This window comes from Eretmochelys imbricata, chromosome 9 (genome assembly GCF_965152235.1).
Source record: "Eretmochelys imbricata isolate rEreImb1 chromosome 9, rEreImb1.hap1, whole genome shotgun sequence".
Taxonomy (NCBI): Eukaryota; Metazoa; Chordata; order Testudines; family Cheloniidae; genus Eretmochelys; species Eretmochelys imbricata.
Genome location: NC_135580.1, coordinates 58,748,176 through 58,858,133, shown reverse-complemented (window position 1 = coordinate 58,858,133; position 109,958 = coordinate 58,748,176). Strand labels below are relative to the sequence as shown.

The window sequence follows — 109,958 nt, the reverse complement described above, 5'->3', positions numbered from 1 at the left end:
ACTAAGGGGCACCAGCAGAGCTGTATGTGGGGAGCCCAAGGCTGGAATAGCAGGGGGCTGTGGGTCGGGACTGAGGGGCACTGGCACAGCTGCGGGGGGGAACTCAGGGCTGGAATAGAAGGGGGCTGTGGGTCAGGATTGAGGGGCACCGGCAGAACTGTGCATTTGGGGAGCCCAGGGCTGGGTTAGCAGGGGGCTGCAGGTTGGGATGAGGGGCACCAGCAGAGAGGAGTGGAAAGCCCAGGGCTGGAATAGTAGCTCTCCTCCCGGCACTCCAGACTCACCTGCACATCTTGGTGCTGCACTCCAGGCCGTGCCGGCAATAGGCTCCCAGTGGTTTGCTGCCCACCATCCTCCAGAAGGGCGTCATCCTGACTGCCCGGTGGTGTGCGGGTCCCCCATCAGGGCCTGACTTGAGAATGGCAGGTGGGTAGGAGACCTGGCTGGCTGTGGTGCTGAGCAACATCCTGCTCCCAGCAGGGCCTGATGTTCCCTAGAGTGACAGGAGAGGGCTGGAAGGAGAAGCATGGGCCTGGCCCAGTCAGCCCCACAGAGGGAGTTGCTAGGGCTCACCTCCGTCCCAGTGCACAGCACTTCTGGCCCCCAACTCCTCTGGGCTGGCATCAGGTCAGCACTACACTCCACAATGGGGCAGGCCAGTCACAGCAAGGGCTCTGTGATCCAGAGGCCCTGGGACAAGGAGAACTGGAATGGGAGAAGCACCAACATGAGAGGTGGCCACCTGGCATTCCAAGGCCCAGGTTGGGATGGGGCAAAGGGAGCTCTGGGCTGGGTCTGGGAGAAGCTCAGGATGGCACAGCCCCATGCCCCCCCAGCTCAGTGCAGGGACCTCCTCCTCCTCAGTCATCACCTTTCCTCTAACGCCCAGCCTGGTGAGCAGACTCCAATGGCTGTGGTGGGGATCTAGCATCAAGACAGCTGCATCAGGCCCTGGCTGTGGTGTAGAGAGAGCCAGCAGATGGAGCATGCAGGGAGTTCTCCATCTGAAAGACCCATGGTCAGCCCCAGCCACCTGGAGGCTAGTTATGATGGGCAGTCCATGATGATGGTGGGGCAGTACAGAGCTCTCCGGGGGAAGCACTTGGCTCTGGCATCTCAGAGAGCCTCACATATTGGTGCCCAAAGCCCCACCCCCATGCCCATCGCCCCGTGTAACTGAGGCACAGAGGGATCAAAGCCACTCGTGTAGGGACACACACAGAAGCAGTGTCAGGGCCATGAATAGAACCCAGGCGTCCTCTCCTTCTCTGCTCTACTAGACGGCAGTGCCTCTTGACTGGGTGAGAGCAGAGGAGTATGTATCGTGTGCCTGTGAAGCCCACAGATCAGTGTCGTCCCAGCCACAGGACTAGGACATGCAGGCTGGCGGGGCTGGGCTCCAGCAGCATGGTAGAGGATAGGGTGACCAGATAGCAAGTGTGAAAAATCAGGATAGGGGGTGGCGGGTAATTGGCACCTATATAAGAAAAAGCCCCAAATATCGGGACTGTCCCTATAAACTCGGGATATCTGGTCACCCTAGTAGAGGAAGAGATCCCGGGTGGCAGTAAGAAGCAGGTGGGAGGGACCAGGCTGGCCACAACCCTGCAATGCAGTTCTGTCCCTGTGCCTGGGGTCACCATCCAGCAGCCCCAGCTGTGTGAGTCCCACTGATGCTGGTGGGATGGGCCAGATCTCCCTGTGGCCTCACAGTCAGAGAGGGAGGGAGCAAGATGGTCCCAGCATAGGCAGGAATGGGCTCCAGCATTGTCCACTTGTCTGGGATTTCTGGCTATGGTCCCTACACCGAGCAAAGGGTGAGAATCATAGAATCATAGCAAAGTAGGTCTAGAAGGGACCCCGAGAGGTCATCTAGTCCATCCCCCAGCAGTGGGGCAGGACCAAGTGAACCTAGACCATCCCTGGCAGTGTTTGTCCAGCCTGCTCTTAAACACCTCTAATGAGGAGTGCTCGCTGTAGCACCCTAGTCAGTTAGGCAACTGCCTAACAGAGATTGCAGACTCAATTGGGTCAATTAGCCTGTTATGGTGTGGATTGTTGACACCTGGGGGCAATGGTGAGACTAATGATGTAATTAGCTCAATAAGGAGACGATCTATAATGTGGAAAACAGGAAGTAAAGTGGGAGAGTGCAGAGAGGGAGCTGGGTGTGGAGAGAAGCTGGGTGGGAGGCTGCTTCCGACATGCCTATACTGTTGTAATGCTTCGAATCTAAAGATTAAAGATACCCAAAGCAATGGCCACTGCATTTGCTGTGAGTAAGAGGCCACTCCAATGGGCTAGGCAGTGAGCACAAGCTGAGGGTGCACTCTGTGGCATGGGGATCCCACAACCTCCCTTGGAAGCCAATTCCAGAGCTTAACTATCCTGAGAGTTAGAAAGTTTTTCCTAATATCTAACCTAAATCTCCCTTGCTGCAGATTAAGCCCATTACTGCTTACCCTACCTTTAGTGGACATGAAAAACAATTGATCCCTGTCCTCTTTAGAACAGCCCTGAACATATATGAAGACTGTGATCAGGTTCCCCTTCAGTCTTCTTTTCTCTAGATTATAAGTGCCCGGGTTTTTAACCTTTCCACATAGGTCAGGTGTTCTGAAGCTTTTATCATTTTGGTTGCTCTCCTCTGGACTCTCTCCAATTTCTTCTGGACAATTTGTACTGGACACAGTACAGCTAAGGCCTCACTAGTGCCAAGTGGAATAGGACAATTACCTCCCATATCTTACATATGACACTTCTGTTAATACACGCCAGAATAGTGGCCTTTTTCACAGCTGCATCACTTCATTATCTCATATTCAATTTGTGATCCATTATAAGAGCCAGATCCTTTTCAGCGGTACTTCTATTCCCCATGTTGTAGTTGTGCATTTGATTTTTCCTACATGTAGTACTTTGCACTTGTCTTTATTGGATTTCATCCTGTTGAATTCAGAGCAATTCTCCAATTTGTCAAGATCATTTTGAATTCTAATCCTGTTCTCCAAATACTTGCAACCCCTCACCCCAGCTTGGTGTCAGCTACATATTTTATAAGCATACTATCCACCCCATTACTGAACATATTGAATAGCACTGGACCCAGGACTGACTCATGTGGGACCTCAGTAGATACACCCTCCCAGTGCAACTGCTATCCATTGATAATTAGTCTCTGAGTAGCCTTTCAATCAATTACCTTACAGTAATTTCATCTAGACCAAATCTCCCTAATTTGCTTATGAGAATATCATGTGGGACTTATCAAAAGCCTTACTAATGTCAAGATATATCACATCTACTGGTTCCCCCATCCATTACACCAGTAATCCTGTCAAAGAAGGAAATTAGGTTATTTTGGCGTAATTTGTTCTAGACAAATCCATGGTGGCTATTCCTTATAACCCTATTATCCTCCTGGTGCTTACAAACTGATTGTTTAATAATTTGTTCCAATAACTTTCAGGTACTGATGTTAAACTGACTGGTCTATAATTTCCCAGTTCCACGTTGTTCACCTTTTTAAAGACAGATACAGGTATATTTGCCCTTTTCCAGTCTTTTGGGACCTCAAAGATAATTGCTTGTGGTTCCAAGATTGCTTCAGCTAGTTCCTTAAGTACCCCAGGATGAATTTCATCAGGCCTTGTCGACATTAATACATTTAACTTATTCAAATATTCTTTAACCCGTCCTTCCCCTATTTGACTTGCATTCCTTCCCCCTTGTTAATATTATGTTGAGCATCTGTTCACCATTACACTTTTTAGTGAAGATTGAAGCAAAATAGGCATTAAACAGCTCGGCTTCCTTGATGTCATCAGTTATTAAATCTCCTTCCCTGCCAAGTAAAGGATCTACATTTTCCTTCATCTTTCTCCTGCCCCTAATGCAGGGGTGGGCAAACTACGGCTCTCCTGCCCAGCAGACCTTTTTACCTGGCCCACAAGCTTCTGCCAGGGAGCGGGGTTGGGGGCTTGCTCCACTCCACCCGGCATGCCAGCCAGGGAACGGGTCAGGGGCTTGCTTGCTCCGCTCATCCCGGAGCTCCGGCCGGGGAGAGGGTGGAGGGCTTGCTCCACTCACCCAGTGTGCCAGCCGGGTAGCCAGGGTTGGGGGCTTGCTCTGCTCTGCCTGGCACTCCCCAGCCCCCGACTCACAATTCTACTATCTTTCTGCACCCACAGAACCATGCTGCAGGTGCAACTTCACCACACTGCTTCAAAGGGGGGGCATAAAATTATAGGTGAGTTTACACCTGTCTCTGCCTCTTCTTGTCCATATGGGCTCGGGCTAGAGTGCCATGGCTCAAAATTGTCAGGGGCACTGACGCCAAACAAATCTAGACTACAGAGAGGGCCCAGTTTTTTCACAGTGCGTGCAATCTTGTAAAACAGCAGTTTGAAATAAGAGCAGCAGTCAGGGGAGCATCACGGTATTCAAGGAGTACAATTTGAGTTGCCATTTTTCAACAAAACATCCTAATGTATCTTTATTAAATAGAAATAAACTCTGCATCACTGAATTGTTAATTTTGTGAGCATTCATGGCCCTCCATACAATTTCCATACCCATATGCGGCCCTCATGCCAAAAAGTTTACCCACCCCTGCCCTAATGTATTTAAAGAGCCTCTCCTTCTTGCCCTATATGTCCCTCGCTAGGTGTAACTCATTTTGTGCCTTAGCCTTTCTGATTTTGTTCCTACATGTTTTGTTTCTCCTTAGCAGTTTGTCCATGTTCCCACCATGTAGGATTCCTTTTTGATTTTCAGGTCATGAAAGAGCTGATGGAACCATATTGACCTCTTCATATTCTTCCCATCTTTCCTTCACATTGGGATAGTTTGCAATTGTGCCTTTAATACTGTCTCCTTGAGAAACTGGCAGCTCTGCTGAATTCTGTTTTCCCTTAGATTTTCTTCCCACAGGACCTTACCTGCCAGTTCTCTGAGTTTGTTAAAGTCTGCTTTTTGAAGTCCAGTGTCCTTATTCTGCTGCTCTCATGCTCAGGATTGCCAATTTTGGTTGGACGTATTCCTGGAGGTTTCACCACATGACATAATCTCTAATTACAGATTAATTTCTGGCAACTCCAGGACAACGCTGAAGGGTTGGCAACCCTACTCATGCTTCCTTTCCTTAGAATCATGAAATCTATCATTTCATGATCACTTTTACCCAAATTGCCTTCCACCTTAAGATTCGCTACCAATTCCTCCCTGTTGGGCAGAATCAAGTCTAAAACAGCTGTCTCCACTTTCTGAAACAAGACATCATCTCCACACCCCAAGAACTTATTGGAAATTTATTGTTTTGCCATATTTCTTTTCCTACTATGCATTGTTAAAATCCCGCATTACTACCAGGGCTTGTGTGCTGGATATTCTGTTATTTGTTCTAGAAATGTCTCATTCACCTCCTCTTCCTGATTTGGTGGTCTGTAGCAGACCCTACCATGATGTAGTTCCTGTTTTTCACCCTATTTATCTTTACCCCAAGCCTCTTAACTGGTCTGTCTCTCACCTCCTTCTTGACCTCAGAACAAGTGTATATATTTTTGATGTACAGTGCAACCCCTTCTCTCTTTTTACCTTGCCTGTCCTCCCTGAACAAGTTGTACCCCTCTATACCAATATTCCTGTCATGAGATTATCCCCCCAAGTCTCTGTGGTGCCTATTAAGGAATAATTTAGCTTATAAATTAATACTTCCAATTCTTCCTGTTTATTCCCCATACGCCTTTCATTTGTGTACAGACATCTAAGATGTCAAGCAGATTTCCCCACTCTTTTCCCTCTTGTTGTTTTTATGACCTTGTTGTAATTTTCCATGTTCCCCCAAAATCTAACCCTCTGTTAAGGTGGGTACTGACCTGTGAGTTTTTATCACCTGGCCGTTTACAACCTCATTTAAAACCCTCCTCCCTAGAGTGGCAAGCTGATGCACGAAGTTGCTCTTCCCCTTCTCGGTCAGGTGGAGCCATCTCTTCTCAAGGATGGGGAGTTGTGTCTCTGCTGGGACCTTTGGCCAGAAGGCCACTCACAGCGCTAGGGAAGTGGTTCACTCACCACTTCAAGGTGCCTGGCATTGGGGGTGTGGGCATGGACCTGCCCTGTGTGGGGAGACCCCAGCATGTGGCGCTGATCCATACACATGCACCCAGAGCCTCAAAGGGAGTTTGGGGAGTTAGTCATCTAAATACCGGCATTGAGGATGTGGCCTCAGCATGGAGTTACTCAGCAGGAGGAAAGGCAGATAGGTCAGAGTGGGAATGGGGGAATAGTCTGCACAAACTGGGCTATAAGCTTTCCTTAGTTAAGCCCTGTTGCAGGAGCAGCTCCCCCCATCTGCATGGCTTCTCAGGCTTTCTAAACTCTGAGCTCCATGCCCCATTTCAGGACAGGATGAAGGGACAGTCAGCATGGATTCACCAAGGGCAAGTCATGCCTGACCAACCTGTTTACCTTCTATGATGAGATAACTGGCTCTGTGGATATGGGGAAAGCAGTGGACATGATCTATCTTGACTTCAGCAAAGCTTTTGACATGGTCCCCCACAGTATTCTTGCCAGCAAGTTAAAAAAGTATGGATTGGCTGAATGGACTATAAGGTGGACAGAAAGCTGGCTAGATTGTCGGGCTCAACGGGTAGTGATCAATGGCTCGATGTCTAGTTGGCAGCCGGTATCAAGTGGCGTGCTCCAGGGATCTGCCCTGGGGCCGGTTTTGTTCAACATCTTTATTAATGATCTGGATGATGGGATAGATGCATCCTCAGCAAGTTCACAGAGGACACTAAGCTGTGGGGAGAGCTGGATACACTGGAGGGTAGGGGTAGGGTCCAGAGTGACCTAGACAAATTGGAGGATTGGGCCAAAAGAAATCTGATGAGGTTCAACAAGGACAAGTGCAGAGTCCTGCACTTAGGACCGAAGAATCCCATGTATTGCTACAGGCTGGGGACTGGCTGGCTAAGCGGCGGTTCTGCAGAAAAGGAGCTGGGGATTACAGTGGATGAGAAGCTGGATATGAGTCAGCAGTGTGCCATTGTTGCCAAGAAGGCTAATGGCATATTGGGCTGTATTAGTAGGAGCATTGCTAGCAGATCGAGGGAAGTGATTATTCCCCTCTATTCAGCACTGGTGAGGCCACATCTGGAGTATTATGACCAGTTTTGGGCCCCCCACTACAGAAAGGACGTGAACAAATTGGAGAGAGTCCAGTGGAGGGCAACGAAAATGATCAGGGGGCTGGGGCACATGACTTACGAGGAGAGGCAGAGGGAACTGGGCTTATTTAGTCTGCAGAAGAGAAGAATGAGGGGGGATTTGATAGCAGCCTTCAACTACCTGAAGGGGGGTTCCAAAGAGGATGGAGCTCAGCTGTTCTCAGTGGTGGCAGATGACAGAACAAGGAGCAATGGTCTCAAGTTGCAGTGGGGAAGGTCTAGGTTGAATATTAGGAAAAACTTTTTCACTAGGAGGGTGATGAAGCACTGGAATGGGTTACCTAGGCAGGTGGTGGAATCTCCGTCCTTAGAGGTTTTTAAGGCCCAGCTTGACAAAGCTCTGGCTGGGACGATTTAGTTGGGGTTGGTCCTGCTTTGAGCAGGCGGTTGGGGTAGATGACCTCCTGAGGTCTCTTCCAACCCTAATCTTCTATGATTCTATGACATCAGCAGAGATGAGCAAGAAGATCAGGTCTGGAATAGCAGGGGGCTGTAGGTTGGGATTGAGGGGCACCGGCAGAGCTGTGTCTGCCAGAAGCACAGGGCTGGGATAGCAGGGAGCTGTGGGTTGGAATTGAGGGGCACTGGCAGAACTGTGTGTGGAAAGCCCATAAAGTACAGTCTCCCACAGGCACAGGTAGGATCCAATAATGCCCTGTGGGAGAAGCAGTCTGGGGAAAGGAGCTGGGTTCACAGCACCAGACCCTCATGCAACATCTTTGCAGGCAGTCGAAACCCCTGGGTCCTGCTGCCATGCCTTGGAACCCCATGAGAACCCCTGGCCCCAGGCTGAGTGAGGCTGCCAGGGCTTCCTGCTTCTGTTTGCCAGTCCCAGGGAAAGCAGAGGGAGCCTTAAGGGACTGTCTGAGTTCTGTGCTGCTGTTTGCTGAGGATCCCTGGGTAAAACTGCAGCCAGACTGGGGGAGCGCGTGCCTGGTTACCCAGGTCCCTGTGTGAGCCTGCCTGGATGGTCTGTGCTTAGAGCAGGTGCTGGGAGTTCTAGATTCAACCCCTGCCTCAGTCTCAGACTCCCTGGGTGGCCCAGCAAGTCCCCTTCCCAATCCGTGCCTCAGTTTTCACTGTAACATGGGGCTAACAACAGTATTGCCCTCTCTTAAGGGGTGTAGGGCTGTGCAGCACTGGGACTCTCTGGGGACCAGTCCCATAGAAATGCCTGCAAATAAATATCTGAGTGGGCCCCATCCTGCTCTCAGTGGCACTGGTGTAAATCCAGAGGAGTTCAGCATTTGTGGAGCTCCAGCTTCTCCATTCTGGCAACAGTTTCCTCAGTTCCAGTTCCTGCTGTGTGGCCCTCTCTTCCCCACGCCCTGCTGTTGAAGGGTGCTGGAGCCACATGCTGAGAATCCCTAACTTGGGGAGAGCCATCCCTCCTTGCATTGCAGTTCGCCCATGCAGTCTCCCCACCATGACAGCAGAGGAATTGTCCCTTTAAGCAGTGCCCAGGCCTATAGCACCCTGTGCCCACCTCACCCACCAAGGCTCTGGCTCTCTGTGTGGGTCTAAGCCTCTGACTAAGCTCTGGGCTTGGGGCAGGTGGCAATACTCTCCCTTGGCAGTCACCCAGCGCACACATTGATATTAATATCTGGTGAACCCTTTCCAGGGCAGCCTGCTCCACTGCAGAGCCAGAGTGGCTCCAGATTCACGCTGGTGTCCCCCGAGCAACACTCAGCCCGTAATCCCCCATGCTCTGTGCAAACAGACCAGACTCACCTGCCAGGAGCTGAGCAGCAGCAGCACGACACAGATGAGCAGTGCCCTCCTGGTGCCTGCACCCCAGAGCACAGAGGGGAGCCCGCTGGCCATGCTGACTCTGTTCACGGCTGGGGAAGGGGGCACGTGTACTTACAGCCCTGGTGCTGCCCACCCAGCACACACCAGTCACTAGCCCTGGGCTCCTATGTGCTTCCTCCGTCCCCCTGGGTTTCCTGGCACCCGTCTCTCCTGTGATCAAATATTTGACAGGTGCCTGCTGTTTGGTAACTGCCTTGCTCCTGCCTTTTATCCAGCCTCCCTGCTGTCCCTCCCCCCGTGGCCGAATCCACAAGGCTCCAGGCCAGCTCCCCAGTCAGCCCCTTGCAATCCGGAGAGATGAGGATCCACCACGGGGGGCACACAGCTGAGTGACCCAGCAGGGCAAGGGAGACTTGGCCCCCAGCACACAGCCCGAGTGCTCTTGGACTCCATACCACTGAGCACACCTGCCCCCTCAGCCACTGGGCCTGGCCCTGTTTTCCCAGTGCAGGGCCAATGCCCACATCAGGCTGGGGAGTCTGGGGGGCAGTGCTTTGGTGACTGCAGTAGGATCAGGCTCTGCATGCTCTCCAGGCTATAACAGAACCAGCGTGGCCTAGCAGACCAGGTCCTGGGCCAGGCGCCTAGACAGCTGGATTCTAGTCCCAGCTCTGCTGCCGGGTGACCATAGGCAAGTCCTGTTGCTTCTCTGTGCTTCACTTTCCCCTCACGCCCCTTGTCTATTTAGCCCATGAACTCTTTGGGGCAGGGTCTGTCTCTCACTAGCTGTGTGTACAGCTCCCAGCACAACAGCCACTGGGCCAACTCGGGGTGATTGTCACACGAAGAGAAATTAGAGACAATGGTGGAAGCTGGTGTGATTCTGTAGGGCATTACTTAGTGCCGGGGGCACAAGGGGTTAACCCAAGCTCTGCATCCCCCTCCGCTTGCACAGAGGCTCACGAAAGGCTGCTGCGTGGGGTAGAGTTCATAGATTGTAAGTCCATATGAGACCCTTGTGATCATCTGTCTGACCTGCAGAACACAGGACAGAGATCTGACCTGGGTTTGGTTTGCCAGGTTAACTGACTTTGATCAGCCAGTTTCCAAGCTGGAATTAATCAGTGCAATTAAGCTAACAACATGGAGGTTGATGCTGGGTGAAAGGCCAAGCATGGCTTAAAAGCTCCAAACCTTCCTCAGCGAAGCATGTGGAATCCCTGGGCCAGAGCAGCATGCTGGGCCCTGAGTGCTACAGGCGTAGCTGTGAACTGAGCTGGCATTTCAGGCAGCTCATCTGAGAGCCCAACTGGGGGAGCTGCCACCATCCATTCCAGTTCAGGAGGCCAAAGAGTATTGGCCATTGGGAGGCAACAGGAATTTCTAGAGTGAGCTGCTAATTTAGCAGCACATTGGTGCTAATCCAGAAGCCCACCCACCCACCTGCTGCCTCTGGGCCACAAACCAGACCCCAGGGTGCAGCTAAAAGGGGTAGAGTCCAGCCAGGGGCTGCAGAGAGCCATTTAAAGTTGGGGGCCATCAGTTCCCCCCAACTCTCCTCTTCCCCTCCCAAGAGTTGCTGCCTCTGCCCCTGCAGCTTGAACCTGTGATCCCCTATGTCCATCCCCTCCAAATCTGCGAGTGGCTGTGTGACCTGGCATGCAGGGTTGCAGCACCACTTAGGTTTGGCCTGGCCCAAAAGTGGTGCTGCCATGGCCTGGGCCAGGGGGCCCTCCAGCTCTGCAGCTGAGTGTCCCAGCTGATCCTGAACATCTGCCACTGGGCTTCCCTCTCTGGGTCAAGGTAACGTGGTTTGGAGGAGCTTTGCTGCTGCCCCAGCCACGCAGCCCCAGCAGGCAGGTAGTGCTGGAACTGAACTCCCATGACCCCTGCCCATGGCTATGCCCACCTGCCCTGCTAAGCTGGGCCCTCAGTGCTGACTAGCAGCCTCCTGAGGAAATATTACTTTGTAGAGATGCAGCATCACCACACGATGCTGAGTCATGACCTAGCATCCCAAGGCCCCCCAGGAAATCCAGAACCCAGTCCTGCTCAGCGTGTCCCTGCCTGTCCTCCCCTAGTCAGGGATACAGGACCCAATGGCCTGGAGAAAACAGCAGGTTGAAGGCCATTTCACCCATCTACAAGGCAGATGGTTGGGTGGCTGGGCCTCATATGATGCCCGATCTCCAGGTGCTCCATCCCGAGGGCCCATGATGCCATTCTCTCTGCAGTGCAGGAGCCTACTGTGCTGCCCCAGCGTGGCATTTCCGGGCAGCATGTTCCTTACCCCAGTGAGAAGAGTGTGCCACCTGCAGCTCAGCTTTCTCCCCATGGCCATGTCCCTGCTTTCTCCCCATGTAACATACCCGTGACAGACCTAGCATTGTGCAGAGCTCCACTCCTGGATGTGAAAGGACCCAACTGGCCTTTGCATTGACGCAGCCCAGGGCCAGACTCTGCTATGTAGCGTCAGTTGCTCAGGATTTGCAGCTATGTCACTGAGGGCAGAATCTGGCTCTGGGACTGTGGTCTCCCGTTCCTGTCATTAGCTGGGGGCTGGCTGACCCTCAGAGAGGTGCCCTGGCAGCTTTCAGGAGTGATACGATCACCAAGGCCTTCCCACCCAACATCCGACACCAGGACAGCAATGACACAGCCCTCCTGAAATGCTCCGCAGGTCGGTCTGGAGTCTGTCCTTGATGACAGCCAGGGAGCCCCCTCACCTTCCTATGGTGCTCCCTGGGCAATGCATGGGCTTCACGGACAAGGCTCACCAGCTGCCCCGAGGTCACAGTCTCCCACCACACTTGGAACCTATCCAGATGATTTATGTAATGAAGGTGATGGTGAGCCAGGCTAGACTCTGGCTCCCTGGCACTAGCTGTGCTGACTCTGCAGTGTTGACAGCTACAGGGAGCAGCCCTGCCTCTGTCACACATTGGGACAGAGCTGTGAAGGAGCTGTTTCTACAGTCACTTTCCAGAGAAGAAGCTGCCAACAACACAGAAGAGAGCATGTCCTTAAGGAAGGGTCCTTGCCTTAGCTGGGGACCCGCTGTGGGGACAGGTTTGGAGGGTGGAGGGCATAGATCAAGCCTTTCTTTCCCATGCCTATGGCTTGCATTTGAAAAGGCCAAGCCCAGAGCCCACTGGACCAACTCTCCAGCACACACCAGAGCTGGGCTTGGAGCTGGGACTGCATAGACCCAGCACATTGCACCATCTCCGGTCAAAATGATTCAATATGCTGTGTTTAATAATTGACCAGGCCAATTCCCAGGCTGTGCCCTCACCAGCTATCAGGACAGGTTTATTTACCACTGAGAGATCACTGGGGCTAAAAAAACCCCCTAATCTGCTTCCCCTGCTCTGACCTGAGGCCATGTGACTGGGATGGGGCAAGGGTTTGGGCTTTTGGCTGCTGGACTAACTCTCAAAGAGCCACAGGAAGCTGAGAGCGCATCACTCTGAGTCTGGATAGCTGTAAATAGCCAGGCAATGAGCATGAATGGGGCCCTCGGATAGCACTCAAGTGAACAGCTTTAGCCTAGATGGGGGTTTTGCAGGCGCAGCAAAGTGAGTTGATGAGTATTGCTAAGGCGTTCCCACTCTTTGGCCTCCCACACCACTAACAGCACAAACCCACGCAGCTTGTCAAGGAGGACAACTGCTCACCGGGAGCCAGGACCAGATCAAACCCTCAAGCAGAGCTGAGGCCTCCTGGGAGTCCAAGCAGTTTAGAGTAGGGCACCCCTGAGCCCCTCCCAGACACCCAAAATGCGAATCAGAGGAAAGAAAGAGCCAGATCCTGCCCCCACTCTGGCTGCACTGGGCTACTCTGACTTAACAGGCTGATCTGTGATCTGCCCAGCCCAGAGGAATCCTCGGGCTCCGTGAACACAGGGGTGCAGCCAGTGAAAGTACCATGGCCAGAACGCTGCTGCTCTTCAGTGATCTCCAGCTGACAGAATGGCTGCAGAGACATAAGTCAGAACAGCCCTGAGGCTGCTCTAGGTTGTGCCAGGGCTGGACTGTCCCCTCGTTGCCCCAGGATCTACGCATAAATCCACCTTTTCCCCATCCCTCCACTGATCAAAGCAGAGCTCAGCTGAGGACTGAGCCCACATCTAGTTCAGGGGTGGTCCTGGCCCTTCCTTGGCCCAGGTCCCCAGACTATGCCTCTGTTTCCATTTCTCTGGGCCTGATGGATAACACACGTGCCAAGCTATTGCCATAGACTTTGCCCACTCACCTCCCATATGTGACAGTCCACAGACCCATCTCCTTCCCAGCTGGCTCCATCCCCTCCCCTTTCCCCCATAGCACCCAGCCCCTTCCCTGCTGAGAAACACAGACCTCAGACAGGCCCTGTCATGCCTGTCCCTTCCCTTGTACTTCCTTCCCCATGAGCTACCGAACAGCCACCAGCTGGTAGCAACCATCAGTCATTAGTAACCAGGATAAGCAACTAACACTCAGCTTCAGGCCCCGCTAGGGCTGTTTTTGCAGCTGGGAATAGCCCGACTGCGGCATGCTCCTGTCATGCCCCTTCTCCTGGGCCATGCCCCTAAGCTGGACAGGTGTGAGGGGTGCACAACCATCTTCTTGCTCTACTCCACCCAAGGAAGCTGACATCTTTCCCAGTGGCTAGTTAAGTCAGCTTTAGATGTTATTGTGTTATTGGTCAAAGCCAGCCCCTCAGTGAGTCTCTGGGAAGTGGAGGAGAGGTCCCCCTGCTCCTGCTCATACAAGCCCTGTAATGTGGCAGGTGAGTAGCCATCACTGTATCCTGTAAGTCCCTGAGCTCGCTGCAAACACACAGGCTGACTCTTCACTGGAGGTCAACAAATGGAGGCACCAGAGAGTACACTGCAGGTGGCACCTCTGCTGGATGCCCAAGAAGCAGCATGACTGATAGAGAGATGCCCCCACTGAGGCATTTCTCTGAGCCCATCACCATGACGTCTGGCTGCAATGCTGACTCGTGGGAGGGATGGAAGGGCAGCCCTTGACAGTAAGACTGTAGAGCAGGCTGGGCAGTAACACAGAAACCCAGTTGGCAGGAGAACGAGAGCATGAGTGAGGAGCATCAATCCATTTGGCAGCTGAAGCTGGTGCAGAACATGATGGCAGCCTGTCTGCTAAAGGGAATGCCCCACTGCCAGCCTGCTCATGAGCTGCACTGGCTGCTGCGGGAGCAGTGTTTAAGGTGTTGGTTTTATTCTAGAAAGCCCACAGAATTAGAATCTATATTCCTGAGACCATACTCCCCTTTCCCTCCAGCTCAGGACCCTCCCCCTAATATTGTTGTGTTAGAAGGTGTCAACTACGACCTTGATCTATAGACAATCACAGACCTGATTAAAACTGATGGGTGTGCTAACCATCCTTCATTCAAGCTGAATGGAAGGAGCAATTAAATGCCCCTTTATGGAATGAGATAACTGGAGACAATAGAAGCCACTGCCCATGGCAATTGGCTGCATGACACAGCCTGAGCAGGACTAAGCCATGTGATCTGAAGGGTATCCCCAGACTGGCTGCAAATGCTGGAGCTAGCAGGGGACTGCTTGGCAAGCTAGCTGTGTGTGAGAGGTAGAAAGACAGACAGAGATGCAGTCATGAGCATGGCCCTGGGAGAAAGCTAGGAGACAGAGCTCCTTGGGCACAGGACTGGCTGGAAAGGCAGACTTTGAAATTGTGAGCAAGGAAACTGCCTGCTGCTATTTGTTCCTGCTGTGTTCAGGGAACCAGGACTGCATGAACCACCAGTGTAAACAAACAGGATTGCACACAAAATACCCACCTCCTCTCACTGATTTCTGCTTCTACTGGAAACAATCCAGCAAGGCCTAAATATTGGCAGACCGCTCAGGCCAAGAGGCAACAATCTAGAAGACTGGGGGCTGCTGTCAGGGTATTCTCCCCAAGGGCCCCTCACATTAGGATTCTCCCAGAGGGCCTCTTACCTCCCTCCTGTCTACAATAGCCCAAATCTGTCAGCCTTCAGGACAGGTATGTGTCTGGGAGAAGGCTACTGTGGAGTGAATATCACCTTGAGGGAGCGCTGGGGAGTTGGTTTGTCCCTGCTCTGCTGCATGACGATTTGCAGGATTATCAGACCCTTTGCAGGGTTACCCTTCAGACTTCAGACCCTTCAGACGGAGCAATCAGTTCTCCCACTGGAGCCCAGCAAGATGAGGGAGCCACCTCCCCCTAATGCCAGACAAAGCCATGAACTAAACACATTGGTTTCCAGGGGAGGGTCAGGATAGCTGCAGGCAGCTGTCCCTCTGGCAGAGAGTAACTGGGTGCGGTACCGTGCAGGGAGTTGCTGCTAGTGATTTCAGACTGAAGTGCCTGGGTCCAGCCCCAGTTAACCGTAATGACCATTAGCATTTCTCTCTGTTGCTATGGCCCTCTCCTTTCTGCTCCACTCCTCTGAGCCCTGCTATGTAGTCTTGAATGTAACCTTGCAGGTACTACATCATTATCCCTATTTTACAGATGGGAAAACTGAGGCACGGAGCGAGTTAAGGGCTGGATTCACTGTTGCCCTAGAGCCTATTTGCACCAGCTGCACTGGCACAAAGGGGCCATAGGGGAGGCATGGGCCCCTCTCAGCGAAGGATCCTAGCACGGACCTGCACTCAGCTCTGGCATCGGAGGGCATGCTGGGGTGGGCCAGGGCACTCAGTGATTCTCAGCCCCTGCAACCGCCCATTGGCAAACTACCTCCCTGTGGCTGCATGCTGGGACGAACTAGACCTCATGTGACTTGGCCAAGATCACACTGAGCTTGTGGCAGGGCCAAGGCTTGATTCCAGATATCCTGAGTCCCAGCCCAGTGCACCATTTGTGCAGGGATGGAAGGGCACCAGCTCCTCGACCTCACTGAATATCAGTGAGCAGCTCCCTGGCATATCTGGCTGGCAGTGGCAGGATCTCAGCATCCACTGATGGCACTTTCCCTGTGTCCCTGAAACCAGCACCCTTTGCAGACTGCCCCCTCTCCTTGCACCCACACGCCAGCTAAACCATTGGCAAGGTGGGACAGCCCCAGTCCGAAAGCTCCATGGCCCCCCTTTCCTGACCATGACCTTGGATCCTCCCATGGCTTCCTGGCCCTATAGGAGCAGGACAAACTGACCAGCCTCCCACCAACTCATCTGAACCATAGATCCAACCATTCAGCTGCCGCAGATATGGCCAGCTGCAGCAACATTGCCCTTCCACTCTCCCTTGGCAACCCCACGCAGCTGCCAGCCGAGACCAGTGAATTGTGGCCCAGTGGCTAGGGCCCTGCACTGGCAGCCAGGAGACCATGGGGAAGTCACTCCACCCAGATCCGTGGAAGTTAGGAGGCTCAATATCTCTGAAGAACTGGGCCTGCCCCTCTCTGTGCATCACTTTCCTCTCCCATCCTTTCTCTGCTTTACCAGTTTTGGCTGTAAACCGTTTGCGGGCAGGGACTGTCTCTTTCAAAGTGTTCATGCAGTACCAGACTCCCTGGGCATTGAATAAAGGTGAAATAGAGCAACAAGAAGCCAGTTTTAATTCTGTGCTAATATTCTCCAGTCTTCCCAGCATGCAAAGATTTCCAATGGGAAGTTAGCACATGGATTTTCAACATGACCGTCCTTGCACCACATGTGGGCTCGCACACCCACCCTCCTCTGAGCAGGCAGGGGGCAGATAAGCTGCCATACATATATTTTCTTTGGATCCAAACCCCTTGATCCCACTGGATAATAGCTCAGAAAAACTCTGCAGCAATCAGCATGATGAAAGCCTATGGCACTACCTCATAGCCTCTAGGAAATGCATCACCAAGCCATGACTCACAAGAGAAACATCCATGTTGGAGAGATGACTATGTAAATATCTCTGCAAATGCAGGCTAAGCAACAAAATGCAGCTCAACTCAAACAATCTCAGGGCCCATTCAATGACAGAAGGTAGGGCGACCAGATGTCCCGATTTTATAGGGACAGTCCCAATTTTTGGGCCTTTTTCTTATATAGGCTCCTATTACCCCCACCCCATCCCAATATTTCACACTTGCTGTCTGGTCACCCTAACAAAGGGGTAGTGGCAAACCATTACTTAGGAGAACAACAGTCAAGGGGCTTAAACCCTGTGCCCGAACACTTCTACAATGGACTCAGTTACACTTGGAAATTGTAGGCCATCCTCTGGCCAGGTAACTTTTATGCACCTAAAGGAAGCTGCAACTTGCTGTGCACCTTTGAATCTCTGACTGTACCTGAATCAAACATTCACCTGTAGAGCTTCCTAGATACCTATGTAACTGGCATGTGTAGCTGTGATCCTGTCTACTCAATTATCTAAACAAGCCATTTTCAACAGTGGGAAAACAGTCCTCCCCCCGGCCCTGAAAAAGCCACTTGGCCTTATAAGTTATGGTCCTAGAACATACCAGCATCCTTTTCTCATACTTATTGATTTCACTAGCATAATTGAGGCCATGAGAGCTGTGACATCCCCTATTGGCAGAGGATTGGGGTGACACCTACAGCATACACAGCTCAGCTTCTGTTCCCTGGGCACTTCCCCATTTAACCCTGTCCATGAGGACATTTCATGATACAAGAGATACAGTGCTCCCCCTCAGCTGGAGACTTTGTATTCATTCTTTCTTTGTCCATTTTCCCTAATGTAGCATAGAAGCCACCTTGATGGGAAATACCTGCTTTGTGAATGGAAAGCAACAGTCTGCTACCTCTGTATAAGGATGCTATAGCAGTATGGATCTTTATTATTATTTATATTACTGTAGCAGCAAAAAGCCTCCATCACAGCCCAGAACTCTGTTGTGCAAGGTGCTGTACAAAGACCTGTCCCAAAGAGCTTGCAATCTAACTGTACGACAAGATGAATACAATGAAAAACTGACATGTAAATAGAGCAGACAGATAGGGGAGGGGGAGAACAAAGCAGCAAGTGACCAATGTGATGGCAGTAAAGGGTAGGTTAGTTCCACAGTGGGGTTTTTTGTAATTTTTTTTTTGGGGGGGGGGGGTAGGGATAAGCTACCAAGAAAGAAGAGAAAAGGGATGGGCAGGGGTAGAATGAGGCTAAGGTGAAGGAACTAAGGGGGAACATGGAGCAGACAGCAGATCAGCACAGGGCAGAAGCAACTGGAACTTGCTGCTTTTGAGTGCATGCCCCCAGCTCCCTGCACTGGCTGTGCCTCCGTTTGCTGTTGAGCCTCTGACTGGCTCCTCTGAAGTTTTCCTCTAAGACCACATGGCAAAGGAGAGGAGAGACATGACACCCCCTCCACCCCAGACTCTGGGGGACACTAGGGTGAGGTCCATTGAAGTTAGGAGCCTAAATACCTTTGAGGATTGGGTGCTAGTGTCAGGGGGTTTCCCCAGAGTCAGCAGCTTGGCCAGTGGGAAAGGGAAGAATGTGCTGTTCAAAACGATCCCCCTCTCTTCCCACACACACACACACACTTTAGCACACAAGATTCCCTGAAGCAGAGCTGGTATTTGTGACACTCCTCTGGCCAGCTGTACAGCTGCACTGCCCTGCCGATCAATTTTGCTGCCCCAAAGTCCCGACTGAGCACTGCCAGCCAGGACCCATCCCAGCCTGACGAACTAGAGCTCAGCAACACACCTCTGCATTAATATGGATTTGTTGAATATCTTCTAAAATTAAATGATCCATTCAATAGCTGCCTAAAACCAGACACACCCCTGGGAAATCTGGGATGACTTTACACACAACCTCTGGGTTATGAAAACCCATTGATCCATGGGTACTAAACTTCCACCTGGGGAGGGGCAGCCCTGTGCAAGCCAGCTACCCCCCACCTGCAGCCAGAGGCTGGGGCCATGGCCATGGCCTCGGCCTCCTGAGCAGCAACTCCCCTTTCAGCCTCAGCCCAGGTATTGCCACATCTAGTCAAGCAGCCAGTCTCCTCCCACACTGGCTGGGCATTTAATGCAGCTCAGAGGGGCCCAGGCCAGAGCAGGCCCTGGAGACTGAACTCTGCTCACAGCTGCATAGGTGCAGCTCAGGAAAGCCTGCCACACACAGAGTGGGCGCAGGGATGCTTCGCTGCTGCCTCTGCTCGGAGTGACAGACAACTGCAGGCTCCAAGGCTGGCAGCTCAGGGCCAAGCACCACTTTACATTGCACACTGTTTAGCCTCTTCTGCAGTGTCGCAGAGGTGGACAAGGGCTAGCCCTAGAGATCATCCTGGGCATGTGACATAAGAAGGAATCTGAGTCCTTCTTAGCAAAACATGTCACCTCACTCAGACTCACAGGTTAGCTCTGCAATTGTCCATCTCCTGGCTCTTTTCACAGCTGAGGAGACCACCCCACCCTGCTGGGGAAAGGTGGTGGGTCAGTTCAGAGCCACCATCTTGCCCTCAGCACTGCCATTGATCCAGATTGTCCTTTGGCGTAGCCCAGCTTTGGATCTGAGCTTTGAAGCTTGTGCATCAGTCTGTGGGTAGCTACCATTGTTTCCTTGGCACTGCCCAAGAAGGGCACCCCACTGCTCCAGCTGCTGGGTATGTCACTGTGCCTGGTCTCTGCGCTAGCTGCCAGGCCTTCCTAGCTATCCCAGAAGTAAATCCCCTCACTTGCAGAGGGGCTGTGTTATAGGGATCTTTGCCATAGCATCCCATGGCATGGCCTTGAGATAGTGGCCAAGAGTCCACATGACCTCCAGGGAGATGAAAGAACAATGCCACCCAAACCACCTTCCACTTCCAGAAACACGAAGTTCAGCAGACCCTCTGCCAGTGAGGCAGTCACCAGCCCTGGAACATGCTGAAAAGGGAAGACTAGACAGGGGCCTGGACTCAGCCTGGGGGAGCTGCATAGCAAGATGGGGTCTATTTAACAGGATCAGGATAGAGCCTTGCTTGCCTGAAGTTGTCTGCCCCCAGACTTGGATTCTTAACCCACTCCTTGCCCAGTGGAAATCTACCACATTGTGGGGGGTTAGAAAGACCTGCCAGTAGAGGACAGGTCCCTCCCACCCAAGAGAAGGCTAGGATTCTTTTTAGCAAAACAAACCAATTTATTTACATAACACTTAAATACAGCATATAATAAATAGAAAAGGCTGTAACAGGAATTCATTAGATTATGGCAGGCTACAGAAAGGAAAGCAATGAAAGCCAAGCAACATTGTAACCAGGGTTCAGTGGAACTGGGGAATACTCAGGCTGGTGCAGCAATAGGTAAAGAGGAAAGACTAGGAGAAAGGTCTCTGGACTCTGCTTCTAAGATGCTTTGAACCAAAGGGAAAGAAAAGAAAAAAGGTTGCATTAAACACTAAAATCTCATCCAAGTTGATCTGGGGGAGTGATGGGTTTCAGGTAGTTCCAAGAGAGTCTAAAACACAAGTGTCTAGTAAAGGTGGGCAATTTACTAGAGTTCACAGCTGGAGGGGATTAGCCAGAACTTGCTGGAGGCCTTGCGTGACTGGGCCCTAGTGCTAGGAGATGAGTTGCATCTCAACACCATCGGGCCCTGCAAGGGGTTCCCTTTTTAAGATTAAAAAAAGTTTAGTGCTTCACTTGAAGTGTGTTCTTTTCAGTTCCTAGAGAAGGACTTTTAAAAACTGCCCTTCCCTCTCCCCTGAAGCCATGGCCCAGAAAGACCCAGGGCTTTGAGAAAGTGACTCTCCAGATCCTGTGCTCCCCCCTCACCATGCATTGTCTCTAGAGCCCTCTGGCCAGCCCCTAGCTCACATAGCCCAACAAGCTACTGATGCAGACTACAAAGGTATTTATTTGGACAGGTCAAGTGTACATGTGATCTACTGGGATTAGTGGCCAATGCCAGAGCTGGACAGGGGGACAGCAGATATAGAAGTCACAGGACAGTACCAGCCTAAACTCAAATTAAGTATATGGAAGCCCTTAAAGTGAAGGACCCACACAGAAACCAAAAAGCCAGCACTGGCGAGAGGGAGACATTGACCCATAGGGGGAAGCCTTTGAGTATTAGAACCAATTGGCATCATCGCTCCCTGCTCCAGACTCATTTTAGGTTCCATTTGCCTGCAGAAGATTTAGCTTCCCTGCCCCAAAAATCTTCAGTAGAAGAGGCCCAAGCTCCAGGCATCTCACCTATAACTCCAGCCTAGCTACTATTCCTCTAGAGAGTTCTGACAAGCACATTGCCACCTTCTCCATGGCCCCTTGGTGCATTGGAGCCATGCCCAGTTCCCACCTGGCCACGCAACTGTTCTTGAACACAGATGGAACAGTCTCTTCATACAAGAGGAAGCTCAGAGAGCATCAGACAAAACCCAGATGGCATGACAGTTAGTATATTCTCTAGATGTCAGTCCATCTCACCGCCCTGCCAATGGCTGAGCCATTTGACTAGTCATGCTTCCATCCAGTCCTGTAAAGCTCCCTAGCAGGAAGAGGAGTGCCCCGAAGAGAAGATACAAAGTGGCAGTCCTTTAATACAAGGCCCAGCAAACTCTTCCCTTTAAAAATTGCTATTCCACAACATTTGCATAAAAATCCATTTGTAAAACATCCCAGCAGAGCCCAGTGTCCATTGTGCAATGGAGGCGGAGGACCAAGCCAAAAAAAATTGGACAAACTTTCTTAAAAACCCAGATCCTTGTGTGTGTGTGTGTGTGTGTGTGTGTGTGTATATAGAGGGGGCTGTCAAAAATGCAAAAAATTAAATGCACATTAAGCAAATTACTTCAGACAGCTGGGCATCTGGTTCACCATAGACTGAGTTGGAGTGGGGAGGCCAGGTGAAGGATCACCATGTCTTCATGCAAGCTCAGATGGTTGTTAGACATGGTGAATGGTTCTAGTGGGGAGGGCTTTATCTACAGGTGCAGGACTCTGCTATCATATCTTCATACTCTTTATAGAGGATGCTGCCACTTTGCTCAATCATCAGCACACTGATGGGGCTGTACTTGTAGGGCACACAGGAGGGTCGGGGGACACTCTGGTCCACCAGCTGGTTGATGAAGTTCTGCACGATGGCATGGTTGGGGGAGTTGTAGCCATAGCGCAGGATGCGGGGGCATGTGCCCTTGCAGTACTTGGGGTTGTACCGGTGGGGGGCGATGATCCAGTGGTCCCAGCCCAGCTGGTTGAAGCTGACCCGGAAGGAGTGGAGAGCACACTCGTCCTTCTCAGTGCTGGTCTTCTGCGAGTAGCTGGGGAGATCCAGGATGAGGTTGCCTGCCTGGCGAGCTTTGCGACTCAGCACTGGCCCATCAGGAGTCTCCTTCAAGCCAGCTTTCCCTGTCTTGGCCCGGAGGCCTTTCTGAGTGTCATTGAGGTAGAGCAACAGGAAAGGGTCATTCATGGAAGCAGTCTCCTCCCAGCCAACTTCAGGCTCTGAGCCATCAGCTGGTCCCAGCCAGATACACACATGACTAAGGCGGAGCAGCTGGCTCTTCTTGGAGTCCCAGGCCCATGGCAAAGAGTGGGAAGTGATGTCCCTCTCCTCCCAGCTGTCCATCCTAGAGGAGACAAGGGCATTCCTCTTGCCTCTTTGAGGGGGTGAGAGCTTTGGAACCCCAGCCTCCCCAGCCAGCTGAACCACACAAGAGAGCTGGGCATGAGCCACTAGCAGAGTCTTAGAATAAACCACAGTGGCTCTCACCAGATGTTCACTTCCTGGCTGGATGTTCAGGTGGTAGTCGAGAGTCTGCATGTACCAGGCGCCTATGTGGGGGGGAGGGAGGAGATGGAGTTAGTGTTCCCAAAAGCAAGACAGAACAGCCTCAAACTTACATACAAGCCACTTTGGGGAGTTTGTGCCCATGCTCCTGGAACAGCCAGTGCCCCCTTTCACCCTCTCCTCCTGGAACTGCCCACACCACCTAGGAGGTAGCTCAAACGCTCCCATGCATCTCCTGAAGGCCTCAAAGGGGCACTAAGAATGACCTGGATAGACCAGGCTTTTCTGCCCAGTTTGCTTCTTTAGAAAAAGTGCCACACAGGATTATTATTATTTTTAATGGAAGTAGTTTTGTCCCTAAAGTCATAATTTCGACCTGGTTTTTCCTAGGCGGCTTTATGGACAGCTGGAGATGTTTACATCATTACAGAAATCAAGGAAGTGAAACTTGATTGAGAGGGGAAGCTGTTTTGGTTAATTTAACTCAAGTGTCCAACAAACTGCTGGAGGAATGCTCTGTATCAAGTATCCAGGCTGCTCCCACAGGTGCCCCAGAGAGATCTTTAGCAAGAGAGCCATATTCCTGATCTTCTGAAAGAGACCTTATTCCTTCTAAATTGTTCAAGCTCTTTATGCATCAGAGAGAGCATGAAAGATTTCCTCCCCCACCCGCGGTTTGGAAAGCATCAAGGTCACATGGAAGGCATTAGAGAAGTCCAGAAGGTACAAAGCCCCAGCCAGGAAGGTACTAGAACCAGATTAGCGTATCAGCATCTTGCAGGGCTGCCTGGAGGAGCAGAGACGGATGGGGAGGGAAGGAGAATGCCTGCCAGCACAAGACAAGGCCATGTCAGAGCTGGGAAGAACCTCGGCCCTCACCAAGAAGGCAGGAGTTTCCCTTGAGCCAGTGCTGTGGCAACATCTCACATGGCCTCTGGCTGAGCCTGAACCCCCCTTGCATGTGAACACCTGCCATGGCAAGAGTCATATGCCATTATCCACTTGAGGCAGCCGGGCATAGTGGTTAGGACAGGAGTCAGGCGACCTTGGTTTCATTCTTTAACATGCCGTGGTCTGGTTGTGTGACCTTGAGAGAATTATTTCATTCCTGGGCCTCGTTGCCCCCCCCATGGACACAGGGCTGTCCCAGGAGCACCTCACAGGGGTGGGGGCGGAAGAGGAGCCTGCTCACGGCAAAGCGTGGCCAGACTGATCACATCCCCTTTATTAGAGGCTTGGGAAACAGCTGAGCTTTCCTGGCTCTCCATGGCCTCCTTGGCAATGGGAGCAGCAGGCATGCTGCTTGACACATTGAGACAGTAGCCAGACTCACTCTCTTGCCACAGACCAGCGGGGATGCAGAGCTGTGACTAGGCTGGGCTCCAGCCCTTGAGGAAGGGGGCAGCAACCAGCCCACACCCAAAAATCTTTTTATGGTTCCCAATTAGAGAGCTAACCGGAAGCACTGCTCTTCCTAGCCCAGACTCTGGGTTTGTCCCTATAAATAGCTGAATGAAGGAAACAAGTCTCTGCTCTGGGCCTCTCCCCAGCAGACAGCAGAACACACCCCCTTCCTGCGGCTCCATTTGACATAACAGACTGGACAGTCTTAGTATGAAGAGTTACGCTTGGCTGCTACCTGCAGCAGCACTCAGCTCAGTCATGCAAACAGCTAGCAGCAGATGCCAGGGGAGACCAGCTGGTTGTGACTGAGGGTAGATTGCCGAGTGCCTGGGAGGGCAATACACCTTGGTCAGCTCTCTGGGCATGCAGGTCTCCCCTCCCACCCAGAAGCCCGTGAGAACCAGAGTCCCAAGGTAACCTGGGTCCCTGAGCACCATGCAGCCAGAGAGGAGGAGGGGTGGAAACAAACAGCAGTTGTGTGCAGGGAGGAGTGAGGTTGGCAGCACAGAGGTGACAAGGCAAAGTCGAGAGTTCACTTCCTTGGCTAAGAGCTCAGTACAGTTCCCATCGTGCACAAGACCTGCAGAGAAGCATGGGGGTGGGACACTGCCTTAGCCCTTCCTGTCACTAGCTTGCCCAGCTCCAGGCACCAGGGAGCACAGGCAGGTGCTTTGGACTGGAAAGGGCCAACATGCTGCAGTAACGAACATGGCCATTTGTGCCAGCGTACAGAGCAGAGCATCCCTGGAGCAGGGAGACCCCTGTATCCAGCCTGCCCCCAGCCAGGGGGAGGCTCACTAGCTGGGATCCTGACCTAAAGAACCCACACGGGGGCCAGTTCTGCACAACAAGGCCTGGAGCAACAAGACTCTGCCAGGCCACCTGCTGCCAGAAGATCAGCTCTCCTGTTCTAGTGCCAGTGGGCCAGAGCAGGAGGGAGCTAACGGCAGCATAGAGGAGGGGGACTGAGAGTGGGGAGCTCTGGCAAAGAAGCAGAATCCTCCTGACTGGTGACTTTACAAGCACAATCAGCGTTATGGTAGCAGGGTTCCCAGCTCCCTACAGCTGCCCTTCCAGCTGCCATCTCCTTCAAGCCCTGGGCACTATGCAGCCAGTGCCCCCCATTCAAACACCAGCCCCCTGGGAACAGAACCATTTCCAGGGAGGCACCAGCTCGATCGTCTCCTCCCACCCCCTCCAGCCAACCCCCCAGTGGCTCCACCACCCCAGGAGACCCACCTGCCCACTGCCGGATGGCTCACCCACCCCAGGAGACCAACCTGCCTGCCCCCCTATGCCTAGTGACTCACCTGCCCCAGGCTGCCTCATCTTGGCAAAGGGCCTGACCAGGCGCACAGCATTGGTGCCCAGCTTACGGTTCTGGCGGGGTCTTCCAGACCGGTCTGCCACATTCTGGTACAGGTTGAGCATGTAACGCAGCGGCTGCCCGCTGGCCAGCTGCTTCCGGCGGCAGCAGGGCCAGGCACTGGGGACCTGCTCTAGCAGCATCTGGATGAGGGGCAAGGAGGACACCCCAGCCAGGGCACTTAGGGTAGCTGGCTCCTTCTCTTCCTCCCCCATACTCAGCTCTAGGGGGAGCAGTGCAGCCAAGAGGAACAAGCTCCAAAGGGAGCAGAAAGGGCCCCCTCCAAACATGGCTAAGGGGTGGGTAGCAGGCTGTGGTTACAGGGATGGGCAGGGAGCTCTAGAGAGCTGGTGCTATGGAAGCCACAGAGAAGGGGGAAGCATTCTTCTCCCCCTCCCCAAAGGCAGGTGCTTTCTCCCTAGAAAGGGCAGGGTCCCAGGGCTTTCCTGCTTTCACTCAGCTGTTTCCACGCTGGGCCTTTAGGCAGCTTACTTGGGGGTGAGGAAAGTTTTGAGGCAGAATCAGACAATTTCTCTTCCCTGCCCTATTGCCCTCCCTTGAGGGCAAACCCTTCAGGATTAAAACTAGCCCCCCAGGGACCTGGCACAAAGGGGTTCCTCTGAATGCAATTTAAAAACCCCACTGGCCTGGGGTAGGGGACCAAGAAGGTCAGCAGGACCAGCACTCAGCGGCAGGGGAGGTTAAAAATCCTTGGGACCCAGACTAGCTCCAGCCCCTCCTCTCTGACCCAGACCACTGGGTTAAGAAGGGCTTAACCCTCACGTCCATTTTAAAGGCCCAGTGTTAATCAGGATTTAAAGGGCCAGGAGCTGTTCTCCACCTGCTCCCCATGCTCTGCTCTGCTGGGGCGGGTCAGGGACAGACAGATCTAGATTACAACACTAGGTGCCAGGAAGGGGAGAATAGGCCTCCCGGACTCTGACTAGCCAGGGGAGTTGGTACAATTGGGGCAGCTGCCAGGGGAGTTGGTACAACGGGGGCAGCCATCTGCAGATTATCCCATAGGCACACTAGGGCCAATGACAGCTCAGGAGGCGGCCTAGTTACCAATAATTGACTCCTCTCTGTGGGGCTGCCTTACAGGGTCTCCCAGCTCTTCAGCACCTGGGGGAGGATTATTAGAGGCTAAGCCCTGGGTAGGGAGACCTCAGTGCTCTTCCCCACCTGCCACAGGATTCCTGGGCCACTCTCAGAAAGCCACTCACCTCCCTGCTCTGTGCCTCAGTTTCCCCATCAGGAACATGGGTTTGAGGATCATGAGCCACCTCACAAGGGGTCAGGAGGGTTGATGGGCCAATGCCTGTAACATGCTTGGAGATCCTTGAAGGGGGAGTGCTGTGTGGCCTTATTGGCCTTCTAGAGGGGAAGTGACTTGCCCAAAGCCACTCAGTGGGTCAGTGGCAGAGCTGAGAAAAGGATCCAGTACACCTGAGTCCTGGTTCCCTGCTCCAGAAACAGCAAAGCTGCCAGCCCTGTCCCCCCCTCCCACTGATGCAGTGTGCATGGGTACAGCGTCTCCACAAGGTTCCCAAGTGCCTGTAAGTCTGGTGCTGGGTGTCCCGTGCTGGTGCCAGGGCTGATACCAAATGCATGGAGAAGGGGGCGTGGCAGGGTTTGCTCCCAAAGGTCCACTGCCACTGTTGTGTCACCAGACCCCATCCTAGCAGCAATTGCCTCTCTGAGGCGTCACGCACTGTTTGCTTTCCTCCCCACACAGACCCCCTCTCTGCATCCCTCCAGCTTCACAGTGGGGGATCAAGGCTTCCATGGGAGGACTGACAAGGACAGCATGAACCAGTGATTAGAGCACTACACTGGGAGTCTGGACTCCTGGATTCTATTCCCAGACCTCCACTCACTCTCTGTGTGAGCCTGGGCAAATGCTGTGCCTAAGTTTCCCCCGCTGTGCAACGGGGTCTGTAGGACATGCCCCTCAGGTGAAGGTGACATGCAGATTATTATCTGTGCTGTCATGAGCTGCCTGGAGAGGTCCTTAGCACAAGTCTCCTTCCCCCAGCCCTGGGCATTGAGGACTGTGCCACAGGCCTCTCATGCCAGGGGAAAGGGCCATGGAAGGGGATGAAGGAAGGGCTGGGGACTGGTCCCCACCTACTCAGGGAGGATTTTCCCAGCACAGTTCATCTCCTCTCAAGCAAGCATCTGAGGCCCCGTAGCCTTTACCTGGGGCTGTCAGTTCTTCTCAACTCACTGTCTCTAGCCAGGGTCTGAGGGCATCACAGTCTTGCTGCCACTAGGTGGGAGATGCCCATGCAAGCCACCCTGTTCTGACTGGGACAGCGCTGCCTTCCCATCAGCAGCTACCTGAATCCTGGATGCTGCTCCAAGCCCCTGAGTATGTCATGCCCTGGGCTGCCTGCAGAGTGGTGGGTCCCACATGCTCTGAGCCAGTCTAAGGGTTCGAGTCAGTGCTTCCTGCAGCCAGGGCACAGGTCAACCTAAGCGTTAAGGCCTGTCCCAAACATAGCCCAGCAGTCAGCCACTAGCTCCAAGCTTGGAGGTGGGAGATTGTCTTCCCCTCCAGGATATTTGAGTTTTGCATGTCTCCATGTGGCTGCAGTTGACCTAATTCTCCAGCAGAGGTCACTGTAAGCCTTTTCAGTGATGGGGTGGGAGGAGATGGGGATTTTGGGATCGGTATTCCATGAAATTGTGGTGGAAGTTCTCTGTCCCAGTCGATGAGCCCTGGAGATGATGAAAATTGCTCTGAAAATGCATCTCACGAGAGTTAGAACCTCATGAGTTTTGGGAGTGCTGAGGGGAGCCTATGCCAGCCCGCTCAGAGCTTTGTGGCTAGCTGGCATGTGGCTTTAGCTCTGGCTGCAATGTTTCCTGCATGCACAGACTTCCATTGGATTAGCAGGGGTTCTCAAACTTCATTGCACCGCAACTCCCTTCCCACAACAAAAATTACTACACGACCCCAGGAGGGGGGACTGAAGCCTGAGCCCATCCGATCCCTGTTGCCCTAAGCTGGCGGGAGACCAAAGTCGAAGCCCGAGGGCTTCAGCCCCAGGTGGGGGAAGCTGTAACCTGAGCCCAGCAGCCCAGGGCTCAGACTTGGGCTCGGGCTCAGGTCCCAGCAAGTCTAATGCCAGCTCTGGTGACCCCATTACAACAGGGTCATGACCCACTTTGGGGTCCCAACCCACAGTTTGAGAACCACTGGATTAGAGGAAAGGAAGAAAGAACAAATATAAAATCCACTCCTCCCCAAGGTGAGGGCAGAGTGTGCACCTTCCCCAAGTCAGGAGGTCTCCCATATGGCATTGCCCAGTAGCCCCGCCCTCTCCCCACAGTGGCATCTGGCACATGGGATCCTGACACCTCTGTGGACTCGTGTCCCTGCAGGCTCTGTTCCCTTCTGCAGTGGTGGTGCCAGCCCCCGGTGGATGCAGCTTGACCTCTCCTCAGGCGGCAGTGCAGAGAGGTCGGAGTAAAGACCTTGGCTTCCAAGTGTTGGCATCTCTCCTCAAAAGGGGACAGGGACACCCTGTGTGACTCTCTTGCGCCTGCCAGCCAGTGACTGGCCTCCTGGGCAGACTTACCTCTGGAGCAGAGTTCCCCTGGCAGGCAGGTGGCTGCTATGCCAGCCACAGCTCATGTTGGGGTGTCCCGGCCCACAGGCAGCCTTTCTGCCAAGGGAGCTATCAGGCAGCTCCCCCCTCCCTGAGCTGGGCCTTGCTCCTTCCAGAGCCTGGGACCCCAGTTGGTTGAGCCAAAGCCCACTGGAGTCAATGGGAGTCTTTCCACTGTTTTAGCAGGTGTTGGGGCAACCCAAAGGCATCAGCCCACTTGGAGAGCTCCCATGCAGAGACAAACAGGCCAGGAATGAGAGAATTCACTGGCCAGAAACCTGCGGGCCACATTCCCAGCCGCCGGCACAGTTCCAGCCGCCTGCACAATCCCACTGACTTTATGCCCGTTAAAACTTTTCTCCCCATTACAAAAGCAGAGGGCCAGGGTCCCTTTTGTGCTCTACCCCTCTGCATTCAGGGCCTGGTATCTCAGAGAGCTAAGGGCCAGCTCTCCCGTCTGGACTCCAGGTAGAGGAGGAGCATCACTCTTTGTCAGTGCAGCAGGGCTCTCAGGGAGCACAGAGATGAATAGACAGGTTGGGACTTTTGTGCTCAAATGCTGTAAAACCAAACTGACTCTCTGCCCTGAATGCCACCAGCTTTGGTTCCATTCCACAGGTGGGGAAACTGAGGCATGGAGCAGGTCAGGGCAGCATTTTCAAGTGGTCAGGAGCACCTTGTGTTTGGGACCCCGAGGGTGTAACCCTCCTCTGCTGCACCAGGGTATGCGGTGTGAATCAATGGACTGGGTGATGAAACCGCAGCATGAAGGGTGCAGCGGAGATGAGCACCCCCAGCTCCCATCGACGTTGCTTCAGCGACTCTGGAGACTATGCCCTGGGTCTCAGGCTGGGCTCCCAAAACCACTGAATATGCTGGACTTGGGGACTTGCCTGAGCTCAGGCAACGAGTGAGCGATAGCGCTGGAAATGGAACCCAGGTGTCCGGGCTCCAAGGTCTGTTTGTGACTAGGCCACTCGTAGCTTTTAGGGCTGGAAGGGAGCATTGTGATTGTCCTGTCAGATTCCCTAGCTAATGCAGGCCAGCCAGTACAAGGCAGGGATTTCTGCCTCCAGCCATTGCTCCTGGGTGAGTGAGAGCGCCGTTTCAGGCTGGCCTCCACTCCAAGTGATGGATCCACATTCCTAGGCGAGCTGTTCCCCAGGGTGGGTCCCCTGCCCTTTAAAAATGTCTACCTTATTTCTAGCCTGAATGGATCCCACTTCAGTTGCTGTGCTCCTGCCCTACTAAGATGGGCCTGCTAGGTTCACCCATCCTGGGGAGAAGGCACAGCTGGCCCTTGTGGTTAGGAGTGATTGCAAGAGAGAGCGTTGCAGGGGCCACACCAGCCCGTCTGGCTGCCTCCTGCACATGCCCCTCTCATTCCAGGGGGGCTCCCCCCAGCACGCAGGGCAGTGCTCCCAGTCCCAGCAGGGCTGTGCTTGGCTCCAGCTCTGGGCTCTCCCTGGATCAGGGCGTGTGCTGTCACTCCGGAACAGGCTCAGAAAGCAGAGGGGACTGCATGGTCAGTCGCTCTCTCCCAAACCTCCCAAGTGGTGGGGGGAGCTGACTGTCCGGGCCTGTTCAGGGAGCCAGGTGGGGGGCTGTAGTTGGGGGCCCCGGCTCTGAGGTGCTGGGTGACTCATTGCTTAGGCTGCAGTACCGAGGGGATGTGGGGCCTCTGGACAGCTGGGGCAGAGCACTGGGATCCCATGGCCTGGTGGATGATTAACCAGCACTGGATTCCCCTGGTGGAGTTTTTGTAGACACTGCCCCCTTTTCACTAAATGATGTGTGAGACTCATAGGAGGGAGCGGCTGGTCTTACAGGCTTGAGTTGGTACAGTGAGTGAAGGATGGGGCAGATCACCCAGCTCCCATCCCAGCTCTGCCAGTGCCCCACAATCCTGCCTTGTGCTTCCCCAGCCCGAGGCCAGAGCCACAATGAAGCTGCGCCAAGGATCTGCAGCATGCCCTGCAATTCCAGTCTGGAGCTTCCCACACGCCCGGCACACACCTGCCACCACTTGAATGCTATAAATAGGGAGACATGGGGTGGAAGAGGAACACACCTTTCATTTTTGGTGAAAGCCTTCAGGCTGAGAGCTTTGCACAGAGCCAGGCTTGCAAATGCTTCCAGAAAAAGAAGGGACTGGGCCTCTGAAACAGGGATAGTTGGCATCTTATGAGCTCTGCCAGTGCCCCTCAGTCCCGACCTGCAGCCCCCTGCTGAGCCAGCCCTGGGCTTCCCACACACACACAGGTCTGTTGGTGCCCCTCAGTCCCGACCTGTAGTCCCCTGCTGAGCCAGCCCTGGGCTTCCCACACACACAGAGCTTTGTCAGTGCCCCGCAGTCCCAACCTGCAGCCCCTGCAGCTAACCCAGCCCTGGGCTTCCCCCCCACCCCAGCTCTGCTGGTGTTCCTCAATCCTGACTGTAGCTGGCCCCATTCTTCAAGCCCTGGGGCTCTTTGGGGCAGACTCAATGCTGAAGAAGGGCCCTGTGGCTCTGTCGTGTATAGAAACACTCTGGTGAGTGCACCCTTCGCACTAAGCTGCCCTGTCTAATGCTGCCTGCGCCCCGGGATTTGGCAGCAGGGATTGAACTTGGGACCTCTGCATTTTAAAGCATGAGTGTCCCCTGCGTGAGTGAAAAGATCTCGCTCTGCTGGCTCATCAGCCTGGGTCGGTGTGTCCCCCCCCAACACACACACACACCGGGAAGGGGACAGAGCACCATGCGCAGTGACTGTGGCGTGAACCAGTCAGGTGGCCTCGACTTGGGTCCTTAGGGAGCCCTTCCCAGAAGCTAAAGCAACAGGGAATGGTGGTAGAGCGGCATCCCGTCCTCCTCACCTGGTGCCATGGGAGCTCCCCCTGGCCCTAACCCAGGATGTGTCTGTGGCTGGCCACCAGGGGGTTCTGTAGAGGCAAGTGGGCCTGGCAGGCAAAGGCTGAGGAGGGGGACTGAACAAGAGGCGTCTGCATGATATTGTGGATGCTGCCCCTGTCCTGCTGGGCTGACTTTGGCCCCTGGGAGGAGGGGGCATAAATGACCAGAGTGGGGCACCAGGCCCAGGGCTGCTGCCAGGGAGCCCAGGGGCAAAGCTCCTGTGGGCCCTGCTGGGAGCAGGATGTGCTGGAGGCAAGAGGGGCAATCCATGGGGTGAGTGTGGCAAGGCTCAGAGACAGGCCAGTGCATAGATCTGGCCGACGGTTATGTGTGACTGTGGGGAGATGGGGGCTTTGCACACATCTGTGTGTCTGCAGGTATGAGCAATGCTTTGTGCACCTTTGCATGGCATGGGGAGAACTGTGCCCGGCGGGTGTCTCTGGGTGTGCGGGGACGTGTAATTGTGCATTGGTATTGTATAACGGTGGGTGTGATTGTGCTGGGTTGTAGAAAGAGGTGTGTTTGGGGGTGGTGCAAGGTGTGTGTGTGTGAAGGGTGTGCATATGTGTGTAGTTGTACAGGGAGGGTGATGTGTTAGTGCTCACCTGGCACTTGGGAATTTGGGGGCCATGGTATTTGGGGGATAAGCAGCTGAACATGAGCTCCCAATGTGACACTGTGGCCAAAAGGGCTAATGTGACCCTGGGATGCATCAACAGGGGAATCTCCAGCAGGAGCAGAGAGGGTATTTTATGCCTGTATTTGGCACTGGTGTGACCGCTGCTGGAATCCTGTGTCCAGTTCTTGGGCCCACAATTCAAGAAGGATGGTGATAAACTGGAGAAGGTGCAGAGAAGAGCTGCGAGAATGATTAAGGGGTTAGAAAACCTGCCTTATAGTGAGAGACTCAACTTGCTCAGTCGATTTAGCTTAACACAGAGAAGGTGAAGGGGTGTCTTGATCAGTCTATATCTATGTGGGGAACAAATATTTAATCATGGGCTCTTCGAAATGGGGCATACATTTTTAAGTGAGAGTAATTAGCCTCTGGAACAACTTTCCGAGGGGTGTGGTAGATTCTCCATCACAGGGCATTTTTAAATCCAGACAGGCTGTTTTCTTACGAGATCTGCACTAGGAATTGTTGGGGGGCAGTTCCCTGGCCTGTGTTGTACAGTTCCCTGGGGCTGGGTCCAGCTCTCCCTGCTGGTGCTGATAGGATGGGGGCTGCTTTGCTGCACTGGGCTCCGGTGCTCCTTGTTTTGGACAATGCTGCCAGGCCTGAGCTGTGCAAATGGGAAGGCCGTGCTGGGATGCTGTGTGCTGCTTAACATGGCCATAAACACGGCCGCAGAGCCACGGCAGAGAGCAGAGCTGGGGCACGGGCTGCAGCTGCTCTCCCCAGGTTACTGGCTGGGCTCTCCCAGCAGCCTCTCAAAGGGTGCACCGGGCACACACAACCCCTCTCTGCCACCATAAGCCACGGAGTTGGCAGGAACAGTAACAGAGACAGGCTGACCCACAGCTTCCCACCCTCCCCGAGCTTCGGGCTGACCAGGCTTGGATCTGGGGTCTGGGCTCAGGTCCCTCGTGCATGTACACCTGCAAACACATTCCAGGGTCCCCAACCCCGCTCAGCATCACCAGCCTCTTCTCCAGAGCGGGAAACTGAAGCACAGAGAGAGAGGGGAGCTGCTCGCCCAGTGAGCCAGTGGCACTGCTGGGTGGATGAGTACCCAGGTGTCTTGGCATGGAGTTCTGCCCATCACATATCAATCATGCTCCCACCAGCAGCGGTTCTCCTCATTCCAAATGAACCTGGGCAAATCGTCTGGGGCTGTGCAAGTCCTCAGTGCCACTGGCCACATCTAGCAGTGAATGGCTACCTAAATGCCTGCACTTAACCCCTGGGTGCCCACCCGCATTAACGCCCAATGTGCCCACACAGCTACTCTACCCCAGAGGCATAGTCACATGGCCAGTGGTTCTGCGCCAGCCCTAGAGGCAACACCCTCAACACTCAGCAGTTGCAGAAATGGGGTGGGTAAAATTGGGGTTCCCTAAACCACTCCCAGACTCTCCCTGCTTGATACTGGGCCCGAAGCTGCACAGCTCTGTCCAGGACAGCCACTCGGGCATTTCCAAGGGAATGGGCTGCTGGTAGGGTGGCCAGGTGTCTGTTTTTTGACAGGAACACCCAGTTGAAAAGGGACCCTGTCGGCTCCGCTCAACACCACTGACTGGGCCGTTAAAAGTCTGGTCGGCAGTGCAGCGGGGCTAAGGCAGGCTTCCTGCCTGCCCTGGCTCTGCATGGTTCCCAGAAGTGGCTGGTATGTCTCTGCAGCCAGTTGGTGCAGGGGCAGCCACGGGTGCTCTGCGCACTGTCCCCACCCTGAGCGCCGGCTCCACAGCTCCCATTGGCCAGGAACCATGACCAATGGGAGCTTCAGGCCTGTGGGCGCAAGCAGGGCGCGGAGCCTCCTGGCTGCCCCTGAGCCAGAGCCGGCCATGCCAGCCACGTCCCGGGAGCTGCCTGAGGTAAGCATCGCCTGGAGCCTTTACCCCAAACCACCTCCTGCGCCACAAACCCCTCTTCCCCGGCCCCACCCAAGAGCCCGCACCCCAGCCGGAGCCCTCACCCCCCCCACCCAACCCCCTGCCCCAGCCCTGAGGCCCCTCCTGCACCCAAACTCCCTCCCAGAGCTCACACCCCACACACCCCAGTCCTCTTCCACAGCCCAGAGCCCCCTCCTGCACTCTGAACCTCTCATTTCTGGCCCCACCCCAGAGGCCACACACCCAGCCAGAGCCTGCACTCCAATTCCCTGCCCCAGCCCTGAGCCCCCTTCTGCACCCAAACTCCCTTCTGGAGCTTGCACCCCGCCCCACCCCACCTCAACCCCCTGCCCCAGCCCAGATCCCCTTCCTGCACCTTGAACCCCTCATTTCTGGCCTCACCCTGGAGCCCACACACCAGAGCCCTCACCCCCCCCCCCAACCCTGTGCCCCAGCCCTGAGCCCTCTCTCACACCAAACTCCCTCCCAGAGCCCCCTCCCGCACTCCAACCCCTTACCCCAGTAAAAACGAGCGAGTGAGTGAGGGTTGGGGAGAGTGCATGAGGAAGAGAGAGGGGATGGAGTGAGCAGGGCAGGGCCTCGGATAAGGGGCGGGGCAAGGGTGTTCGGATTTGTGTGATTAGAAAGTTGGCAACTCTAGCCTGCTGGGCTGGGCAGTGCAGACCTGTAACCTGTCTCATCTGACACTTGGGCAGGGCTTGCTGTGCAGATGGCGACAGGGACTTGGGCCTGTTCAAGTCAAGAGGCGTTTCCCCAGATTTTACTCTAAGGGTCTGGGGGGGTTGCTCTGAGCTGCGCAGAGCAGCTGAGACTGGGGGGAAACGTCAGTCTGCACCCCTAAACTCTCCAGCACCAGAGCTAGGGCCAGCACACAGAGCCAGTGGAACCCCAACAAGCTGTCTTGGGCCCGTCAGAGGAGGGGACCCTGTTATCTAGCAACGCAATGGTCATAGGTGCCGACTACAGCCCCGAAGCACCCACAGGGAAAAATTAGTGGGTATTCTGCACCCACTGGCAGCCAAGCTCCCCTCACCCCCTGCCTCCGCGTCACCTCCTTCCCCCCCCCCACCGCGTGCATTGTGTGCCTGCTCTTCTGCCTACCTCCCAGCACTTCCTGCCCAACCGCCACCAAACAGCTGTTTGGCAGCTTTAGCATGTTCCAGGAAGGAGGGGGAGGAGCGGGAACATTGCTTGCGCTCAGGGGAGGAGGCGGGGAAGAGGCGGGGCTGGGGCGGGGATTTGGGGAAGGAGTTGGAATAGGGGCTGGGAGGGGGCGGAGTTGGGGCGGGGTCTTTGGGGAAGGGGCAGGGCAGGGGCGGGGGCACAGTGGGGATTGAGCACCCACAGGAAAGAGGGGACGTTGGCGCCTATGCTGTGGTTCCTGGGCTGGCACACCCCATGAGGTTAGAGGGAAGCAAAGTGCTGACGGCCCTAGTTGCAAGTGAGATCGCTGCAATCCCACCACTCACCACCTGAGGGCAGCGAAAAGCACTCTGTCCAGTCATTCCAGCTGCAGAAACACCTGGCACTGTGCAGCTGGGCAGAGCCTGCTTCCCAGGCCTTTGGGGGCCAGAAATCCAGCCTGCACAAGTGACAGGTGCTGGCTGATGGAGCAGTGACTGGCTGAGCCCTGACAGTCCCATGCTGGCTGCCTCTGCCCTGCCCCTGCCCTGTGCTGGCTGCATCTGGTGCTGCTGCTGAGCTGCATGATGCTTTGCCTGTGGCTAGTGCTAGAGTGGCATTAGCCTGCAGGACTCCTGGGGTCCAGTCCCGGCTCTGACTGATGAGGTGACTTGGGGTAGAATCATGGAAGATTAGGATTGGAAGAGACCCCAGGAGGTCATCTAATCCAACCCCCTGCTCAAAGCAGGACCAATCCCCAACTAAATCAGGTAGGTCCATACCTCAGTTTCCCCACCTGTGGGAGGGAGCTATCGATCCTCCCCCACATAAGTGCTCTGAGATCTGTGGATGAGGAGCCCAGTGGCCAGCAGGGCTTTGTGTCTGTTCTCTTCTGGACACCATGATTCTGAATTTCACTGCGGCTCCAAAGAGCTGCAGTGGGGTGGCCCAGGCTGTGTGGGGAGGTTAGAGGGGGTGGCTGGGATAAGCTGCTCAACTCACGTCCCCAGGAATTTAAGGGGTGCTGATGCCAGAGTAAAAACTGCTTGATCTCTGGGTTATTGTTTAGGATGGGCCTGGAGCCCCCTCCCCCGCAACTCTGGACTGGACCTGTGCCCTGGCTGGGGCTCCCCATTCCTCTGTGCCTCCCCTCTCTCCCCACCCCCCGCACTGTGCTCTGTAGCTCCTCCAATCCAGCATTGTCTCTTTGGCCTGAACCCCCGCCTTGCAGCCAGAGCCTGGGCTAGATCCCAGCTCATCAGTGAGGCTTTGTTGGACAGTGAGCCTGCTCCTCTTTTGCTGCTGGTAACAAAGACACAAGTCCCTGTCCTGCCCTGCATGGCTGTCCAAGGGACGGTTGCTTGTGTCCATCTGCACTTTGGTTGGAGCCGGGCTGAGAGCCAATGAGCCAGCCTCCTTTTCCCCAGCCATCGGCTAAGAACTGTCCACTAGGAAGCAGTGGAGGGGCTGGTGTGGCTGGCTGGGGGCTGGGGGCTGGGGCACGTCAAGCGAGACATGGCGAGATATGCTACAGCCCATGCTGCTCGCCAGCCTGGCTCCTTTCTCAGCAGGGTTGTTTCTCCAGCTAGCAATGGAGCAGTAGCGAGTGCCTGTCAGCTGCTTGCCTTGAGCTGCACCCCGGCTTGTGAGGAGCTGGGAGCGGGCCTTGGGACATGACAGGGTGTCCCTCAGAACCTGGTGTCTGGGCTCCCTTTGCTCCTCTGGCTGAATTACAAAGCCCGGGCCTGGCCGGGTGTGCGTGGTGCCAGGCCTACTTCTGGGGGCAGAAAAGGAATCTAGGCCTGGTTCAGCTCTGTCTACGTAGCAACAGAATTCTGTGTGGCCTCTGCTGTAGGGACCCACCTGGGGAAGGTCCTGCCCAGCTCCGTTGCTCTCAACAGGCTGGCAGAGTCTGGAAGGGTGGCAGGCTGCTGCCACCAGGCACTGGGCTGGGAACAATGGGGTTTGTTTGTTAGCTCTGGGACGAGCTCCCAGCCCCCCGGCTTGGTAAATGACCTGGGCACCGAGGGCAGATCACTCAGACTGGAGGATGCAAATATAGGAACTTACATGGTGAGATGGGCACATGCACATGGAGCTCCAGCTCAGCCTTAGCACACATCCGCTGCAGCACCATCACCAGAGTGCAGGGTACTGGAGCTCCATGGGTAGAAGGGGCTGTATGGAATACGGGGTGGCCAGGATGACATGCTGGCGTGGAATATGTGGTGGTTGGTGCACATGGGAACTGGAGCACTGGCAGCTGGCACCCATGGGAATCGGGGCCCCGGGCATGTGCATATGGAGCCCAGGGGAATCAGGGCCCCAGGCCATGTGTACATGGAGCCCAGGGGAATCGGGACCCCAGGGCACATGCACATGGAGCCCAGGGGAATTGGGGCCCCAGGACACTTGTAAATGGAGCCCATGGGAATCAGGGCCCTGGGGGGCACATGCACATGGAGCCTGTGGGAATTGGGGCCCTGGGGCATGTGCACATGGATCCCAAGGAAATCTGGGCCCTGGGACACATGCCTATGGAGTACAAGGGAACTGGGGCCCTGGGGCACTGGCCTCTGTCACTGGATCACAGTAACGCCAAACACCAGGTCCCTGGAGCCCTTTGTTATATGTGGGTGATTGGTGTCCCCAAGGGGCGGACACTGTGTTTCATGGTTGGCACCTGATTTGCTCAAGGGCTCCCTGCAGTGCACAGCCTGGAGTAGCTAACCATGAAGCAGGTTCCCAGGTGGAGCTCAGGACAGTGCTGCCCTATGGCCATCTCCATCCCACAGAAGCAGTTGTAGGGGTTTCAACTCTTTCATGGCTAAGGATCAGCAGAGAGGATCTGAAGCCTAATAATGCCAGCTCCTGGGGACTCCCCATCCTGTGCATGGGAGAGAGGTGACTTTGACTGAGCTTCAGGCAGGTAGACGGACTAGAATAACCGAGATGATGCAAAGGGACATGGACAGAGCTGTGTGAGGATGCAAAGCAGGGGGTTGTGGGTCAGGATTGAGGGGCATTGACAGGATGGGTTGGGGGGAGCCCAGGGCTGGGCTATTGGGGTGAGGGGGCTGCAGGTTGGGATTAAGGGAAATTGACAGAGATGGGCTGGGGGGAGTCCGGGCCTGGGATAGCAAGGGGCTGCAGTTTGGAATTGAGGGGAATTGACAGAGCTGGGGGCAGGGAGAAGCCCCTGGCTGTGGTAGAATGGCTGCTATGGGCCAGCACTGAGGTGAATCAGCAGAGCTATTTGGGGGAACTCATGCAGCCCCAACGTACTCGCCTGGGGCCTGTGCTGCCAGCCCTTCCCCCTCAGCGGGGTTGCCTGCTGCTCAGTGTACAAATGTTTAACAGAGGCAAAGCTTGCCCACAGCCTCTCCCTGTCCCTTGGGGTTGCTGGCTGCGTTACCTGCCTCCTGCCATGTCTGGCACATGCTGGCTGGAGCACGGCAAGGGTGGGGCAGCCGTGCCATAGACCAGGGCAATCCCCTGGGGCTGGACTGAGCCTTGTGGCTGGAAAGCCACAGCACCTGGACTCCCTGGCGGGTTAATGATTAGCCTGGTCTCATGACCTGGGGAGAGGTCTGCAGGTGGCTGGCAGTTAATGGGGTGTGTGTGTGTGTGACAGTGGTGCTAGTGGGGGCAAGAGGCTCCATGTGGGAGCCCCTGGCCTCTCCTCTCCTGCTTGACAGGCAGCGGGGCAAGGAGCTGAGGGCGCTGTCACCCCTGGCTGGGCAGCGCATAGTTATTAATGAGTGTCTAGGACCAACTGGGAGCAGTTATAAAACTGCCCTTGTTGTTGATCCTTTGCAAACCTGGGGAAAGTCCAACTCCCTGGGACACAGGGGGATAATTAACAGAGGGGGCAGGACATAGGCATCTCCCAGGAGCAGTGTGGCGCTGGGAAGAGGCTGAAAGTGTCAGGAATTTGCTCCCCTGGACAGTGGTGCCCTGCAATGCCCCAGAGGGTTTGGTGTCAGACAGCCAAGCCTTGGGCTCTGTGCTGCTAGGCTGCATGCTCTGCTCTCCTTGAAGCAGGCTCCAGAGATTAGCGGGATGGGCAGGGAAACCAGAGCTTTGTGCTAGAGGCATCCCCAAGTGGGACCAGTAAAGGATCTCAGGGAGAGCTCAGAGCCCATGGCAAGAAGGATTTAACAACCTTACAGTAACAAACCCACCTTCCTGGGCAGCCCTATGGTGACAAACCTGGTGGCCTGACAACAACACTCCTGCCTTCCCCTGCAGCTCTACAGTAAGAAAGCTGCCCCACAGAGCAGCCCTATAAGAACACACTGGCCACCCTACAATAACACACCTGCCCCAAGAGGAGTCCTACAATAACAAACCTGCCTTCCCCTGCAGCCCTACAATAACAAACCTGCCCCACGAGCAGCCCTGCAATAACAAGCCTGGCAGCCCTAGAGTAAGAAACCTGCCCCACGGAGCAGCCCTACAGTATCAAGCAAAGATGTACTTGTGCTGGGGGGAAAGTTGGTAAAGGAAGCCAGTGTCAGTTCACAGCTTCCTAAAGACTCTGAATAGGAGAGCAATAAACAAGGCTTGCAATGTACGGCCGACATTTTGATAAAGTGCATTCAAAAGCCCTCAGCTGAGCTAGAAAAGTGGGAATGGTGGAGACGGGGTCAGGGACGCAGTCAAGTGATCCCCCAGGCCATGCAGCTGCGAGATGGAACACAATGGCCACCCCCTGCCTGATGGAACGGTTGCAGTCTGCCCCACTCCCGGCTCTGCACCATTCTAGACTGCATGGTGTGCCCTTTCCAGAATTCCTTCTTCGGGTTGGCACTTCACATGCCACAATGCCATTTCAGAGCAACAAGAGCAGATGTCGTCCCAGCGAGCTCATCAGGCTGTGGAGTGGCACAGGGATACTCTGGGCCAGTGTCGCTCATCCATCCAATATACCCTGGATGGACATCTCCCTGGCCTTAGCATACAGATCTTCATGGATTGCTGCTACAGGATGTGTTGACTGGAGCTTGCAGATGCCTACAAGTCTGGGCAGTTCCACTTGGTTACAACTGGCCAGTGTGATTAGTTTGATATTTCCCATCAATCAGGCCCTCCAGCCTTCTAATCAGTGTTCCGCAGGATGTGACGTTCCTTGCCATGGATGGATTTGAACGGGGAACCTCCTAAGATAGCTCCCAGACCATTATACAGACATGGGCAGTAGAGATGCAGGGACTGATGCGGGTGCGATCGCTGCTGATGTGCATTTGTCCACCTGGCACATCAGAGCTTGGCTAAGATGCCTTGAGATCCTGGGCTGCAGGCTGCTGGTGATGCATAGAAGCGAGATGCCTTGTGACTCCAGTCGTCTTCAAAAGCGCTGGGAGCACAATGTTGTCTCTGCGAGTGAGGGGAGAGGAACCCGTCGGCCCTTTGTATATGCAGCTGCAGATGTAGCCTTTACCAGCTGGAAGACAGTTGGTTTCAACACTGAGACTCTGAGAACTGCCACAATCCCCTGGGTTTCAAAGCGCTGTGCACAAAGAACTAACCTTTAATCTCTGGCCCTTGGTTCAAGCCCGTCCTGGGGCAAAGCAATCAAAGGACTAGGAGGCAGAGTCAGCCAAGAGCAGAGTTGGTGGAGGGTGAAAAGGTTCAGGACCTTCACATAAGGAGTTCTGGGCCTGAGCTAGCAAGCTGCACTGAAGTCAGGATTGTTCCTTGGAGGGCTAGGTCCTGAAACAAAGTCACCTTTATTCCTGAACAGAGATCAGAACCTGCTGCAGGGCACTGACACCTCCCTTGCTCCAAGAGCTGGATGAGGTTTGCTTTGATGGTTGAGCTAATCAGATGAGGGCTTGCAGTGTCTGTGGGTGGGGTGGGAAGGGCCCTGCAGTGGGCTGTCATCACCTGAGGGAGCTGTGTTAAGTTCCTCATTCACTGGCCACAGCCTTTGCTGAGCTGGGCTGATCACACTGCAGGACACGGGGCGTCTGGGACACGAATGCAGCGATCTAAAAAGCCGCAGTTTCCTCCTGTCCCAAGGTGGCCATGACGTGGATGTGAGATTGGAGCTGGACCTCATGGCTGCTGTATGGTACTTGGCATGATGCAGTGGCTCTGTGCACCTGTCTCTGCCCCACACTCCCAGAGAATTATTGAACCTCTGACCCAGCTGCAACTTCTGTGCATGCTACCACTGCATTGCACTGGCCATTGTGTATGTGGAACTGCCCAGCTGTGTGTCATAGGCCCTATCCTGTTAACACCGAAGGAGATACTGCTCAGACTCGAGGGGCTGGGGCCTGTGTTTTTGGAGTTGGAGCGAGTGTTGCCTCCAGCAAGATGCCAGCTGTCACAGCACAGAGACGCCCATGACATGCTGGAGGCTGTAGACAGGTTATTTTAAAAAAGCAGTGGGAGCAGGAGGAATTGGGGAGGGTTGGAGGTGGGGAACTGGACGGGAGGACAGGAGGCTCACAAGACAGTATGCATCCGATGAAGTGAGCTGAAGCTCAAGAAAGTTTATGCTTAAATAAATTGGCTAGTCTCTAAGGTGCCACAAGTACTCCTTTTCTTTTTGCGAATACAGACTAACACGGCTGTTACTCTGAAGACAGTAAGGGAGGCCAAGTCACTGAAACAGCACAGCCCTCCTCCAGGTCCCTGTGCTCAGCAGGCCTCCACTCCCATGCCCAGAAGACATGTGAGGCACTCGTTTGAACAGACAGAAGCCTGCGGTGGCAGGGCCTGACTGGCCCAGAGGTCAGTGGTCGACACGAAGCAGAATGACCCTCTGGCAGCTTCTGGTTTCTGTACAGCATCCTCCTCCAGCCAGAGGACACAAAGCAGCAGAATCTCTGGCCTCATCCCTGTCCTGCAGCTTTGCCATCCGTACCCTCCAAACAAACAGCATCCAACAGGGCAAAGCAACAACTGCAGTAGCTGGTCTGTCTGTGAAATCCTCACTGTGGTGTCTGGGCAGCAGCTTGTCACTCTGAGGACGTAAACACTGTAGCCTGAACAAGCTCCAGATGGGACAACTTGCAGCAGCTCATCAGATGTCCCCCAGGTACCACAGTGTGCCGGATCCAGGTCCAGGCCTTTGCCCTGCTCATCAGTGGGACTGGCCCCTGTTGCCTGAGAGTTGTGGCCTCTCCCTCCACAGCCATGACCCCTCTACTCCACTGGGCTAGCAAAACTGTCAGGGAGGCCCAGGAGAGCAGAGACAGGGCATGCACAGGAGCCGGACCTACACCCCCAAACTCCCTGTCACAAGATAAGAATTGTCCTTGGCCTCCCTGCGGGTAAATACTCAGCTGTGGAGAACACCCCTCCCGCTCCTCTCACGAGCATGGCCCAGGGCCTGAGTTTAGCAGGCCCAGCTGCACCTGACCGGGTCAGCATGGGGGGCCCCTCCCTGCTGGGTCTCTGAATCCCCTGCTGGGAGTTAACCCCATATACTGCTGGCTGGCTGGGGCCCCTCTCCTAGGGGCCATGTTCATGTGAAAGGCATTAGCCGTCTGATGGCAACACCATGCAGGACTGGGATAAAGAATCTGTGTCTCGGTGCAACTGTAGGAGTTGTAGGGAATAATCAGACGGGCCAGGAGACCTGGGCTGGCAGGTCGCTCTGTGAAAAGCATCCTGGGGTCTGGAATGACCATACGTGGACAGGTCATGGTTTTGGTATCCCCTGACAGACAGCCTCTTCCAGCGCTGTGCTGGGTGGTGGGTTCAGGCCTGACTCAGAGGGAGGAGCACCCCTGCTGAGTCACTCACACCATGTTCTGCAGTAGCTGGGGCTTTCCCCATGGCTTCCCATCCCAGCACCAAGCAGGCCTGGTATTGTGTAACTAGCGAGAGCTAATAGCGAGACACCCCAAGGCAGCATGATTGCAGGACCAGATCAGTTTTTCCCTGTGGTTTCCCACACATGGACATGCATCCCCCTCAGTCTGATGTCTGGCACGTCAGCCCAGGGAGCATCAGAAGAGAAACACGGTTTCATCATTTCCCCATGGTTTGGCCAAGATTATGAGAACCACCCAGACAGGCCTGAGTGTTAATGACAATGCAGTGACCTGGCCAGGGGCACTGGAGGAGACAGCAGCACCCACTAGCCAGCAGGAGGCACTCTGTATATCCACACACACCCATCTACCCTTAAGATAGTGAACACAGAAATGGACCAGAGAAGGGAATGAATATGCTTAACGGCAGCACCCGGGGCTAGGCCCCTTTTTGCATGGGGAGAGGTTTTCAAAGGCTTGGCCTATTTAATCTGGAAAGGAAATGAATAAGAGCAACTGATGGGGGCAGGACCCTGGCTCTGCTACTGACTCATTGTGTGGCTTGAGGTGCAACTCTGTGTCTCAGTTTCCCCATTTAGAAAATGGGGATAGTGACACTGACCTCCCACATATGGATGCTGTGAGGATAAAAGAACTAATGTCTGGGCTGTGCTCTGAGATGCTCTGTTGGGAGGGCTGAGAGAAAGGCAAAGGATTATTATTTATTAATGAAGTCTGAAAGAACCATATATGCACTAATAAATGGCACAGCAAAAGCGAGCTGGGTGCTGCTATTTATCCCATCCCACAATGTACAAAGGGGCAGCTGGCAAAATGAAAAGGTGACAGTGGCTTAGAATCAAAGGAATCCTAGAATCAGAGAGGAAATATTGGTAGAATTCACCTGTGGAACCTGCTGCTGCTGTGCTGGATAGCACCACATTCCACTCAAGACCTTGCCAGACAGACCGGATTTACCTGGGCAGTGTTCAGATGCTATGGGCACTAGAGCAACCCCTGAGATAGACAGTGAATGATTAGGGTCCAAATCCTTTGCTGGTGAAACTCCATTGACCTCAATTACGTTACGCCAGCAGATAATTTGGCCCTAGACATTGATCTGGTATTAACCTTCATGTTTCAGGCTTCAGCCAGTCTTTGTGAGACTAGGATGAGACCTACTGTCAGGGGCAGATCTGCTACCACAGTGCTCTTATACCTAACATGGAGGGCAGATTAGCCCACATATGCTACTGTAGGTGGCTCATACCTTCCTCTAAAGCAGAGGTGGGCAAACTATGGCACGCGGGCCACATCCGGCCCTCGGAACCGTCGGGCCCTAGCCTCCCTGGCTGGCGAGGCTAGCCCCTGGCCCCTCCCCCGCTGCCTCAGCTCACCATGCCACCAACAGTCTGGTCTGCCGCTCCTGCCGGGCAGCGCGGTGGCATGGCTGGCACCAGCCGGGCGGTGGGGCTGCGAGCTCCTGCTGCTTTGAGTGGCATTGTAAGGGGCCACGGAGGAAGGGATTGGATAAGGGGCAGCAGGTCCCAGGGGACAGTCAGGGGACAGGGAGCAGGGGGCGGTTGGATGGGGCGGAGGTGATGGGGCGGGAGGGGGTGGTTAGGGGACTGGGAACGGGGGGGATTGGATAGGCGTGGGTGTCCCGTGGGGCCTGTCGGGCAGGTGGATGGGGTCGGGGCAGTCAGGGGACAGGGAGCGGGGGGGGGGGCGGTTTGGATAGGGGGTGGGGTCCCGGGGGGGTGGTTGGGGTGGGGAGTCCCGGGTGGGGGCGATCAGGGGACAAGCGATGGGGGTTGGATGGGTCGGGGGCTCTGAGGAGCACAGTCAGGGGGTGGGAAGTGGGAGGGGGCAGGGACCAGGCTGTTCAGAGGGGCACAGCCTTACCTACCCGGCCCTCCATACACTTTTTTATCCCCGATGTGGCCCTCGGGCCAAAATGTCTCCCCGCCCTGCTCCGCTCTAAAGCATCTGGTACCAGCCACTGTGGATACTGGGCCAGATGACCCTCCGGTCTCATCCAGTCTGGCAATTCCTATATTCCTGTGAATGAGAGCAGCACTTTACTGGGACAACCATCACAAAGGCTCTCAATCTTCATGCTGGGCATGCCCTGATCCTCTGATGGGCTCAGGAAGGAATTTTGATCCTGAAGATTGATCACAGGCTTTTCCAGCTTCTGCTAAGGGCCTAGCATTTGCCACTGTCAGAGCCAAGAGACGGAGATGGATCTTCAGTGTGTCCAAAACATCATTGGCTGTGTTCCTGTGCTAGTGTACAGCATGGTGAGCTGGCACTCTATGCCCTGGGGGTGTGGTCTGCCAGCTAGAGGATGTGGCTTGATCCCAATTCACCTAGTGCATGTGCACCTGCTACATCCTGCCACCGTGGCCTTCCCATAGAATAGCAGGGTTGGAAGGGACCTCAGGAGATCATCTAGTCCAACCCCTACTCAAAGCAGGACCAATCCCCAGCCCCAATCCCTAAATGACCCCCTCAAGGATTGAACTCACAACCCTGGGTTTAGCAGGCCAATGCTCAAACCATTGATGATTGGCCCCTCAGCGCTGCTCTTCCCCTGCTGGGTATGCGTCTCAGTGAGGTAAGGGCAGGGATCTGTTGGCTTTCAGTTGACCAACCCCCTGCTAACGTGACCACGAAGGATGCAGGCAGGTGGATCAACCATCTCAGAGGGACTGGAAGTAAATAGTTCCGGGGCAGGCATGGAGTGTGCTCAAGCTGATGATGTCTCCCTTGTGCCAGGATCCCCCTGGGTATTGAACTGAAGTTAAGATCAGATGTGCCCCTGAATGTGCCACCTTGAAAACGTTACCGCACTTTCCCTGCTCCCTCATCTCCCTCTGCCTTTGGGAAAGGCTACGGGCACTGTGGGAGCTTTCCTGTCTGCCAGTCACTCAGGCCTGAAGCCAAAGCAGAGCCACGTGCTAGGATCCCGTGCTCGGCAGGTGTTCTGGGGAGAGTGAGATGATTGCTGGCTTGGAGGGGTTCCCCCCCATCCCACTCCACCCCAGGGAAGGGGCCAGCACATCCCCAGAGAGCCCATGGCAGCTTTGCTACTGTGTGGTTCACCCCTCTGGTTCCTTTGCAGTCTGTTGCCCAGGGCAAAGTGGATTCACTCCACCTCGGGTGGGAGCGTGGAAAGTTTTCAGTCTGCTCCAGATGCCCTGATGGCCCGGGGATGAGGCAATTGCTTGGTGTGTCCTGAGAGCGACGCCAGGCAGGGCTGAAGTGAAGCACTGTGCAGCCAGCAGCAGGGAGTTAAACTGCAAGGGGAGCCGGGCGGGACAACCCAGTGATTTTCAGGGTGGCTCGTTCAGGGGCACGTCTGATCCTAGCTCACAAAAATCATAAACTTCATTGAAAAGAAATTGCAGAAAGTCCAGGCCCCAGTAGCTATGGCAACAGCATAAGGTCATTAGCCCCTGAGGCAGCACTAATGTCAGAGAGGAAGGATGGTCCAGTGGTTAGAGCCCTTGTCTGTGAGTTGAGCGACCTGGGATCGGCTCCGTGCTGCCACAGGCACCTTGTGTGCCTGTGGGCAAATCACCTAGCTGTACAGTGGAGACAATGGCCCTGTTTCACTTCACAGGGGTGTGGGAGATTAAATCCTTGGTGGTAGGGAGGGCTCAGATACTATGGGAATGGGGGCTGGGTATGTGAGTAGCTAACTTATACTGGCTGGCCCAAGATCAGAGGACCATGAAGGAGGTTTGGTGCAGCATGGCCAGTCTGGGGGGATCTAGGGCTATACTGCTCCCCCTCCCCTTTGGGCAGGTTCATTTCCTTCTCCAATCAGGATTTGTTTTTGAAAATCACCAATTAAAAATATCTTGTAATGCTGGGTAAGGGCCATGTTTAAAATACCACTGCAGAATAGCAGCCTGCAGATGAGGTGTTTCTGTTTCACTCCGTGCTCGTGACCAGCTGGGACATGCGCACGCAGGACGTTCTGAGCGAGACAGTGAACATGCCTTTGCAAAACCGTGCAGGCAGCTGGGACTGAGTCATTATTTGCATTCTAGTAGCACTTAGACTAGACCCTAATCCGGATGAGGGCTCCATTGTGCGAGGCACTGCAGGCACATGTGGAGGAATCTTGCCTCACTGAAGCTCTCCCTGGGGCTAGGACATTACTCCTGGCCAGGGACAGGCGCTGCCCCGCAGCGTTTGCAATCTAATGAGATGTGGGGAAGAAAACCGGGACACAAAGAGGTGATATAACTCACCCAAGGGCACACAGCAAATCAGTGGCAGAGCCAGGATTAGCCACCTCCAGGTCTCTTGCGTCCCCTCTGCCCCTGCCTGCCCTAGTCACTGAACAATGACTGAGCCTGCTTCCCAGAGGTGAAGACTGGACTGTGTACGAAGCAGAGATTGGTTTTCCAAGCACATACCTACAGGCATTCCTATATATCCACACACATATATCACCAAGGGGGGTATACACAGTCACCTGTCAAACTTCTAATCACCTGGGCACAGCATTATAGGTACATGCCAAGTGTCCCTAACTGGGTAGCAGGCTCTTTCCTTGCAAGGCTGGGTGCAACCCATGGGGCACTGGAGAGGGACAGGAATTGTTCTGAGGGATGAGTAAAATATCAGTGGCTTTCTGGTTATGACCAGTTCTCCTTAGAAAGGCGGGACACAGGGATTAGGCATCTGAGCTGTCAAGGGACACCATCATAGGACCTAACCACATCAGCCACACCATCAGGGGCTCGTTCACCTGCACATCTACCAATATGATATATATACCTGCTACTGTATTTTCCACTGCATGCATCTGATGAAGTGGGTTCTACCTCACGAAAACTTATGCCCAAATAAATTTGATAGTCTCCAAGGTGCCACAAGGACTCCTCGTTGTTTTTGCTGGTACAGACTAACAAGGTACCACTCTGAAACCTGAGCTGTTAATGTTTCATGAGTTGTGCAAGGCTGATTTACACACACATGCACAAGGGTACCTACATACAAACACACGTGAGGATGTGCAGACACACATGCATCCTTCAGTATACATCTCTAGACATCCGTACCCACACACCTCAGTGTGCATAAGGAGGTACCCACGTACCCAGGTACATATAGCCACATGCACACGTGTGCTCACGCTCCCTATGTAAATACATACCCCAGCCCACGCCCGCAAGCGGAGAGTGTAACACTGAGGCCGGAGCCAGCCCCGCGCCCCACCCCGGCCGCGCCTCATTGGCCGGCCCCCGGGGCTGCCCCAGCCCCCGCTCGGCCCCCGCCTCCGTCACGCTGCTGGCTGCTCCGTGTCATTTCCTCCTCCTGCCGCGGGAGCCCGAGCTGGCCGGGGGATGTGGCGCGGGGGGCCGCGGCGCTAGGGGCCATGGAGCCGCCGGAGGAGCGCACCGAGAGCCGGTTGGTCTCCTTCCAGTACGTGCACGTGCAGCTGCAGGGGGGCGCGCCCTGGGGCTTCACCCTCAAGGGGGGGCTGGAGCACGGGGAGCCCCTCATCGTCTCCAAGGTAAGAGGCGGCCGGGGCGCGGCCAGCAGGAGGCGCTCTGAGCCCGAGAGGCGCCGGGGCCGCCTCGTCCTGCTGGAGGGAGCCGGAGCCGGGGCCGGGGCCGGGGCCGGGCCGCGCCTTGCTGGAAACTTTTGTCCGGGGGGCGGAAAAGCGGCTCGGCAGCGGGCCGGGGGTCCCACCGCGATGGGCTGGAAGCTGGTTGCGACGGGAGCCTCGGCCCCTGCCCCGCTTTGTTTGCCGGAGGCGCCGCGGGGTGCCCTGGCCGGCCCGGGAGCGCGGGACCGGGCTCCAGGCAGGAGGGCGCAGGGAGCTTGGCCGGGGCTGGGGACACGCACACGCAGGGGAGGAGGCTTGGGACGTTCGTGGCCCCCGGGGCGATCAGACAGGCCGGGAAGGAGGGAAGCGGAGCCGGCCCGCTCCGCGCTGGAGGCGGGTCTCCATGCAGCCGGGGCTGGGGGCGGCCCGGAAAGGGCTGGAGGCTGCTCCCCACTCGCTGCAGTGTTGGCGGCGCAGGGAGCAGCCCAGTCCGGGCGCCCGGGGAGGCGCTGTACTGCAGGCAGGAGCCCCCGGCGTTGGGGATGGGCCGGGCAGACCCTCTACGCTGGGTCTGTGCTCTGGGGGAGTGGGGAAGAGACTCGTCACCCTTCAGAAGCCGTGCGCCGCTTCCCATCCCCCTAGGCTGGCTGTGGCAGCCCCTAGCCAGGACACACTGCAGGCTGGCCTCTGGCCACCCCCCGTGTCTGTCCCTGGCTCAGCTCGTCCCGCACCGGAGAGCTGGGCCAGGGGCTCTGCAGAGCGGGAAGGGCTGGCTGGAGGGCTAGGGATAATGGCGTTGGTGGAAGGTTTCCTGGGGTTGAGTAGGCAGGAGCCCGAGTGATGTGCTGGAGCAGCGTGTGACACCAGGCTGCGCTTCGCTCCCTGTTAATAAGGCAAAAAAAAATCAGAACCAAAAGTGTTTTCTCCTTTGAGGGAAGAAAGGAGCAGGGGGTGGGGTGGGCGCCTTGAAGACCCAGGTCTGAGCTCCTGTCAAGGCCAGAATTTGGGTGAGCAATGGATTTTAAAACAAGCTGCAGCTGCCCTCCCCTGCGCTGGGAGCAGTGTGTGTCTGGCACGGGATGAGGAAGAACTAAAAGAGACTAACCCCTCCTCTCCGTCCTCTGCGAGCCATTGGAAGGGATGGAGATGGGTGCCAATGGCTGTCTCATGCAGTCTACTGGGGCTTGGACAGTTTAGCAGAGGCAAGGGGTAAGAGCACAGGAGCGGATGCAGAAGGCCACAGTGAGGTGGATGGGGACTGCTCCCTGCCACCAGTGCTAGGAATGAGGAACTGATCTCTGGTTGTTGCTTGGGAGCTCTGTCCTTTGATGAGCACCTCTGGCTAGTCCGTGTTTGAAGCTGAGCTGCTTTAGGTGCTGCAGTGGAGAAGGGACTCTCTCTTTTCCTCCTCTAGATCTTAGCTGCTTGGAGGGAGCAGGGGTCTCTGTTACTCACCCCCTCACCCCATTCTCCATTATTGTGGGTCTTCCTCTCCATGTGCCTAACTTTTGATTCTGAAAAAGATGTGGGCGTGGGGTGGATAATTGGCTGAATGTGAGTTCCCAGTGTGATGCTGTGGTCAAAAGGCCTAATGTGATCCTTGGATGCATAAACAGGAATCTCAATTAGGAGCAGGGACGTTATTGCACCCCTGTATTTGGCACTGGTGCAATGTCTGCTGGAACTGTGGCCACTTCTGGTGCCCACAATTCCAGTTAAATTAGAGGGGGTCAGAGAAGAGCCATGAGAATGATTCAAGGATTAGAAAACCTGCCTTATAGTGAGAGACGCAAGGAGCTCAATCAATGTAGCTTAACAAAGAAGATTAAGGGGGAGCTGATCACAGTCTACAGGTACCTACATGGGGCACAGATATTTAATAAGGGGCTCTTCAGTCTGGCAGAGGAAGGTCTAACATGATCTAATGGCTGTAAATTGAAGCTAGAGAAATCCAGACTGGAAATAAGGTCTAATTTTGTAACAGTGAAAGTGATTAACTAGTGGAACAATGTACCAAGTGCTGTGGTGGATTCTCCATCCCTGACAAGTTTTAAATCAAGACTGGGTGTTTTCTTAAGAGGGATTATGATGGGGAATTTTCTGGTTTGTCTTAAACACAGACTTGATGATCACAGTGGTTCCTTCAGGCCTTCAAATCGATGAACTCCATTATGCCTTTCACAATCCGCTGCCTCAGCATAACATTGATCATCCCAGGTGGCTGTGAACAGCAGCTGTGAAACTGACCAACATCTTGTTAACATCACTGCAAATGTGGCAAAGCTGTGAGGTGCTGCAGAAGCAATGGGGGTGTCTGCAGACTCAGGAAGATAGCACTGCATCTGGTTCTGCTCAGCTCACATGTGGAATGGGACTTTGGCTATCAGACAGGCCAGCAGCTTTCTTTCTTTTTTTTAAAGGAAAGTTTAGATTTAGGAATCTGGCCCCGTGGTTCCTCACCATTAGTTCCATGCGGATTGCAATGAGAAGCTGCCTCTGATCAGAGTGGAAACTTATGTAAAGGGTGCTGAAAAGGAGGTTAAATAAACCCCAAATGCTGCTTCTGGAGCTGTGGACACATGACTCTGTTAATTTCCCATTCAGGGCTGGGCTGGCTTTCCACCCTTGCAATGGAAATAGCCAAACCTGCTAATAGCCGTTCCAGCTGGCTGACACTTGAGCTTTCTTTATTACTATTTAAAAATGCATAAGGCTGTAGTGCAGGTCAGGTTGTTTAAGTACAGTTCCCCAGGGGTGTGAAAGGGAGCAGGGTGGATAGGTTCAAGCGGTGGCCGTGCTGTCTAGAATGCATGTGTCAGGGGTGTCTGGGCTGAAGATGCGGGAGGGGGAGTTGAGAGCAGAGGGACAGAAGAGGCTAGAGGGGTTGATCTGAGAGTTGGGGGTGGAAAATGCCCCAGCGTGGATGCTGAGCTACCTAAGTGCCTCCTAAGCTGGGTTGGCCGCGGCAGGAAGCTGAACGTGGACAAGCATCTGAAAAGTGAAATCCCCGAAGAGGGTAGGTGACTGGTCTGGGCTTGAGGGTGTGACGGGGAATGGCACAAAGTTGAAAAAAGGGAACGGTTTGTCTGGGTCTCAGGAAAACATTCCTACCTGTGAGATCTGCTAGGCTGTGGCCTGGCCTCTCCCAAGGGGTTACCCATTCCTCTTGCCCCAGGTTGAGGCTAACAGCATGGTCCCCATGGCCTGTGTGTGGGGTAGAGAAGGAGCTTGCCCCTCTCTCGTTGGCTGACCGATGTGGTGCCAGGGGACAGTCTGGCAGGATTTTGGCACACACTGGAACGCCTGGGACCCGTGAGCAGGGCTGGGGTTGGGAGGGGGCCATAGTGGTTCTGAATATCATTCTAGTTCACAGTGGGCTGCACTAGGCTGTGTCCTTGATGCTCTTACCCTCATCCTTGCGGGAGCTGCCCTAAAGAGACAGGACAAGGGCCAGCCAGCCCCACAGTTCCGAGGAAGGGCAAGAGCTTCCATCTTGCACTTAGCTGGGGAAGCATCCGCTGGCACTGCCTCTGGGAGCTGAAGTGGAGCGAGAAACCTCCCTGCTGACCATGGTGCGGCCCCTCCACGCCAGCTGCTGGGCTGTGTTAACAGTGCATTAGCCACAGGCCATGTTAAACTCCTCCAGGTGGCACAGCATTCCTGCAGGCATGGATGGGCCCCCGGGCTCCAGGCAGCTGCTGCCTGTTCTCCAGCAGCCTTGGCCCTGGTGTCTCGCTGGCCATGTTCACTGCCCTGGGTGCGACAGCAGCTGTTCTTGCCAGCGGCCTTGCAAAGGGGACTTTCTCAGGTGGGGTCCCCAGCAGCTAACAACTGGATTGAGTGTGAAGTTCAGCTCTGACTGGAAGTAGACTGTAAAAATAATGTTGTGTGGAGCCCAGGGTGAGCTCTACGGGCTTGGGGTTCTGCCAGGTTTTCATCCCGTGTGTCCGCTCCCCAGACCTGGGCTTCCAGTGTTTGACCAATGAGAAGATCTATGCTCTGAGCCCTGACCCACGGGGTGCAGGGCTGTGGGCCCTTTCTTCAGAGCCTCATTGGCTAGGAATCAGAGTAACAGCCGTGTTAGTCTGTATTCGCAAAAAGAAAAGGAGTACTTGTGGCACCTTAGAGACTAACCAATTTATTTGAGCATAAGCTTTCGTGAGCTACAGCTCACTTCATCAGATGCATACTGTGGAAAATACAGAAGATGTTCTTATACATACAAACCATGAAAAAATGGGTGTTAATCTGGATTTATGCTGGAAATGGCCCAACACCCATTGTTTCATGTTCTCTGTGTATATAAAATCTCCCCACTGTATTTTCCACAGTATGGATCCGATGAAGTGAGCTGTAGCTCACGAAAGCTTATGCTCAAATAAATTGGTTAGTCTCGAAGGTGCCACAAGTCCTCCTTTTCTTATTGGCTAGGACGTGGCCTGCCCTGTGGTTCTCGCATTTCTGTATTGCAGACCCAAGGGTTGCTAGCCAGAGCCCTGGCAGGTACAGGCGGCATGGGGCTTGGGTTCCCAAGGGGCTTGTCGTCCTGTGAGGCTCCCAGAACTCGAAGGGGTCCTGTGGGCAGGGCTGGGGGCGAATCTCATGGGTGCCTGCAGGTCATAGGGAGCCATGTGCTTGATATAGGACTCTGGGTGTCTTGCAGCAGCCGGAAAGAGTGGGAGTTTCTTAGGGTCCTTCCAAAGCCAGGCCATTCTTCTTCCCCCAGCATTTATGAGGTCTGAAATGTATGCGGGACAGGGGTACACCTTGGGGGAGCCCAGCCTCTGCTCTCCCCATGGCTGTGTTGAACAGCGGGTCATTGCCCTCTCTCTGAGTTCCCAAGTCAGGGGGCAGTGGGAACACAGGAGTGACTGGCAGTAGTGAGGGCCAGGGCAGCTCCTCGGAGCCCCTGCAGATGCTGGTAGTGCTTTAGTGGGAGGAGGCCGCTCATGTTCACATGGGAGTGATCCAAGGCTCCTGGGCCAGTATGTTGCTGCTGCACCACCTTCCCCCTGCCCCCACTTCTGGTGTGATGGAGATTACTGGTCCCCCCCAGCTCCATGGCCCTCTCCTCTGGCAGCGTGGCCGTGGCCCTGTGGCCTGTAACCCAGCTGCGGGCACCCTAGCTATGCGCGGTTAACCAGAGCCAGTGTGATGTCCCCCTACGCTGGCTGGGTGAGTGATCAGCATTGACTGCCAGAGGAGCCTCTCCCAGCTGCCTCCGGCTCTGGTTACACTTTCCCTCCGTCTTGCTGGTAATGAGAGCCAGAGGCCTTCGGGGAGGAAGGAAGTTTGCATGCCGAGGGGTGTGCATGTGTGATCCCAGCCTGCAGGCAGCTCAGGTCCAAATTCAGCATCCACCCTGCCACAGGGTTAGCCTGGCTGCACTCTGGAGAGTGGGACCCATCTCCTCCCCTAGGAAGCTGTTGCCTTGTTCAGAGGGGCTGCTTTGAGCTCAGGTGGGGTGTGTTGCCCTGGGGTCTCCTGGCTGCCAGAGCAGGATGTATCCTCCATGTCTCCCCTGAGCCCTCCTGCTGTGGGATGCACTAGCAGCTGCGATGGGCTGGCAGTTGGCCCGGGATCTTGGCCCTGTGGGAGTGGGCAGGGCTCTGGGCTGATGTGCTGGCTGCACGTCCTGCACAGATGCTGCTCCCTCTAGGATAGTTGCTGGAGAAGGATCCCGGGCATGTCGGCTGCTTGTGCTGATCATCTTGGCCGGTGATTGTCTCCTCAGCCCACCCGAGTTAGAAGCAGGGCTCTTGAGTCCGGTCCCAGAAGTCTCTAAGCTCCAGCGTGCTCACATCTGCCTGTCTAGGCTGTGTCCTGGTCCTGTGACTCCCCACAGACAGCTCTGCTGGTGCCCCTCAGTTCCGACCTGCAGCCCCTGCTATCCCAGCCTTGGGCTTCCCCATGAGTTTCATAGATTCATAGATATTTAGGTCAGAAGGGACCATTATGATCATCTAGTCTGACCTCCTGCACAACGCAGGCCACAGAATTTCACCCACCACTCCTACAAAAAAAACCTCACACCTATATCTGTGCTATTGAAGTCCTCAAATTGTAGTTTAAAGACCTCAAGGAGCAGAGAATCCTCCAGCAAGTGACCCGTGCCCCATGCTACAGAGGAAGGCGAAAAACCTCCAGGGCCTCTTCCAATCTGCCCTGGAGGAAAATTCCTTCCCGACCCCAAATATGGCGATCAGCTAAACCCTGAGCATATGGGCAAGATTCATCAGCCAGATACTACAGAAAATTCTTTCCCAGGTAACTTGGATCTTACCCCATCTAAAACCCATCACAGGCCATTGGGCCTATTTACCAATGTTCTGCCGGTGCCTCTCAGTCCTGACCCATGCCCCCTGCTGTCCCAGCCCTGGGCTCTCCACACACACAGCTCTGCTGGTGCCCCTCAATCCTGACATTCAGCTTCCCCGGCGTTTCCTGTGCACAGGCTGCCATTCATTTCAAACTGTTTGTCTTTGTGCTGTGGACAAATCTCATTATTATTTCTGACCTAGGAGCAGCACTTGAGCAGGAGGTGGAAGGTCAGTGCAGGAAACCTCTGCCCTACCTAGAGCCTGGCTGTTCTTGCTGCGCGTGGCTTAGTGCTGGTGAACAAAGGGCATTTGTTACAGCACTGTGTATTCAGGGGAGAATTCCCTGCAGGCGCCCTGGCTCCCCCCAAGCCCAGGCTGTTCTGAGCTGTGGGGTGGCGCTGGCCTGGCTCCTGCTGTGCTGCATGAGCCCTGGACGGGGGTGATGCCTCTTTGCACTGCTCTGGGGTGGGGTGGGGCTCCCCAGTGTTCCTAACGTGCCCCAGTGAAGGGAGCTGTGTGACGTTCTGGTACAGAGGGGGCATGTGGCCATAGGTACTTCAGCAACATCCCTAGGGGTCGGCGGGGATGGGAAGCTTTGCCCCAAAGTGGTGGGGTCTATTCAGGTTGCATTTGTCCAGCAGCAGGGGCACAGTCTATGGCCTGTCACTGCAGTATCTGAGTGCCTGGCAGCCACTAATGAGTCCCCCCAACACTGCTGTGCATGATCCCCTAGTTCCAGGTGGGAAACTGAGGCACGGAGTGGCAAAGTGACCTCTCAGGAAGTCTGTGTGGCTGAACCAGGGACTGAACTCAGATCCCTTGAGGTCCAGCCCTGAGGTGGGCTGTTCTCTGACTGGAGATACTCTCTTCATTCTAAAAGAGGTCGTGCTGGACGGTGCAAAAACCAGGCTCAGGGTCAGCACCTTCCATCCCAATGTCAGGGGGGTGTCTGTGTCTTCTGGGCCCTGCTTGCCTGGTGCAGGACCCCGTTATTAAATGAGCCCCCTTAGAAGAGCTGAAGGTGGCTTGTGAGCAGGGATTTGGAGCAATCAAAGTTTTGAATTGCTCCACTCCAGTTCCGCTCCAGCACCAATAGTGACTGCTCCAGCTCCGCTCCTACTCAAATGAATTTTTAACTAAATAAAAAAAGTGCATACTGTAATTTTGAAAAAACATTATTTTTATTCAGACTTTTAAAACAATTAAAATGTCTTCAACAGTGATACAAACTAGAATGATTAATAATTCATTCTGTAAAAAATTATTGCAGCAATCAATCAATTCATAGCCTGCTGCAAATCATTTAAAATTAACTTTAAAGCCAAAAACAGTCACTCTACACTAGCTTGAGTTGGCATGTTCGAAGCAATTCTACAGGCAGCCTGAGTGTGGTGTGGGTAGCTATGAAAGGCCTCAAAAACAGACTTAACTTTTAGCCTACCAATAGACTCCATCGCCTCACAATCTTCCCGAAAGTTTCTCTTGAATAATGCTTCATTACAATTATGAATCGCAGAAACTCGCCGGCGTCTTTCTTGTTTATCCAATTCCTTTTCAAAGGCGTCATCTTCTGAAGAATTGGTGCTTGAACTATCTCCATTTCCCGGTGATGGTTGAAGACGTCTCTGGGATGGACGCTCGAACAAGTTCAGAGTGGAGACGGAAGTTTGAGAACAGCCTGCTATTTCTGAAGGATGTGAACTTTCTGAAACTGCAAATTCGATTGTTGATGACACCTTTTGTTGTGTTTTGTTTTGTTCAACCTCTTGTGCCGACTTCAAATGTAGCAATAGATTTTGTTTTTCGAGTCGTCGAGCAATATCAAGGAGCCCTTCCTTTGCCTTTGGTATTTCCCTAGAGGTAAGAAGAATCCAATACCATGGGTCAACATAAACTCCAGCAAGGAAATGAATATTGTCAAAAAGCTTCTCTTCGTGTTTCTGCATGTAGGATAGAATTCCTTCTGCAATTTGTCCACCATTTTCTTTCAAGAATTTTGACAGTTTTCGCCATTCCTTCATTAAAACTTCCAGGGTTACATCAACAGCTTGCAGAGTAACAGCCGTGTTAGTCTGTATTCGCAAAAAGAAAAGGAGTACTTGTGGCACCTTAGAGACTAACCAATTTATTTGAGCATGAGCTTTCGTGAGCTACAGCTCACTTCATCGGATGCATGCCGTGGAAACTGCAGAAGACATTATATACACACAGAGACCATGAAACAATACCTCCTCCAACCCCACTGTCCTGCTGGTAATAGCTTATCTAAAGTGATCATCAAGTTGGGCCATTTCCAGCATAAATCCAGGTTTTCTCACCCGCCACCCCCCCCCCCCCCACACAAACTCACTCTCCTGCTGGTAATAGCTCATCCAAAGTGACCACTCTCTCTACAATGTGCATGGTAATCAAGGTGGGCCATTTCCAGCACAAATCCAGGCTATCTCACCCCCCCGGAACACACACACACACACAAACACACTCTCCTGCTGGCAATAGCTCATCCAAACTGACCACTCTCCAAGTTTAAATCCAAGTTTAACCAGAACGTCTGGGGGGGGGGGGGGTAGGAAAAAACAAGGGGAAATAGGCTACCTTGCATAATGACTTAGCCACTCTCAGTCTCTATTTAAGCCTAAATTAATAGTATCCAATTTGCAAATGAATTCCAGTTCAGCAGTTTCTCGCTGGAGTCTGTCAAGTCAACAGCTTGAAGATTCATGATTGTTTGGTTTGGCTTTGCCAAGAAGTCTCGCAGGTTCTTCACTTCGTCCCATTCAACTTTTGTTAACTTGAATTTTCTTGTTCCAGCAGCAGCCACTTGTTCACAGTAAGATTGAAAAACGAGAAGCTGATCAATCATTGCAAATGTTGAACCCCAGCGAGGCACAGTATCCAATGATTGAGTTAAACATGTAGATCAAGCAGAACACTTTGAATACTTGACAACGACTTGTCGAATTTTTGCCAGAAATTTCTTCGCATGTTCTTTGTTCAGTCCATCCCAGATTGCCAACTGAGGAGTGTGAATACCACACCTCATCAGTTGGACTTTTGAGTCGTCCTCATGACGCCGTGTTGGAAGTATAAGGCTAGGGTCATTAACCCATTGCGCAGCAGCAACCATGTTGAGCTCGATTTCATCCATTCCTTTAGTTCCTTCATCAGGCAAAATAGCTTCAGTTCTGTCCACATCCCTGCTCTCAGAGGTAGAAATGGTTTCGTTGTCCTCGCTTAAATTTTTGATGGCACACGTCATGTTTGCTACATTGTCAATGCAGATGCTCAGCACTTGCATTTCACTGATCGCAAATTTTTCTAAAATAGCTTTTACTTGAGTTTTCATGTACAAAGAATTGCGACGCCCTTCAGTGTCAATTATGTCCAAGGTTTTTACCACAGCTTTATCTTTTCCTTCTTCGTAGTACTGAGCACTGATTGCAAGGAAATTTCTGTTTCCATGGGTTGCTGCATCCATTTTCAGGTAGCACAATTTTTGCTCCAAAGCTTTCTTGAGCTCTTCGCGACCAGACTCAGCGGTGCTGACAACTAAATGACGAACGGCATCGTGCCCCGTCGAAATGCCAAGCTGCCGACCCATTTCACCTGCAATTTTTTTGGAATCCTTTGTTCTTTAGCCTGAAGGTAGTGAGTGGTGTTGAACTCAAGCAAGCCATTTCCATCAGCCCTTCATGGAAAGTACTGGCATCCAGGGTGACTGTAACCTTTTGAGGACTTCAAATATGAGTCAAGTTTTGTTTGCTCAATTTTGGGTTTCTTTTCAGATGAAGCGCTGCAAAAAATCTTTTCTCCAGGACTTTTCAAAGAGCTAGATGAACGTTGTTTAGCTGCGTCAGCTTTCTGTTTTGCCTCATCTTCCTGGTCCTTTTTGGTAACCAGAGCCGCATAGTTTTCAGGATGGTTACGTTTTACATGCCGCCAGAGGTTGAGACTTTTCATGGCACTTGCTTCACTTGTCTTGAAGCTACATGGTTTGAGCTCGCCATTCACTTCCTTTTCAACCTTGCACATTGCCAATTTCTTCTTTGCTTTTCCCAAAAGCCCAAATTTGGGCTTTTCAGATTCAAAAGTAAAGACGTCATTGAGATCCTTTTCTGTAAATCGACTATCAATCATGAGGGGCAGATTTGGTTTTTTTGTTGAAGCCATGGCCAAATCTTCTTGTGCTGCTACTGCAGCCAAATGTTTCTTGTTATGATCTTTGAAAAGCAATGAACGAAAAGCATTACATTTTTTTTATAATGTACCTGCTTGTGGTATCTTAACCACTTAAGGTACTTTGAATTTATTTTGGATTTTCTGGACAAAAATGATTGCATTTTCTTTTTACACAAAATTATTATTAAAGTATATTTTAACATGTTTCTTTCAGTTTTAATGAAGTAAAGTATTTTTAATATACATAATATAGATTTTTATTTATAAATTGCAAGTTTTTCTTACGAAATTTGGCGGTAAAATATTCAAAATATTTTCCAAAGTTTTAATTAATATCTCAAAAATGCTTTAATATAGATGTATCAATAAAATTTGGTATGTGCCATAGCGTTAGTATGTGCTGTCGCTGTTCTACAACATTAATTGTTGGGAAGTAACGAGGCTACACATTACAAGGTTGAAAATAAACTTTAACGGGAAAGCGGATTCAAATTGCAAGCACAGTCCTTTTAGTAAAGAGAGCAAATTTTCAGAAATATGTTTATAATGTTTCCAGCCTGATGAAGGAAAAACATATTTCTGAAAATTTGCTCTCTTTACTAAAAGGACTGTGCTTGCAATTTGAATCTGCTTTCCCGTTAAAGTTTATTTCCAATGTTCTATCATACAACATCATTCAAATAAAATTATTTAAATTACAGGTGTCGTGAACTGGGGGGACTGGGCTAATTTTATTTAATATTTTTTACATCTTTGACTATTTAACAGATACGACCCTGGCATATGATTTAATGTTAAAACGTGCATTTAAATGGTACTCTTAATTTATTTTGTATAATTAACCGTTTCTGAGAAAACTGTTTAGAAATTTTAATCTGCTTAGATGCTTAGAATGATACAAACAATTTTACTTATTACTTATTTTTCAACTTTGGAACCATAAATATTAAATGTAATAATAAATAATAACCAAAATTATTAACTTATTATGGAGCATATTACCACTCGTAGCCAGGGGCAGTCGACGACAAGCCTTTGTTGAAATATGAAAAAAAAAGTGACCCACCGCCAGTTCGGGACGCCTATGGTTTAAATAATTTTGGATAATGTAATATGGTAGCACATACTAATGCTAAGACACGGACATAATTTCATTACTTTATATTAAAGCGTTTTTGAGATATTAATCAGAAATTAACTTTTCAACATCTCCTTGAAGGGACTGTAGCGCCCTTAGGAAGAATTTTAGGACACCTGTTCACAGAAACGTTTTTTCTTAAAATGATCGAAGCATTCACCCCCAAAGTTTTGTTGGACATTTTCCAATCACTCTGGATATATCACAAAAATCACTCCTAATTTATGCAAAAATGTTTACTGTATATTTATTTGCCTGCTGCACGCGACTTTTTCAATAAATTTAAAATTACAAACAACGCTACCAAAGACCATTGAACAGATGACATATAAAATAAGTCTTCCAGAGTGGTACGGGAGCATGTACAAATGAACAAATGGTAACGGGAGCCCGTGTGAGAAATGAGCTTAAGTGGTTAATATCTCTTGCGATATCTTAATATATCAATAAACAAAAACATTATTTATTTTGCAATATACCTGTTTGTGATATCTTAAATGTTGCGTCTTGCGTCACACTTTTCCATAATCGCAGCACTCAGCGCATCTCGTTGATCAACCCTTACAAAAGAAGTATCAACACATACTAATCTATCTAACTAATCTACACGAGTACGTACTCCCCTAACCTTGACACAAGGGTGGGAGCAGTCTGCAGTGTTGCCGGATGTCTGATAATTATCTGATTCTTTAATAAAACATATCTCCAAAAACCTTTGTAATTTTGTATCTGTACATTAAATCTTGATTTCGGCTGATATGAGAATAACTGTGACATATTGTGTAAAGTGGTAAAGTAGATGTTAATATCAGTTGTTATACAATCTGAAACTTTTTGGCACCTTTAGGACTTTCTTGCTAAATATCATTCATTTTGGATTGAAAATGGGGGGAAAAAAAACCTGGAGCAGTAGACCAGTCAAGATTTTCTGTGCTCCGGCTCCACTCCAGCTCCAGGCAAAAACCTGCAGCTCCACGCTCCAGGTCCGGGCTCCACTCCAAAGGCCTGCTTGTGAGCGGTCCATGGCTAGTGTAACACCAGGTGCTCTGCTCCATCAGCGCAGGCTGTCCTGTCCGTAGGAGCCTTGGGCAGCTCTGCTGGGCTGGTGCCAGTCCTCTGCGATGCTGGGGGCTTAGCCCTCTCCCAGGCCTGTCCCTTGCCCAGTGTTCAGCCTTGGTGCGGTGCTGTTGGCCCTCATCATGTCTGCGAGGAAGTGCCACCCTGTGGGCTGAAAGGATACAGTTTCTTTGCGACTCTCTGCTGGTGCAGGATCCTCCAGAGCAGCTCAGGGCTTTGCTGGAACTGCTGCTTCCTGGCAGCTCCCCGGGCAGAGCCAGCCCTCGCTCCCTGCGTTGGGGCTGGAGCTAGGCATAGATCCTAGCTGGCTCCATTGTGTCCCATGCTGCGTGACCAGTGCTGTCCCACCTCTGCCCAGCCTTTGCTCTTTGCACTCCTGTTGGCGGAGGGTGGGTCCTGGGGGTGCTGGCACACAGGGGTCTGTGCTGGGGAGCACCGAGGGGCTGCAATGATGCTGGTCTCCATGCTATGTCTGCCCGTACTGCCTCCCCTAGTGCTAGGGTCCCGGGGGGGGGGGGGGGGGGGATGGGGAGGCCAGGCTGAAGGCCAGAGCCGTGCTGGCTTGGAGTGATTGCACCTGCTGACAGTGACGAAAGGTTCTCGGGAGGGGCATCTGGGGGGCTGTCAGCCTATACCAGGAGTGATGGGTGTCCCCGTCCAGCATGGGCAGATGTGCCTGGCAGCTCTGGCTGGTTACTGGTTTCCAGTAAAACTATTCTCCACTGTTCAGTCACTGTTCTCCAGATGTGTACGAAGCCAGCGGGAGCAGGCCTAGGGCACAGCTGTGCTGAGGAGTGAGGGAGACTGGATCTGTTTGGGGGGGCTGGGGCCAAGGTCTCCTGGAGCTGGGTGCTCAGAGCTGTGAGTCATCCCTGAGCTGAAGCTGGGGCCGCTCTCCCTGGGCTGGAGTGTCCCCACTGTGAGGACAGAGGTGGGGAGTGCACCCCTGCCCGGGGATTTCCAGAGCACTTCTCTGCCTGCATCCACCAGGGACACCCGCACTGAGGGCAGCAGATGTGATGTGTGCAGGAGAGGGCAGGGCCAGCCTTGGGGGTGTCTGGCACACGCAGCCTTTTCCACTCAAACTCATTGGCAGCTCTGTGGGGAGGCCCAGCACCAGGGTGAGGGGCCACTGGCAGCACCTGCTCCCCTGACTGTCTGGGGATGTCCTCGCTCTCTGGTCCCCGGGTATGGTGGGTGAGGATGGGGCCTGGAGCTCCCGCTTCACCTGGGCTCTGGGGGTTGGAGCTGGCTGGTGCTTGGCCAGGAAACCTCCTGGGGAGCCCACGATGGTGCAGAGAGGGGTGCCCCATCCCAGGGTGGTGCTAGGGGGCGCTGTGCTGGGCCATACTTTTGGTGAGCTGTGACGGTGATCCTCGGGGTTGGTATGAAAGATCCTGCAGCTCAGAGGGGAGAGGGTTGAATTCCAGTTGGGGGGCCCAGGTGTGTGCTGTGTCCTCAGACTGCCCCTAGCGACAGCACGTCCAGGACGCTCCTCATGTGGTTATGCAGCGCTGCTGCAGGGGTCTGAACTGACAGGGGAGGAGTTCTGGGTGCATGTTATGTGGGGGTTGAGGGTTTGTGCACTGGGGACCATGTTGCTGAGGGGTGGGGAGTGTGTCTGTCTGCATGCTGTTGGGGGGGCTCCCTGTCGGTAGGCAGGTCTCTGGGCAGAGGTTTGTCTCCAAGGCCCCGTCTCTGCCCCGCTGAGCTGGAAGCTGAGTGCGGCTGATGGTTTTCGGCAGCCCAGAGAAATGGCAGGTGCTGTGGGAGTGGCTCCGGGAAGGGAAGGGGCAGAGAGTGGTTCTTGCCTTGAGCTTGCGCAGTGGCACCGAACTGCCCGTGCAGGCTTGGGAGCTGGGTGCTTGGGGCTGCTGGGGGTTTGTAGCGCGATCCCCACACTGCCTGGAGAGGCTTGGCTGGAGGGTTTGGACCCCTTGGAATTGCAGGATGAGCATGTTAGCCACCTGCTCCCACCACTGTGGTTAGCAGTGAAACAATTAATGTTGATACTGAAATGCAGGGCCAGGTCCTGCTGCCAGGGAAGTCAATGGGACTTTGCTATTGACTGCTGCGGGAGCAGGCTCTGCTCTTCAAAGTGATATCATTAGGCTTCAGGTCAACACATCTGTGAGTTGTTTTGGGGTATTGGCAGGTGTCCCTGCTGTGGTCACGCTTGTGCTGTGTTCGGAAGGGTTTCTCTGCAGCCATGAGGGCAGGTCTGGGATAGGGGATGGGGGATGTCTCTCCCTGGCCTGTGGTGACCGGGGGAGCAGGCCTGCATTGGGAAGCCTCTTCCCTTCAGTACTGAGGTCTTTAGTGGCTTAGGCAGAACAAGCCCCTGTTTGTGCTGGAATTGGCCCCTGAAGCAGGGGTGCCAGCCCCCGAGCCTCCCCCAGTGCACGCAGCCGTCATGAAACCTGCCAGACAAAGGGATGGCCCTGTCTGAGCCCTGGGGCTGGGCTCTCCGGCCAGCCGGGACAGCCAGTGACTCAGTCCCATTAGCTCCCAGCTGCCTTCCCTGCCTATCTGTCCACAAATAACCTTCAGCTCCAGCCAGCAGAATCCTGGTATTTCTCTCTGATGGGTCTGTGCCCTTGGTGCAGGGCCAGTCACCTGCCTATTTCTGCTCCTCCCTTGTCTCATGCATCTGGGCATGGTTCCTCTGGGCAGCGTCTGCTGGCTCCCTAGACAGCTTTGAGGAGCACTGGGCGCTGTCCTGGGTTCTCTGCTTGGTGTCCCCCTCTGGATCCCTAGTTTTTGAACCTGTGACCTTCACTCCTGACCCTGTTGTTCATTAGTTGTCCCCCATCTTCAGTTGGTTCCTGGGTCCAGTGGTCCCTCCCAAAAGGCTAGGAGAGGGGCCTTTAGATGTAGGTGGACTTGTGCTCACCCACCTCCCAGGGTTCCAATAGGGTCTGCCCTGGTTCTCCTGGCTGGTGCCAACCTCCCTGCTGCCCTAGTTAGGAAAATGTTGTGCAGGCATCAGGGCTCCTTTCTTCCCACCTGTCGCTCCCCATTGACTACCTGCCCTCCACAAGCATGGCGCACCCAGCAGGAATGGGGGATCTCCCTGTGTGTGCACACACTGACACTGCAGGCAGACTAAGAAATAAAGTAAGTCCTACTGAAGCACTGCCCTCCCCTTGAAGCTGGTCAACGTTGCTTATCAGAACAGATGTAACACAGGGATGGTCCTGTGTCTACCATACCTGACTGTGCCTCTCTTTGACCAGAGACCCACACAGTCCCAGTCCAGGTAGGAGTGCAGCACTGCTGAAACACAGCCACCTCTGGGGTGGAGGGCAGCAGCCAGCCAGACACAGCAGCGGGGAAAGTAATACCTGGGTAGATGACTGAGGGGTTTTAGGTCATTGTCTCCCAAGGGGCTAGCAGCCCTACCTAGGGGAATGTCTATTGGCTCCCACCCCCGTCTGTCCCTGGGGCGCTGGTTGGACACATGTGACATCTGCTCCTCTGCGGCTGTAGCCCTTGGGTGGGAGCCTTTGGCGTGGCAACCCTGGGGAGCCGTAAAGCGAGCGCTGCGCTAGGGCTGGCTGTGTTCCCAGCTGCTGAATGCTCTGGTTGCTCCTGAGTGGGCTCTGAGCCTCTGTTCCCCTGCTGCTGGGTACAACTGGCTCTGGGGACAGCAGCAGGGTCGGTAAAGCAGCATGGCTGGAGGGCTCCCAACCCAAGCTCCCCCCCCCCCCCACTCCGATCATGTCCTCTGGGAGAGTGTGAGCTCTCGTAGCCTCTCTGTTGGGCTCTGCAGCCAGCACTGCGGGGGTTCGAAGGGCAGAGGTCTTGCTAGACAGCCCCAGGTGTGCTCTCCGTGTGGCAGACTGGAGGCAGTGCCCTCACAAAGAATGCTGATGGGTTCAGCCATGCTGTCCCATGGAGTGAGGTGGGATCTGTGCGGAGTTGCGCCCTGCTTGGCTGGGTTAGCTGATAGGGCCAAGATCCTCGCTCGCTTAGAGGACGTGGCAGACTCTGAGCCATCCTGGGGCCGTGGAGGGCGGGAGCGCTCCCCAGGCATGGCCGGGGACTGTGGGGGCCGGCCCAGAGTTGGGAAGTTGCTCTTTCCCTGAATTGCAAGTAAACTGGGATCAGCTGTGCTGAAATGGGCAGGCAGCTGTGCTGCAGGCAGGGTGACCAGTGAGCTTGGGGAACAAGCCAGCCAGAGCCACCTGGGGAGTTGGTGAAATGCTAGGGGCTGCGGGAGTCTCTGGCCACTGGGATCCAGGGCCAGATTGGGCCTGTTTGGAGGATCCTGCTCCACTCCCCTCACTTGGCTTCTGGCTTATAGCCCCCTGCACTCTCTGCTCTGGTCAGGGAGAAGCTGGGGGCAGGGAGTTTGTGGCACAGGCTGTCTGGCCCAAAAGGAGCAGCTCTGAGCTGAGCAGGCAAGGGGGTGGAGACTCAGGACTGGCTCCCTGCCCCCGGATGCATGCTCAGCCCAGTGTTGGGCTGGTCAGAAGAAATCCTCAGATGAGAGTTTGTGACGCGACCTGCAGGGGCTGTGCCTGGGCTCTAGGCAAAGGGGATGTGGCATGCACAGGTAGCAGCGATCTGCCTGCACAGGTTGCAGAGCAGCAGCCGTGTTAATCTGTATCCGCAAAAAGAACAGGAGGATTTGTGGCACCTTAGAGACTAACCAATTTATCAGAGTCGCTCAAGCCAGAGGGGCTCCTCCATACCAAAGGATCCCTGGCCACTGTACTTTTCCGCCTGGTACGGAGAATCACTTTGTCCACACTGAAATGCAGCCACCTCTGAAGGCGGCAATCTAGCCCACAGCAATGTTGCCCAGCAGTTTAAGACAGGAAGTGAATGCTCCAGGGGGACTGGACCGACCCAAGTTGGAGTCTGGTCAAGACAACAGAGCTTTGGGGGTGCAAAGCACCTGTGGCTGTTACTTAAAAGTCCCTGTGTGCTCAGGGACTCTCCCCTGCGCTGTCCAGGAAGGCAGCACTTCTGGCCCAGCGCCCTCATGCCACAAAGGGGAGAGCGCTCCCTGCTGCATTTCTGGTCCCCGCTGGGCTGGCTGTGAAGCGGCTGGGACTCCCCTGGAAAGCGAGCCCCTTTTGCTGACTTCCCCTCCCCCGCGTCCATCCATGGCTGGGAGTCTGGGGCTGGCTAGCCGGGGGGAGGAGGGTGGCGGCGTGCCGAGCTGCAGGAAATCGGCTCTTAAACCCACCCTAATTAAGACAAAGCCACTTTCTCCTCCCCGTTCCTGGCTGGGAAGGTTGCTGGGCCTGGCTGTAATTGAATTACACAGTTCCCAGGTCGCCAGAGGAGACCCTGGTGATGACGTCAGCGCAGCGTCTAGACTCGCCTTGTTCACTGTGTCCCGCTATAGCTGCCACTGGCTGTGCTTGGCCAGAGCCAGGCCTGGGCCGGTCACTCCCCTAGCCCCGTCCCTTCGTCCTGAGGCCTTGAGGCAGGGGCTCCTGGCCCAGGAGCTGTGACTGCAGAGATCTGGGGCCTGTTGGGGACCCAGTGTGCCCCATTGGTGAGCCATTCCCTCCCCAGACCCTGTTGGATTGGCCACGTCCGTTCTGCTCTAGCAGGAGGGGCGTGGCCTGGTTCTATGTTTGCCAGTGGTTTACGGCAGATGGGGGTGGGGGATGCAGGGGAGCCTCTGCTGACGCCCCTGGAGGCCAATGTGCACCAGGTGGCCTGAGCTGTGTCTGCCGAGAGCGAGCCCTGCACAGCGGAGGGGGATGTGAGATGGTGACTGAGCTGCTGTGCAGCGTGCATAGGGCTGTGGCATAGGTCGCAGGACCAGATCTGGCCTGGCTCGGTTCTGAGCGGGACATGGACTGTGCGGGGCAGCTGGGACACCGGGCAGGGTTTCCAAAGAGAGGCAGGGGCATGAGGGGTGCCGGCTGCAGTCCCCCCAGGCTTGGGGGAAGTGTATGAGCAGGCACCAACATGCCCACCAGGGGGCAGCATGGGGAGCCTGGCTGAGCGTGGTGGATGGGCTGGGATGGTCTGACTTCGCTGGGGACACCAGCTCGTGGTGCCTAGGGTGAGGCTGGTCGCCAGGGCTGGGCCACAGCAGGAGGGCAAGTTCCACCAGCAATGGGAGAACTGAGTGGAGCTGATCTCAGGGGTCAGGCGGATGTTGGTGGGGCTCCAACACCTGTGAGCACAGCAGGCGTGGGGGATGGGCTGCCTCAGTACTGCCTGTTTCGAGGAGGTACAGTGGCCCCTGGCCAGTGCCTGACCCTCACCGGGATGCAGAGAGATGAGGCCGGCATGCGAGCAGGGCAGCCCCCCTCACTGCTCCATCTTCACTCGAGTGCTCAGGGCCGAGCCAGGGGGCCCTGCTTGCGGGCATCAGGAGCTGCTCTTGGCGTGGTGCTAGGTGACCAGCGAGCTGCAGGTCCTGGGCGCCCCTTGCCTCTGCCCCCTGAAGCCGCAGTGTGTGGTGGGGGGCCCCAAGAGGCTGGGTTAGGGCAGGAGCTCCGGCAGCTGCTCTCTGAGCCCCCTTGGCTGCCCTGTGTGAAGCGTCATTTATAAGCCCAAGTGAGATTTGCGAGTGCTGGTGCTGCTGTGCATGCCTGTGCTCCATCCCCGGGGGACTGTCTCCAGTCGTCATGAGCCCTTAGGTGTTGGCCCTGCACCCCGCTGTGCCCAGGGGGACCTGCTGCCCACCAGGCTCTGGTTGGGATGGGCCTGGTAGTGCTGAGGCATGTTCCTGAGAATGGGGCAGAGCTGGGGGAGGGGCAGGAGGTCACCTGTCTGGGGTGACAGAGAGGCAGGAAAAGAACCCAGGAGTCCTGAGTCTGGGCCCTGGTCTGGCTGTGTGATAGCCTAGGTGGGCTCCCTATTTAGCCAAGCTGAAGGGCAGCGCACACTCTCTGCCCCTGACATGGACGCTTAGGAGTGGGAGCCGGGGAGCAGAGGCCAAAAGCTGCTCCCACTGGGCAATGCCCACTTTCCTGGGCAGCGCCTCTCGGGTGGCGCAGGGTGAAAGCTGACCCATGGCTCCCAGCGAGTGGCATGCATCCCGATCTGGGCTCCTGGCTGCAGCTGATGGATGACCTCAGTCAAGGCCACATGACCTCTGTGCCTCCATTTCCACGTGTGGCGCCTGGGGGCGTGAGAGGCCAGGATCTCCGGGGCAGCGGGAGCTGATGCTGTAACGGCACCAGTAAAGCCCAGTCTGACCAGGTCTGCCCCTCCTCATCCCAGGCCCTCCCTTGCCCTTTCTGTGAGTGCCTGGCCACGGACTCTTCTTGCCCTGCTGCCCTGGGTGCATCCCTGTGGCTGCAACCTTCTGCTCCTCTCCCAGCTCTGGGCTGATGGGGCCGTTGGGCAGCTGTTTCCTAGTGGTCAGGGCACAGCATGAGCTGCCTCAGGCCAGGCTGTGTCCCTAGCTGGGTCACTAGCCCTCTGATGCTGGGGGTCGCTGTCCTTCACAGTGAGCTAGGGATGCTGCCCCAGAGGGAGAGGGGGCTCTGGCAGATGGGGGGTTGCTGCTGAAAGAGCCCTGGATGGGGAGCAGCCTCCTGTTTAGCACTGAGAGCAAAGGGGTGCATGGCTGTTGCTGGCCTATGCAGTTACAGCAAAGATGGTGCCTGCTTTTCCTGCAGTGGGGCTGGAGTGTCCATGCTGCTGCTCACATCAATGAAGGTCTCAGAGCTGGCATCTCCCACGGGCAGGGCCCTGTATGGGCCCCCATGCTCAGCAGTGCATCTGCCTCTTGGGGGGCAGCTGCCAGGATGGCAGAGGGGGCCCCAGGCTGTGCTGGAAGCTCCTGTTGGGTGCAATGCCCTGGAACCATCCCATGTGGGGTCCCGGGGGTGACAGGAAGCCTGTTCTCTGCCAACATGCAGAGCTGCGCTGCCCACCCCATGGGAGCAGCCTGCCTATTGGAGAGTGGTTCCCTTGGCACCTCTGGGGGCAGTGTGGGGCACTGATCCAATGTCCAGCCTGAGGAGCTTAGCATCAGGGTGCTGGGCTCTGTCCCCTCTGGAGGTGTCACCATTTACTAGCTCCCCTCAGTGCCTGTTTCACCCTGCGCCCAGTCATCTGCTGGTCCATGCCAAATGGGCCTTTACAGTCGAGGGTGCTTCATGCTCACTGGCATGGTACTGTCCCAGCCCCTGCTGGCTATCTACCCCTGGTTCTGCCCACTCCTGACCTGCAGCGCCTGCTAGCCCAGCCCTGGGCTCCCCCTGCAGGTGTCTGGCTGGTGGATCTTGCCCACATACTCAGGGTCTAACTGATCACCAGATTAGCAGTCAGGAAGGAATTTTCCGCTGGGTCAGATTGAGACAGACCCTGTGGGGTTTTCACCTTCCTCTGCAGCATGGGGCATAGGTCACTTGCAGGTTTAAACTAGTGTCGATGGAGTTTCTGTAATTTGGAGTCTTTTTAAATCATGATTTGAGGACGGCAGTGACTCAGCCAGAGGTTAGGGGTCTATTATAGGAGTGGGTGGGTGAGGTTCTGTGGCCTGCAATGTGCAAGAGGTCAGACTAGATGATCACGATAGACCCTTCTGGCTTTAAAGTCTATGAGCTCTGCCCATGCTCCTCACTCCCAACCTGTTGCCCTCTGCTAACCCAACCCTGGGTTCCCCCCTCCCCCAGCTCTGCTGCTGCCCCTCACTCCCGATCTGCAGCCCCTCTGGCTGTGTTGGTCCTGGCCCCTCTTCTCCAATTTGGGGTCCTATGGAATCGCTGGCATGTCCCCCCCTCCCCCATCCCCCCGCATGATTCCAGCCATTCTGGGGAGAGCTAGTGGCTGAGCTGTATCTGCCGAAGTGTGCTTAACATTGTCCTTGGATCTCCCTGTCCCCAGGAGCAGCCCTGGAGGCCTGAGGTGGATGAATGGGAGGCTTGAGGTGTTCTGCCCCGCCCAGGACAGGCAGGGAAATCCCAGCCCAGCCCCATCAGCTCTCCTGCCCTTGGGCCTGGCACTGGCCTTGCACCACCCCCACCCCAAGAAAACAGACCGCTCAGACAAACCACCTTCCATAAGCAAAGTCAGCTCTGACCCCCGTGCATGCCTGCCTGCCCACGGCCGCATCTTCGAGCCCCTCTTGGCCTCCAAGCATCTGGGGGAGCTCCCTGGCCTGCAGCATGAGCAGGGGGGACATAGAGCAGGTGGGCTGGAGCCCCTCTGTCCCCCCTCCCTCCCCAGAGCCCTTCTCTCCCCCGGAGGGGTTCAGCCAGGGCAGGTTGGCTAGCGGGAGCTTGTGCTGTTACCATCTCTGGTCTGTGGCTCAGCTGGAGCTGGCAGTGCCAGAGGGCAGCACCTGGGGGCAGTACCCTGGTGCCTTGTGCCGTGCATGCCAGGGATGGTGGTGCTAACACCTCTCTCCATGGACTGCACAGAGCCCAGTGCCTGCTGTGACCTGGGGCTGGTGTGCAACTCCCTCCCCGCTCCTTCCTCCAGGCGCTGAGATTCCTCTCCTGGCTGGGATCTGAAAGATGGGGTGGGAGCTGTACTGGGCCGTCCCCTCATCTGGACTCTATTTCAGCAGCGCGCCAGAGATGGCAGGAATCCGGCGTTGGGAACTGGAGTGATATTTATTTTCTTTTCCAAATCCCAGCTCTGCCCTGGCTGGCGTCGATCAGAACTTTGTGCTGAGCCTGTGACTCGTCGCACTGTCAGCGAGCACCGGGGAGCCCTGGGAGTTCCTGGGGCCAGGGGAGCTTGCTGTGTTCCAGGGGCCCTGCTGGGGGGCTGTGGGGAGCCTGCTGCATGTCATAGGGGCTGGGGGAACCCAGTGTGTTCTGAGAGGCTGTGGGGAGTCTGCTAGGCCCCGTGGGGAGCCACAGCGTGCCTGTCGGGGCCTGTGGGGAGCCCCATGGCCAGCCTGCTGCGCGCCCAGGGAGAGCCCGCTGTGTGCTGGGGGCCGTGGGGCTTGTGGAGTGGATGCGACCAAAGCTGCAGGTGAGGAAGTGAAAAGAAACGCACCTCGTCTCCTTGGCTCATCTGAAGCTGTAGTTCCTTCCAGGCCTTGCTAGGTAAGCAGGGCCACGTCTGGTATCTCCTTGGCTGGGAGTTGCTGTCCCCAGGGATGGCTGGCGTGCTTGCAGGAGCTGGCATGGCTGTGCTCTCCTCTGAGTCAGTTGCCCTGGACCCAGTTGGCAGCACCAGGCTGTTTGCCCATAGAAGTGAGGATCTGGGGCAGGGTGTCCCTGGCTCGGTGGGGAGCACATGCTCTATGTGGGTTGCATTGGCCTGTAGGATCCTCAAGCCCCACATTGGACTCTGCCAAGCTGGGGCCCCACAGCCCGTTCCCGGGGGGCTTGGGAATCCAGCTCAGGTTATTTGCAGCTTGTGCCAGAGCAGGGCCTGGTGGGTGCCCTGGCGTTCAGTGCTGGGGACCACAGGTCAGATCCTGCAGAAGCCGTGCTGTCACTTTGGCAGGGGGGCGGTCAGTGATGTGGGGGTGCAGTAGTGATGGGTGTTGGAATGGCCCCTTGTTGCCCCTCCCGGGAGGGACTCAAGCAAGGTACCCCTGTGGGAGCGGAGCCAGTTTACCCAGTTCCATCAGCCGGGGAAGGATCTTCAGGCTCAATCACATCCTGTTTGGAGACAAGCCTAGGCATGAGCCACTGGCCATGCCTGTCCCTCCCTGGCACTGCCCATGCATGGGCTGTGGAGGAGCAGGCTGCTGTGGGTGCTCTGGCACCAGAACCAAGCATGAGAGGGTCATTCAGAAGATTCCCACTCACCCCATTTGTGCCATGGCACTGGGGGGGCCATGGGCAGCCCTGGCCTGTGGGACGTTCCCACCCCCTACCCTACCGAATGGAGCCCAGCGGGTGGGGGAACCAAGTGAGAGCCGAGCTGCTGTTGTGCTGGAGTCCATCGGCCAGCTGTGGCACCAAGCGTGGGGTGAGCGTGTGGGGCGTGGCATGAAGCTGTCCCTGTCATTGCTTGGGGATGGGGGACATTTGGCCCCCTGGGCTGGGCAGGCAGGGTGCTTCTCCTGCCCAAAGGGGGCTGGGCCTGTTGGAGATCCAGGGGAACAGAACCGGAGACCAAAACACAGGCCTCTCGCCTGGAGGGGTGTGTGGGGTGCCCTGTGGTGGGGGCTGCTGTACCCAAAGAGGCAGTGAAACTGAGCAGGGCACTGGACTCCTGACTCTTTCTGTGTTTGCCACATTGGGTAAGCTCCTCCCTGTTTGTGCCTCAATTTCCCTTGTTGCAGTGGGGCTAGTGCAGAGGTGGGCAAACTACAGCCTGTGGGCCACATCTGGCCCATGGGACCGTCCTGCCTGGCCCTTGAGCCTCTGGCCGGGCAGGCTAGACCTCTGGTCCCTCCCTTGCTGTCCCCCCTACCCCGCAGCTACGGAGCCACGCAGGTAGCACAGATAACTGTGCGGGGCAACTGCTAGTCCTGCCGCTCGGAGCAGGGGGGTTGGATAAGGGGCAGGGGGTCCCAAGGGGCAGTCAGGACAGGAGCAGGGGGCAGTTGGATAGGCATGGGAGTCTTGGGGGGCGGGTGGTGGATAGGTTTGGGCAGTCAGGGGACAGGGAGCGGGGAGGGGGTGGATGGGGGGATTCCTGGGGGGGGTGGTTAGGGGTGGGGGATCCCGGGAGGGGGCAGTCAGGGGACAGGGAGCGGGGGGGGGGTTGGGGGGTTGAATGGGTCGGCGGTTCTGAGGGGGGCAGTCAGGCGGCGGGAAGTGGGAGGGGGTGGATAGGTTTTGGGGGGCCAGGCTTCCCTACCCGGCCCTCCATACAGTTTCGCAACCCCGGTGTGGCCCTCGGGCCAAAAAGTTTGTCCACCCCTGAGCTAGTGCTACACTCCTGCCTGCCTATGGCACCTTAAGCCCCTGAGGTGATGGTGCTGTATCAGGGCTGGCTTCCACCCCGCTGTTCCCCTGCACAGCACCCCCTAGTGATGCACATGCACCATGTTGGGGCATGGTAGCTCCTGCCAGAGGCACGGTGGCCTCATGGCTTGCAGTGGGCGCAGATAATAGTGATAGCATGGTGGTGCTCAGAGGCCCTGCTGGGTGCTGTATGAACACAGAGAGGAGGCCATCGCTGCACTGCAGGCCTCCAGCCGAAGGACAAAGGTGGGCTGGGAAGGGGGTGCAAGCCAATGCATCTGGGTGAGTCCTGGCCCTGCCTGGCTAGTTCTGGGGCTTGTAGCTCGGGTGGCAGTTTCCATGGGGGTCGTGTGGGGAGCAAGAGGCAGGGGAGAGGACTATAGAGCTGGGCAGAAGTTTTCCAGTCAAATTATTGTTTGCGAGGGTCGATATTTGGTCTGAAATGATGGACTCCATTTGCCGTGAAAATGGCATCACAGTGCCTCATGGACAGGGTGGATAAAAATCCATTTTTTTTTTTTTTTTAAATTTTAAAAATCTGATTTTTTTAAATTTACATCAGATTTGTTTTGATAAAATGTTTTTTGAGGAAAAAAACCTATCTAAAGATAGTTTTAATTAAGAAACATTATAGCTCAAAGATATCTCATCATGGAATAGGGATTATAAATTCGAATTCTATAGTATGAGACAGTATGTTCATGTAATGTTTAAGAAAAGTTTGTAAATGAGTTCCAGCAGTTCATGGATTAGGGTCCCCATTTTATGGGGTTCCAAGGACTTCTGTATAGATTATTTAGGTTAATCTTTCTATCTATCCAATGGGGCTGAGTCTAGAAGATACCATCAGAGATGCTTAGTTTTGTCGTTCTCAAACTGTGGATTTGTGTCTTCAGAGATAACATGCTTGTTAACAGCAAAAATGTTTTTAATTAATTAATATATAGAGGTGAGAAATAACAGACCTTAATCCTATTGTTCCTCTGCAAATTTGTGTACAGAGTCAATCCCTTACCTCTCTCTAAAAGTGCAAAGTTTCAAAAAGTTCAATTAATAGAAGATTGTTGGGGGCAGAATAGATCTGGACAAGGAGAAGATGTCTGGAGATAAATGTGAGAAGGGATGGACAGGCAGTAGAAACAAAAGTGAAACTGTTTGACCAGCATATTCCAGAAATTTTGAGGTCTTTCTGAGTGTAGCCTTCATTGATTTGAGATCTACCATACCATTCTCTCTCTAGAAGGGAAAACCTATAATGAGAGCAGGCCATAAAAGAAACCCAGTTTGGGAATATTTTAATGAAGTTCCTCTACCTGTGAAGAATATGTATTAAGGTTATAACAACCAACAAGAATGCATTTTTATGTAGAAATCCATGATTAAATTGAGTCTTCCTGACTGGTGATTTAAATCAAATCCACCCTGCTCATGGGAGTTGTAATTCAGCTCCCTCTGGCTCCCGTTCTCTATGGGCCAGGTGCTCTGGCCAGACTACATTTCCCATGGGGCACCGTGGCAAGCGGTGCCTGTCATGTGCCTACTCCCCTTACCTGAGTGCATCATGGGAGATGTAGTCTGGATGCAGCATGGCCAACCGCAAGTGTTCAAACATCACAAGTCAGCCCCCCAGAACCAGGAGATTTCGAATGCAGAGTAAAAGGTGGGCTCTCTTGGTTTGGTTGCTGAGTGTCCAGGCTGGTCTGGTGAGATTTGCCCTGCACTTCGGAGAGCTAGAAGCATAGGGGTTTTTAAAATGAAGGCTGAGATTCTCCTCTTGTCACAGGACTCCAGGTGCTGGGGCTTGAGAAAAAGCACCAAATATCGCTGGGCGAAATCATGAGAGTTGGCAACTCTGTGAACTCTAGCTCCCATGAGGCACCACTGCGCATTTGGAATTGCTTTATTTGGGGGTCCAGACCCCGTTTGCGAGAAGCTCTAGAGGAACTTGCCAAGCCCTGAGGTCAGACGGCTGCGCTCTGTCGGCATCGGGGCTGTAGGGGCCCTTATGGAGGGATCTGAAGGTGGAGGCAGTAGCAGCTGTTTGAGTTTGATCCAGGAGTTTCCTGGTATAGAGGGGGCAGCACGGGAGCCAACACAGTGGGATCTGGCAGGTGATGCTGGGAATGCTGCTGAAGCCGCAGCAGGCGGTTGCCTGCCCAGATGAGTTGGGAGGTCTTTGGGCTGTCTCCTAACCCCTGATGATTTGAGGCCAGCTCTCCCCTTGTGTTGGGGACGCTCTCAGCTGCTCTGTCCCAGTCTCACCTCCTCTGGCTCCATGCTCCAGGTTTGGACTTTGATTTGTGCGCTCCCTCGGCCTCCTCTTCTGTGCTGGGCTCCATGCATCTGTTGCTGGTGAGATCCGGCATACCTTTGCTATGTTCTTGCTGATACCATCGCTCTGCGCAGGGAGTCACCGGCCACCTTGCTGCACCCGTGGATTCACCCTGCCCAGGGATTCATATGTTGGTTTGATTCAGTGCTTGTCTCCCAGCCCCAGGAGCAGTCTCCTCCCCAGAGGAGGTGCAGCATGGGGAACCCCTCCGCACACACCCCGATGCTGCCCTGGGCTGGAGGGGCCCCCTTGCAGGGGACAGCAGCACCCTTGCCTCTAAGGCACATGTACTCATTGGCCTCTCTGTGGAGATGGGCAGCACTGGGAACCTGTCTGTGCCAATGTGGGGCCAGTTTCTGTGCAGTGGCAAGGAGCCAAGGCCCCAGTCCACGCTGCCCACTGATCAGCGAGTGGGGCTGTCGGTACTAGCACTTTCAGGCACTGATCTAGGCTGGCAATGCCCGGGAGCTGGAATGCCCAGCTCCCCTCGCCTACAGAGCCCCTTGTCCTACGCTTGCCATGGGGTGGATGTACTGATACCATGGACAGGGTGACTGGGAGCTCTGGACACTGGGCTGGCATTTCAGCTCCACAATGGGCTCTTGTGCTGCCCCAACGCTGCTGGGGAATCTGCGGGGAGAGCAAGAGACATTTTTCAGCTTCCTTTCTTTGCTGTGAGATGCATGTGACTGGGGCGGGGGAGGGAGGCAGGCCACGCCACGCCCCGCTGGGCTGCTCGGCTCAGCATGCCTCCACCCCAGCCTGGCCTGTCTTGGGAGCACCTGGCCCCCTGGGGCAGAAGCCTCCTGTCCCACAGCGGATCCCCCACGGTTGATTCGACAGCCGCCCCAGGCCAAGATCCAACAGTTGCCAGGTTGGTTTTGTGGACCCGGGAGCACCAGACCCTTTGGAGAGTGATACGAGCGCCGCTGCTGTATAACACCTTGGTCTCTAGTGCACTGCTTGTGAGGGAGGGGGAACTCCGCTTTCCTGCTTTGGGATTTCCAAGCTCCCCAAGCAGGGTTGGGTCAGGGTGGGGGAAGGGAGGCTCTGCTCTGTCTGGGGGCATTGATATGGAGAAGGGGCATTGATGGCCTATCCCCTTTGCAGATAAAGGAGCAGCACCGATGGTGTAGGCAAAGTGTGGGGGGGTCCACATCTGGGACCGGTCCAGGGTGTGGTATCCTCCCAGCAGGGAATTGGTTAAAGCTCTGGGGGACAGGAGTGCCAAAGTGGTGGGTGAGGAAGGGGGCATAGTGGAGGATGGGCACTGGGGCGTGCAGAGCGAGGGCTGGGATGGGAAGACCTGCCCTGTCTAACCTGTGCAGCCCGTGCTGGGGGAGAGCGGGGGTCAGGCACAGGGCTGGACCTGCGGTGTGATGTGCAGGTCGGCGTTGCCCTCAGTGGGTGCAGCAGACAGTGGCAGGAGCCCTGATAGCCTCCTGGGGGAGCAGGATCACCCCGCGGAGCCGATCCCTGGCCAGGACTCAAGGCACCTTCTGGCTTCTCCAGGGTTTACCAGAATCCCAGCTGCACTGGTGCAGCATGGCAGGAGGGCCCATAGGGAATGTCCGAGGGATGGTGGGTGTCCACATGCCATGGTGATGGGCACTGCCCCAGTGCCCAGCAATGCAGGACGGTGCCGCAGGATGGTGTGTTGTCACCAAGGCTGCCAGGAGCCATGTGGGGCTAGGCACAGGGATGAGGGGTTGGAGGGTCACTGGCGTGTTCTGCATGGCCTTTCTCCCACAGAGTGGGGAGGGCAATACAAGGCTGTGACCCTGGCGCTTGGGGCCAGGTGGGCCTAGCTTGCTGGCCTCCCCAACGGCCCTGGCGCAGGGCTACTCGCTCTGTCAGAGCGAGCTCGGGTGCTGCTAGCAGCCAGAGTCGGATCAGATCCATAGCTCTGGAATTCCAGCAGCCAGACCAGGGAGCTGCTGTCCTGGAGTGGGGGCGCCATGTGGGTGGGGGCCACCAAGAGCTGCCAGGCTCTTCGGAGCATGCCAGTCTAGCTGAGTATTGTGCTGGCCTCATGAGTGGGCATAAACACCCCCCCCCCCCCACGCACACTGGTGTTAGGCAGGGGGCTCGATGGCAGCCCAGGATGGGTACTCCAGTGTGAGTGAGTGGACCCTGGGGCCCAGTCTGCCCTGGAGCTTGGGGCATGTTGGCTCAGGCTGGCCACCCCGGGGCGGGAGCCCTGGGCTTTGCTCTGAGGCTGCTTGGTTTTTTCTGTTTGTGCTGCAATCACTGTATCCATGTTCTTCCCACCTGGTCTGTATTAACCCAGGTTCCTGAGGGCTGGGCAGGGTCGGGCGCTGGCAGCCAGGTCCCCCAAGGGCTGTGTGTGGGAGAGTGGGCTGTTCAGGAGCTTGGGGCTTATGGTGTGGGAGGGGTTGGGGGTAATGTGAGCATCCACAGCACACTGGAGGGTAGCAGCTGCATGAGGGCCGGGACCCCCATCCACTTCAGGCCCACAAGCCAGCTCTGGGCAGGCTCCCCAGGACGTGTTGCTGCTGGCTGTGGGAGTTCCTACAGCTTCCTCCTCAGCCACTGTTCCTGGCCACCATTTGAGGGGGGTACTGGGCCCCGGTTCTGATCCAGCACAAAAATCCCCATGCCCTAGAAAGCTGGGTTGAGACCCGAGACCCCCGTCACACCAGCGATCCTCTCTTGAAGCTCTTAGCAGGGTGATTTTCCTTAGTGAATGTCGCCAGCTAGACTGTCCTAGGTGGAGATGGAAGCTCTCTCGCTGTGGCCCCTTTTAGCTCGGTCTCCTTCCAGGCGCCTGCACAGGGGAGGCCAGAGTTGGTTCTAGTGGCATGGGACATGCCCCTCTAGGAGCTGGGCTGTGAGCCCCGGGCCTCGCCCAGCAGCTGCATGATGGCTTCAGGCAGTACGCTGCGGCTCAGCGGGGGTACCCTCTTTCCTGAGCCAGCTGGGGTTAATAGCAGCCAACCTGGGAGCTGGTGTTGGACTGCCGTGCCCTGGGGCACGGGTGGTAAGGGGATCTGCTGGGCGTGTAGGGATCAGGGCCAAGTGACATGCTCATGGAGCCGCATGCTCGTGGCTGGCCGTACTCCCAGGTGAGCACTTGAGAATGGCCTGTCCTGTCAGAGCCGGAGGAGGGATTTCCCCAAATGGCAGCCTAGCGCCCCATCAGCCAGAGGGGCCGTCTCCCCTCAGCCAGCTGGGTGGGGGAGGGAGTCAGCTGCTGCCCCTCCCCCCTGCTTCGTGCCCTTTAACCTCTTGTGTGCCAGGTTCAGTGATGGGTTCAAGCGTAATATGACTGGGATTGAGAGAAAACCTAGGGCTGGGGGAGGAGGAAACTGGATGCCTTCGACAGAGGGGATACTGGGGGGGGGGGAGCGGGCGGGCGGTGTCCAGCCCAGCCAGTCCATTCAACTGTGTCTTGGTTTGCTGGTGGCTGTGCAGGGACATGTGTCCCCAGTGATATGCTGGCACCTTCTTTCAGACTTAGCTGGCCGAGACACTTGCTGCCAGACAGCTGGTCTCCAGGCGCTGTGTCATGGTGGTATGGGTTGGGGGCACTGCTGCCGCCTCCACCCCAGGAAATCATCTTCCCCCATCCCCAGCTTGGATTGGCGAGCAGGTGGGGAGGCAGGTAGAGGAGCTGAATGTCATCGCTGGGAGGGAGGAGGAGGAATGGGGGTTTATGTGGATTTTGTTGGCGATGGATGGGTAGGGTTGCCAACTTTCTATTTGCAGAAAACCGAACACCCTTGCCCTGTTTCTGAGGCCCCACCCCTGCTCACTCCATCCCCCCCCTCCCTCCATTGCTCACTCTCTCCTACACTCCCTCATTTTCACTAGGCTGGGGCAGAGGTGCGGGAGGGAGCGAGGGGGTTGGGGTGCAGGAGGGGTCTTTGGGCTGGGGCAAGGCGTTGGGGCATGAGAGGGGCTGCAGCTCCGGCTGGGAGTGTGGGCTCTGGGCTGGGGTTGAGGGCGTCGGAGTATGGGAGGGGACTCTTGAGTTCGAGTTTGGATGCAGGAAGGGGCTCAGGGCTAGGGCAGGGGTTGGGGCACAGGAGGGGGTGAGAGGTGTGGGCTGCGGGTGGTGCTGCTAGTCTCAGGCAGCTCCCAGAAAGTGGCCAGCATCTCCCTCTGGCTCCTAGGTGGAGGCGCAGCCCAGCAGCTCCATGCGTTGCCCCTGCCTGCAGGCGCGGCCCCCACATTTCCCATTGTCCTCAGTTCCCGGCCAATGGGAGCTGCAGAGCTAGCGCTCAGGGCGGGGGCAGCGCATGGAGCTCCCATGGCCGCACCTATGCCTAGGAGCCAGAAGGAGATGCCGGCCGCTTCCCAGGAGCTGCGCGGAGCCGGGCAGGCACCCTGCCCACCCCGCTGCAGGTGACCAACTGGACTTTTAATGGCCTGGTCAGCAATGCTGACCGGAGCTGTCAGGGCCCCTTTTCGACCGGGCATTCTGGTTGAAAACAGGACACCTGGCAACCCTATGAATGGGGATGTAGGGGTGAAGGGAGGGGTTGGCAGCAGGGAGGCTGTCACCTGGAGGCCTTCAGGCCCTGACTCCCGCAATGACTTTCCAGCCCCCACAATATATGCACCACCCTGCTCCCTACCTTAAAGGGTCCTGGCGGGACATCTCCATGGACATGGTGTGTTCCAAGCTCTAGCCTTGTGGCCCTGGCACCCCCATCGTTTGGCGAACTCCCAATCCCATGAGACCTCTATCCTGCAGTTGCTGGGCCTGGGGCTCCCCTTGAAGGCAGGAGGGGTGCCGGGGGGCGCGGTGAGGGTGGACAGCTGGATGTGTTGAAACGGGTTCCCTGCGTCACTGGCCAGGGTACTGGGGCATCCCCAGAAATCAAGGGCCTGGCCGCCCCACACCCCTCTGTGTGTGGGTGAGCGCAGCGCCCGGCCCATCTGGGTTGTCTTGGATCTGTGCCTAGGTTGAAGATGGGGGTAAGGCGGCCCTGTCCCGCAAGATGCGGACCGGGGACGAGCTGGTGAACATCAACGGCACCCCGCTGTACGGCTCCCGGCAGGAGGCGCTCGTCCTCATCAAGGGCTCCTATCGCACGCTGAAGATGATTGTGAGGAGGTAGGAGAGCGGGGCCCTGCCTGGTCTGTCCTAGCATGGAGAGTGGGTGAATTGTCCTAGAGCCAGCACTGCTGGGGGTCTCCAGGCCCCAGGGAGGGCCCCACCCTGTGGGCAGAGGGGAGAACCGTAGGAGAATCCAGGTGGCAGCAGTGTAAGGAGGGGTCCCCCCCCGCCCCAGAGATGCTGGGGGGCAGCGAGGGGCTGAGCTGACTGGGCCCCGGGTTGGTATGTCTGGGTGCTGCGAGGCCCCGTCCGGCCCAGTCAGGGGAGAGAACAGAGCAGAGGCGTTTCCCCAGCAGCCCCAGCGCCCTGGCACTCACTGCCCAGAATTAGGGCTCCAGGCTAGAGGCTGCATCTGGGGATGGCTAGGAGCATGTGGCTGGGGGCCGTGTGTGTGCCTGGCTCACTGCCTTGCTGTACAGGAGGGGCCATGGGACCCTATCTCCCTTCTCTGCCAGCCCCCGCCAGGCCACCTCACCTGGGGATTGGGGAGGAGACGCTCTGAGCAGGGCTGTCCCAGCAGGTGAGGGCAGGGGGTTGGGGGAAACTGTGAGGGTGTGTGTGTGTGTTGGGCTTTCCCCATTCACAGAGGGGCAATGAGCCGGGTTACCTCTCTCCTGCACGTGGAGCTTCCTGGCCCCTGTTTGGTTCTACTGGGCCCCCCACTCCCCACAGCAGGCCCAGGCTCCCCTGCTAGCTGGGAGCAGCTCAGAAACCCCTCACAACCCCCTCCCTGCTCAGCCTGTCTCTTTGGAGGCACCTGACCCCCCAAACCCAGGGAGGGGGAGCAGTGGGGGTCGGACCCCCCCTTCCTCCAGCAGTCAGGTGTGTCTGTCTCCTCTCTGCTCTGAGAACCCTGGGGCTGACCCCCAGCACCACCTTATCTCCAGACCCCCAGTGCCCTGCCCCCTTTATCTCCTGATTATTTGGGGTGGGTGAGTCTAGCCGTGGGGGGTCTTACTGTCCTAATAGTGGCTGAGCTCTTGGGCAGGGGTCTGGGAAGCTGGGCAGGGCACCCCTGTCACTGCGGAGCTGACAGCAGGCCCCCTGCCCCCCCACCCCCTGGGGCGCCGGCAAAAGTGTGAGGACTTGGGCGGAAGGTCTGGCTGGAGCCAGGGCCCTTTGCCCCTTTGGGCTTCCTGATGCCCTTGCCGGGAGGGAGGCAGCCTCGGTTGAGCTCCAGCAGCAAGCTCTGGTGTATGGGGGCACAGCTGGGTCTCTGCCTGGGCAGGGCTCTGGGCTGTGCAGCCCCAGGGAGCTCTAAAGCCTTTTGACTGTTTCAGCTTGCTCCTGCGATGCCAGATAGCCAGGTGATGGGCCCCGGAAGAGGCTGGCCTGGGTGTGGATTCCCGTGTACTGGAGACCTAGGAAAGGCCCCTGCTCCTGGCTGTAAGGGGCCCTGGCTCAGTAGGAACCCCCGCCCCCCCCCGGTTCCAGGCCTGGTGAGCCCCGACCAGAGACTGGGGAGGAGGCATTGGCCCTGCTGTCCTATGGTGCTCCCAGCCTGAGCCGCTGCTGCCCTCTGGTGGCTGGAATGTGACTGTTTTCTACTGTTTAGAAGTGCCTGGACTGGAGGCGTGGGGCAGGACAAAGCACAGTCTGTTGGCCCCAGAGCCCTGGCGTGGTGTCAGGGATGGCTCCTTGCTGAGCCCCAGACCCTCTCCCCTCCCGAGGGCGGCTACGCCCTGCCACTCCCAGGAGGGGTGGCTGCCCTGGGGCTGGCACCCAATCTCTGGCCCGAAGTCCGGGCCCGAAGCCTTTCCTGAGCACTGTGGCAGCCAGGCTCCTTGCTTGGGGAGAGGAGCCCCTGGACTCGGGGTGGCCCATTGGCTTCTCCTGCCAGGGCCAGCGCAGCCAGGATCCCCATGCTCCATCCCTCGACTGCAGGCAGGGAGATAGCTGCAGAGGTGTGGCACTGGCTGGGAGGGGACGCCCCAAGGGACCCAGTATCTCTGACCACAGTGCCCCCTTGCCCCCCGAGGAACCATTTCCCTGGGCCAGAAGGTCTCCCCGATGAGCCCGGATCAGCCCGCAGAACTCGGCGCTTGCTGCGGCTGTGGGGCTGCTCAGTGCCAGTGACATGGGCTGGGGGCTCTGCCCAAGGAGCTTCACGTGGGGCTGGGGGATTGGGGGAGGGTGAAATGACCCTGGCCCCGAGCTCTGAGCTGAGCTGGCTTTCGAGGCTCCAGCCACGTTTCCTGCCCCCAGCCAGGGGCTCCCCTAACCCCCTGGCCCTGCCACCCTCCCCAGAGCTGAGGCTGCAGGGCTGCCCGTTCCCCTTGATCTCTTCCAATCTCCACCCCCCTGTGACCTCCTTCTTCCCGGGCTCTTCCCACGGCTTCCTGTGCGAGGGCAAGGGCCGGAGGTGGGGGGCGGCCAAGCCCAGCTGCTTCGGGCAGGGAAGCGGCTGCAGCTGTTGTGGTTTGTTTTGTTGCAATCAGCACTAGTGCTGGAGCGAGTCCCCAGGCAGAGCCCACAGCCTCCCCAACTCTGGCTGGGGTCTCCCCGGGACAAGGTGCTGGGTGCACCCTGACATCAGGGCCTGGCTGGCCTGCCTGGCCAGAAGGTGACCTGGCTTCTTCGTGCTGCCATGTGGGGCAGCCATGGCCCCTCACAAATGGCTGCGGGAGATGTTGGCAAAGGCAGCCCCATGGCATGCCAGCCAGAGATCCCTTCTCTAGCCCTGTGGCCCTTGGCATTGTGGGAAGCAGCTACTGTGAAGAGGAGGGAAGCACTAAGGCCATGCATAGGCCCTGCTCTCCCCTGCAGCTGGAAATGCTCCCTGATCCCCAGGACAGCCCGTCTCGGCCGAGAGCCTGTGGGTGCAGGGGTGGTCCCCTTTCCTCCAGGGCGCTACTGACTCTTGGGATCTGAGTCCCTTGCGAGGAGCAGGGCAGGGGCCTGTCTGGGAGCCTGCTGGTCCCACTGACTCAGTCTGCCTAATGGGGCTCTTGGGCCAGCGGGGCTGGTGCTGGTGGCTCTGCTCGTGCCTGCTGTCCCATTTCCTCCTCATGGCTACTCACGGAGCCAGGAAGCCCTGGGATGCTCTCCAGCCCCAGCCAGCTCCCTCCCTGTTTTCTCTCCCATATGGCAGCGAATTCCTTGCTGTCCAGAGCTTATCTCCCCTGAACATCGCTTCCTCACTCCCTTCCTGGCTGCTGCGGGTGCCCGGGAGCAGGTAGACGATTGGCCGCTGGGCCTGGGGGTGGGGCTCTCCGGACCGGCAAAGACTCCCGGAGAGCACTGGGATCGGGGTCGGCAGCCACAGTGCTAGCAGAGGCTGCCCGGTGTGGCACAGCCAGCGAGCGAGGGCACCGTCTATGTGGTCTGACGTGGCACCCAGGCTCGTGGCTCCACAGCACGGGGGGGTTGGGCTGTGCTCCTGGGGGAGGCGTTAGGGGCAGCAGGTCGGCCACGAGGGACGCAACGCTCTAGTCTTTGGGGACACCCAGCCCAGATCTCTCTGGAATCCCGCATCCATGGTGAGTACGGGGCCTTGGGCTGGCAGGGCTCCACTGGCTCCTGGCACTGATGGCCCCTTACAGCCTATCTCTGGGGAGCAGCCTGGTTTGCCCTGGAGGGAGCCAGGCCCAGTGGGACATGGGGAAGGATGGATGCCCTGCTTCTTGGCTTGTGCCTTGCCGAAGTTGGCAACTTCTGCCAGGAGACGTGGGGCACAGCTCGGGCTCCCCAGCACTGCTTGTCCTGCAGCTTTCAGACAGCTCTTCTCTGGGGCCCTGCATAGCACCTGCCCCCTCTCCCACTGGAGTGTGCCTGAATCCTGACAGAGCATCACCTCCTGTGACTCCCATGCTGAGCACACAGCTCTGCCGGTGCCCCGCACTCCCGATCTGCAGCCCCCTGCTAGCCCAGTCCTGGGCTCCACCCCAGCTCTGCCGGTGCCCCTCACTCCCAAACCACAGTCCCCTGCTAGCCCAGCCCTGGGCTCCTCTCTACACAGCTCTGCTGGTGCCCCTCAGTCCCGACCCATAGCCCCTGCTCTCCCAGCCCATGGCTCCACACACACACAGCTCTGCCAGAGCCCAGGCCCCCCCTCCACCACCCCTCTGTCCCAGTCCTGCCTCACACAACACAGAATCAGCTGGTCTTGCCCAGTCGTGGGACAGCTTCATGATGTAGCCAAGCCCCTAAGGTTCCTAATGGTTTTGAAGCCCATTTCACTCAATGCCAGTCTGGGTGGAGTCAGGGTCTCCTGAGAAGTGGCATGTTCCCCTGCACTGCACCCTGTCTTTCCAGGCCTGGCAAGGGGCTTGTGGCTCGCCCGTGGCCGGCTGCTGCAGTCATCTCTGCCTCCCCTCACAACTCAGGATGCAACCTGCAGGGCTCAGCAAGACCCCCTCTGATCTTGGTACTGCCCTCGACTGAGCAGCATGGGCACCTCGGCCTTATCCCCCGAGGTCTGCAGCTGGATGAGGGGCTGCCCTTGCAGATCAGACCAAAGGCAACGTCTGGGGCACGCAGCTGCTTGGAGAAGCCTAGACTGGGCGGCTGTTCCTGGAGGAGCCAGGAGCTCAGGGCCAGCACTGGGGCGCCAGGCCATGTGCCAGCAGTTGCTTGCTCAGTGCCAGCTAACAGTGGTGGTGCAGGGCTGTGCAGGGACGGGTCAGGGCATTCCAGGCTGGGCCCCCAGCCCCTGCGCCATGGCACCATGTGGCCTGGCACAGCTTCCTGTGCCCATCCCTCACTGGGCTGGGCTGCCACAGGACTCATGTGGTGCCCTGTAGTGGAACAACTGAGCCTACCTTCTGGGCTTCCTGGGGGTGATTCTGACCCGCCCCCCCCATGTCATGCGCCTGCCAGGAGCACGTCTCCCCGCAGGAGCGGGCAACTGTGCAGTCCTGCTGTGCTGGCCTGGCACCGACCCCACGGAGCCCATAAATCCTGGCATTATTGCCATGCTATCAGCACGCAGTCCCTGACCCCCACACAACAGCTTCCTCTACACTTTTCGCCCGGCACCGCCTGCACGTCAGCGACTCCGGGATTGGGATCCCAAATCCCTCGCCCCTGAGAGCAGGGAGACGGCTCTGCAGAGCCCACTTCTTCCCTGAGGGGCCGGGCTGGCCTGGCGTGAAGTCATTCTCCCCCTGGCTGCTCCCTCCTGCAGCATTTGTTAATAGCACCGCTCGGCCCGGTGCTGGGAACCCGGCTGGTTCCCGCTCCCAGCCCTGTCCTTCTGGCGTCAGTTTCCCCTTGCTCCTGTTCATTGTGTCACACCGTGCTGGACCCTGGTTTCTGTTCAGTCCAGCCTGGGCTGCTGGGCTTGTGCTGAACCAGGGTGTGATGCTGTCGTGTAGGGCTCTGGGGCACTGAGCAGCTCCAAGGCTCTGCTCAGAGTCCCCTTCCCTCCCCCCGTGGGGCATTGTGCGTGGCAGGCCCAAGGGCTGGGAAGGGGGATGAAAGCCAACTCAGCCAATGCATAGTTCATGCTGACTCCTCTGTCTCCTGCCAACCTGGCTCCTTCCCTCCATGCCACTTCGTCCCCCAGCACCCCGCCCTACCCCAAGTGCTGTTGGGATACTCAGGCTGGGGCAGCAGTAACGTGCCATCGCAGAGAGTCTCTTGGCCTGGCTCTGGGAGCCTGGGGTCGAGTCCCACCATTGGCCTGTGAGTGCAGTGCAGGACCCTGTACTGCTGGTGGAGAGCTTGTGTGTGCAGCCAGGCCCAGCTAAAATGCCCCTGTTTGCTCTGTGGGGGCAGGGTGCTACCAGTCTGGGTGCTCCTGTGGGTGGCAGTTTGGCTACCTACCCTGGTAGCCCAGTGGCAGTCAGAGGGCTCCCAGTCTCCCCATGGGATCACCCAAGGCTGTGAATTACTGGGGGGATTTGCCTGAGTTCTGCCCCCTGCCATCCAGAGCCAGGCCTGGGCTAGTGCTCTGTGGAGGTGACTGGGATTTTTATTTAGGGCCCTGCCCTGGCTTCCTGGTATGAGCCCGACTTTCCAAGTTGTCCTACCTATTGGAGCAATGCCCATAGAGGGTGGGGGTGGGGCTGCCTGGATAATCCCCAGCACTCAGCCAGTGTGAGTCCAGCCCGCAATCATGAGACTGGCTTAAAATGTAGGCGTTAGACCCGAAGCTGGTTCCTCCGTCTCCTGGCGTCTGAGCCTGGCGGAGCCCCTTCGCCAGCTTTTCTTCCCAGCCACCAGGGCTAGAAACCTGCTTTTTCAAAATCCCACACTGAGGGCTGAACATAATCCCATGACTCCGGGAGCTGGGGCTTGAGGATATCCCAGGCTTTGGGGTACTGTGCTGGAAAGGGAAGGTGCAGTGTGTGGGTAGAATGGGGACTGAAATTCTCATCACCCAAAGGGGGGGGGGGCATTTATCCCAATAGCACTGGCCCCTCCTCTGCCTGTTGGAATGTTGCAGAGGGAGGGGTCCCCCCCATTGTTTCAGTTGGTGGGGAGCAGATCCCTGGCCCTGCTGGCAGAGAGGCAGGAGTGGGGAGAGCCATGAGGGGCAGCCTGGAGAAAGGGCTTCCGTGCCCTGGATGGCTTTGTCCGCCTGGTGGGAGGCACCCACTTCCCACCCCCGAGTGCCAGCAGCTCCCAACCCTTCGCTCAGAGGGACGGGAGCTCCCCCAGGATGGGGAGCGTGGGATGCCATCCCCTGGGCTGGGCAGACACAGGGTGAGAGAGGACGCCCCCAAAGACCCCAGTAAGCTAATGGGGAACTCCTCCGGGATGTCCCGTCCGTCCTGCTAAGGGAGCCTCTCTGTGGAGGACGGGACGGGAAGTTCTCCAGGAAGTGAGCTCAGCCCAATGCCTCAGCCTGGTTTCCTCTCCATTCTTGGCTCTGTGCTGCTCTTGGCAGGAGGAACGTGCCCGTCATCAGGCCCCACTCCTGGCACCTGGCCAAACTCTCCGAGGTCCGGACCGAGGCTGCCACCATGCACTGTCCCTCCGACACCTTCAGCTTGTCTTGGCACTCAGGATGTGACTCCAGGTGAGTCCCACAGCAGCTGGGGTGTAGCCCAGTGTGTGCCACTGGCTCTGCCTGCCTGGACTTGCTGCCCTGAGGCACCTGAGAGCCCTCTGGGTGGAGGAGCCCTGGCAGGTGCCTGGCTCTAAAATGCCCCCTTGCTGGAGCAATCCAGACCCAAGCTAGCTGCTCCCCACCTCTGGAGCCCCTGCCTTGGGCTGCCTCTGGGCCTCCAGCACTGGGCCGGGGCCCAGCAATGGTCGTTTGGTTGCCAGCCAGGCATAGGTGGCTCCGGGTTGGCTGAGGCTGATTTTGAGCCTGGACTCATTTCTCTTCCCTGGAGGATTGCAGAGGGCAGAGTTAAGGCCAGCCATGCTCCCCAGAGCTGCCCAGGAGTGGGTCCCTTAGATGTGAGCTTTGCTTTCACCCTGGCCCTCGGGGTAATGCAACCCGTCTGTCACCGTTAGCCCTTCAGTTCCCTGGCTGAGCTCTGCCTTAGTGTTCTCTGTGCCTGGGCTGTGGGAAAAACATCCTTGTCCTGCTGCAACACAAAGGGCTCGGACCAGAGGGCCACATGGCCCCTGTGACACGCCATTAGCCAGCTCTCCAGAGCTTTATCCCAGCATGAGTGCATGTCTCACCCTGGAATTTTCCACCTTGGGCTGGGTTGTCTCCAAGCCCAGCACGTTCTTCCCCTTGCTGGCCTGGCTGGCTGCTGCCCCGCCTCCCACTGGGGCCCTTTGGCACTGCCACAGGGTCCCCTAGGCCCGTTCTGACAGGAGGAGCTGCCCTGTTCTGTGGCTGTCTCCCTGACTTCCCCGGGGATGGTTCCCCCCTTTTTCCAGCTCTGGTTTGTTCTGCTGAGCTCCGATTCCTGAGCAGGAAGGGTGGCAGGCCAGAGACGGCTGCGTTGCGAGCACGGAGCTAACAAATCCCAGCCGTCTTGGCCAAGTGGGGGGCTGCGAATGCCACACTGCCCACAGTCCCAGAGGACAGGCGAGAGCATGCTGCGGGCCCAGTGGATCCCCCCCCTCTCCCTGCGGGCCAAATCCTGCCCTCGCTTATGTGCAGTAATTCTGGCTGCGACCCCTGTCGCCTCAGAATAGGAACTAGCATCCTGGGGCTGGGCGAAGGGCAGTGAGACGAGCGGAGCTGGAATGGGCAGATCACCTCTTCCGGGAGCATCACCTGGCTCTGCCCACCACTTAATCCACCGAACAGGGAGATACCTGATGCATGCAGCCCCTGCCCACGGTGGGGCCAGGGCAAGGCTGGAACCAACCGTCCCCAGCGGGGGCAGGCAGGAGGCCCCACCCCTTGTTGCACCAGCTTCTTGCCCCACTCCCCCCTGTGCAGTGCCCAAAGGGGAGCGACTCCTTCCTGACCATGGCAGGGGAGCTGCCCAGGAGCTTGCCAGTGTTGTGTGAGCTTGCAGAGCTGGGGTGTTTGAGGGGTGCACTGGGCCAAGGGGCATCTGGTCTATACCTGGCCTGTGAACGGCACCGTGCAGCACAGGCCGGGTTTCCTCTGCCCATGGCGCTGGGGGGGAGGGTGTTTGCCCGGTGCCACTCACACTTGCTGTGTCTCTCTCCAGTGACCTGTCCCTGCAGTGGGCCCAGCTGTCTCGCCATTGCAGCACAGAGAAGAGCAGCTCCATTGGAAGCATGGAGAGCCTGGACCCGCCCAGTCAGACCTACTACGAGGGCAGCCTCTCGCCCGTGGACCAGAGCATGTACCAGAACAAACGTGACTCTGCCTACAGCTCCTTCTCAGCCAGCTCCAACACCTCGGACTATGCCCTGTCCCTGCGCCCCGAGGAGACCTCCTCCACAGACTCCATCCTCCAGGGCCTGGGCCCCAGCCGAGCCCACGAGGGGCGCTACCTGCAGACAGGCAGCGAGGGGGCAGTTGTCTCCTGCCAGCTGTGTGGGCACCTGGCACCCAACTCCAGGCCCTCCTCATGCCCCCACGAGAGCAACCTGTCAGGCTCCTCCAAATCAGGCGCCCCTCCCCAGCCCCCCGTCAGGAGGGACAGCCTCCGGGCCTCCAACCCCCAGCCAGCTGGCACCGAGCGACGCCGGGCCTCCGCGCCCGCCGATGTCCTGCACCTCCCGGGCAGGTGGACCTCAGACACCTTGCTGTGCCTGCGAGACAAGGAGCCCGAGGGGGTTGGAGGCCATCCGAAGGAGCGCCTGTCTGCCGATCAGTACTACATGCTGAGCTCCCACCTGGACATGGAGCAGCTGTTAGGGGAGAGCACAGAGCATCCCCACGGAGCTGCCCGTGGGCAGTGCCAGGACAACGGTGCCCACGAAGGAGAGCCAGGCACCAATGGTGACCCTCCCCCATCTCCTCGGAAGGGGCACCGGCACAGCGCCCCTGAGCAGCTGCTGGCATCCCAGCTGCACTCCCTGACTGTGGCCACAGGCAGCAGCTGCTGGGATACCCAGGTGCAGGACGGGCACCAATGGACTGTGAACCCGCTGCACTTGGAGCAGCCGTGCCCTGGCCGACAGACAGAGGATGCCAAAGAGCAGTTGTGCGGGGATCCGGCCATGGGCACAGACCGGGCTGACGACCACACGACGCAAGCCCAGCACTCCCCCAGCTGGGCCCAGGACTCCTGCCACAGCCAGGGGCCATACAGGTGTTACCCAGAGCTGGAGAGATCCTGCAGCACCCCCGGTGAGTCAGCCACACCTCCGCAGCCTGCTGGCCTGATCCCCACGTGCAGCTCCGAGGCACTGGTAGAGGAGGGGAAGGAGTCCGGGGAGAGCAGGCCATGTGCCAGGAAATTGGGCCCTTCTCATCAGCGATCGGCCCAGCTTCGGCGCCGGAGCGAGCGCTTCGCCACCAACCTGCGCAATGAGATCCAGAGGAGGAAGGCCCAGCTGCAGAAGAGCAAGGGCTCTGTGGCTCTGCTGTGCGGGGAGGAGCCAGTGGAGGAGACTGACGAGCCGTGTGAGAGCCCCCCTAATTCCTCAGCCCTGCCACAGGGCAGGCTGCCTAGCTCAGGCATGGCACAAGCCAGAGCCAGGTGCCTGAGTCCCACGTCGGGTGTGGCGCCTGCTGGGGAACTTGGCAGGAGCCCCGGTCGCCCAGCTGACAGGAGTGCCCCCACCCCCCAGTCTGCACGGAAAGGCCCCAGCCCCCCTGCCCCCGCCAGGGAGAAGCACAGGGCTCCGGCAGCTGGGGGCCGGTGGCGGTGGTCTCCAGAGCACAAGCTTCAGCAGGCCCTGAGCCCTGGGAAGGCGTACACCAAGGGGCCGGAGACGCCTGCCTCCCCGCTGCGCCCGGCGGAGGATGCTGACCTGCTGCCCTTTGCTGACCGGAGGAAGTTCTTTGAGGAGACCAGCCGGTGCATGGGGCGCCTCCCGGCCCGGCACAGCAAGCCCCCCAGCTTCCGGCCGAAGGCAGCCGAGCCGCACGCCTTTCAGCCACTGAGTGCTGAGTGCCGGGAGCTGCGGCGCCGTTCCGTGGACCAATCGTACCCACCCCTGTCGCCTGGGCGGCAGAATCTCCCCGCCTATGCCGAGTGCTGCCTGGAGCCGCCTGTGTGCTATGCCGGCCTCCCGCGGCATGCCGAGTTCGAGTACCTGCGGCCCTTTGCCCGGGCCTGTGCCGGGACGGCCCCACTGCGTTGCGAGCCCTGCCTCTACTGCTCCAGCGACATGTGCCCCACACTGCTGCAAAGGAACATGCAGCCCAGCCACCATGGCTACCGCTGCCACCCCCACCCCTGGGTGCCACGGTGCTCTGACTGCTGCTGCTCTGTTCCCCACAAGGCTCTGGAGGAGAGCGAGCCCTGGCCTGGGAGGAAGGCGTTCTTGCCGGTAAGAGATCCTCCCTGCAAGCAGGCCCTGTGGCTGAGCCTGGCCCGGCTGAGTATCAGCTTGTGGAGAGGTGCAGGGGAAGGCTGTCAGGGGGATTTGTCTGTCTGTCCCTGGGGATGGGGAGCCAACCCTGCTTAAACACTAGGAGTTGCCGCCTCCTTCACCCTGCCTCACCCTGAGCCCTTTGCGCCATGCCAGCCACTGGCAGCAGGAGGCACCACTCCCCTCCCAGGCTGTTTGAAGCTGTGGGGCAGGGGGTGTTGGAGCAGGGCAGGGGCAGAGTTCCTGGGAGGCAGTAGGGGACAGGGAAAATGCGTATTGCGTGACTGCATTTGATCCCCAGTGGTTCCCCAGATTAGGGAAGGGGGTCTGTCTGGCACATGCCCGGTGTGTGTGGGAGGAATTGGGTACCCCTTGCCTGTGACCTGCCCATCTCTGCCAGGACAGTGACTGGCATCCCCTGCCATTTGTGTTTAACTCAACCTTCTCCAGAAATGTGCCATGGGGACCCCCTTGCCGCCCGCCACACATGCCCCTGCCAAGCCTGGAGCAGGCAGCCGGTGTCCCTCTGGCACCCCTAAGTGCTGCTCCTACACTGGTGGAGAGGGGAGGGCGAGGAGTCAGGTTCCTCATGGCTGTGCCCCCCGGCCAGCAGACTGCTAGCTGCGGGCCAGGGCAGCGGGAGCCCAGGGAGGGAAGCGGTGGGTCTGAGCCAGGGCAGGATGGAGCTTTGTCTCTCCTGGCCTGGGGGCACAGCCAGGGAGCGTTAGCCAGGGGATTACTCACAAATGGTGATGCTGTGCCCATCAGCCCTTCCTCCTCCCACCCTGCCATGTGTCCCCATACCATTGGGGTGGCATGAGCGTGGGAGAGGGCTGCATGGCAGCCCATGTAGCCGCTGGGCACCTTGGCATTGCTGGCTGGCAGAGCTGGCTGGAGAACAAAACTCGGGCACAAGAAGCATTGTGGTTGGTGTTTATTTCTGTTAAACCCAGCGCTGTCTGCAAACCAGAGACTGAGAGAGCCGCAGCCTGGCATCAGGACGCTCACCGGGGGGGACCCCGGTTCAAGGGTGCCTGATTCAGAGCAGCCACTTGAACCCGGGTTTCCCATGTCCCAGGTGGGTGCCCCACCTGCCGGGCTGCTGGCTGTTCTGACCTCTCCCAGATTCCATCCCGGACCCCAGAGAGTTTCTGCCGCACGTTTTTCGTTTGGCTGAATCTGCCTTGTCTGACCCCCTGCCCCTGCCAACCACCCATCCACGTGCCAGCTGGCACCATCCTGCCAGTGGCCTGTTTGTGGCCAAGCCCTGCTGCATCACACGTCCTTCCTGGGGGTGTCACGCTCTCCTGTCAGTGCAGGCTGCTGGCAGTGGAAGGACGTTGGTGTCCCTTGGCTGGGGGTGACTGGAGACAAGAGGGATGGGTGAGGGGGTGTCGTTTCCTGGCAGGGCCTCAGACCCCAAGGGGGCGGGTGTCCTGAGGGCTGGGTTGAGGCCCTGGTGCCTGCCCAGCTCTCCCGCTCATGCCCCGCCCAGCTCCATACCTGTCAGGCTCTGACAGGACCTGCCTGGCCTGCTGCGCTTTGGTGGTCGGAGCTGCCTGCGTGAGCCAGTGCAAGCCCCAAAGCTCCACTGCCCAGGGAGCCTTCCCCAGTGCAGTCTCTCCGCAACAGCTGGGAACCAGCCCTGCAGCCCAGCCCCACGGAGGGAGGGCAAACAGGCTCAGCAGGTTTGTGGCTCTACGGGAGGGCGGTGGGGGGTGGCGAGCGAGCGCTAAGCTGGCTGCCAGGACCATGCGTTTCCTTGCTGAGACTCTGCCCTGGTCTTTGGGACTGTGAGCGGAAAATAGCCCCTGTCCTGCTCCTGGGATGTGAGGGGTGGGGGGCAGTGGCTGGGCGGGGGGCTGGAGAGCACCAGTGGGAGGGGCAGGCGGCTCGTCCTGGCCATCTCACTCCTCTGATTCTTGTTTGCAGGAATTTCCTCTGGAGGAGTGGGAGCCTGGGGTGATAAACAGGAAGGGCAGCCAGTCAGTGAGGTAAGGGCTGGGGAGGGGGGGGGGCAGGTTCCTACTTCGCAGGAGCCTTTGATGTGGGGCTGGGGTGTGGGGTCACCGATAAAATGGCCAGCCAGCGAAGGGGACAGAGGCTGCCTGTGACACTGGATCTCATGGAGAGCCCTGTGCACCCCGGATGGAGTCCCCAGCACTCAGCTCACCCAGACACTTTGCTGGGACACTGCCACTTCCAAGTGGTGGCCTGGTGGCTTGGGTTGGGCAGTGGCCCTGCCCTGCAGTACCTGCTCGGTTGGGCTATGGCGGGGGGCTGCTCCCATCACCCAGCCCAGGCTCCTACCTGCTCCCCCATCTGGGGTGCTGTTGATGGAGGAGAGGGGTCCCTCCTGGCCAGCGGGGAGCACCTGTGGTGGTTCAAGGCTTTGAAGGTGGACAAGGGGGTGAGAGCTCTGAGGAAGAAGCCCAAGAAAGTGCCGGGGTCCTGAGTTAGCAGCCCGGGCTGGGGGTATCATGTGCTGCAGGCCGTGGCGGGGGCCGCACAAAGGGTGGGGGTGTCTCCCAGCATGTTTTAGCTGTGCTGGAGCTGGGGCCATCCCCTGTGGCCCTGGTGTCAGGGCCCCAGCTGTGGGGAGTGGGTCGAGCTGAGCCTGGCGTGGAGGGGACATAGTCCAAGTGCAGGCTGGGGGGCCAGGCCAGGAGCAGCAGCCCAGGCTAGTGCCATATTGTAGGAGCAGGTTGAACTCAAGTCGATGAGTTGTGCCAGGCTGGAGCCAAGTGAGCCAGCTGAAGCAGGGTCAGTGGAGCTGAGACTGGGTGAGAGGGCAGGAGCGGAGCAGGGACCAAGGACATGGAGCAGGGCTGGGCCAGGAACCGGGAGCTAGGCAAGGGACCAGGCGTGCACAGCAGGGTCTGTTAGCAGCAGCAAGCCAGGGATCCTCCCAGCTGCACTGACAGCCTCCAGGTGTTTTTTCTTAAGCAGCGTGCCTGGGCCAATCCAGAGCACAGGAGGCTCCAGCAGCCAGCACCTCCCTGCACAGGACAGCCAGTGGGGCTTGCACTGTGGGGCTCAGAGGAAGCTGTTTCCTGCTTTGCTGGAGCTGTGAGGTGGCGGGGTGGACACCATAGCAGACCTGGCTTCCAAGCCCACAGATCCTCCCTGGATCGCCAGCTGGCCCATGGGAGTGACTGTGCCCGGGGAGCCGCTCTGCATGCAGTGCTATGGGCCAGGGCACAGGGTTGGCACCTGGGTCGTGCTGCTGCTGCCTCTCTCACGAACCCAACAACAAAGCTCTGGGCACATGGCCAGAGAAATCTGCAGCCTTGCTGCCAGCGCTGAAAGGCCCTTTTTAACCCCGGCCCAGCCATCAGCCCCGAGGAGCCAGGAGGAGTCCATGTCTCCACGCACATGCTCTTACAATACAGAGGATCACCAGAGCCCAACTAGGGCCTCGCCGTTTCAGTGTCTGGGACAGGGAGGCAGCCTGCTGTTGGGGCTTCCCAGGGTGCTGCTTCTGCAGGAGGCCTGGGAATTCTGTCAGCAGGATTCCCTGCCAGGATAGCCGTTTGGTACAGCCCTGGCTGTGGTGATTTGTGGTGAGCTTCCACCCATCAAGGAGGTGCCTGAAGTGCTGTTTCCAGGCACATGAGCGCCAGTAAATCCCCACACTGAGCACATGAAGGCTGCACAGACAAGCAGGGAAACAGTGAGAATGTTGTCATCTTGGGCCAAGATTTTCAAAAGGGCAATCCACAGCTTAGGGCCCCAAATCCTATTGAGGTGCCTGGGCCCAGATCCCCAGAGGTCCTTAGGCCCCTAACTCCCATTGACATCAATGGGAGTTAGGTACCAAAATATCTGTGAGGATCTGGGCCCTGAATAACAGCTGATTTTCAAGAGTGCAGAGCACTGATCTGCTCCGTTAGCCTGGGTTCTGAAGAGCCTCCCAGGTACCCCTACAATGCAGATGATAGACTGTAATTCAGAAAGGGTGGCTAAAATCAGCCCTGGTATTGGGGAGTTAGATTATCCTAAGGGATTTAGGAGCAGGAGTCCCACTAAAAGTCTTGGTGCCAAACTCCGGAGGGGCTGAGTTTTAGGCATCTGTTGGTTTAAAATCTCAACCTAAATTTCCCAGATCTGATTTTGGTTTGGAAGCGAAATACCAAATGCTCGGCAGGCACTGTGGAAAGCCAAGCTAAGGCAAAGCAAACAGCCTGTCTTCTGCCCTGTGCCTCCTCCCACGTGGACCCTGCTAAGAGCCGAGGGCCAGGACTGAACCTTTCAAGTCATTTTCAACCGTTTGAAAGTAACAATGAAACATGCCCGGTCAGCGCTGGCTGTGAGCAAGGTTGTGGCCAGCCTAGCTCGCCTTGCAGCAGTTCTCACACAGGCACGCTTCGGGGCCCTGCAGATCTGCCTTAGTCGAACACAAGCCGCTGGTCTTGGTCCAGGAGAGTTGGCTGGAGATCTGTCTGGCCCTTCCACGCTGAGCTGTGTTTGGTGCAGCACATGGCGTGGTGGGTCAGTCCCTGTCCTGGGGTAGCCAGTTCTCTGTTGCATGCAGTGGACTAAGGAGAAGCGGGCAGGTTAGTGGGTGCAGCTGAGAGGTGGCCATGCCATGGGCTCTGAATTAGGCTGCAGGAGGGATCTGGGCTGTGACTGGAGGCAAAGGGTGAGGCGTTGCAGCACATTCCCAGAGGCGGGGTCAGCAGAGGAGGCTCAAAGGACTAGGCAGGCTATCCAGGGAACAGGAGCCACATGCCAGGCGAGTCCGCCGTGCTCTGCCCGAGATTTGGGCTGATACACTAAGGCTGGTATCCGGGTGACACTGTTGTACTGGGAGAAAGTGCCTTGTTCAGGTACAGCTGTTCTGCTTCCAGGTGGAGCCAGCCAGTGTGGGGTAAGCACGTTTACAGTTGTGACTGCGGGGCCAGGTTACCTCAGCGGGAATCAGTCAGGTTTGTGTGTGGCCAAGGCCTCACTGGGGAAGATGGCTGGGGTGAGGATACCAGGCTGCCTGACAGGAGAGACCAGCGCAGGGGTTCAGAGTTCCTTTGCCTTTCGATTTCTAAGCTTTCCCAGGTATGCCCAGCTGGTGTCCCCACCTCGCTGTGTTCTCAGGCTTGCCGCTAGCTTTCCTGGAAGGTTTAGTTTTTCCCTCTGTCTCCAGCTCTGCCTGCTGGTAGCTGAGAACCACATCTCCATGTGCCTCAGCAAAGCGGGCGTTTGAGCTGGCTCCAGCAGGATTTGGATTTGTGCACAAGCTGGGGGTTGAAGGGCATTAGTGTCAGATGCCCACTGACAGGGCCCTTCCAGAAGCCCAGCCAGAGCACATGGCAGGGTGTTGTATGTTATGCTGCGTGGTCAGTATGCTGCTCTGAAATGGGCCTGCTCTCTGCCTTGTCCGGTCAGGGATTTCCTAAGGCTGGTCCTAGCCCTGGTGATCTCAGCCCAGACCCTCAGGGTTTCCCTGCCCCTAGCGTTCATTTTGAACTTACCCCTCATTCCAAGAGCAGCCAGATGTGGACATGCCTGTTCCCAAGGCAGCTGGCACGGCAGTTCCAGAGGAAACAAGCCAGTTATTTTAGCAGCTTTACCAGGCGAGCAGGGAACGGAGCAGAAGGGCCCAGAGGGATACTGTCACCAGTCTGTGCTGAGATGAGGGTCTGGCAATAGCTAGAATCTGGGATTGAGGCAGGGCCAGGGACTGTCCACCCTCAATCCTTGGGAATGTGGCATGCTGCGCAGAGCTGCTGTGCTGCTAAGAACTGCGTGTCTAGCCCTCCGTGGAAGGATTTTCCATGGGGTATCATAGGGATCATCCTCATGCCAAGCTCTCCTCTGTAGCTCGTAAAGCACTTTACACAGGAGGTCAGTGTCATCGTTCCCATTTTACAGATGGGGAAACTGAGGCCTAGGGAGGGGCCAAGGGTCACCCAGCTAACCCAGGAATAGGATCCTGGTCTCCTGAGTCCACGTCTAGTGCTCTGCCCTCTAGACCACGCTGTCTCCAACACAAGTGTCATGTCCAGGGGAGAGGCAGCAGCAGAGCTGCTGTTTGGTGCCAGGCTCCCTGAGGCCTGTGGCAAGGCTGGCAGACTCCCCTGGCCTTGCCCTGCCTGCTGCGAGCAAGGCTCTCACAGGGCTGCTTGAAGCTGAGGTGCTGGGGCTCACCCAGTTAGGTGGGTTAGGGGCTGTGATCAGTGGGATTGCTGGGGAGCTGAGCCCAGGGTCTTTGACTCCCACCCTTCTGGCCTAGCCAGAGGTGGATTAGGGGTTTGTGGGGCCCTGAGCCAGAGCAAGTGGGGGCCCCTCCCCACCCCTTTTGCCTGCGGTCCCCCCGCCTTGGGGGATTTGAGGACCACCGGACAGGCAGGGGCACCCATTTTTTCCAGGGGCTCCCCAGTTGTCTGAGGCCCCTGGGCATGGGCCCCATTTGCCCAGTGGCTAATTCACCACTGGGCCTAGCCCATGGGGACGCCAAGCAAGGGGTGGGCTGGAGAGTGAGGCCATGCTGCTGGGGATAGCATGCTCTGTGCCTGTCCCTCTGGGGGGGACTGACAGTTACCACCAGCTGGGGCAGATCCCACGGGTCGTGCTGCTGCCGGATGCCCTGGGCCCAGCCCTGTGATCAGCGTGGTGGGAGGGGAGGCAGAGGAAGGACTGTTCAGTGGGGGGTCTAGGACTCTGGAAATCCCAGCTCCCTTCCCCATCCATGCCATGAGGAGAATAGCCCCCCCTCCACCCCAGGGGCATGAGACGGCCATTCCATTGCAGATGGGGGCCCAGACACTACGGGTGGAGTCGGATAGGTACCTTAGTGAGAGGTCAGCACTCTGGGTGCTGGCTGCATGGGGCTGGGAGCTGCCCCAAGGCTGGGCTTGTCATGGCAGTGGGGATTTGGCCCATAGAGAAGCTGCCTGAGGGGTTTCTCTCTGACTCCTGGCTCCTATGGCTGCCTGGTACGTCAGCGCTAGCTATCCTCAGGCCAGGCAGGAAGCAGGCTGGGATTGAATGGTTTCGGGGGCATCTGCCCCCAAATGTTTTCCCCAGCGAGCTGGCGCACTACGAGATCGGCTTCCAGAGGGAGGGTCCCTTCCGGCCCTGCTTGGAGACCTCCAAGCAGACGTGGCCCCCGTGCTACCGGGCCACGTCCTCTCTCGACCTCTCTTGGGATTGCGAGCGGCGCGCACCAGAGAGCCCAAGCGAGCTGCTCCACCGCCCGCTCCGGGGCAGGGCCTTCTCCGAGAGCCACCTCAACATGGAGCCGCCCAGCGCCCAGGGCCAAGAGAGGAGAGACGCCCCGTTGGCCAAGCTAGACGAGACCTGCCTGATGACTCCGTGTCCAGCCAGAAAGAAAGGGCCGCCCCCTCCACGGCCCCCACCCCCAAACTGGGAGAAGTACAGAACTCGCCGGGCTTCCCACCACCACCTGTACCCACCGGAGCCCGCTGGGCCCAGCTCAGCCTTGCTGGCGGTGCCCCTGGAACAGCCTCACCACCAGGGCGGTGGCAGCATGGAGACAGCAAGACAGCGCTCCCAGAGCCTTCCTCTGGACAAGCTCCCTGGGGACTCGGCCAAGCCCATGGCCGTCTCACAGCCTCGAATGCCTGGCACCCTCCCACAGGAATCCCTGGACACCAGACACCTGCCAGAGCAGGGGAGCAGCCACTATTACTGCCATGTCTCGCCTCGGGAGCCACTGGCACTGGACACGGGCACCAGGGACGCTCCCAGGCAAGTAAACTGGGCCCCCTCACCCCGATGGTGGGGCCCACGGCCTGTCACTGCCCCCTCACCCCCAAGGGGCCTCACTTACTTCAATACCATGATCTGTTCCCTCTCGAGGCTGCTGCTGCACACTGCCCCCGATCCTAAGCGTAGTAATGGGCTCCTGGCGTGCATCCTGTTCTGAGCCTATGTCAGGGGGGTTGCACCTGCCCCACTCTCTGCTGAGGAGAAACCTCGTCCTCGCTGGGAGTCGCTGGTTATGGGGCTGTGCCAAGGGCTGGAGTGCTTTGGTGGGCATCGGCCACGTGTAAGGCAGGTTGCTGAGCTGTCAAGGCCTTGGACCATCCACCACCCCTGAGCTAAAGCAAGTGAGAGGCTGATGGCCCTTGGAGCCGTCTCAGGCCCTTCTGTGCCATCACTCCGTGCAGCTCAGGGGCTGAGCTCAGCACCAGCACCCCACTCCCCTCTGGCACAGGAGCCAGGCTGGCATCCGTGCCCTGCTTGGCAGCAAGTTGGTTAACCAGGACGGGCTTGTCCCTGGGATGCTGATTCCCGCAGCGCCAGAGGCATGTGGGGACTGAGGAATGGCCCCCCCCCCTCACCCGCCCCCATTCAGCTCTCATGTGTCTTACCATGGGAGTTGGGGGTTCCCTTTCCCATGAGCGCTGTGTCTCTGGGGCGGCTTTGGGCTGGCTGTTTGTCCTGCCGATTCCCTGGCCCCTGGTCCATCATGGCTCATAAGAGCCTGGAGCAAAGGGCTGTTGGCCCAGGCTGTCCATGTCCAGGGAGGGTGGTGGGTGGGTGGATCCCCTGCTGGGCCCGGCCTGATGGCAGGGGCACCTGGAAAGGCCAGAGAAGAAGGGCCGTGCCCCGGGCTGTGTTTATCTCTGCTTGTTTGGTACTTCAGCAGTAGTGAGCGTGACCCTCCACACCTCTGTGGGAGGGATCTTTGGGAGCATCTCAGCCCCCTACTGAAGGGGTGGATGTTGGATCTTTAGCTCTGAGATCCTTTCTCCCAAGTGTGTGTTGGATGTCTGAGTCCAAGGGGCTCTTTAACCAAAAATCCCAGCAAGGCATGTCAAGCTCAATGTCCCATCTGCCTGGTTCCTGTGGCCCTGGATGCTGGCGGGGGAGGGTGGGACCTGACTGGGATGGGCTGAGCTCGCAGGGACAAATGCTCCCCTCTGCCTCCCCCGACATTGACTGAACCCTCTGAAAGCCAGACCGGGTGCAATTGCCTTTGTGCCCCGCCCCCCAAATGTGTTGTTTTCCAGCACACACTCTTGTCAAACTTGTGGCAAATCCCCTGGGCCAAGGCTGTTCCCAGAGTCCAGCCAGTCCAGAGTCACCCCCTGAGGCAGGGGGGTTCCAGCTCTCCAGAGGGTGTCCTCCAGTACCCCAAAGGCTGGAAGCTCTGGGCCCTGCTATGCTACTTAGGCTCCCTACTAACACCTTTCCTCTGGGATTGTGCCTACAGGCCAGACGGGCCCTCAGAGGAGGTGGTGAAGGAGACGCCGCGGTGGGATATGGGCAGGTCTGTAAAGGACGAGCAATACCAAGTGATCAGCTGGGGCCAGGAGCGCCCGCGGCCTAGCCCCCCCTGCCTGGGTGAGTGGTACTTCCCTGTGAATTCCCATGGCATGGGCCCATGTGGCAGTTGTGGTTGCTCACTCCCTGCCTCCTCCTGTAGCCCCCGAGGAGGTGGAGTCGGCCCAGGAGAGCGCAGAGGTGGAGAGCTGCCGGCTGGGCAGGCAGCCGCCCTGCCGCATGACCTCAGAGGAGCTGATGCGAGACGTGGCGGGCAGGGATCGCTCCCTGGCAGGTGTGCTGAGCCCAGCCTCTGGCATGGTGACAGCTGCCGAGGTCATGGGAGAACTCTTCTCGGCAGGGGACCGCCGCTCGTGGAAGGACCATTACCAGCAGGACTGGCGGCTGGAGAAGCAGAGTGAGGCTGAGGCTCAGGAAAGGTAGGAGACGTCTTGGCTATTCCTGGCGGGGCTGGATGTTGATGTGTAAGTAGCTCGTGAGTGCTGGTGCAATCACTGGGGCATTAGGGGGTTTCACATGTTCTGTGCAAGTTTCTTCTGCGTGGCTGCAGAGCCCCGAGCAATCACAGCATGTTCCCTCCTGCTGGGCTTTGTCCTTCAGTTGCCCATTTCCCTGTGTCCCCAGCCAAGCAGCCCCTGTGGTTGCTGAACATTGCAGTGTCACCTCTGCACCGTCGCAGTGGCAGGTCGTTCCATGTGGCCTTGGGGACGGGGCCGCCCCAGTGCGCCCATACTGGGGTGCCAATCATAGAATATCAGGGTTGGAAGGGACCTCAGGAGGTCATCTAGTCCAACCCCCTGCTCAAAGCAGGAGCAATCCCCAACTAAATGGCATGGGGACACTGCAGGGATCCCCCTGCGTTCTAAATGGGGGGGGGGGGGTGAATTTCACACCCGCTCCCAGGGCTCAGGCAGCCGGCAGGTGCTGGGCTGGACCCTGCAGAGACAGAGACGGGCATGGGACCTGGGCATAGGCAGCCAGCAGCGCTTTGCTGCTGCTCTGACGCAGGAGGCAGAACAGCGAGAAAGTGCCGTCTCTGTGCTGACACCCACCCGCACCATGTGGCACCAAAAGAGACCGCTGGGGGTCTGGCCAAGTCCAGCTCCTGCTCTCCTGAGGCTGCTTAGCAAACCCATGGGCTGTCACAGGCATCTCAGCCTCCAATGTCTAACCCCTCTTCCCCATCTGGCAAAGTGCAGCTCCTGTCCCCAAGCTGGAGCTGAGGGACTGGGGGATCTGGTGGCCTGAGATTGTATGCTTAGGGTTCAAAGAGCCTAGTGGAGTTAGGAGCCATTAGGATTCAGGTGCAGATTCCCCCATGTCCTGCCAGTAACTTCCTCATTCTACAACTGGGAGCTCAGCTTCCCTCCGCTCTGTACTGTGTCCGACCCCGTGTGCCATATGTGTACAGGGAGGAGTTCCAGCCCATCTCCCCTCCCCTGGGGGGCACCGTCAGCCCCACCTCCTACTCAGCCTATTACAACACCTCGGCGGGCAAGGCTGAGCTGCTCAACAAGATGAAGGAGTTGCCGGAGGTAGCGGAGGGGACCTCAGAGGAGGAGGTGGATCACGAGCTAGCGCAGAAGAAGGTAAAGTGGGGCAGAGGTTATGTGGATTGTGCACTGTCTCTAGGACCTGATATTGCCAGGAATAGAACCCAGGAGTCCTGACTCCCAGCCCCTCCTGCTCTAATGACCAGCCCCCACATCCCTCCCAGAGCCGGGGATAGAACCCCGGAGTCCTGACTCCTGAGCTCCCCTGCTCCACCTCTCATGAACATGGCACCTGACATGACCCCTGGGTTTTAATCGCCTCTCCCGCCCCCTGCCCCACATTTCTCTCCCTCCGCAGGCACAGCTCATCGAGAGCATCAGCAGGAAGCTGGCGGTGCTGCAGGAGGCGCAGCGGGGCCTCCAGGAGGACGTCAACGCCAACACAGCGCTGGGGGAGGAGGTGGAGTGCCAGGTGAAGGGCGTCTGCAAACCCAATGAGTTTGACAAGTTCCGCCTCTTCATCGGAGACCTGGACAAGGTGGTGAATCTGCTGCTGTCGCTCTCGGGGCGCCTGGCCCGGGTGGAGAATGCCCTCAACAGCCTGGACCATGAGGCCACCGAGGATGAGAAGGTATGCGGGGAGGATGCTCTGGGGAGGGGCACAATCCTCTGTATTGGCATGCACATGCCAGCTCGTCCACGTCACCGCATTAGCCTGGGCACCAGGACAGTGGGTCACAAGTAGCAACAAAGGTCTGATCCTGCCAGAGCCCCAGGAATCTGTCCTCCTCCATCCCCTTAGCTGACATAAATGCCCTATTCCAGAGGTGCCTGCAACAGTGCACAGCAACGTTCTATAGGCAGAAGTGGGGCAGAATCCTGTGTTCAGCTGACCCACAGGATGAATTTCTGGGGCAGGCTGTGGTTACCCAGGTTAAAGTGTGGCGGGGACACCAGGGCTATGGGTCAAGATTTAGTAGTGCCTTGACCCCAGTGCTGCATTAGCAAAGCACAGGTCAGACAGGTGCTCTGTCTCTGTTCAGGAGAGGCTGTGGGTCAGGAATGAGGGGCATTAGCAGAGCTTGTGGGGGGTGGAAATCCAGGGCTGGGGTTGCAGGGGGCTGTGGGTTGAAACTGAGATTCTGGCAGTGCATGAAGGGGAACCTTCCCCAGATTTCTGTGCTGTCTCCCCTGACATCCAGTTTCCTCCAATATTTTTAAATTAATTATGTGGCCTGGGTACTGTCCTGTTGTATTGTGCGGGGGAGTGTCTCACCTGGGCACTACTCTGTTATGTGTGCATGTGGGGGCGGGGGAGGGTGTCTCACCTTGGCACTGCCGTGTGTGTGTGTGTGGGGGGGGGAGAGATCTCACCTGGGCACTGCTCTGTTGTGTGTGGGGGGGGAGAGAAGGGGGGCGGGGAGGTATGCCTCTCACCTGGGCACTGCTCCGTTGTGTGCGGGGGGGTCTCACCCGGGCACTGCCCTGTTGTGTGTGTGTGTGTGGTGGGGGGGGGGGAAGAGGGTGTGTGTCTCACCCAGGCACTGCTCTGATTGGGGGGTGTCTGACCCCCCAAGTCTCTGGTGGATCTGCTGTGTGCATTCACTGCTCCTTGCTCTGCACCCTCAACAGCTGGCGCTGCTGGAGAAGAAGCGGCAGCTGACGGAGCAGTTGGAGGATGCCAAGGAGCTGAAGGAGCATGTGGACCGGCGAGAGAGGGCCGTGTTCGGCACCATCTCGCGCTCCCTGCCGGCCGAGCAGCTCCAGGACTACCAGCACTTTGTCAAGATGAAGTCAGCCCTCATCATCGAGCAGCGGGAGCTGGAGGAGAAGATCAAGCTTGGGGAGGAGCAGCTCAGGTGTCTCAGGGAGAGTCTCCTGCTTGGGCCCAGAGATTATTAGTGCCAGCGCTGCACTCCTGGTGGCCACGTGGCCATGGTCTCGTCCACAGTCATGTGGCCTAGAGCCGACGGCCACGGCCTTCTCATGGGCTGCTGCTGGAGGACCCTGGAGCAGAGAGGGTTGTGTGGGAGTGTCCCGCCACCTCCCACAGCCTCCCAGCTGGTGACCCAGGTGAATGGTGCCAGCACACGTCGTTCTCCTCCCTCCCGACCAATGCACCAATTCAGTGGGAGCCTATGTGCCATCCAGCCGGCAAGATCCAGCAGGGCGCTGGCACAAATAGGGCGTTCAGCACTTCCCAGGGTGCCACGGCCTGAAGCCCCAAAGAGGGGGAGGGTGCACTAGTCATCTCCTCCAGCACCGACCTGCCACGGGCCGGGTCACCAAAGCCAAGCAAACAGCGCTCCGGGTGGGAAGGGCTCTGCTGGAGAGCGGGCTGGGATTTCTGGAGCTGAACTGGAAGCCGAAGAAAACTGGACTCTTCAACACGCCAAAGGGGATGTTGCTTTCGCTTCCCCAGCCCTTGCCAAGGTTTGCAGCAGGATCTACATTTCACCGGGAGAGCCCTGCAACTGGCCCCTGCTGCTGCCTGCCCAAAGATCCCCTCACGTGGTGCCTATGGGGGTACCAGCGGGGGGGGCAGAGGGCATTGCTGCCCCACTGCCATGACCCCAGTTAGCACAACCAAAGAGGGTCTCATACCAGTGCCTGGTCGCGCGCGCGCGTGTGTGTGTGTGTGTGTGTGAGAGAGAGAGAGAGAGATCCCTGCGAATGTTATTTATTTTTGTATTTTAAATTGCTTTTTTCCTATGGAGGGGCCTTGTGGGAAGGGGGAGAGGCATGCGGGAATGGGGAGAGGCACATGGGGAGGGGGAGGAGCCAGGGACCTTAGCTCGGGGGAGAGCCTGTCCCCAACGCTACCTTCCTGCCCAGCCCTGGCTTTGGGCCCATGCGCTAGGACTGCGCATTCCACCCAAAGCAGGGCCTGGAACCAGCAGCCCCCAAGGGCCAGGGAATGGTATGAGCCTCTGGCTGGCTGCCAAGCTGCCTGGCTCTTCCTCAGCCCTCACTGTTTTGGGTTTGAGGGGGTCAGGGGGGCTCTGAACATCCCTTACTTCCCACCAGGTTCAGGATGTTCTTAACCAAAACCTCCCCCTCCTGCAGCCAAGGCCAGCTCCTTCATCAGCTCCACACCAGGAGTGGGCACTACCCCCCAGTGCGGGCCCCTCACCTGGGGTTTAGCTGGGGAGGCACTACTCCCTCAGTGCAGGCCCCTCGCCTGGGGTTCAGCTGAGAGTCACTGTCCCCCTGGGCGGGCCCCTTGCCTACCATTTGTTCTGAGTCCATTCCAGGAGGGTCCAAGAACCTAGACCAGGATCACCTGGTATCAGACTCACACTCAGATTCTGCTGCAGTTGCGGCTCATTCCCAGCTGTTGCCATGTGGGGCAGTGGCTGGGGCATGGGAATGGAAGCCCAGGACTCCTGGGTTCTCTTCCCGTCTCACCTACTGATTGCATGTGACTATATGTAGTTCCCTGTCTGTGCCTCCATCCCGTCTGCTGTACAATGGGGTGATGCCACCTGGGCATCTTGGCAAGGAGCTGGGAGCTCTGTGTAGAAACTCCCATATCCCAGACTGTCCTGTCTCTGATAAGCTCAGACATCTAGTGCCAAGTGGCCACCTGCCCTGGCTTTCAGTCCCAGCGTCCACTTTTCCCTGGGGCATGTGGGGTCCGGATACTCGTCCGTTTGTCCATGGGGTAGCTTTAGGCGCCTTTGGCCAGCAGCTCTGGTGGCTTTGGTGTGTGATGGGAGGGTCCGGGCCCTGCTGTCACACATGCTTACACTAGGGCACTGACTCTCCTTCACCGGCCTCAGCACCTGTCCCATTTGCACCTGCCCTGCTCCTGTTTCCATGGCGGAAGCCTCCCCGTGCCCTTGCACAGCGCAAGTTGGTGCAGGAGTAGCACTGCACCTGCCCTGCCCATCCCATCCCCTTGCTTTACCCCCCCAGCTCTGGACCCTATGCCACCACCAGGCCTATCCAGGGGCGTCTGCTCCCCATGTTCTATTGCAGAAGTGGAGTGGAGTTCCATGCCCTAGTGGAATGGGTTCTGGAGTGCGCCCCCAACTTGGGTGTGTGATTGCTGATGCAATGGGCTGCTGCAGGCGTCCCAGTTGGGTACCCCCTTGTCTTGCTGGTTGCCACGCTCTGTAGGAGCTGCTCTGGCTCTCCAGGGTACCTTATAAACACATTATACCACATGAGCAAGCAGCTCAGGGATGAGAGACAGCAGGAGAAAGCACTAACCCAGGAACCAAACCCTCTTTCTGCCCTCTCTCTGTCTGGGCATTTAGCGTGGCCCAAGCAGCCAGATCCCAATCTGTCCCAGGTGCAAACCCCATGCCATTGTTCTGGGATTTACCTCCCTGAGAGCTGCACCTGGACTGTAGCTATAGAGACATGGTAGCATCCTATCGTTCTGTAGAAAGAGGTTCAGGCTGGGATTTCCTGGCATTAAGGACTTGAGCTGGTCTGTTCCTCCTCGCCGCCCCCACTCCAGCACTTCTGGCTGTAAAGGGTTAATCACTTCTTCCCCTAATACACATGGCTTCTAAGTAACCAAAGGAATTTGCTGGGGATCTGCCACAAATTCTCAGCCCCCGACATCCTCTTCCTCTCCATTGTGTTTGGAACAATAGTCTAAACCCACTAGGCGCTTAACTCTCTCAGTGCTGTGCTGGGCATGGCCTACGCCTGGGCTCAGAGCCCCTGCCCTGCTATCTGTGATCTCAGTAACACCAGCCTGCCTAGTCTATTACTACAGAGAGGAGGCTGGTGCTACCTCCCAGCTGGCTCCTGACAGGACGGGCAGAGCCCCTGGGAACTCTCTCTTTCTGGCAGGTCAGAGGGACTGTCCCTCCCCTGGGAGCTGAGTAGGAACCTGACCAGTGGGCTGCCTCTCCCACTAGCAGCCCCTGGGGAGATCCCTGCTGTAGCTCTGCAGCTGGGTGTGGGGGGCACATTCCCAGAACACCAGGGATGCCAGCCCTGCTGCAAATGCTAGTGTGGGGGTGGAGATGGATGGAGCATAGGAGGAGCTCTCTGGAGACAGGAGCGTGACAGCACTTGTTACCATGGGCAGAGCTGTGTCAGGCAGAGCCCATGCAGGGGGCACAGCTCTCCATTCACCATGGGTCAGAGAAAAGTGCAAGGGTCTGGCCACAGTTCTGGGCTGCTGCTGGTCTGAGGTCATGGAGCTAAACTGGGAGACAGCCTGGCCCTGCCCTTACTCTGATCCTAGAGTGTTTCCAGTGTCCTACCTCCCTGCCTGATGCATTTCCAGCCTCTCCCTGGCGTTGTGCCATCCAGAGAGGTTGGGATAGGCTGATGCACATTGTGTGCCCAATGGGACTGTACAGACCAGGGCTCTGTACTACTGGAGAGGTACTGAGCCCTCATTGCATTAGGGGTTGCGGGTGCTCTGTGCCCAATGGGGATCAGGCCCCATGCCGGCCTTCTAGTGCATTTCCCTTCCCACTCAGCTGCAGGGCATGCAGTGGGCAGCTAGCTGTAGCCAGACACCCTGTCACGTGCCATTCCCCATGTGATCATGCACCCAGTGAGATACCTCAGCCAGGAGTGGGCCAGGGACAGGCATAAAAACAGACATAAATTGAAAATAACCTAACCCTTTGGTGATATAAAAATAGCACTTAAAAAGGGATGGGTCATTTGCTTATGACTCATCTGGGTCATACTCTTTTTAAGGGGAAGTTTTTGAGCTAGTGATTGTGGGAATAGCTAAGACACTAAACTCTTCTAGTGCTCCTTAACACTAACTGAAACTATGCTAAACTTTTGATGAGTGTTTCTCCACCCAGGAAGAGATTGTAGCAAGGACTGGATGTTTTCAGTGTGCTCATGGCAGTAAGAGCCAACCCTGCAGAAGTCTCTCTCGCATCCAGTACTAAAACCTTGAAAAGAAATTCGACATAAGCTTTTTGCTGAATTTGCACGTGATCTTTTCCAATCAAGCCTTGGAACCTGAATAAAACTGGCTGTAGCCGAAGAGGAAATAGCTGCTTTAGAAAAATAAACAACTGATTTCCAAATAATTCAGGTTGAGTAATTACAATGCTATGTGAAAATGCAGCAAAGGGAGCTCAGCATTTCAGTGCAGGGTATCCTGTTCCCTCCAGGAGCTGATTAGAGCCATGGGATGAGAAAAGACTCTTGAAATAATACAGGAATATTGAACTGGAAATCCTCATTGTTTCCATGCTGGGCCCTGGATTTCTGACGTGAATCAAATTCCTGGAATCCTTTCTGAGCAATTAGCAGATGCGATGTTACAGCCCCTTTTAATGAGTCTCCTCCCCCAGAGTGTTTAGAAATGGAACTGGGACGTGGCACCACTTAACAATTATCTCCAACACCCCTTACGTGCAATGACAAAGCCTCCTTAACACTACACAGATTTAAAAGTTCTGCTGTACTTTTCACCCTCTAGGATGTTGGACCCATTGCACTTCACTCATCTAAGACAGTGGAACTAGCCTGGTCAAGATCACACACTGTCCGTTTCACTTCCTGATTTTCATGCACTTACCCAAGGCTGCCATGATTTGAGTTTCTAACACTACAGGGAAGGTTAAATCCACCCAAAGTCTTTGGAGCCTGAAAATGAATCATTTATATGCCCAGAGCCCAAGACGCACCCACATGTACAAGCTAGCAAATGTGATTGTTTATTGCATGATGTCAGACCACATAGGCCCCAGCCAGGCCTTCTGTTTAAATCTTCGTCATGCTAATTGTTTCACCTCATCCCCCTACAGCCTGTCCTTTCCCCATGTGGTGTATATGAGACGGGCTCTTGTCCTAGGTCTCCTGCCTTGCCCTGAAGGCCCAGGAAACGTCAGGCCATGGGGTGCTATGCCCCACAACACAATTCCCATGCCATAGACTTGAGCCGCTGGAGGTGTAGCTCAAAGTGCCATGCCGCTGGCCTATGGCTTCCCTATGGGTGTTGGGAAGAGTTGCGGTCGGTTATCAGCCAACAGGCATACGGGTTCCTTTGCTGACAGCCTGGGGCAGCTGTGTTCAGTGGGTGTAGTGGCTCGGCTGCTAGTTGGTTTCTGATCCTGGCCCTTGGCTTGACAGCCCCAGGCTCCAGTCCCTGCAGTGCACATGCAGGCCCCGGGGCTTGGAAAGGGCTCTCCACTGGCTTTCAAATGGCACTTTTGCTACTTCCTGCTGCACCCCAGGCCCTGGCCACAGCCCCATGGCTAGCTCCCCCCCACCCCCTCCATGTGCAGTTGTATTCAGCACAGGAGCCTGTCACGGAAAGGCCTTCAGATTCCCCTAACTAAAAGCCCTGGTGGGTGGGGAGCCTTATTTCAATTGCCCAGTAAAAAGCCACACGCAGGAGCTCACCCCCATGGCTACTGCTCTGTGCTGCGATGTGGGAGCCCCTGGCCAGCAGGGTAGGGTGACCAGATGTCCTGATTGTATAAAGACAGTCCCGATATTTGGGGCTTTTTTTTTATATGGGCTCCTATTACCCCCCACCCCCATCTCAA

At 56.5% G+C, this 109,958-nt stretch overlaps 2 protein-coding genes across 2 annotated transcripts; one reads left to right on the top strand and one right to left on the bottom strand.

The window, feature by feature from the left end:
* Positions 1-21,837: 21,837 nt before the first annotated feature.
* BMP15 (bone morphogenetic protein 15) lies at positions 21,838-25,710 on the bottom strand. The gene is made up of 2 exons (XM_077826994.1): positions 25,365-25,710; positions 21,838-22,694 (listed from the first exon to the last, which is right to left on the bottom strand). Exons 1-2 carry the CDS (start codon positions 25,708-25,710, stop codon positions 21,838-21,840), a joined length of 1,203 nt encoding a protein of 400 aa, XP_077683120.1.
* A 23,070-nt stretch (positions 25,711-48,780) lies between these two features.
* Positions 48,781-104,383, top strand: SHROOM4 (shroom family member 4). The gene is made up of 11 exons (XM_077826672.1): positions 48,781-48,936; positions 80,757-80,908; positions 87,744-87,875; positions 89,446-91,684; positions 93,659-93,720; positions 98,750-99,433; positions 100,905-101,035; positions 101,118-101,394; positions 102,387-102,564; positions 102,827-103,099; positions 104,101-104,383. Exons 1-11 carry the CDS (start codon positions 48,799-48,801, stop codon positions 104,368-104,370), a joined length of 4,536 nt encoding a protein of 1,511 aa, XP_077682798.1. The 5' UTR covers positions 48,781-48,798; the 3' UTR covers positions 104,371-104,383.
* Positions 104,384-109,958: the final 5,575 nt, after the last annotated feature.

Coding starts and splice junctions, on each gene's coding strand:
- BMP15 (XM_077826994.1), bottom strand. CDS start 25,710: ATGTTTGGAGGGGGCCCTTTCTGCTCCCTTTGGAGCTTGTTCCTCTTG. Junction 22,695..25,364: donor GATGAGGCAGCCTGGGGCAG/GTGAGTCACTAG, acceptor CCCCCCACATAG/GCGCCTGGTACATGCAGACT.
- SHROOM4 (XM_077826672.1), top strand. CDS start 48,799: ATGGAGCCGCCGGAGGAGCGCACCGAGAGCCGGTTGGTCTCCTTCCAG. Junction 99,434..100,904: donor GGCACCAGGGACGCTCCCAG/GCAAGTAAACTG, acceptor TTGTGCCTACAG/GCCAGACGGGCCCTCAGAGG. Junction 102,565..102,826: donor ACGAGCTAGCGCAGAAGAAG/GTAAAGTGGGGC, acceptor CTCCCTCCGCAG/GCACAGCTCATCGAGAGCAT.